The following is a 144179-nucleotide window of genomic DNA, read 5'->3' on the forward strand; positions in this document are numbered from 1 at the left end:
TCCCCAGCATGTGACCGTAGTGCGACACCGCCTCCACCATTTCGTGTGCGCCGTTCCCCGTCACCACAGAGCCGATTTCCGCCACTCTTGCAGGAAAACTAGCCAGCCCGGCCGATGGAGGTGAGGACGCTGGACATATGTGCGCTGCTACCTAATATTCCTCCGTCTGTGTGCATATTAAAGAACAAGGTTAATGTAGTTGTTGACGGTTTGTGTACAATGACGATGGTAGACACTGGTGCTATTATTTCGGTCATGAGTTTAGATTTTAAGAACTTTTTGATGAACAAAGTCATGTTTATTTGGGACAAAACTGCTAATTTTTATCGAGTGAGTGGAGAGTTATTGTATCCGGTTGGGGCGTGCAGCGTTAAAGTTTCTTTGCGAGGCACAGTATTTCCGGCGGAGTTTACAGTACTGCCCCGATCTACACATGACGTAATCTTGGGAATTGACTTCCTGCGTATGTGCGGCGCTACAGTTGATTGTCGGACGGGAGCGCCAAGTGGTTCTCTTCCTCGTGAACTTTTGGAAGAGTCGTCAGATAATGAAGACGTTTTGTGTGTGTGTGTGATGAAGTCGCCGTACCGCCACATTGTGCAGTGTGCGTCCAGGTGTCCAGCTCTCGTGCCATTAACGACTCATTTATTTACAGTGCGTAAAGAAAAATTCATTAGTGCCGCATTGTTTGGTTTGTGTGAAACAGGGTCGTACCGGACTGTGGACTGCAAATTACTCACCGGAACCAGTTGTTTTTCCAGCAGGCTTAAAACTAGCTTCATGTAGCGCAGCTATACCAAATTATGTAGCGCTCGTTGCTCCTTCCCCCAAAAACCCCGTTTTTCACTCGCCTGCTGACCAGAAGCTTGTTGCGATGATCAGCGCATCTTTGAACGCCTCGCAACGCCAGATCTTGACGCGCCTATTGTCTCAGCACGTCTCCGTCTTTGATTTCGCGCAGTCCGACGGCTCACAACGTTTTCCTCTGTCTCGCGCAAGCCATAAGATTGACACGAGATTTGTCCATCCGATCCGTCAAAAGCCGTACCGTATGTCCCCATCAGACCATAAGATCACCACCGAGTAAGTACAAGACATGTTGAACAGGGGCGTAATACAGGAATCCTCAAGTCCTTGGACTGCTCCCGTGACATTGGTAAAGAAAAAAAGACTGCACATGTAGGTTCTGCATCGACTATCGTCGCTTCAACTCCATCGCTAAAAAGGATGTATATCCTCTCCCGCGCATCGACGATGCCATAGATTGCCTTTTCTCCGCGTCTTATTTCTCTTCAGTTGATTTGCGATCGGGGTATTGGCAGATTACGATGGACCCTGCTCACAAGGAAAAAACTGCATTTGTTGCACCGAACGGCCTATTTGAATTCAATGTGATGCCCTTCGGCCTATGTAATGCGCTGGCCACATTTTAAAGATTTATGGACACAATACTTCGCGGCCTCAAGTGGGAAATCTGCATGTGCTATTTAGACGATGTTATTTTAGGCCGGACTTTTACTGAACATAACACGCGACTCGCTATTGTTTTACATTGCCTGCAGAAGGCTAGCAATGTCCTGAATTCTAAAAAAGTGCCATTTCGGGGAATGTCAAGCGCTGGAACTCGCACATCTCGTCGACCGCGATGGAATTCGGCCAGATCCACAGAAGACTGCAGCAGTTACAGCAATCCAACGACCCGACTCAAAAGGAGCTCCGCAGTTTTCTGGGGATGTGTTCTTACTTTCGACGATTCATCCTAAGGTTTGCCGAAGTCGCCTACCCTCTGACGTCCCTTCTAGAAAAGGACGTCCCTTTTGACTGCACCTCAGATTGTGACGCGTCTTTCCGCCAGCTAGTTTCTGCAGACGTCACATTCCATACTACGGCACTTCAACCCCTCCACTCCGACGGAAGCTGCACACTGATGCAAGTGGGATTGGTGTTGGCGCTCTACTTGTGCAACGTTCGGCCACCGGCGAGCATGTAACTGTGTATGCAAGCTGTTCCCTCAGCAAACCTGTGCGTAACTACCCTGTTACAGAGCAGGAGTGCCTCACTGTAGTTTTCGCTGTTCCGCGGTTTCGGTGCTACCTATATGGCCGCCATTTCACGCTTGTGACGGACCATCATGCCCTGTGTTGGCTCGTCAACCTTCGTGATCCATCTGGTCGTCTGGCACGCTGGGCCCTTCGTCTGCAGGAGTATGACTTCACTGTTTAGTACAGGAGTGGCCACAGACACGCCGATGCAGGCTGCCTTTCACGTCTCCCCCTTCCTACAACCGAATATGACTCTGCAGACTTCGATCACTACATCGCCTCTATCGTGCCAGAGTTTTCCGACGCCTCGGCTCTGCAGACTGCGCAAGAGACCGACAAGCCTCGAGCCACTGCTTGTGGCGGCGCGGGATTCCACAGCTCCCATTTTGTCTCCGTGATGGTCTTCTGTACAAAAAGGCTTACTCAAGCACCAGCACGAATTTTCTACTTCTGGTTCCCGAGAGCTACCGCTCGTGCATCCTGCGTGCCATGCACGACGACCCCACTTCCTGTCACCTGGGCTCAGCACGAACGCTTCACTGTGCCCGCGACCGATTTTATTGGCCGAAGATGCGCCAGACGACTGAACGATATGTGGCGAGCTGCACTGATTACCAACGACACAAACGTCCTACGGCCACGCCACAGGGCGTGCTGCATCCTGTGACCACCACGAGGTGCATTCGAGAAAATCGGAATCGACCTTATGGGTCCCTTTCTGAAGTCTTCCGACGGAAATCGTTGGATTGTGGTTTGTGCAGACTATCTCACCCGCTACTGCGAAATGGCCGCTCTTCCTTCAGACACCGCTCACCACGTGTCCCTTTTCTTGCTCCGTTCTGTCATCCTCCGCCATGGACCTCTGCGAGTGATCATCAGTGATCGAGGTCGCCAGTTTATGGCAGATGTTGTAGAAGAGCTTCTCCGTTTGTGCGCGTCTAATTTTCGACATTCCACATCATATTGCCACCTAGCGTTGCCAGGTGGCGCATGACTGAGGTGTGAAAGAAGGACGAAGTTGAAAAGGACGACGAAGTGTCGCTTGCACGTTTGCGTCTGTGCTGCTGTGTTGTTGTGTCTGGGCTACCCCTGCTATCATTGGTATCCTTAGTCACCGTGTACGTGACATTCTGGTGGAGCTGCTGGGTGAAACGATCGTCTATGCAAGAGTCTCCATCTACGAGACGTCGCGCCAGCCCTGTACCATTGGACACCCCCGTGCATCGCTCCAGTCGACGGCTCCAGGGACTGTCTCCGGAGTTTCAGCCATCACCCGCCGCCATGACATCTAGTGCTTCTGCTCAGCAGGTAACGGGCGTCGCACCGGCCTGTAACTACACCTTGCAGGCCCCTCGAGTACCGAAGTCTTTCCATGGGGACCTCTTTGAGGATGTGGAGGACTGGTTCCTTCAGTTTGAACGTGTCGCTGCTTTCAACCAGTGGGACGATGTTGCCAAACTAAGGAACGTCTACTTCAGCCTTGAGGACGGCGCCCGTATCTGGTTCGAGAACCGAGAGCAAGTATTAACTTCGTGGCGGGAATTCCGTCGTCAACTGCTCGAGGCTTATACACTAGCGCGGATCGTCGCGAGCATGCAGAACGTGTCATTCACTCTCGCATCCAAAAGCCGAATGAGTGTCCAAGCGTACGTCGAGGACATGACGCGCCTCTTCAGGCGAGCCGATCCGGCCATGTCCGAGGACAAAAAGGTCAGGCACTTGATGCAGGGTTTGCAAGAGCAGCTGTTCGCAGGCCTTGTGCGAAACCCACCGTCGACTGTAAACGGATTCCTTGCGGAGGCCACCACAATGGAAAAGGTGTGTACCTTCGAACCGCCGGCGGCCATATAGTTACTCCAAAGGGGATGTGCACGGCTCGTATTCAGATTAACGGACGTACGTTCGTCGTTAGTTGCGTTATTTTAAGTGACTGCTCCCGTGACCTTATCCTAGGCATTGACTTTCTGCGGGAGTACGATCGTCGTTAGTTGCGTTATTTTAAGTGACTGCTCCCGTGACCTTATCCTAGGCATTGACTTTCTGCGGGAGTACGAAGCAGTTATCGACCTGCGAAATAGACTCGTCACGTTTTCGATGGGACAATCTACCGAACAAGATAGTAGCAGTCCTTGCAATGCCGCACTTCGTGTTTCCGCTGAGAGCCTCGCTGCTGCCGCGAAGCAGTACTCTTGTGGAAGTTACCTGTGACGATTTCCGTACCGGTGATGCTGTAGCGGAGGCGAACCATGCACTCCTGCTTGCTCAAGGCATTTGCACTCCCCGAAGTTTATTGTCGTTTCACAATGGCCGGGCTGCACTCCTTGTCACAAATTTTTCTAATGAGCACCGACACTTGTTCCCGGGGACTGCTATCGCTTTTGCTGACCATGTTGCGCACGATCCGGTCTGTTTTGCATCCACGGCAGTAGAAACTAACGAACCATCTCTTGACAACATCGACATTAACTGTCACTTGTCAAAGGAGAAACGGCGGGCCTTAGAGCAACTGCTGCTAGACTTCAAGCACTGCTTTGCTTCTTCCTCGAAGGTTCGTCAAACGCCCATCATACAACATCGCATCATTACTTATGACGACGCTCGCCCAATACGACAGCAGCCTTATCGTGTGTCTGCCAAAGAACGAGAAGCGATGGATGGATAAAACTTTATTTGAGCAAAGGAGTTTGGGACTCGCAGATCCCTGGGCCCCCGCACGGCCCCACTGTACTCAAGCGTTCATGCCCCGAAGGTCCACTACGCTGGTAGCCCGGCTTGTGACAGTTTCCTCGTCAGCCGGGTCCGTAGAGCGCAGCAGGGCCTCCCAGTCCTCCCAGGTGATAAGGTGCTCCAGGCCCCACGGGGGAGGGTCCGCCGGGCAGAGTGTTAAGATGTGAAGGGCGTTAGCGTGTGATTCGGGACAGAGGGTGCATGCGGGTGTAGGATAGAGGGGATGATAGTAAGAAAGAGATTGAGGGGATGGGAAGGTGTGCGTTTGGAGACGTCTCTAAATAGTGGCACGTCTATTGTCCAGGGATGAGTGAGGCGGAGGGTATAGCTGCCGAGTGGCTCTGTAGGCCTCGGTCAGCTCGCTGAAAGTGTGCATGCGCTCCCTCGTGAATCCCAGGTCGGAGGCTTCCTGTGCCCGGTGTATGGTACCTCGGGCTAAAAAGTTGGCAGCCTCGTTGTCAGGGTTCCCGGAGTGCGCCGGCACCCAAATCAGCTCCACTTGGCGGGACGGGTTTTGCGCAGCAGACGAGCTTACAATGTCAAAGGCTGGACTATGGACTCTGCCTCGCGCAAAATTTTGAATGGCAGTTTTGGAGTCACAGAGAATGTAATTTGCTTTCGTATGCGTTATGGCGGCAGCTATTGCAGCTTCCTCGGCTTCTTCAGAGGTGAGGTTTGGTAGAAGTGGCAGCTTAAAAAGTGGGGAGAGAGAGGAGTTTACTGCTGCAGCCGCGGCGCTTATGCCTGTGCATGCTGCATCCACCCATGCGGTTTCGGAGTCGGAGCCGTACTGTCGGTGGAGTGCCTTAGCACGGGCTATACGGCGCTGTTCGTGGAGATGGGGATGCATATTTCGGGGAAGGGGCTTAATAATAAGCTCCTTGTGGATATGCTTGGGTATAGGGAAGAGGTCTGGGTCATTTGCGGGTATCCTGACTCCGAAATGAGAGAGTAAGTGGCGACCCGTTGATGTGCGTATGAGTCGTATGTATTGGGCATGTTTGTGGGCTTCAATGAGCTCCTCAATGCTATTGTGTATGCCTAGGGCTGCAAGGCGTTCGTTAGGCGTGTTGCAGGGTAGTTTGAGTGCGGTCTTATAGGCTTTGCGAATGAGTATATTTAAAGCGTTGATGTCGTGTTTTGCAAGTGAGAGGTAGGGAGTTGTGTAGAGCACCCGACTAAGGACAAAGGCTTGAATGAGGCGACATAAATCGCGTTCTTTCATTCCCCTGTGCCTTACTGTTACTCTCCTAATGAGGTGCGATATGGTACCAGTAATCTGCTAGAGTTTCTTGAGTGTGATGGTGTTTTTCCCATTGGATTGGATGTGGAGTCCTAGTATCCTGAGGTTGGGAACCTCAGGGACGGGCCGGTCTTCAATGGCGACTGAAATCGGGGCACACGGAGAGTTTCGTGGACGGATGATGAGGAGCTCTGACTTCTCCGCAGAGCATGATAGCCCTATGCTGTTTGCGTGAGTTTGGGTGGTGGTAGCTGTTGTTTGTAGGGCTTCCTCTATTTCTCCGTCGTTGCCATGTGTGATCCATATGGTTATGTCATCAGCATATAGTGTGTGGCGTAGGTGTGGGATGGTGTTCAATTTGCTAGCAAGGGGTACGAGGGTGATATTGAAGAGGAGAGGCGATAGTACAGACCCCTGTGGGGTGCCTACACTTTTGAGGGTGAATTTCTCTGAGGTTAGGGGGCCAAAATGGATTTCAGCTGTTCTATCTGATAAGAAGGCCTTGATGTATGAGTACGTGCGTTCTCCAACATTGAGGGAGGAGAGTGCACTAACGATCGCTAAGTGGTGGATGCGATCGAAGGCTTTGGAGAGATCTAAAGCGAGAACTGCTTTGGTGTGTCCTGGTGTGAGGGGGTTGTAAATGTCGTTCGTTAACTGCAGCATAGCGTCCTGAGCCGACAGGTGCGGACGAAAGCCGACCATGCTGTGCGGATACAAGTCGTTGTCAGCCATATGGCGGGCAAGTCTGTTTTGAATAACATGCTCGAAGAGCTTTCCGAGGCATGATGTCAGGGAAATGGGGCGAAGGTTCTGTAGCGTAAGTGGTTTGTTTGGCTTGGGGATGAAGACGATTTTGCCATGCCGCCATGATTGGGGCAGAGTGCCTTTATTCCAGCATTTGTTGAAGTAATCCGTAATCTGCACGATAGAATTATCGTCCAAGTTACGGAGAAGGGAATTTGTGATTTGATCTGCGCCTGGAGCAGAATTTGTTCGTAGCGCAAGAAGTGCCGCTCGGACTTCTGCCACCGTGATTTCTTCGTCTAATGTTGGGTTCGGGCATCCGTTGTAACATGGGGGAGCGGTAGAAGTGCCCGGAGACGTGTATGTGATTTTGAGGGTGTCGATTAGGGTATCTGTGTCATCTATGTTTTTATGAATGAGGCGAGTAACATGCTGTTGCGTGGCAGATTTTGTTCGTGTTGAATCTATGAGGTGGCGAAGGAGTGGCCAGGCTTTTTTGGAGGATAGTTTGCCAGACATGCTGTCACAGATCTGGTTCCAATTGGAGCGGCAGAGGTCTTCAGAGTGCTGTTGGATTTGTGCTTGAAGTGCTGAGAGACGCTTCTTTAGCGTTCTGTTCAGTTTTTGGCTTTTCCATCGCTCTAAGAGGCTATGGTGAGCTTCCCAGAGGTGAGCGAGGCGGCTGTCAAGGGTAGGAATCTCCCCTTTTGTCTCAATGTATCGGATGTGGGTCTGGAGATCCTGTGTGAGCGAGTTCATCCAGGCCTCTATGTCAGTGATGGGCTCTGACTCACGTGATTGCCGGGTAGCCCTGAAGTGGTCCCAGTTGATGAGTTTGTGTGTGGTGTAGGCTTTGCGCTTTTGTTGAAAGGGGATGGAGGCGAGAATGATGTAGTGGTCGCTGCCTAATGTATGTTGAGTTCTGTCCCATGTCACCTTTGTTAAACAGCGGCTGAATACGAGGTCGGGGCTGGTGTCGACACATACACTATTGCCAATTCTCGTGGGTGTGTTGAAGTTGTTGTGGACGGAAAAATTAAGGTTTTGAAGAAGGGTCCATAATCTGCGGCCTCTGTGTGTGGTTTTGATATAGCCCCAGTCTGTGTGGGGACTGTTAAAGTCCCCCCCAATGAGTAGAGGGTGCTTACCCGCCAATTTATATATACTCTTTAGGAGAGATTCTAGCGAGGCAATGGGTAATGAGTGTGAATGGTATATGTTGGCGACGTAGATGGATGGGAGAGAGTGGGTGGAGTGTATGATTTCTGTAACTACGCATGGGGCATCTGCAGCTACCTGGTGTGTGATATAGGTGAGACTACGGTGTATAAATGTGGCAGCGCGCGGTGCGTCTGTGGAGTCGGAATATATGGGAGTGTAGCCGGGGATGTGGGATTTCGTCCCGGCTTCTTGTAAGAGGAGAATTTGAGGGGTGGGGAGGAAGGTAGGAAGAAGCTGAAATGGTGCTCGCTTGCCGCGAAAGCCACGGCAGTTCCATGTCAGAATGTTCAGGGAATCAAGTCGGACCCGCCCCTCCATGTTGAAGCTTTGGGGGTTTTAAAACGGGAACAGCAGAGGCGTCTGCTGGCCGTGCAGCCTCTCCTATCTGAGGTGGGTGTAGGGGAGCTGCATGAAGTGCGGTGGTCTGCATGACTACCAGTTTCTGAAACATAGCCTCCATATGGGCTTCCATGCGCCGTTCTAAGGCAGCGGCATATTCGGCAAACTTTGCTGACAAAGTTTGATACTGGCTCTCAAATTGAGAGTTAAGGGTTTGAAGCTTTTTGTCGAATTGTTCGACTAGTTTCTGAATATGTTTGTCGAGTTGTTCCGCAGGGGCGGAATCGGTTTGCGTTTTTGGGTTGGGGGTAATTCGTTGCTTTTTTGCTGGGGGGCTGGAGCTGGTTTCTTTAGGTTTATCTTCTACTGGGCTTTGATTCGTCTCCATTGCGGCATGCGGCGGGGGTGGGGGTGGCACTGGGGCAGGGGTTAGGTGTTGTGAAGCGGGAATGGTGGGGCTGTTATGGAGTAGAGCTGTTAGTCGACTTACCTCCGCCCTCAGGGCCCGGAGCTCCTCTTGTCCAGATTCGCGGGCCTCTGGATGGATTGTGGCTGGCTTTTCTTTGGTTCGGTCTGCCCACGTTAGTCCTTTCTGTACTTTAGGCTTCTTTTCACTGGATGGTGAATGGGAATTCGTCTCGGAGTGGCTGTTCCGTGTTGATTGGCGGGAATGGTTTTCAGACCTGGGCTGGTGGCCTTGCATTGAGTGGGTCGGGGGTCTTCGTGGTCGTAGGTATCGGTGCTGGCATAAGATATTGCCAGTGTGATGGTTTCCACCGCACACAATACACGTGGGCGCGCAAGTAGGGGGGTCGGATGGTGTGTGTTGTTAGCCACAATTGTGGCATCGCCCACTATCTGCTAGGGGGCACACGTTGCGTCTGTGGCCGGCTTCTCGGCAGTTGTAACAGGCCTCTACTTTGGGTTTGTGTTGGTAGCACACATGTACACCTCCCCAATAGCAGATGGAATCTGGAATTGGTCCTTTGGTGAAGGTGATTAGGACTGATCCCTTTCGCCCGAAGGGGCGTGCATCAACAATTGGTGCACGAGGGTTGAAGGGGATCAGTCCTTCTAGGAGCTCTGCGCGTGGTTCCCCATCGTAGGCCATGTGTATGACACCTCTTACTGCTTCGTCAGGCGGTGCAAGGTGCGCTGTCACTGTGAATTCTTGGCCCCCTATGCTGATGGCCGAGAGCTTGGCGTAGGCTCGTGCTTCTGCTGGCGTGCTGATGGTGAATGTGTTGTTGATCGGGTGCAGCCGCACTTTGTCCTGATGGATGGCTTCTTGGGGGGGTATCTTAGCAGCGTTGCAGGACGCTAGAAGTATAGATTTCGGGATAGCTGTGGTGATGTTCCATCCTCCTCGCGGGCGCACAACAATCTTTAAGTCGTCTTGCGGCAGTCGTGGCAACGGGGTGCCTCGCCGGCGTGGCGGCGGCGACGACACAGCTTTTTGTGTGGTAGGTGGTGTTCTGTTTCGCCCACCACCTTCAATAGATGCGTCAGTGCCTTTTTTCGGTGGTCGGTGGCGGTTCCGGAGAGCAATGACGGTTTCCCAGTCATCGCTTTGGGCTTCGGCCGGAGTGATAGTTTCCCCAGGCACCTGGTACTGCATCGCAGCCCCGGTGTTCTCCTCGGTGTAGAGAGCTTCGGTTGCTAGGCCTGCCAGGCCCAGCTCCGGCGTAGCCAGCGGCGGCGGAGAGCCGGCAGCGCGAGGTGGCCCAGACGCTTTTCCGGGAATCGAGCCGGGGGGCTTGGGGCGGCGGGTCGAGCTTCGCAATGACGGGCGCGGGAGGTGCTGAAAACGCGTCTGCTCTCGCTGCGGGCTCGGAGAGAACTCCACGAGAAGCGATCCAGACGCAGGTTCAGGAGATGATGGATGATGGTGTTGTGCAGCCTTCACAAAGTCCGTGGTCTTCACCAGTAGTCCTGGCCAAAAAAAAAGACGGCACTCTTCGATTTTGCGTCGACTATCGGAAATTGAATAACGTGACAAAGATGTATACCCGTTGCCGCGCATCGATGACTCACTGGACAGATTGCGACGTGCGAAGTATTTTTCATCCATTGATTTAAAAAGCGGCTATTGGCAAATCGAAGTAGATGAAAGAGACCGAGAAAAAACCGCATTTGTCACTCCGGATGGCCTATATGAATTCAAAGTACTCCCATTTGGATTGTGCTCTGCCCCAGTTACATTCCAAAGGATGATGGACACCGTCCTCACCGGCCTGAAGTGGCAGATCTGTCTTGCGTACTTGGACGACGTAGTTGTTTTTTCCGAAACATTTGACCAACACCTCGAACGCCTTCGAGCTGTCCTGGAAGCCCTCCGTTCTGCTGATCTCACGCTGAAGCCCCAGAAATGCCACTTCGGGTATACAGAACTCAAGTTCCTCGGCCATGTTGTAAGCGCTGATGGGGTGCGCCCGGATCCCGATAAGACTGCTGCCGTCGCACGATTTCCCGTTCCAGCTAATAAGAAGGCTGTTCAGCGCTTCCTCGGCCTGTGTGCATATTATCGGCGTTTCATTGCGGACTTTTCTCAGATCGCAGAACCTCTGACGCGCCTTACAAGGAAGGACACCTCCTTTGTGTAGAACTCTGAGCAGCAGATGGCCTTCTCTGCTTCGTGAGCGCCTTCAAAAATCCCCTGTCCTGGCGCACTTCGATGAAGCGGCTGACACTGAGGTGCACACTGACGCCAGTAGTATCGGTCTTGGCGCGGTCCTTGTTCAGCATCAAGACGGGTTTGAGCGAGTAATAGCCTATGCTAGCCGCACTCTCTCTCGTGCCGAAATGAACTACTCCACCTCAGAAAAGGAATGCCTGGCGGTCGTATGGGCTACTATGAAGTTTCGCCCCTATCTTTACGGCCGGCCATTTAAAGTCGTCACGGACCATCATTGTTTGTGCTGGCTGGCAAATCTGCGAGACCCATCTGGACGACTTGCATGCTGGAGTTTACGGCTTCAGGAGTTTGACATAACTATTGTTTACAAGTCCGGCCGCAAACACGAAGACGCCGACACGCTGTCACGAGCACCCGTTGACAATGGCGATACTACAGCCGATGGCGATAGCGGTTTTCTAGGAGCCCTCAGCGCATCTGAGCTCAGGGATCGACAGAGCTGATCCAGACATCCTTCCACTCATCGATTATCTGGAAGGGCGTGATACGACCCTGCCTCGACACCTATCTCGGCACCTTGGTTCCTTCTGCATACGGCAAGGCGTCTTGTATAAAAGAAACTCCCAGGGCCAAGACAGAACTTACCTTCTGGTAGTGCCATGCGAGCTCCGTTAGGATATTCTCTTTGCTTGCCAGGATGAACCGACGTCTGGTCATTTGGGTTGCTCACGGACTCTTGCTCGAGTGCGCAACATGCATTACTGGCCAGGACTCTCCGCAGCTGTGAAACGCTATGTACGAAGCTGTCGCGAATGCCAGCGCCGTAAAACACCACCCCAGAAGCCTGCCGGATTTCTCAAGCCCGTTAAAGTACCCCGCATTCCGTTCGACCAAATTAGAATGGATCTCCTTGGCCCTTTCCCTTTGTCGCAGGCCGGAAACAAATGGATAGTAGTCGCTACTGACTACCTGACTCGATACGCTGAGACAAAGGCAATCCCTCATGCCACAGCTTTCGAAGTAGCAGAGTTTTTCATGCACAACAGTCTTGAGGCATGGCGCCCCTTCCTACGTCATTACCGACAGAGGGACAGCTTTCACTTCACAGCTGATCGACCGCATATTTGAGCCGAGTTGCACGACCCATCGCAAGACCACAGCGTACCATCCACAAAGCAATGGCCTTACAGAAAGATTGAATAAGACGATTGCGGATATGTTCGCAATGTACGTCGATGTGCAGCACAAGACCTGGGACGAGGTGCTGCCGTACGTCACATTTGCATATAATACAGCCTTACAAGAGACAACGCGCTTCACACCCTTTTCGACTTGTTTACGGATGCGAAGTTCAGAGCATGCTCGATTCCATGCTCCCGTGCCCAGATGATGACCGGCTATCCTCAGATGCCCAGCAATATGCCATCCGCGCTAAGGAAGCCCGCCAGCTCGCCCGTGTGCACATTGGGCAGCAGCAGACCACTGACGCGCACCGTTACAACCTCCGGCACCGCCAGGTTGACTACAAGCCTGGAGACCGAGTCTGGGTATGGACACCAGTTCGCCGTCCAGGCTTGTCAGAGAAACTCCTTTCCCACTACTTCGGGCCGTAAAAAGTGTTGCGCCGTGTGAGTGACCTCAGTTATGAAGTTATCCCAGACGGTGCCACACAACCAAAACGTCGAAAGCACAGCTCGGATATTGTGCACATTGTGCGACTGAAGCCGTACTACCACCGATAGCGTATGGCCACCCGCTGTGACCACTCTCTTGCTTTTCACACCGTTTTTACCGGCCCTTCTCATTTTTTTTCGGAAGGAGGGGGTAATGCCACCTAGCGTTGCCAGGTGGCGCATGACTGAGGTGTGAAAGGAGGACGAAGTTGAAAAGGACGACGAAGTGTCGCTTGCACGTTTGCGTCTGTGCTGCTGTGTTGTTGTGTCTGGGCTACCCCCTGCTATCATTGGTATCCTTAATCACCGTGTACGTGACAATATCACCCTCAAGCCAATGGCTTGACAGAGCGCACAAACCGCACACTCGGTCAACATGCTATGTACAGGGTCGTCCACTTCTAGCTATAACACGGTCGCTGCTTTCAAAGCAACATTGCACCCGACGTAGGCATATATAGATGCAAAGCGATGCAAGCACAGAAGGACCCGGGCGTGTTGCTTCACATGGCCTGCCACTAAGCTATATTGCATGGCCGAGTCGGACGCAGTGACGCTTTGAAAGCAGTGACCGTGTTATAGCTAGAAGTGGACGAGGCTGTACATCGCATTTGACCACAAGAACTGGGATGCCATTTATAATGTATGCCTTCAACCCTGCAACACATGAGACGACCGGCTACAGCCTGTTCTTTCTTCTATACGCCCGTCCTCCTCGATATTGTCTAGACACAATTCTTCCTTACTCCGTCCATGCCGAACCGTGCATCGCCGAAACTCTTTGTCGCGCGGAAGAAGCTCACCATCTCGCCAGCTGGTGAATTCTCGCTTCGCAAGAGCGTTCCAAAGCTCAGTACAACAGCCGGCATAAGCATGTGTCTTACGCCCCTGGATACTTAGTGTCGCTTTGGCGACCTCTGCGGAAGCGTGGTTTAGCCCAGAAAATGTTGGCGCATTACGCTGGCCCTTACATTGTGCTCGACTGCGTCAGCGAAGTGAATTACCGAATAGCCCGCATGACAGCAAGTGGTCGTCGATCAGTGACAGCCGAAGTTGTCCATGTCACCCGGATGAAGCCGCGTCACTCTCGTGGGAACAAATAACTACTTCGCCCGGGGGGCTTCGGCTGTCCAGGGGGAAAATGTAAGTCCTGAAAAAGATGAAGCTTATAGCACAAGTCAAGGAGAAATACACTCTGAAAGGCTAGTTGGTTCAAACTAAGTGAATGAGTAAAACTGCACGAAAAAGACGTAAGAAACACACAACATCTGCGCCTTGTTTGTGCCTGTGTGTTTCTTATGTCCCATCTTTTTCGCGTAGTTTTACTCATTTAAGGAGAAACACGTTTGAAAACGACTCTCGTGCCGGGCACAGCCGTTGACCAGCTGAGCTTCCTGCCCTCTCGACCTGTTGTTCAGCGCTCTGACGACGAACCCCCGTCGTAACAATATGTTCAATTAGGCATGATAATCATCACCTGTCTTAGTTATACCAATGACATAACATTGTTTGATTTTGATACTTTTTCTTTTTAGTTTGTCTGATGAATTCTTTATTGCCAACACAGCCAGTTTTCATCTTCGATACGGCTAACTTGTTTTAAGCTGAACACCAGCTGTGCTTTCGGTACCTTCTTGGTCTTGTCCTTGTACCCATATCAAATGAAAATATATATTTGGGAGAAAACTGCAGCAAATGTGAATTGTGCACTTCATCCTTTTGTGAAAAGTATGATCTAGACAGAACTTTTGCTTCTCATTGTATGTGCAAGCAATGGAATTTGCACTAATCACTGTGCTCTATTCACCTTCCCGTTAACTTGTTCAATTTTATATGTGCTTCAGAGATCAACACCTGTAGTGTGTGTATGAAGTGGTTCTGCATGGACAGTACTGCCAGTGTGTCCATGCATGCAAATACCTCGTAAAGCTGTGTTCATCTTGATAGCATAATAAAAGGTTTTTTAAACTGTTTTTCACTCTGGGCAATAAAAATTTTAACAACAGTAAAAATATAGGCACCAGTTTTAAGTTTGGATAACATCCCGGAAATGCACACTTCCCGACATTCGGGTGACATTTTTGGGAGTTCATTTCGGGTGTTTTGTAGAGTTGTTCCGGACATGCGTAATATCCCACACCAGACGTTAGACTGACGTCCCTAGGACATTGGCGTGCTGTCTGGGCAACGCTAAGTGCATAACAGATTGTCTGCTGTGAAGTATATTCTAGGCACTATAATTGTACTTTGAGGCACTCTTGGAATACTGTAATGGTGGCATAATAGTAATCGACACAGCTGGTCTCATCAACACAAGTATCTCATTTCTCTCGGCGGCAAACGAACTGATCGCTCACAACTTTTGGAACTAGCAAATTTATAAAACAGAATGCTCGCAAAAGAAATTGTTTGATGACACGGCACCGCCATTTCTTGACGCCTGTGAATAACATGCTTTTCTGTCCCCTGTTGCGGTTACTGACAGCCGCTTTTTTTAGTACTGTAAAAGAACAAATGTGCAAAGCTGTGAAAGCGGCTGCGAGGTCATTTTAAAGAGCTTGAAATGGGAGTGACAACCAAGCAATAGAGTTTTACCGAGATTGCGGCCTACCAAATACAGACTCTGTCAAAATATACAGCCTAATGGATTTTTCTGAGCCCTCTAACAAGATTCGTTAAAAATCTCCAGCGTTCACATCCTTGCACATAACGCGAAATCTTGTCCTCTCTTCTCAAACTTAGGTATTTCAACTAGTTGAAATCAAACCCCCTTTTGGCACTTATGGTAATTTTTATTAGAACAATAACGCAGGGCTGGTGTGGACACAATATTGAGGCATTTCAATTATGTGAATTTCAATGGAAAAGTGGCCACTATGCTGAAGTTGACCGTTCTTGACATTATTTCTAGATAATTATTTTTCGTGTTGGACTCATGTTGAAATATTGGGCTGATTCAACACATGTATATCCGTGGGAAAAAAATTCATCACTGTATTTGATGAACGTCCATGTGCCGAAGTACATTTAGGGGGCATTCAACCCTGTTGAAGTGTGTAATTCAGCGTTATCTACACACCTTGTACTGAGATGTTTTAGACACACAAGGAATGTTACATACCATGTATAAATGCACATATCAGAATCTCACACACACACTCTCCTAACTCTTAGCACACATTCACAGGTTGCAAAGAATAGAGGAGTCAGTCTTGAGATAAGCCCTTCTCTTAAGTACTTCATATACACTCCTCCACAAGGACGGCCACTGCATGTGCAGGTACTAGACTGCAGATCAGCAAAGTTGCATAAAATATTTTCGTGAATAGCTTTAATTTTACTTACAGTAAAATTAATCAGGGTTGCATGCAACATTCTGTTAATTGAGCTTCTTCGTTTCGTTGTCGACAATAAAAGTAAAGCAATTATCAGTTAGAGCTGTTCTGTGCTCTGCAGAGGAAAAGCAGGTTTGATATCACACGAATAAGTAGGGAATCTACTTCTTTTTAAAGCTTTTTTAACAGCCAGCCCCTGCTCTTATAGGAATCCTACTCTAGTTTTTTTTGCATAACTAGGTGATTGCTCGATGTTTAGAGTGTTAAAGAAATCATAACCTGAAAGCTCCTTGCTCAAGGAAAACTATGGCCATGCTTGGTTATTTGCAATGCCTTTGCACCAACTAAAATTTGTAGCTTGCGTTTCAATGAAAACTAATTGCAGGAGCTAAATATTTGAGTGTTATTTTCCTGCCATCAGCCAAACATAGTGGCATTTTCATCAATCATTACACTACTAATTAACCATTATTCAATGCCACATACATTAAAATTGTTCATATGCTTTCTTCGTTTCCTATATTGTTTCTTCAGTCACACTCTCATAATCGCCGACTTTAGCTGCAATAAGCACTTGCCTAGTAATGAGTGCAGCGAACGTACTTGCTCCATCTGGTGTGCTACGCTTGCCCAGTCAGTTTTCTTGTGCAGCCAGTTCCTGGCGGCAACTTTGGATAATAGCTCGCAGCAGTGCAGTAAGCAGGGCTCTGTCTACCCAGACATAGTCACAGCTCTAGTGTATGGCAAACCAGCCGATCAGTATATGCTGTCTATGCTAAATTTATTCAGCTTAATCTTCGAGTCAAGGACTGTGTTGTGGACCTGGTTGCATCTCTTTTTTAAAGCAAAAGCCTTTCTAGGTTCATGGAATAAAATCACATGTGCGAGAGTCATGCGCAAGATATGAGCAGGAGACCTGTCAATGCCTTGTTTAGGCGTTGGGTATGTACGCGAGATTCCATGATGTGTTCTTGACCAGCATTCCTGCCATCCGCAACCCCACGCTTGAACATGCGCCCAGGAATTCCACGCGACAGGAGTGATGGTGTACCATCCAAACTCATACTTGCCAGAGAAAGTGCAGATACTGCGCTTTTCCTTTCTGTAAACCAATTATAATTATATGTAGCACTGCAACGAATGCTAATAAGAGGCAAACGATGAGAGGCAAATAATAGGAGAGGAAGGATAGGCTTTCACCATTCTCCTCTTAAGAGACATCAGAGACCCTTAATTTTCAAAGGCATGTCAAAGCAAGAACCTGGTTTGGAAGATGCTAGCATAGCAACCATCATCCTAGATTTAGCCATACCCTGCAGTGTGCCAGCCATTTAAGACAGGCGCCGTGGCTTTGTCTTACTAAAAGAAACGTGGACAAGGAAAAGTGCACGAGTAGTGCTTGCGTTGCTCGCACAAAGTACATTTAGGGTGGCAACTTTCTTCCCAGTGAAGTGTCACAACAGTGACACTTCACGAGGCGAAATTTAATTGACACTAAATTTGCCTGTCATAAACCGGTATGTTTATCAGATAAGCACACTGGTGAAAAAGCAAACATAAAAACAAAACTTCATTGGACAAGTGTAACACAAAAAAAATATTAGGCCCTGGAGTGTGGTTCAGTGAAAAATGCATGCAAAACAACAACAGCGAACCTAAAAGTGGGTGGCTGCTTGCCTTGTTTTTTTACAATACGCGCTTTTTTTCAGCGGCATTTTTGTTTTCTCTAAAATTGGAACACTCTAAGCAGTAAATCGCTTGTGATTTGCAAAGGGCTAGTTTTCTTAGCCAGTAAACCCACCGTAAACTTGAAGAAAACAAAATGACGCTGCATGCATTTCTGCGAGCACCACCGGATGCCGATCCACACTATTGGGGTGATGGTGGCGCCACCTCTAGGTCGACATCGCGGAGAATAGTAGTAGGGACAGCGCCAATTATTGCTAGCTGCAGTCGGACGAACAGCATGCTCATTTATTGTGACATGGTGTATGATCCCAGAAAACTGTCCTGAAATGCATTTAGGATAGTCCTCAATGGGAAGTAAACAGAGCATCCGACAAAGATCCTTCTTTGCAGCTCTTAACATATCCCAGAAGGGAGCTCGCAGGGACATTTCGCAGATTACCTGATTAGGATCGAGGCAAGAATGGGAATTTGAACACGCAGTATAACCAGCATAACAATTAGCTGCCCTCATGTCTACTACTATTAGGATGTGTGAGTGCATAAATGGCTTTAATAATATAGCAAATGCTTCACACAGCAGTAATTTAGCCGAATTCAAGATCGCTCACTCGTTCTATCCTGCAGAGTACAGCTTGTTTTTGTTTTTTTTCCAACTGCCAGTGAATGACGGGTCCTGGGCTTTCACTGCCTGATGTCATCAAGGATGACTCACCGACATCAAATAGTATGTCCCATATGATACCATGACAGCAATTGACATTCGCACAGTTCGACAGGACGGCAGCACGTCCGTGCAGTTTGGCTGCATGTCTGTGTCATCATCATGTGACGTCACGCAAAGCAGTGTTCTCCGGGCCCCGCGCAAGTTTCAATTTTGATTCAAGTTTTTGCTTATTTAGAATTATTGCTTGCGCATTGTAAAAAATGAAATCACATACTGCGATGACAAAGTCATCAGCAATATAAGTCAACCATTAACTCAGTACTGTCGGACAACCGCCAGAGTTGCCCTAATGTGGTGTTCTTTTCTAGTGGGTATAGAAAGAGTACAGCAGTGAAGGAAATCATTTACTAAACAAAACCTAATGGGCACTAGCATACTAGTGACAAACAATTCTGCAATTTTGCCCAAAGAACATAGCTTGACAGACTTTTGCTAGAGTCATCAATCGTCCAAACGATGCCGAATACTATTATCATGAACCAGAAGGGACGATTGCATCCATATGCATTAGATCATAAACTTCGCATCTAAATTCCATTGGCTTGTCCTGCCAGCCTCATTGTGAATGACTCTGTATGGGCTCCAAAACATTTTCAGTTTGACTCTGTCTGTTATACTGTTCAACTATGCTTAACCCCTTGACTACATGCAGTATGGAGTGTTTTCGGACAAGACATCACGAAAATATGCGGCTGTGTTTCACTCGTCCCAAGAATTGCTGCTTTCAAGTCCCATCTTAAAAAATGAAAACCTGGTACACTTTAGCTGATGTGATGTGCACACGGCAGGTGTGCACGTCATGTCAACCATAGCGAAAAAGGCAACAGTCTTGCAATGTTTTAATGACATTGACTAAAACACCAATTACATTTTCTACATAATCACAAGATGCCACCTATATCAAAATGCATGCTATGAATCTGCAAAGTACTGAGATTCAACTCGATGACACAAGTCGACGAGGTTGCTAAATTCACTGACAATTTGGCCCAGCCGGCCATCCACAAGATCAGCGGTCATCAGGCAGTAGAGGTGACCAAAGGTCAAAGCATCCAATTCTGTAGGCCTGCACAAGGCAAAGTTGAAGTGCATTCAGGTTAGCTTGGCAGAACTATGCGAGTTTCCAATGTTACGCAGTGCAAAATCACACAACTAAATACGCAATGTGGCCACAGATACAGATTGCAGCAACCGCTAGAACTAACACAATTATTGTAAGGCTTACTTTTTGGTTCATAATGCTGAAGATGTTATTGGCTATAAGACGATTTAAGAGAAAACCATGAAAACATGGAAATACTCCAGTGAAAAAGTAACCAGAGTTCTCTTGGATATGAATGATAATTCATCTCTCTTGATATGAAACTACAACATATATTATGGTGCGAACCATTTCAGTCTACAGTGAGCAAGGCCGCTTTAGTTTGTGCACATCTTCGGTGTGTCCACCATTTTAAAAACAAAAGGAAAAGCCTCTCGAGCAATCTGGAGGAGTGGATCACTCACGCCCGCTAGCCAGCACAAGGACCCAGGCCTTCCCTCTTTAGCATAACTTTAGATTGTGCACAATAAAGGACAGATGAAAGAGGCACGACATGGGCACTCGCGTCCTGTCTCTTCCTTCTGTCCTGTCTTGCGTGCAATTTTTAAACTACACCAAAGCCAACCAGCCAAACATCGTGCTTTTAAGACATACTCTCTCTTATGACCTTGACGAGGCCCGCACACGGATAGAAGGTGTGAGGTCATTCAAGATCTGAGAAGAGCACAGCACCACAGCGAGTGACAAAGGTTGCCCTCATTCTGATTAGGCTATTTAAGAGTGTGCCACGTAGTGAGGTAAGGTTTTTTGGTCAGGCTACAGGAAAAGAAGCAGGCAAGCCCCGGCTTCAGAGAAGTCATGATGCGAGAGCTGCTAGCTCAAGTCTTGTAGTGTACCAACTTCTCTAGCTGTGCTTATTTTTGAGTCAGGTTTTGTAACTGGAAGTGAAGTTGCTTCTGTCCTTTCAAGTCCCTATATCATGATGGGAGTAATGTAACTGGAAGTGAAGTTGCTTCTGTCCTTTCAAGTCCCTATATCATGAGGGTGCAGCCAGAAATAATAAAATGAGAAATAGTGTGGCCACCAAGTGCCAAATTAGAAGTACAGTAAAACCTCGTTAATATGTATTTGGCAGAGACGCGGGAAACGTATGCACTATCCGGTAGTACACCTTAACTGACTAGTACAAATTAGCCATTATTCACGCTCCGAAAAAAAAAAAATTCAGACACAGTAAATTTTCCATGAATACAAGGTACGTACATGCATTTTATTGGCGTGCTGCCGACCAAAAGCCCTTCATTTTCAGTTGCCACCGCGGCGATCATGCGGTGACAACAGCAGTCTCAAAAACGGCGAAACTAGGGGCAAGCTTTTCCATGAGGCCCCTCTTCTCGGCAAACTCCTTCATAACCATCAATGCTTAAGAGGCTTCCGCCATCGAAGGGCTGAAATCTCCTGTTCCTAACTCGTCACCGCTGTCCTCACTCTCAATGTCCTCATCGCCTTGGGGTGGGGCAACAGCGGCAACAATCTCGCTGTGCGACCCATCTGAAGACGTTGAAACCTTGCTGTCGACCTCTCAGAACAATTCAAAGTTCACAATCTCCGCGCTGCCCTGTCACTCCAACATCTCCGTTAGCAGGGCATCACATTCATCGGAGGGATCGCCGACTGCAGGATCGTTGACTTCGGCATCGGTTGCACGCACTATAAAATTCGCCCACGTGAAGCAATTTTGTACTGTAACGGGGTCAACTTGCTGCCACGAGAACACCAGGAGGTGCACCGCACCCAGCAGATCGATAAGATACTTCTTCCTGCTTTCCATCGCCAGAAGCATTCAGCATAGGAGGTTCTTTCTGTAATGCTACTTGGCAAAACGAATGATACCTTGGTCAAGAGGCTGCACAAGTGCTGTGGTGTTGGAGGGCAAGAAAAGGAGCTTGATTGCGCCATTTTCCTTTTTTCTGCCACGAAATGCTGATCCAACAGCCGGACGTATTCTTCAAAATGCTTGGCAGTCATCCACGCTTTCTGATTACTCCTGTAAATAACGCTCGAGGACAATAGACTGCCTTTGAATCACCTTGGCTTGCCATAGCGTTCAATCCACAAGGAGTGGCAACTTCTGGCTGCCAGTCATGTTGACTGTAAAAACGACCTATATTCCTTCTTTTGCAAGCTTACCAGCGGTGCAATTTTCCCCCTTGAATGCCAGCATTCTGCTGGGCAGAAGTAGGTAGAAAAGCACCGACTCATCTAAGTTGAAAACGTCTTTGCGCCGTAGTTGGCTAACTGTTGTTGCAGTAGCCCATTCTGCCATTCTTGGGCACCTTCCTTGTCCTTGTGTGCTGCCTCTCCATTCACCGCCCTCGAACTTATATTGTAGCGAACTTTAAAAAAAGCGAACCAACCGTTTGTGCAAAAAAAATCTTCGCAGTTCAGCTGGGCCTCAAAGACTTCCACTTTTTCGGCGAGAAAAGGTCCAGTGACCGGCAGGTTTTGTGATCTAGCTTTTTTAGGCTGCAACGCCAAAGCTTTTTCAACGTCAGAAAAATTCAAGCGCCACCTCTTCATATTCGATGCGGCCCCACTTTTCAGCGTCTCCCAAGCATTCCATATGTCGCAGACAGTTGTCAAGTCCCACGACACGCTAGAGCACTCTTTGTGGTTCAGTTTTCTATGGAATGAATGACGTCCAACTTTTCCTTAACAGTCAGTATGCGATACTTAGATCGACTAGGCTTCGGCATAGTGCCCACCGTTCGCACAGACACTTGCTTCGCACAGCACCACCTCTAAACAAAAGCCGCCCACCATGTTGCCAAATCTCAACAGCACGGCACACGCAGTGCGAGGTTGGCGCAAGCAGTCACATGGGTAGGGTCGGTAGGCGATAGGTTTACGGCGTGACGGTGGTGGTTACTGCAATAGGGCTGGCAATTACCCAGCAATGCGTTCGCATCAACATCTTTGGTCTGTGTGCAAAAACGCAAAAGCAGCTGATGCTTCTTGGGCTCCCTATCAACATGGACATCGAAACATGGCTGCGATGCCGTATAGTTGGCTGTGTCAGCGGTCCATACTTTGATAATGCTTTTCGGAAGGACGGGGAACATTTCGCGTCACAGCTCGGTGGTAGCGAACCTGTGACGGCAAGTATGCGTTAAACGGTAGGCACTTCATGAGCCACTATGTCCTAAGCAGTCAGCCAATACATGGGTTTCAATGGTGCCTACGCCAAAGAATTCTCACAACTAGGTTTTAACCGCAACTACTGGGTATGCGGGTATATTAACGATTTTACTCTACAAGAGAAATGCCTTCGAATTTCGCATAGCTCATCACAGTTCATCCACTTCAGACTGGCTGATTTCAACACTTCAAGCTGAAATTTAGTACGCAAACACTAGAAAAATTTATTTAAAGAAACAGACATAAGAGCTTAGGTGGCCTTATATTTTCTCAGAATAAAGGTTCATGCATTGAAAAGTTGAACACAAATTGATGAGAAAACTATAAACTAAGACAATAAAGTGACAAGTGTAATAAAAATGGTTGTTGGTGATAAGTGTATGTTGTGAGAGACCATTAACTTTTTGATGCAGGTTATTAGCTATGCTGTGAAACAGGAAGTAAAATTTTCTGCCCTCACATCGAAGATAATTAAATGACTGCTACTGCAAAATGCTTGCTGCACCGATGCTGTCTTTGCTGCCTTGACTGGGTGAGCACTCAAGCAAACTGACGAAAATGTTTCGCCTGTGATGTATCTACATGGATGTGAAACGAAACAGCCACATGTTTGCTTTGCAAAGAGCACAAGTGCATATGTGAACCATAATATCAGGTGGTAACATGATCGTGTTCTGCTGGTGTTGCTGGTTATGGACTTCAACAAATAGCTTCTGCTGTCAAACAAAATTTACCGTATTTACATGATTGTAAGACGACGCAAATGTAAGTCACCCTCCCTCCCCTTCAAAACCGCAAAATCGAGAAGTCCGAAAAAAAAAAAAAAAAAAGAAAGATACTGGCGTTACAAAACCAAAATTTAATGCCTTGCCTAGTAGCGAACTACTCATCCTCACTGCTGTCAACGTCCTCACTGGATGTGCTGTTGTCATCGTCGCTGCTGCGCTCCCACAGTACATCATCTTCATGCGAAATTCCACACTCCGCAAATGGCCGCATCACGACATCGCGTGGTACAGCCCCCCATGCCGAAAGCACCCACCCGCACCCGGCCGCCAGGGAGGCTCTTTTGACGCGCCCAGTTGGCGTAAGTTCGCAGTCTTCCGCTGCCAGCCACTCATTATATTCACGGTGTAGCAAATCCTTGAAGGGATTGTTCACGCCCATTTCTATGGGTTGCAGCTGCCCCGTCAAGCCGCTGGGAATCACAAGCATGTCTGTGTGCTCCTTCCACAGCTCTGCTTTCACCTTGTCAGTAAGATGGCCTCTGAAGGAATCAAGCACAAGAAGGTTGGGGATGTGACTTCTAAGTGATGCCCCTGGCCTCAGAAGCCACACCAGACGGTACCACTCCACTACCATGTCATCGGTCATGCAACCCTTATCACTCACGCGCACGACACCTTTCGGGAACGCTTCTGACGGCATTGTCTTTCTTTTAAAGACGATGTATGGACAGAGCTTCGTGCCATCCGCCAATCACGACAGCATGATGGTGAACCGCAGCTTCTCATTTCCTGTTGTGAGGAGTTTCACCTGGCGGGCTACCTTAGTGTTCACCGTCGTGTCGTTCGTCATATCAAAGTATACGGAGGTATCATCAGCATTGCCTGGCTGAGCAAGCACTGTCGCGAGTCTCAAGTTTGAGAAAATGCCTATGGAAAGCAAGGACTTTCTCTTTGTACGCGGAATGCAGCTTCTGGCACACACTTGTACGCCGACGAAGAGAAAAGCCAGCCCTCTTCATGAATTTAGACGCCCATGCCCTGCTGGCTTTGAAGTCTGTTGTCCTTGGAGTCCCTGCTTCCTTGTGGCCATCTCGCATGTCACTAGAAGGGACCGATCCCGTATCTCAGTAACATAAGCCACAAGCTTGATCTCCAGCTCCGGAAAACGTCCCGACTTCGGCCCGCTTAGCTTAGCTGCGGCTTAGCATCGCAGCTGAAAGTCTTGCCTTGCTGCCGTCGCCACTCCCTAACTACTCGTTCAGATATGTCGAATTTTCGGCTCGCCGCGCAGTTGTTAGCCTCTTCTGCATAAATAATCACCACCCTCTTGAAGAGCTAGAAAACTCATGACGATGCAGCCTGTGGCTGGCACTGAAGTCAGAAAGATGAAGCAAAGAACAAGGAACGATGCCTAACGCTTCAATACCACGCAATCAGCCGGCTCTTTCGTCAACCATCGACACTCCCGGAAGAGCCGCCGCAGCCTCCGCGTATTGAAACAGCGGCCCTTTCATCATCTATCGGCACTGCCGTGAGTTCAACATACGTTACGGTACGTAGATAGATTTATGAGCGCAGTGCGTCGAGTGGAAGTTAAAAAAAAAATGAAAAAGCCTGTTATAGAAGCGTGCGGAATTGCTAAATGCAACGCCTATAGTCATATAGCAAACACAAACTTGTAACCCAGCCGTAGCGTCTGCGATACATCGTTTTTCGTACTTTTATTGGCAATGCATACGATTGTAAGTCGACACCCCAACTTTGGATTTTGAAATTTGAAAAAAAACAGGTCAACTTACAATTGTGTAAATACGGTACTTGTATAAAATCTTCTAGATTAAAAGCTAGGCTTTTGATATGCATAATGAGCTTATCTGGAGTGCTTTTACATCGAGGGCCCTGATTCAGTCAATCAATTCCTTTTTTCAACATCATGGTGCTTAGGGGCACATTCCAAAAGCTAAAAGACAGCTTCACGAGGAATATGCCCTTACACAAGGTGTAATGGTTAATACAGGCCTGAATATCAAGAAAAAGTCACCCTTTGCAAAGTTTGCAACCAATTGTTTTAAAATTGCTTTGTTTAGAAGTTTGAATTATTTTTTGCATTAACTAGCATCAACTAGAGCGACCAGGAAAAGCAAGAAAAAAAATATTTCAACTTAATGTACATAAATAATTTCCAAATATGTCACATTATTTGCATCTTTAGTGACTCAAGAAAATGCAAAAAATACTATTGCTCCATTCATGAACTCACATACATGAAATAACAATGCAAGTGAAATATTCTAAAATAATGTCATTGCATCTTGTTTCACAAATGACAAAGGGACAGAGCATTGACAAAAATATGTGATGGGATTTGGTGTAAATGAAAAGATCTTGCCTCATATAATACAGATAAAGCACTACAATATCCAAGAAAGGAGAATTTATATCTTTATTTTGGCAATGAAAATCGCATAAAAACAAGTGAAGTGGCTTCTTGCAGCGAAACACTAATTATCACAGTAGTAACACATGTGACCACATCTCGGGAAAATGTCACTGGTTTTCAAAATTGCACAGTATTCTCTACTCTTTGAAGAGTGCTTGCCTTGTTTTATTATATTTTACACTCTCTCTCGTGCACCATCAACAAAAACTGCTCTCTTTTCGCATCGCCTATGGTGTGTTTTTGGTGCTTGTCACTAGATGTCGCCACAGCGTTTTTAATTCCTTTGGTGAAGCAGTGGCCATGGCCCACTAAGAATTCCACCAATGAGACGTGCCTTTCCGTGCCGTAGCAGCCTTAAGTGTAGGAATTAAAATGAAAGCTACTCTTTACCATAAAAGGTCTAATCACTGTTTGGCAAGTGGAATTTATATTAACTTTCAGTACATCACTTCTGTTGACGCCCAACTGTCATCGCACTCGCTACTCAAGCTTTTTTTCACCATCGCACTACATAAAACTTCGGTGAAAGTACTCGCGCACAATCGTCAACACGGCCAATTTTTTTTCAAAACAATTGGCGATAGTCGCTTTTGTGCCCTGATACGTTTTGCGTGGAATGACCATTTTGTATATACACCTCTGAATTGTTGTTTTTGTTGTATAAAATTCAGTTCCTCCGAGTGCCGATGATCTGTTGTCTTCATATCTACTACTTGTCATCTGCCAAATCAATGTGCACCTTGAAGAACTGAGGGGCAGAGGAAAAGAAGAGCTTCAAATCTGCACCTTAATGGTGAGCTACCCTCCTTGGTGACACTGGCACACATTACTGCCATAATACTTTTAAGGTGTACAAGTGATCAGAACATCCCTGCAATGCAAACAATTTCCACTGATGAGCCAATATCAATAAAGTTCACTGGCTGTACTAGCCACTTATTGAAACTGTCATGCAAGATATGAAAACTAGTTGTTACCGACGTGCCTGATGAACCAGCCTTGTCATAGATAGGATAGGCTTCAAAATTGAAAGCACATCAGAGCCAAGGCAGCGAAAAGTTAACAAATCTGATTGCATATCTGCTTATTCTCAGTAGCAGAGTGATGTTACTCAACACGCTGAGAGCACATATCAGCACACTGCATGAAAATGTTTTTTAGGCCTTGTACATAGCATCAATCAGTCTTCAACAGTAACAGTTGCCACATGCTCAATACTGGTATCTATACCCGCGAAAATTTTTTTGTGGCGATGCAGCCAAGGCTGCGGGGGCGGCGCTTTCGTCATGATGTTACTCGTGATGTGATGATGTTAGTATTTTGGGCCTACCTGGACTCAGTTACGGTTTCGGTTTCAGTTCCGTATTTACTTGAAATGACATTTTTCGAGCCACTGACGAAGCAGAAGTGCATTCCTTTACACCACTAAAGGCCTCAGTGAACATAATTTCGTGGTTAATGAACATCTCGCACGATGTATGTTGCTGAAACAATGCATTGCGAATGCGTATTAAATTTAGTGGGCTGGCATAGCAGACACAGCCTGTGTACGCTTCGTGGGATTCCCGACAAATGGTGCAGCCATCTCAATTCGCATGGCGTATTCTACTCATGCTATAATGCTCTACACTAACATTGCACTGGCTTGTATTTTAGTGTAATATAGATAGAGTAATGACGTGAATAATTCTGGAATTGTATAACTTTCCAGAGCACAATCCACAAAATTTATGACTGAAACTGGTGTGTTTCAGCTCAGTACCTTTGGCTGCATAGTCATAAAGTTGTTTGGTTTGGTTTGTGGGGTTTAGCGTCCCAAAATGACTCAGGCTATGAGAGATGCCGTAGTGGAGGACTCCGGAAATTTTGACCACCTGGGGTTCTTTAACGTGCACTGACATCGCACAGCACACAGGCACCTTGCTTTTCGCCTCTAGCAAAAAGCGGCCGCCGAGGCCAGGATTCGATCTCGTATCCTTAGGCACAGTAGTCAAGCGCCATAACCACTGCACCACCCCGGCGGGGTCACAAAGTTGTGACTCAGTAACTCGGTAACTGTCTTGTCAGTAACTCAGTCTTTCTCAGTAACCCTTGTTACTTTTTTGGTGGAAATGACATGCTGTTACAGTCATTCAGACTTTTCGGTGATGCCTCTCTGAAGGGACATCACTGCCTCCTCTATTTCAGTTGCAGCCATTTTTAGCCGGGTTTGAAAAATGAAGTGCATTCCAATACCCTGTCTTCTGCTCTACCATTCTTCAAACCTGCCGTATACATGTGAGAAAGCGCCGAACTATTTTACGCCATGCTAATTTTTTTCTTGGAAGTGCAGCCAAATCCAGAACTGAGAAGCTAGAACACCCCTTTGCAGCAGAACATAGTCTCTGGTTGTAGTTAATAGTGGCTTTTCCTTGAATCAAATTACCCCTGTAACACTCATTATGCAATCAGCAAAAAAAAAAAAATGCTAGAACAACGAGGGGCTCGTTATGGGATACAAACAAAGGAGCAAATAGCCACTATGACCAAAAATAGCTTAGGAAATTTATTTTTTTTTTGTCTGTCTTGTCAGCAGGGTCACATGCAGTGCTGATAAGAAAAAGACAAGCAGTGTTACTTTTTTGAAGGTTCAGAGTTCATTTCAAGCTGCAGTTTTTGGCTTTCTTGCCAAATATTTTTTCTATGGCTGAATTAATAACTTTTATCAGTATTCTAGAATTGTGTTCTTGCACTGCAAAAAGTCAAGCATTGTTCTTGTCCTTTTTCTCAGCACACGTAGTAGATTTACTGGCAATTAAAGCATAAAAGGTGGTAATACATAGAATTTTGCTTTTAGAAGAAAGACTACTGTTAGTAAAAAAAAAAAGAGTAATAGCAGTTAAACCCCATCAAGCAAAAGTGCAGTATGAAAGTTTACTTCTAAAAAATGGTTGTCATGTCTTCCCTGGGCCGCTACAGTAGACTGAGCAACGGGCAGGACACCAATATGCTTAGTGTATTGACAGCAGCGATAGACTGCAGCTGGACTGTGGTGATAGTCAGTACATGACTTATGTTTGTGACGGTTATTCATGGCTATGCATCAGTGCCTCACATGCAGTAGAGAAGCCAACTTAACAAAGCAACTGTGCTCAGTAGGTGATGAGCATAGGCCACTGTAATCACTCACAAGCCAATTAACTTGGGCTCAATCAAGCGCATATCCAGATCTTGACCTGAATTGTGAGTGAGGGCCCAAGTTCATATCATGATTTTGGCTGTGAGTGAGTCTTTACTCACACTGAGATAATGATCAGAGCTGTGACCACATCATGATCTGAATCATCACTCATCAGCTCGTGTTCTCTCGTGACAATGATGTGCCCTTTTAGAGTGGGAAGGTGGGGTAGGAATCAACCTGTCAGGGCAATTGGATACTGACTGGCACGCTGCCTCGGTGTTTCCTTCTTGCTTCTGTCTTGCGTCTAAGTTTCACACACACAGGCACATTCATACTGCTTGGTTAAAGCAGGGCTTTATATCTTGATGGGTGGTCAATTACGACCAGCAGCTCAATAACGTGATAGCATAAGAATGTGTGAGACATTAGAAGTACAAGTTAAGGGATTGGTAACTAACCGAGCTGTAACTACGTCAGCAAGGAAACATCAGGGGAGCTGCAGACGGGAGCCATTACCATTCTCTTGTCATAGCGTTAAAGGCAGAGCTTAAGTGCATAGTTTTAGAGTGCCAGTGCTGCCGAAGCCACTGTGGGCTAAGATGGACAAACGTTTGGGCCAACTAAACCGAAATATTGTTCGTCAAACTAGGTTCAACTGCAGCTTAAACCTTGCTAATTTTTTTTTTTCCTTGTTTGATAAGAGTAGAGGGGCGATTCGATTAAATGCCACAAACATGGACAGTTGTCTTTGTGTGATTGAAGAAAATTCTTCCGGCATGGGCAGAGCCATATTATTTTCTATTACTTTTGAGCAGCCTCACCATAATATATGTATGTACTCCTTGCCCATTCTGTCACAGGACGGCACAGGCAGGGCAATTTATTTGATACATCCCAAACTAACAAATGTATGTACTTCCTGGTGTATTTTGCTGCCACAGACGATGGACAGAGGAGTAGTCAAGCCTTTTATGGTCTTATCTTTATGCCTACTAGCAACCTATGATTAAATTTTGTGTTTGATAACAAGGTAAACATTTCACGAGGCGCTGCACTCGTATTACGAAAAATGATCAACCAAACCAAACCAAAAGAAAACGTAGCCTCCAAAATAAAAAAAGTTGCTTGACGCCACTTGGAAACTAAAGAAATTACTGCACTCCGTGAGCGCATGTGTGTCTTGCGTTGATGCCAGGGAGTGAGCCTACATAGGTAGAGTTCAGATGAGTTGGTGAACCAAATTGATTGAGCCCAGATGAGTCATGAGTAGGAGTGAGTCAGAGTCAGTTGTAGATCAAAATGGGCTTGAGTTCATGAGGCTGATGAATCGACGAGAGTGTGAGCCTGAGTTTGAGTGAGCTATAGGTTGACCAAACTTTTGTGAGTAACTCATGTTTGTCGAAGTATGATGATGATGATGATGATGATAGCGAACAAACAGCACTCTGCTAGTAGACGTCCAGGATGTGCAGCTTTCTGGCCTACAGAGGTGTTCACGATGGTAGAGCAATGCCTCAAAACACAAAACTGCACCAATCTGAGAGGCCTCACTGCAGTGGCGCAGTAGTTAAGATGCCTTACTACTATGCTGGAGTACCAGTGTTTGAACCCAATCGCCAGCGGCTGCATTTCAATGGAGGCGAAATGAAGAGGCGTCCGTGTGCTGTGCGATGTCAGTGCACATTAAAGATCCCCAGGTAGTCGAAATTACTCCAGAGCCTTCCACTACGGCTCCTCCTTCTCTTTCCACTTTCATTCCCACTTTCCTCCCTTCCCTTACAGTGTGGTTCAGGTGTCCACAGAAGCAAGTGTGACAGATACTGCAACTTTCCTTTCATTGAACAAATTATTATTGTTATTATCAATCTCAGAGGCCTGCCATTTTACCACACGCATAGATTCCACACTTAGCTAGTTTTCTCCTTTGAGTGAGTGTAACTGCTGCTCAAAACCAGCTACTCTGGTGTGCATATAATGAATACTGACTTTTTGGTTTATACATAATTTCAAAAATAACCATTCTGCACACTTTAGTTCAGCCCCTGTTCATAAGCAATAGGCATCTGACAGGATTGTCATGCAATTTATTTTTTTGGACTTAAAGGGCAAATATTATATTTATAAATTGAAGGCCATTAACAAAAAAGGTGAGACCTGCCTTTAAATTATCCTAATTGGCAGTGTGGTTCGAAATACTGAATTTCAAGAATCTGTATTTTAAAGCTTCATGAGTTGATTTTCCCACATTTCCTAATTATATAATGACGTTGTTGCGCATGGAAATGTCGCTGAAAACATGTGGACTTCGAAATCAAATGCACAAACTGTTTCTGCACCTGACACATAAGAAATGTGACAGATGCCATATTATGAATGCACAATGCTGGGAAGCCAATTCAACAAGCTTTCAAATACATATTTTTGACCTTTGATACTGTTTGGCACCACCCTGCTGGCTAAGAAAACTTAAAACAACGCTTACCTTTGGTTTTCAGCCTTCAATTGCAGGACATAATATTTGCCCTTAGAATAAAAAAGCTGTTTAGTTAATTTTAGCTAATATTGTGTAATCATCAGGCTCTATCACGTATATGATGACAGCTATGCTGTAAAACCCACCTGCACAAACTGCACAGATGCATGTCCTGTGGTTTTTGAAATGCAAGTTCAAAAACAGTTTAAAGTACAGTAGAACCTTGGTGATACGAATCTCACGGGGTCGCGAAAAATTTGTATCATCCGAACATTCGCACCATCAAAACGAATGAAAATAAGTATGCAGAAGCATAGGAAAGGTAGTCGCGCATATCTGTTTACGTCCGAGAAGGTTCATAGGCTCCGTACAGTGAAGTTTGCGCGCGACCCCTGCGCCACCTACCGCAGTTCCAACGAAACTCTGAGAAGGCGCTGCGGCTCCAGTGCTAACGGTGGCAAGTGGCGGTCTCGGAAAAAAAAAATGCGAGCAGAACAAAAAGCAATGTCAGTATTGATGTGCCATGGATTGCCATAGGCGCGAAGGGTAGTTGGGCATTGAATTCTTGATTCCCAGGCAGGCCGTACGAGGGACCAGCACTGCTTTCAGGAGGTTCTTTCCCATCAAAGTACGGGTGATTGTTAGCTGAACGAAAATATGTAGGTGCATTAGCAGAATTAAGGCTGTAGATGGAGCACAATTTGTGGGAACTGTAATCGGAAAGAACAAAACTTATTTTTCTCCATCTAAATTCTACCTTCTAGATTACATGACAAAAAAAATTATTTCCTTAGCCATTACACCACAAAATGCTTGGCAATAGGTAACATCGCGATCATAATCTTGCTGGTCGCGAGTTCGCTGAAAATCTTATTTATGTTCGAGTTACGCAATCGTCTGAAATACGTCAGAATGAAGAGAGGTTCATTTTGTCCATTAGTAGCACTACCACGCACGCGACTCGGTCAGTCGAGATTAGACCTGCAATAAACTTTTTTCTTTTTCTTTTTTAGAACACGCGTCCCGTAAGCACACATATGTCCAACGTCGAACGTATTCGTTCTGCTCGTCAGAGATTATCCGACTCTTTGCCAGGGATTTCGAACACGCGAATCGCGGGCCCTGGAGCAGCGTGCTGCAGACCAGCGGCTCTAAACATATGTTCCGAAAGCGGTACCACCAGCCTTGATCTGCAACTAAAATAAACTCAAAGGCTTTCGACCCAGACGGCAAACGTTTTATGTTTTTTTTAATGAAAAGAGGCATTTACCGCCTAATTGGCATGAACTTTCAATGGCACATCACTCTGCCTCAAAGAGCAATGCACCATACTACCCGTCATTTCTTTGATTTCTAACTGTGCATTTTTTTTCGTGTTGAGGGTAAGTATAGTATTTATTAACCGGTGTACCATTAATACCTTTCACCAAGCGATGCGGAAGCAAACCGGAGAATTGCGTCACTTTTCTTCTCCACTAAGATGGGAAGGTGTGTTAAGGGAACGAGAAGGCTTTTCTTTTTTTTAATTTATTGGTATTTATTGTACTTAGCTTCCTATTGTTTTTCAGTTGTTGTTCTTTTCTTATTTTCTTGTTATTTTTCGTCTCCTGGCCTGCGAGGGACAAAACTTGTTCAATGCGGCCCGCACAGCAAATACGAGTTTTAGACCCTATTCCCTTAATGACCCGAAGCTTACAGATTGTCACTAGCCACAATAAAAAAGCTAGTGCATGCCATAACACACAATCCCACCTGCTGGTTGGGCGCAAACGACGGTGGGTGGCCACTGGCTGCCTACCGCCTCCCATGCATCATCGGCCAAGGCCTGCATCGAGAGGGAGCGCGCTCCCCTTGAAATCGACCGTGTCTCGGCCTGCTCAGTAACGTGGAATTCGCCCTGGCGGCGCTGAGTGACGTGCTCCTCTGCAACACCCCCTATTCATTGTACGGAGCCTATTACGGTCGCGCGGTCAGAGTTTGCCACTCGCGGTGCATACAGCATGACAGGCAATCGCGACGTCGGCGATGCGCAGGCCGCGTGCATCTGTGGACTTCTCGCAGCGCGTATAGCACGACAAGAGAAGGTAATGTGTCAGCCGCACGGCACTCGAGACTGCTTGCGATGCATACAGCGCGACTAGCGGTCGCGAAGTCTACGACGTGCGACTCGTGCACACCCGCCATCACGTGCACCACCGACACTGCTCACGGCCGAGCCGCTGCAAACCTTTCGCGGCGTGAAAAACGACCGCGATACCGGCAATGCGCGGTCAGCCCGCCTCCGTGTACTTCTCGCGGCACATACAGCATGACTGGAGATGGCGACATGCAGGCCGCGCAGCACCGCAAACTGCTCGCGGATTGCGATCGCGGAGCCAGCGACGTCCACTCCATGCGTACCCACCATGTACGCCACCGCCAGCTACGACGGTTTCGACGTCTCCGGTTTGTGGGCCATGCGCCACTGACAGCTTTTCACGCTGTGTAAGCCTGACAGAAAATCACGACGTCGGCGAGGTGCGGACCACGCATCACCACAAACTGCTCATGATGCATACATACAGCGTGGCTGGCGATCGCGGAGTCAATGATGTGTGGGCAGCTCTTCGTGCTCAAGGTTGCGGTCGCAGTTCGCGCGTTCGTATCATTCTTAGTGGCGTGGGAGAGTGTTTGGACCATTCGAAATTTTGCTTATTGTACACAATACACTCTGGCCGAGGCATTTCGTGAATTCGCATCCTCCCAAAATTCATATCAACCGAACTCGTACCACCAAGATTTTACTGTATCACCCTGTATACCAACACTTTCGCTGCCTGCCAGGCCCACCAAAACACTAAACATGATTACTATGATATGGCCAATCTGTGGTGCATAAAACGCGGCAATAAAATTATGGGGACACTTAAGTTATGCTTGTAAGTGTATTGCGCGATAGTCTAGGCTACTAACCTGCGTATAAAGCCCCACTTTAACCAAGCCATCAGAATGTGCCTGCATGGCCTAGGAGTAGAGTGCCTGAGTTGGCATACAGGAGCCCTGGAAGGTTGATTCTTATTTCACCTTTCCACCTCAAACGGGCAACCCTTGGCAACTTTTGACATCATGCCGTTTTGTTATGTCGTACAAACCATTGGAGAACCAGTGTTCGGTCATATGTCACCTGCCAGTGCCATGCCTGTGACTTTTTGCTCACAATGCCGGTGCTCGATTTTCTGTGTAACATGCCCTTTAACGCTAACGCATTAAAATACAGACTAAATGGAATCAGTAAACCTTTTAAACCAACTCAATTTTAAACACGCCTGCATCCCTTTAACAATTAAAAAAGAAAACGGAAGAAACAACCTCTACAACATAGTTCAGGGTGGATGCTCGGGCAAATTGGTTTATCATGACTGAAATACAGAGCTTTGAAGACAAGGGCAAAACACAAGAGTGGACAGCACGTGCGCTAACTTTCAACTCCTGAGTTTAAAGTCAGCACATGTGCTGTCCCTGTGTTTTGCCATTGTCTTCAAAGATCTGTATTTCCATCCTCATGACAGTGTACTCTATGCAGGTGTGAAAACCATTTTGCTCTAAACACCTCCACAGGTTGTCCACCCACGTGTGTGCCCTATTCTGTACTGCCTTCTGAAGGCACTCAAAGCAGTTTAGAAATGCTATGCAAGTTTTTTCTTGTTCTGATCCCGGGTGTATAAGAAACCACTGAAGACTCTTTTTTCTTTTATTACTGTTACCTTCTTCCAGTTCAGTTTGATTACTGGCAAAACTACATCTCACTTAGCATAACCGACTTTCCACTGCCATTAGCGCTGCATGCATATACTTGTTTTTCCTGTGCTGCAGTAAAGTGTCACCACAGAGTTTCTCTAGGGAGGGAAGATCAATTATTTGGCTCTTTAAGGCTATGCTGGCATTTCTTTGATAGCAAGACTCATTTACTGTTAAAAAAATTTCACTGTAAAATGGAGCATTTTTTTCTCGTCATCCGACTGAAAGCAGTAACCTCAATGATGAAAAAAACTCTGTGATCACCAATAAAAGTGAACGACCTCCCTCAGGAATTCGCCATTTTAAAATTCTGCCTTGATGCAATTACGCACCAACTGTGAAAAGAGCTGGTGACAACAATTGCTGCACTTCAGTTCTTGGTTGTTTCCAGCTGACGAAAAAGCTCCATTATCACTGAAAGTAGCCTTTGTCATTAAAACGTGGTGACCGATCGATACAGGCCGAATTCAGTTTACTGCAATTGCCTCTTTAATGTTAAACAGAACCTCAAAGCCCTCGAAGAAGGTTATTAAAACCCAACAAGCTTGACACACACTGCGCACACCCTCGCCGTACAGGTCACTCACTTGTCACCGAAGAAATAATTGTTCTGCCCAAGACGCTCAGAGAGAGCTGCACAGCAGGACTGTACTTCTTCAAACACCTGCACATGGGAAACAAGGGGAGCCCAATGAGCCACATGACTGAGGAATGCCTCAACTACTGCAGTCAGACAAACCCAAAGCAACGTATGGGCTATGAGGAAAAACCTGGAGGAGGGCTCCAGGACAGCCCATCGGGTTCAGTAACGTGTGCCAACATTGGACAGTGCACAGCACACGGGTGCTTTTATATTCCACATTCACTGAAGTACATAGCCATCGCCCACAATCTTTGAATTGACGAATAACTTCTTGACAAGTCTGTGTTAGCAAATAATTAGGTTCAGCTTCAACATAGTATGAAAAAAGTTCCTCGATGGTCACAATGCATAGCGCATGGTCCCACATTTAAAAAAAATCTCTTTTCAAACATGGTATGCCATTAAGACCATGCTCCATGTATCACAAGCTATTTAGCAGTGCCACAAGTTTAGAGACATGCCATATTTTCCCTTTTTGCGTCAAATTTGCAGACTTTAGCAGCTGCTGGATCTTCCACAGCACTCCCCAAGCATTAAAACGAGGAACCAAAAAACCGACACATCAGTCTTAAAATACCTAAAGGAAATTTTTGATGGCAAGGAAAAAAACAGAATATCTCTCAAAACTCCGTGTCGCAATGAACACAATACCCACCACATAAAATTCTGCTGCCCAGCACAAGTGCTATCTTTTTTTTATGTTAATAACCATTACTGTCGTATCAGTAGACAGCAGTGTTGTGGTTACCACAGTACAAGCAAGCAACATAAATAACCTTGCTGTTAAAGCATAGTGCTATAAAAAATATCCAATGTAGAATAAAAAAGGCAAAGAAATGAGATTTTTGGCAGAAAAAAAAATTAAAGAGCACTGCAGAATCTGCATTGGAGTAATGCGAAAGCACGGATGCTGCTGTTGGTTGCTTCTGGTTGCTTCTACAGTCAAACCTCGATATAACGAACACTCATATAACGAATTATTGAATATATCGAACTCGTCTGAAGTATTTTTGTCAAACACATGTATTTTTAACTTCCTATAGCCAACGCGGTTCGGTATAAAACGGATAAAACGAACTTCGCGGCGCCAAGCACTACCTTACTTTAATAGCAGGAGGCAGGCTTCGTTGCACTACAAGTGTGTTATACGGTGGAGCAAACGTTCCGGACTACTTCGCAAGCGCTGACAGCGCCACAAATGCCACGTCGGCATTGCGAGTAGACAGCCAAAGAAATTGTTTGCATCTCACAATTGCTGCCAGCGCCGCTTCAGCAGCGGCGGCAGTGGCACGATCGAATGTTGCTTTTGCTGCTTTTGCCCTTTTGCGTCTTTTGCGCTTTAGTGTTAGCAGCGGCGTGGCTGTCGTAGCGTGGTAGAGTTCTGTGAAGGTTGTGTCGGTGGTCGTATCGAGTGTGGCGCGCGGATGTGCGTAGTGCTGTGATGGCGGTGAACGTGAAAAAAAAAAGAGCAGCACTGACCTTAAAGACCAAGCTGGAGATAATTCAGCGTGTGGAGAACGACAAAAATAAGTGCGTTCTTGCGGACTTATTTGACATCCCAAGGAGCACTTTGAGCATCATTCTGAAGAACAAAGCTGTCATCAAGGCACAAGCACAAGAGACCACACGGACAAGTGCACAGCGTCTTTGGCCCCCTGCATTCGGCGACGTGGAGAAGGCTCTCTACAAATCATTTTTGGATGTCAGAGCTCGAAACATACCGGTGTCGGGACCGATGCTTCAACAAAAAGAGAAAGGGTTTGCCTGTATCCTCGATGGCGAAAACTTCGTCGCCAGCTCCGGATGGCTGCAAAGGTTCAAGGCACGCTATGACATCGTAGGCAAAGCGATCTCTGGCAAAAGTGAGACGGTTAACTACAAGAGCATCAAAAAGTGGTTGGAAGAGGAGTGGACACAAATCCTTGCAAAATATCAGCCCAAGGACATCTTTAATGCGGACAAAACGAGCCTATTTTGGCAGATGCTACCCAAGCATACCCTTGGCGCGCGTGGAGAGCCGTGTCATGGCGGGAAGCGAGGAAAGGCCCGGATCACTGTTTTGCTTGCCACCAACATGGACGGCACTGTGAAGCTGTGACCCTTCGTCATCGGGAGATTTAAAACCCAGAGATGCTTGACAGGGGGCCGCATACTCCTCGTAGAGTATGCTTTCAACAAGAAATGTTGGATGACGAGTGAATTTTTCGTGAAGTGGCTTCATGCTTGGGACTGTGAGCTTGCGCATGAGGGTTGCAGTGTGTGTCCTTGTCGATAACTGTACCGCACGCAACACAGATGTCGCACTCTATAACATTGAAGTTCGCTTTCTTCTGCCTAACACGACAGCCAAGCTGCAGCCTTTAGATCAGGGCGTCATCAGGGCCTTCAAGGCAGTTTACAAGAGGAGACTGATTGACACTCTTTTCATGAAGCTTCGTATAAAGCAGGACTTGAAGATTGACTTGCTGGGAGCAATCCAGATGCTTAAAGCGGCATGGGACAACGTGAAAGGCGAAACGATTGCCAACTGCTTTCGGCATACAGGTTTTGTTCCAGCAGAGGCCCGTGCAGCAAGTGACGATGCCGACGAAGCAGAAGCAAAGCTACGCAAGCTCGATGAGGCCTGGAACGATTTTTCCCGTCTTGTTGTTGACATGCCTGCAACAATGCCTGTAGAAGACTTTGTAGGTGGCGACGACATCACACCGACCACGGCTGTACTGACAGACGTCGAAATCGCTGTGGAAGTCTCTGAACATCCAGATGAAGCTCAGGCTAACCCTGCAGACAATGAGAATATTCCTACCTCACAAGAAGCGCTTGCTGCATTAGATTTACTGCATCGCCACTGCAGTGCTATTGAAGGCAGTGGGTTTGTCCTTGTTGAATGTTTGCAAACTGTGGAACAGCGCGTGATACGGAACGCGATCAACGCAAAAAAGCAGGCCGCAATAACGCAGTTCTTTGCGCCTAAATAAATGAACGTGACCCAAGTAAGCACCCTCCGAGTTGCTGTGTCTTCTCTGATTGAATTTTGCTGCTCTTGCATGTATTTTCTACGGAATTTTATATTACGAATTATGGATATAGCGAACTATTTTCAGATTTTTTAACTGTGCGTTATAACGAGGTTTATTCACTTCTTGTTTACCCATTTTAGTCTTTGGTACTTCAAATTGCACACCAATCCCTTCCTATGCCCTTTTTCGTCTCTACTTCCGGTTGCGTGATGTCACATCCTCTACGTCACATTAATTCACTTCCTGTTTACCCATTTTAGTCTTTAGTACTTTCAAATTGCGTGCCAGTCCCTTCCTATGCTCCTTTTCAGCTCTACTTCCAGTTGCGTGACGTCACATCCTCTACGTCCCATTAATTCACTTCTTGTTTATTCATTTTAATCTTTGGTACTTTCAAATAGCGGGCCAATCCCTTCCTATGCCCTTTTTTGTCTCTACTTCCGATTGCGTGACGTCACATCCTAGATGTGACATTAATTTACTGCTTGTTTACCCATTCTAGTCTTCGGTACTTTCAAATTGCTCGCCAATCCCTACCTATGCGCTTTATTGGCTCTACTTTCGGTTGCAAGACGTCACATCCTTGATGTCACCCTAATTGACTGCCTTAATTAACTACTTTAGTCTTTGGTACTTTCAAATTGAGTGCCAATCCCTTCCTATGCCCTTTTTCGGCTCTACTTCTGATTATGTAGCGTCACATCCTTGACGTCACCCTAATTGACTGCCTTAATTAACTACTTTAGTGCTTGGTACTTTCAAATTGAGCGCCAATCCCTTCCTATGTCCCTTTTCGGCTCTACTTCCTGTTGCGTGCCGTCACATCCTTGACGTCACATTAATTCACTTCTTGTTCTTTGGTACTTTCAAATTGCGCGCCAATCCCTTCCTATGTCCGTTTTCGGCTCTACTTCCGGTTGTGCGACGTTACATCTTTGATGTCACCCTAATTGACAGATTTAATTAAATATTTTAGTATTTAATACATTCAAATGTGGCGCCAAGCCATTCACTAATAAGACCATTTTCGCCGTTACTTTTTTCATTTTCTGCCTCTAATTAATTATCTAATTAACCTACTGACCTAATTATTTTTTCGTACACAACATTACATCACCCTCTATCGATTGGCACCAATCATTAACCTCTACGACTTCTCAATTACCCACAAATGCAGCGGACACAATTTTGCGTGTTTCGCCTCTAATTAATTACCTAAATACCTTATTGCCCTAATTATTATTTTGGGCGCAACATTACATCAGCCTCTATAGATTGACACCACTCATTAACCTCTACCACTTCTCAATTACCCGCAACTGCTGCGGACACGATTTTGCGGACGCGGTCTGCTGACAGAAATCTGTGAACATAGCGAAGTAACGCAAGATGGGGGATTCCCCTAAATATTTGACCAACACCATTCCCACTTCGAGTTATAGATCAATTCGCTCTTGCCCTACCATCTGATCTGCTGACCGTCCTGGTTAGCTCAGTCGGTAGAGCGACTGCCCCGGAAAGGCGGTGGTGCCGGGTTCGATTCCCGGATCAGGACGAATTTTTCTTTAACTACGAAGTTTCTGAGAAAGCTGTATAGCTTTCCTTTGTAGCCGTATGGCTGCGCTTGGGTGGATGCAATGAGTAATTACGCCCTTATTACAAATCTACTGAACCTTGGGGGATTCCCCTAAATATTTGACCAACACCATTCCCACTTCGAGTTATAGATCAATTCGCTCTCGCCCTACCATCTAATCTGCTGACCGTCCTGGTTAGCTCAGTCGGTAGAGCGACTGCCCCGGAAAGGAGGTGGTGCCAGGTTCGATTCCCGGATCAGGACGAATTTTTCTTTAACTACGAAGTTTCTGAGAAAGTTGTATAGCTTTCCTTTGTAGCCGTATGGCTGCGCTTGGGTGGATGCAATGAGTAATTACTCCCTTATTACAAATCTACTCCACCTTGGGGGATTACCCTAAATAATTGACCAGCAAGATGAACAAGTACCAAAGAAAAACCTCAGTCTGCTGGACAACATTTCAAAACAAAAACTTTTCTTAAGTCAAAGACCTCTTGCTGGGACATTGACTAGAGGACCAAGGACTTCCTTCTATGCTGGTTACCGTATTTTCCGGAGTATATTCATTACTCATTATGGACTGCTCGATATCTAACCATCATTTTCCATGCGTCGCTAACCTCTACTGTCATACCATTGTCCTGGAAGCTAGCAAAAGTACTTCCATTGTTCAAATCTGGCAACAAGCAGCTTTTACCAAACTAGAGACCAATCTCATTAACATCGTATTCATGTAAAATGCTGGAGCACATAATCCACAAACATATAATAGAATTTTTGGAATGTAATAACATGTCTAATTTTCAACATGAATTTAAACAAGGTTTCAGCACCTTAACTTAACTAATTGAATTTTTGCACAACCTTTCCTGTACCCTGGATATTGGAGCTCTGGTGGATGCTATATTTGTAGATTTTTCAAAAGCTTTTGACACTGTACTACATTCTAATCTGCTATGCAAAATAAATGCCATTTTAAAGAATCCTTACTTGGTTAGTTGGATTGCTTATTTTCTTTCACACTGCTCACAGTTTGTTTCTTATGCTTCAACTAATTCTTGTGCTGTAGATGTCTCATCTGGCGTTCGTCAAGGTTTGGTGCCTGGCCCTTTATTATTCCTAATAATACATTAATGACTTACCTCGCCACACCACGTCAAGAATGTGCCTATATGCGGACGACTGCGTTTTATATCACGTAACTAATATACCCAAAGATAATTTGCAACTAAATACCTCATTTGCTAGTTTTTGCACTTGGTGTAGTATCTGAAAAATGAAAATAAATTTTGCTAAAACTTCAGTGACGTCTTTTACTAACATCACGTCCCCTTCAATGTTTAATTATGCCTTCAATGACAATTACCCAGGACTTCTGAACACAATTATATTGTATTGTATTGGATTGGATTTCTTGGCGCATAAGCAACTCAGGCTATCATCCGCCAGGAACAAGGTTTATGTTTATTTTGTAAATGCGGACTGATCTCTTTTTTTTTTTTTAAGTTTGTTCAGGAGGTTTGCATCCTTTAGGAAATGGAGAACATTGTTAACTTCGAACAGTGCATCTTCTCCCAACAGCAGGCTGGGATGGAGAGGGATATGGTCTGTGTAAAAACATGTAAAATATTTTTTCCTTAACTTCTCTAGTTAGTACATGAAAGTAGGATATGAATTATTGTTAGTTCACCTCTGCATCCTTGACACAGAGGTCTGTCTTCTTTCTTTAGAATGAAGCTATGTGTCAGATGAGGGTGTCTGATGCGAAGACGACATAAAATGACTTCGATGAAACATTTTTGGTGACTGCACGATTTCTATTCTTCAATGATCGGTTTGACAAGGTGTAACTTATTATTTATTTCGTTGTTCCATGAAATCTGTCAGTTTACTCTCAGTTTTCTCTTTACAAGTCTTAGAACATCTTTATGTGGTATGTTGACTGGCTGTATATTAGTATGACGGGCTCTTGCGGCGCATGCATTAGCTCTCATCATTGCCGCTGATTCCAACGTGGCTTGGTACCCAACAGAATTTAATTGTATGTCCCTGTGTTTTTGCAGCTATTATATTATGTATGATATCTTCGATTAGAGGTTCTGTAGCATTTCTATGATTTAATGCTGTGATAATGCTGAGAGAATCCGTATAAATGATGCTATTTTCAATACCGGTCTCTAATATTTTTTCTACTGCTAAAGAAATAGCGTGACGTTCGGCTGTGAAAATTGATGAGAACTCCGGTAACTGTACTATTTTTTCACATTTTCCTTGTACCACAGCACTTCCAACATGGAGCTCTGTTTTAGACCCATCTGTGTAGAACTCTGTGTAATCTGCATTTTTCATTTAAAGCCAAGAACTCCTGTAGTATGTGTTCATGTTTGTTTCTTGCGGAAATGTGTTAGTTTAATGTCGTGTGCAGCAGGGAAATGGTACCAGGGTGGCAGTGGACTGGATTTCCGGGCAATATTTGGAAGAAAATGAAGTAAGTCTAATTCTTGGCCTATCTGTTCAAAACGAAGAATTATTGGTCTGATTGTTTGAGGTTTGTTTTCAAAGAGTGTTCTAGAAGGGCACTGGGTAACTATGGGGTAACAGACATGTTTCGGCAGAGACCTTATTTTGAGTACATATGCGCATGTAAGCATTGTTCTTCTGTCTGTGAGGGGTGGTTCATTTGTTTCGATATAAAGACTATTTACAGGAGATGTTCTATATGCACCAGTTGAGAGCCGTAAACTAAAGTTGTGTACTGGGTTCAGTCGTTTCAGATAAGAGGGTCTCGCTGACCCATACACTGTACATCCATAATCTAACACAGGGTGGGTTACAGACAGATAGATATTTAAAGGACAAGTTCTGTCGGAACCCCAGTGTTTTCTTGGGAGTAGCTTAAGTATGTTTAATGAGTGTGCTGCTTTCTTTGTGAGAATGTTTATGTGAGGTAGAAAGGTTAGCTTTCTATCAAAAGTAATACCGAGAAATTTGTGCTCGCTTTTGACGGGCAGCACAGTTTCTTATAGGTGCAGGTGTGGGTCTGTATACATGCCTCGTCCAAGCGAGAAGAGGACAGCCACTGATTTCTGTGGGGAAAACTCGAAACCATTTTTGTCCGCCCATGTAACTAACCTATTTATTGTCAACTGTATCCGCCGCTCACTTGTTGATATGTTTGAAGGTGTGCATGCAATCTGGCGATTGTCAACGTAGAGTGAATACATAATAGATTTCAGGATTATTCTGAAAAATGAATTTATTTTAATAAAAAACAGGGTAGTGCTTAAAATGCATCCTTGAGACACGCCATTCTCTTGAGTGAAAGTCCTCGAGAGGGCGTACATTGAACGAGCGGTTTGAAAGGAAATCGTTTAGACAGATCAACATTTTTCCGCGGATGCCTAAATCTGCTAGGTCACGCAGAACACCAAACCTCCAAGTTGTATCATATTGTTAGGAGAATAAAATGAGGCTTGCGCTCATGCACGAGAGGTGGCGGCACCAGCGACGCACACAGTAACGGCCGCGTCGGTTAGATGGCGCGAGAAGCGGCGGGCGGGGAGAGCACGCAGAAAGGGGGCTTAACCAGAAACACCTGGCTTAACTACATCTCCCCCTTCCTCTTATCCCTGGGGACAATGCCTTCAGGGTCAACGAAACCCTCTTAAAAAGAGGACCAATCGTCCCGTCCAGGCAGAGCTGAGCAGCTTTCTCTCAGGAAGAAGTCGAGGCACGACCTGCCAGACTATCCGAACGAGAGCCGGCCCTGCCCAGCTAGTCGTAGTCGTACGCGTCGCCGCCGCCACCGCATGCGATGAGCGCGTAGTCGATGTCCATGACTTTGAAGATTTTGACTTTGTGACTTCTCTGTCGGACGAACCGCGGGAGACTTGTCGAGGCACGACCCACCAGGCACTGCTCCCCGGTCCGAAAGACCGAGTCAAACACAACGCAAAAGAACGCGAAATCTAAGTCGTAACAAGTGGTGGAGGTGCTAAATTCCCCGCTATGGACAAACAAGAAAAGTAGGGAAGTCAACCACTCACCGAGACCGCCGAAACGCAGTTGCAGAAAAATTAGGATTCGAATACAGAACACGATTCAAAGGGGAAGAAAAAAAACGCAACCTGAACGAGCGTTTCAACGACTTATTCGCTTTTTGTGAGGAGGCTATCGCGGCCGCAAGAAAATAAGCCGCTGATGCACACAGCGGAAAGAGTTTTGAGGAACCGCGTCATTCCCGCCAGCGACCGAACAGCAATGAGCGAGCAACAAAACACGCCGTCAATGAGGGCGTTCGCGCCGCCTCCCGTGTTTAAAGGGACAGCCGATGAAGACCTGGAGGATTGGCTCCATATATATGAGAGGTACGGCAGATCCCTCGCGTGGACGGACGAACAGAAAGCGGACAACTTGGTGTTTGTTCTCGCGGACGTCGCCCGGGCCTGGTACGTGACAGCACTCCGGGAAAAAACGCCGGAAACATGGTTAGACTGGCAAAGAGCACTACGTGCCACCTTTGCAGGTGCGCACGTACAAGAGTGGGCGTACATTCGCCTACAGGAACGCAAGCAGCAGCTAGGGGAGATCCCACAGCAGTATGTGGCTGGGGTGCTACAGCTATGTGGACGGGCCAACGCGGCAATGACAGATGCCGAGAAGCTTAAGTACTTACTGCGGGGCTTGCGACCCGAAATGATGGAATGCGTGGCCATTTCTAACCCCAACTCCACGCAGGAGTTCTTAGAACACCTGCAGCGCCTGACACACGTAGGGGCCATGGCACGCCACGCTCTTATGACCATGCCGACGCACCCGCTGCCAGGTATCCCAACCGGGCACCCGGTAATGCCCAACATCCCTTCATGCTGCAGGCACTCCACCACAGGTTCTCTACGCACCTGGCCGCCATGAAAACCCTCAAAACAAGGGCACAGATGCTGTGTTAGAGGCCATGCAAGAGACCCTGCGCGCCTTAACTGCAGCTGTGGATCGCCTCGGGCAACGTGACCGCCGACCGTTCCCGCCACGTGGCTCAAGAACACAGGGAGGACAAGTAGTTTGCTTCCGATGCAACCGAGCCGGGCACATCATGCGCCAATGCCCAGAGAACCAGGCACCTCCGGCCCCGCACCAGTCGGGAAACCGGTAGAGCCGGGTCCTGCAGTCCGACCCGGTGGAAAGCATAACGACTCGGTTTACGCAACATTCCACCATACACAACTCATCACGGTTCCTGCCACGGTGGAAGACCTGTGACTGCCCTGTGAAGACCTGTGAAGCAGTGTGACTGCCCTCACAATTGATGCAAAGAGGTGTTTCAGTCTGACAGTTATCTGAGGGATGTTCGTGGGAAGCACACTTCGCACATGTAAGTTGGCCTCGGCAAGTCTGCGAGCCGTGGCCATACCTTTGGCACTTGAAACAGCAACGCGGGTTAAGTATGTACGGTTTCAGTTTTATCTTTGCATACCCTACCTCCACAGGTTCGGGCAGTGTGCTCGATTCGAAGGTAAGGACTATGTACCTGGTAGGTATCTCTTTGTTTTCCCGTCTAATTTTGATTCTGAACACATTTATGACATTTTGTTCTTTAAGTCCTTCGAGGAGTTCTTCACTGATGTACTTTAGGTCGTCATCTGAAACTGCTCCCCTCACCGTGTTTAGAGAGCGGTGTTTGGTGATACCAACTGGACATTCTCCAAAGTTGGTCACTACTAGGAGTTTTTCATGCTGGTGATGATACATAATTTCTAAGAGAAGGTCGCCGTTCGGAAGTTTTTTGACATTGTATCCTTAGCCTATTTCTTCAGTCAACGTCTTGGTCACAACAAAAGGAGAGATTGGCCTAGCTGTTTTTTGAGGGTCTTCACTGTGCACCACGTGGAAGTGTGGGAATCGGTTTGCATTCTTCAAAAAGAACTTTGCAGTTTCATCGATCCGTCCCCTTTATCGGGAGCAATCGTTGGAGAGCAAAAAAGAAGCCATGCGTTAAGTTTTTTGTTCGGCCAGGGTGGCGGCCACCCACCATGGAGCCCAACGAGGGGACGGGACAGGAACTTGCAAAGCAGTCCGGCCCACACCAGCCGTATACCCCGACCATAACCAAATATGGCATAACGCAGGGTGGTTAGCCACACAAGGTTAACCCTAGCCGCCAGGAAAAGAAGGAAAAAACAAGAAGTGAAGAGAAGACAGGAGAGTTGTGAGAAAGAGGATAGGAAAGTGAAAGACGCAGGGGAGAATAGGAAAAGGCAACTGCCGATTTCCCCCGGTCGGGTCAGGCCGGAGGTGCCGTCTATGGGAAGCGTGGGCCAAAGTGGTGTGTTGCCTCCAAAGAGGGGCCTTAAAGGTCCGAACACTCTGCATTGGCTCAACCACCAGGATCCCCTTTTCCCCAGACACGGCGATGCCACGCACGACTAAGCGTGGGTGCTCGGGGTCCGTGGTGTCGCACAGTACACGCGAACATCTGCTTTAACAGATGCCCCCTGCGGGGACTTCTGAACACATATCTTGGTGTTATATTTATTACCAACATGTCCTGGTCAAAGCATATTAATTTCATTTGCTCTAAAGCCCTCAAATCGCTTGGTATTTGAGAAGAACATTGCCTAATGCTCCTTAATTCGTTCGGTACTGGAATCCTCATAAAAATTGTAACTTTATCGAGAGCATTCAAAGAAAAGCAATCAGGTTCATATATCATCGATACGATCGCCATTTCTCACCTTCTTGTGCCATGTCTACTTTGAATCTAACCCCCTGCCTGTGTGCCGTAACATAGACTCATTGAAGTTATTGCATTGCATCGTTAATTCAATTTGCCATGTAACACATATTGTCTACCTTACCCCCGATATTCCCCGATCAACCAGGAGTCGTCATAGCCTTCACCTAAAGCCATACTGCGCCCATACTAATATTTTCAAATACAGCATTTTCCCCCAAACAATTGAACTTTGGAACACAATTCCTGCAACAATGCGGTCTCTTTCGCATATTATTATCAGCCATCGATGCCACATGGTTATTTTTTCCTCTTCGTGTTGTGCTTACAATGTACATATTGGTTCATTCTCTTTTTCATTTTTTCAGTGCCTGTGCCATATCATGTCCACTATGAGTGTAAACATGTTAAGTTTGTTTGTAACTTGCCATTTTATGCGTATTTTTCTTAGCCCCACTCCTGCAATAGCCCCAGCATTTTTTTTTTGCGTGTGTGCAATGCTCAAAGGTGAACTTTATAGCTAAACAATGGCATAGTATTCAGAAATGTGGCGCAGTGTTTGTTGCGCCACATTTCTGAATACTATGCAGCATCAACTATCCCCTCAAGCCGTTATTTTGAGATACCTAAACAATGGCGGTAGCAAGTTTTGTGATTGCAATGTCTTCGGTCACCTCACAGGCACCTAGAGCATTAGTAAAATAAAATGCTAAAAGATGGTGATATCTGCACTCCTCGCCCTTTCCACACACACTGCAAGATAAGCAGATTCATTTTTTCAGTTGCAATTTACAACACTGCTTAATGCGCATGAATTTTCCACCTGCTATGCATGCGTCAAAGCTCCCAAATGCAGCGACTATAAGCGCAGTGATTATGACCACGAATAGAATGCCCCAGTGCTGCAGCAACAAGAAGGCAAACTTTTTTATTGCGAAAGCCATGCTACTCGCACTTTCAAGCCTTCGTGTGACCCGGCCGCAGTTACGTCTTACCCACGTGACGCTGTGATGTCACATCCCACGTTACACACAGGCCGGCAGGAGCTGCCAACTTGGGTCTCTCGTTTCATATGGGACAGTTATGTCAGAATCAGCCTGCTAGGACACTGGCATTCATGTTAACCCTATAGGTCACTAAGGCACGTTCATATGGGTTGGTTAAAGCGGGGCCTTATATGTGGGCTGAGGAAGAAGAAAAAGTGAAGAAGAACGCTCGGTCACCAGCAGCTAATGCTTTCGCTCAATATTTGGTTCAGCAGCGTTGAACCTAAGAATTTCAGTAACAATAAAGTGTTGCTGCTCTCACTGTGCAAGTATTTTCAGGCACAAAAGCTGTCAGCTTTTTTTCCCATAATTTGCACATAACGAATTTTCTTCTAGGCCCAGAGCATTTCGTGTTGGTCTGCAAGTGCTACTGCCCTAACTTGGGTAAATTGAGTTGCATCTTATTCAAGGGTGCGTCTTATATACCGACTATTTTTGTTAAAAGCCTCTACATATGAGGGCTGCGTCTTATACACCAGAAAATACAGTATAATTCTGTTTGCTGTTGCTACAGAAAAGACACACCTGTGCTGCAGCTAATATAATCATAGCACTCTCGTGCTGAAAGTGCTACACATGCGAATAATGCCACACATACCTCTTCTAGTGACTTCTCGCTCCACTCAGAAACGGAGAGCTTGGTGAGAACCTGCCGTCTTTTTCGGAAGCACAAAATATGGTTCAGAGGCCATGGGTACACTGATCCATACCGGGGTTTTGTGACCTGTGTGAAGGAGACACAGTAGTGGAGAACAAGACCGCCAGAGGAGCAGGCATGGCAAATAAAGCTAGAGCCACACAGTAAAGCTGCAACGAAGGTGTTTAGCATCAGGCCAAGACAGCCCCCTCAATCAACTAATGAAAACTAAAACTAGTTTAGTCAGCCCAGCTTCTCAGATCTAAGAACAGTGCAAACTTGTTTTCTCTGCTAAAAACATTCATGCATGTCTCATATTCCCAGTCTAGCCCAGAAATAAAATGAGTGCAAATGAAACAGTAGCAGGGCCCTGGTTTAGGGCAAGTGCTACAGAGAAGAAAAGAATTCCATCCACTCATGAGCGATGAATCCAGTGCCAAGAACAATTATAGTTACTTCAGTCACAAGTTATGACCCTGTCAAAGAAAAACTTCAAAAATATTTAGGGCTTTTGAAAATGCTGATGCATGCAAAACAAGTGAATGAATATACATTCATGCCTCAGTGTTATGGTCACGATTATTATCCCCTTCAGGTGCTGTGCTGTGTCCACATATGTGGATGTGACCCAAATTTCATTATATCTTTGCACAGTGTGAATTTCCGCCTTTGAATTTGACACCAGTAGCATTTGGACCTGCCCTGTCGAGTTTGTGACGCCATCTCTTGTTGCTACAGCGAAACGTGTTTGTAAAAAGCAAGTAAAGATGGACATCACAGCGTTTTACGCTGAGATGAATCAGTATCTCTTATTTTTGCATGCCTCTTTCTAAACCGATGCCTAATAATACTATTTGTTGTTTCGCTCGTTCCGAGATAACCGGTCCTGCGCGGGGGCTATAAAGAGAGGCGCATGCTTTTGCCTCGCCCTCTTTACTCTTGGATGTCCTGCCTGACTGCTGTTCCGACGACGAACCCTGAGCCCCCCCCCCCATCTGCATGGACGGAGATAAAGATGTTTCTTCCATGGCCCGCTGTGTGTGTGTCTTGCATCTACCTCGGGCAGAGGAATCGCCCACAAAGGGAATGTAGATATTGCATGCCAGATTTCATTACATAGAAAAAGTGCTTCAGCGGACTTTCAAAGTTTTGCGTCCACAAATGTGGATGCGGCGTCTTAATACTGAAATTGTTAAAGTAGAACATTCCGTCTGCGGCACTTCGTTATTTTGCGCAAGAGCAGTACGTAATATGCTGATTGCATGCAGGTGTCTCAGTCTTGTAGGTGTCAAGGTATTCTCGGAGGAAAACATTTATTTAAGCAAATGATTAGTTAGAAAATGCAGAAAATGTTGCAATGTTCTCATTCATGTAGCAGCTTTGAGGCGCCATGTCCCCATATCATGTCCCCATATTATAAACATTTTTGGACAATCTTTTATATTTTAATTCTGCCTGGATCATGCAAGGTGCAAAGAAAAAGTTTTCCTTTCAGAAAATTTAATTGGCACCTGAAGGGGTTATGGACGACTCGAAATTTGAAAATTCTTTTGAAGACCAACAGTTTTTCAATGTAGTGTTTATAACTCTTTAATATGGAAACTAACTGTCTGGACAACGGACAAGAGGGAAATGCGTACAGCCATTGAAGTCCATGCATTTGTGTCGCGTTAATATGGACAGTGATGAGAGTAAAACCTCCACTGCCTCGCTTAGACGTGTAAATTGCTTAAGCAGGGACCCTTTTCTTTTCTGGCTTCATGTTCTAGAGCACGAAGTTGGTCGACCCGCCAATGCACCTTACCATTTTCAGTACTGTGTACATGGCTGGCCGTGAATAAAATTCTCCCTGCAGCTTATGCAAAGCATATAGGAAGCCATATTCTACCGCTTTCAGCTGACTGAGTGCTGATGCCATGTATGCGAACAGTTGTTCTAGAAATTAACTCATTTATCTATGGTACGTCATAAAGCTATCATAGACCACAATCCCTGTCAAGTTGCACCACAATATTTCAGTCATAATGGTGGCCGTGGTAACTAGCTTGTAGTTTCAAAAATCATTCAATTTCAACTTGCCACCTATAAGCACAAAGGCTGACCTTAATGATTCAATATTTTATTTTCACAATTCATTATGGCTCGTTCTATGCCGGACACTTTTGCTTGAGAACCCAATGGTCCATATTAACGAGGCACGACCATATATACGCACATAGCAGAGCCACACAGGGTAGTTTCAATTTTAATAGCAATTTTCTGCATCCAGTTTACATGCCTAGTTTAATACAGTTCTGTGCGGCCTGTCTCAAAGGATTATAAAAACAATTATAGAAAGTAAGCTCCTGTGATTCACGGCACATTATATTGTAACGAGTACAAGGCAGCGATCACTGATCGGAACAGTTCCACGCGCTACACTCAGTTTCATCCTCTTTGTCCTCTGTTCTTCTTTGTACTCTTTTCAGAGAGGCACGCGGCATTACCCCCCTCTTCGAAAGCGGCGACTGGACGCTGGGAGTGTCCTCAGATTATGCACACAGGAGAAGCAGGGAACACAAAGCTGCACACATGGAAAAGATCACTGCCTCTCATAATACGGTTTCATCCACACTGCATGAACAGTTTCAGCACTTGAGCGCCACCGTGTTGAAGGTCGTTGGCCCCGAGCAACAACTTCGTAAGTCACGTTACTAAGACGCCGAATGACCTCGTATGGCACAAAGTAACGACGAAATAGTTTCTCGGAGAGTCCTTGACGGCGCACTGGTGTCCACACCCATACAAGATCGCCAGGTTGGTAGTGAACGTCTCTGTGTCGTAGGCTGTACCGACTGGCATCGCGATGTTGTTGATGTTGAATATGGCACCGTGCGAGCTGGCGCGCTTTTTCAGACTGCTGTAGAAATATGTCAACGCCTGCATAGGCGTTGGTGACATCGTCGCCATGACTTATGGGTAGCATAGTGTCCAACATTGTGGTGACGGGACGACCATAGACTAGCTGGAATGGCACAAGAAGCGTAGTCTCCTGTTCAGCCGTATTGTATGCAAAAGTTGCATACGGAAGGACATCATCCCACGTGCGATGCTGAACGTCGACGTACATGGAAATCATGTCTGCAAGCGTTCTATTGAGGCGTTCAGTCAGTCCGTTTGTTTGCGAATGGTAAGCAGTAGTCCTACGATGACTTGTGTGGGTAAGACTGAAGAGAGCCTGCATTAGTTCAGCCGTAAAGGCTGTACCGCGGTCAGTGATAACCGATGGGGCACCGTGGCGCAGTACGATGGTCTTAAGAAAAAACTGGGAGTTGCACGGGAAAGTGCCTGTGTCTCGGCATATCGCGTTAAGTAGTCCGTCGCCACTACTATCCATCTGTGCCCAGATGCGGACGTTGGGAAAGGGCCCAGAAGATCCATACCCACTTGCTGGAAAGGGGCTGTTGGCGGAGGTATCGGCTGAAGGAGCCCTGCAGGCTTCAGCAGAGGTGTCTTTCGCCGCTGGCAATCTTGGCATGTTCTCACGTAGTGCTGGACTGAAGGCAGCAACTTAGGCCAATAGTACTTTTGTCGGATGCGTGCTAATGTTCGCGTGACTCCTAAATGACCAGCCGAAGGCTCATCATGGCATGCGTGCAAGATTTCTGGCCGGAGGTCGGACGGCACAACGAGAAGAAAGGTTTCCTTGTTGTGCTGAAAGTTTCTCTTATATAAGACGCGATTGCAAATGCTGTAGGAGAATAAACCCCGTGCGAAAGCACGTGGGACAGCTACATCAAGGCTTTCGAGATGCTCAATAAGTGGGCGTAAACCGGGGTCAGCCCGCTGACGCTGGGCCATGTCGGTGGTCGTGACGACAGCAAGAAAAGGGAAGTCATCGTCTTCTCGGTCGGGAGGGGCAGCATCAACTGGTGCACGAGACAAGCAATTGGCGTCGCTGTGCTTACGGCCGCTCTTGTATACAACTGTAATGTCGTATTCTTGGCGACGGAGGCTCCACCTTGTAAGCCGTCCAGAGGGGTCTCTGAGGTTAGCTAGCCAGCATAACGAATGGTGGTCACTCACAGCCCTAAAAGGTCGGCCGTAAATATAGGGTCGGAACTTAGTTATGGTCCAAACTACCGAGAGACATTCCTTTTCCGTGGTTGAACAGTTTGTCTCTGCTTTTGAAAGAGAGCGACTTGCGTAAGCGATAACTTTCTCAGTGCCATTTTGCCACTGATTCAGAACGGCACAGAGTCCAAAATTACTGGCATCGGTATGGATATCCGTAGCGGCGTTTTCGTCAAAATGGGCAAGTATCGGGGCAGCCTGCAGTCGCCGGCGCAACTCGTTGAAAGCATCCTCTTGATCATCTTGACACGCAAAAGGAACATTGTCTCGGGTAAGACGCGTAAGAGGCTCGGCAATCACTGAAAACTTTTCTACGAAACACCTGTAATAGGCACAAAGCCCCAAAAACGTTCTAACGGACTTTTTGTCGGTTGGGCACAGAAAATTTTTCACAGCAGCAGTCTTGTCGGGATCTGGTTTCACGCCCTCAGAACTAATAACATGGCCAAGAAAGCAGAGCTCCTGGAATCCGAAATGGCATTTCTGTGGCTTTATCGTCAGTTGGGCTGAACGCAGTGCCTGTAGTACCATTCGCAGTCAGTCAAGGTGCTCCTCAAAACTAGCTGCGAAAATGACATCGTCGAGATACACTAGGCACGCTTGCCACTTCAGTCCAGAGAGAACGGTGTCCATCACTCGCTAGAAGGTTCCTGGTGCAGAACAGAGACTGAAAGGAAGCACTTTAAATTCATAAAGGCCGTCGGGGGTGACGAACACTGTTTTCTCTCTGTTCCTTTCGTCCACTTCTATCTGCCAGTAGCCATTCTTGAGGTCAAGTGACGAGAAATATTTGGCATTGCGTAACCGGTCCAATGCGTCGTCGATACGTGGGAGCGGGAAGTCCCGTTTCGTTACCTAATTTAACTTACGATAATCGACGCAAAAACGCAAGGAGTTGTCTTTTTTCTTCACTAACACTACAGGCGAAGCCCAGGGGCTGGTAGACGGTTGTACCACGTCAACGGTAAGCATTTCCTGCACCTGGCTTCGAATAGCCTCTCGTTCCATTGACGACACTCGGTATGGGTGTTGGGAAATCGGCTTGACCTCCGCGTCAACCATAATGCGGTGTTTGGCTACTGGGATACGCCCAACTTTCGAAGACGTTGCAAAGCATCTAGCAAATTCCTGAAGGAGGTCTAGGAGTCACCGCCGCTTGACCACTGATAGATTGGGATTAATGTCCACAGTTGATAGAATGTCGGGTGCATTACATCTGGCTGGCGACGGCGGCGCCAGAGTACAGATGTTCCCTGGTTCAATAAAGTCGGCAACATACGCGATGGCCGTTCCTTTCGCAATGTGCTGAAACTCGGTCCCAAAATTCGTAATCCAGAGCTTCGCACAACCGTCCCGCAAGCGAGCAAGTCCTCTTGCAGCGCAGATCCCCTTCTCAAGAAGCAAGCCCACGTTCGTCTCTGCCAGTACGTCTCGGTTGCATGGTGAGTACTTTCTACCAAGACCATAATGCTGCACCGTGGCGGGATCGTAACGTCAGCAGCTGTAATAAGGCGGGCGTTGATGAACCGTCGATGCTAGATCTCGCAATGGCTTGGCTCTGCGAAAATGTCACTCGTGATTCTTGCAAATTAATTATCGCACCATTAGCCTGTAAGAAGTCCAAGCCGAGTATGACGTCTCGCGAACAGTGGGTAAGTACAACGAAGTCGCAAACATAAACAAATCCGTCAATTGCAACTCTCGCAACGCATCTTCCAGCCGGGGTAATAAGGTGTCCTCCTGCAGTGCGGATCTGAGGCTCAGTCCACTCGGTTAAAACTTTCTTCAATTTCCTGGCTAGCCCACTGCTCATAACTGAATAGTCCGCCCCCGTAGCAACTAAAGCTGCAATGAGAAAATCGTCGATAGAAACCGGTATGTCCGAAACTGCGCATTCAGGTTCATCGTTACATGACGCCGTCTGATAGCCGTTATCTTGTACTAAACTTAATGGAGGATGTTCAGCACTTCGCCCGTCAGCGGCCTCACCTCCGCAAGTCGCTGTTCCTAGTTTTCCCGAAGCCTCGGGGAGCGGGGACTCGCCGAGCGGCTAGTGCGGTATGTAGAGGGCCGTGGACTTGGAGAACGATAACGGGAAGAGGTAATGACGCGGGACCCGTATTGTGGGACGTCCGGAGGATTCGTATGCGTCGACAGGTACTCCTCGATTTCGGGTGGTCGTTCACAACTCCCGAGGACATTGTGCACGCGAATGGAAGCCACGAAGTTCGGCGCGGCGGTACGGACAGAATCTTAACATGTGACCGGCCTCACCACAGTGGTAACAAAGGGGCCGATTGTCAGGGGCATGCCAGAAGTCAGTCCTTCGAAATCGTGCCTCGGCTAGAAGAGGAGGATGGCGTGGGCTTGGATCAAGAGTAGGGGGGTTCACTCTGGCTCTGGGAGAGTCGTACCCACTATGGTGCTGGTTTGGATGAGGCACAGTGAGGTTCCCTCTTGGAGGATCACAGAGATTATGCTGCTGAAGCACGGCCGCGTAAGTTGGCACACTCGGTGGTGGTGGCTACACACCAGGCACAGACGGTTCCGGGACGGCTTGCCTCACTTCTTTGCGAACGACCTCAGCGAGTGATGGAAGCCTCGACGACGACGTTAGACCCTGTAGCTGAATGTGTCTCAGCTCTTCTCTGACCACAGATCGAATGAGCTCCCTTAAGGCATCATCAGAATCGTTGAAGCCGGAACTATCGACGACCGGTGACATGGCGGACACGTTACGGTTATAGTGCTGAGCCCTGTGTCGAAGTGTTTGTTCTATCGTGGTGGCCTCCGTTAGAAAATCTCATGCCGTGCCAGGTGGATTGCGCACAAGCCCAGCAAATAGTTCTTGCTTCACCCCGCGCATTAGGTGGCGCACTTTCTTCTCCTCAGACATATTTGGATCAGAACACCTGAAAAGGCGGATCATGTCCTCGTAGTACATTCCAATACTCTCGTTTGGGGCTTTGATACGAGACTTCAGCGCCGACCCCGCACGCTCTCTTCGGTCGTTGGCGGTGTAGGTCGCCAACAGCTGGCGACGAAAGAGGTCCCATGTTGATAGTGTCGTTTCGTGGTTCACGAACCACGTCCGCGCTGAATCTTCGAAAGCGAAGTAGACATTATAGAGCTTCCTTTGCTCATCCCAGCCGTTGTAATTGGCAACCCATTCGAATCGGTCCAGCCAGTCTTCAGCGTCCTCATAAAGCTCACCATGGAAGGATGGTGGCGTTCGAGACTGGAGGATGACGAACTGGGGTGAAGACTCTCCGTTAGCAGCAATGTTCGTGTTGGATCTATGCATGTTGGCCACAGGCGTGCAGGAAAGAGGCCCGAACTCTGGCAACTGACCTCGAAGGCGGCGGCTGCAACTGCGATGGACCAGTGTCAAATCCGTGGTGGCTCTCGGTTGCCCTTGAGGGGTTGAACTCAGCAAAAAGGGAAATCGTACCCGGCCGCTCCACCAGAAAATGCAACGAGTACAAGGCAGCGATCACTGATCGGAACAGTTCCACGCGCTACAATATTCCTGCAATAACCAAAGCTGACACCAAACAAGTTGTATCCACATTTGTACAGCGCATTGCACAATTACTGGAGCACTGTAGAATGCTTCTCCCAGCTAAACTGCGAAATCCTCAATGCTCAAATTTTGCACCGAAGTGGCATTTTGTCGTTAGTACTTTTTAATGCCAAATTTGTTTGGAGTACTTGCCTGATTTAATCAGAAAAGCCAGATGTTCTTATCGCATGCGGCGGCGGCAAAGCAAAAGAAGCCACTGTTCCAATGCTAACACCGGTGGCGCAATCTTCTGCAACAACCTTCCATCACCCCTTGTTGTGCTGTGACAGAGTTGCTAAAAATGGGCACATCTGGTGTTAGCGTTGGGGCAGCAGCTTCTGCATCGCTGCCGTCGCATACAACACGAACATCTGACTTCTTCTGATCAAATCAGGCAAGTGCCCTAAACAAATTTGATATTAAAAATTACTAACGACAAAATGCCACTTCTATGCGAAATTTGAGCTGCAAGGATCCCACGGTCTAGCTAGGAGAAGCATTCTACAGCGCACCGGTAATTGTGCAACGCACTGTATATGCCATGGCAGAAAGGGCTTAATAAGAATGTGAACCTTTATGCAGTAAAGCAGATGTTTAGTTGAAAGACAATACTGCACGAAAGGTGCAAGGAACTGTGTGCATATGTCTGGCTTACCTCATGATAGGTCTCGTCATTGGCCCAACAGATGTAAAGCTGGAAGCAATTTTTTCAGACACCATAAGTACAAACTCAGTTTAACAGCACTTTCAAAGACCTCAAAAGCAGAAAAGAAAACAGGCAAACATTTTCACAAGGAATTTGCAACCATAATGCAAAAAAAAGAAAGATTGGCATTTTCTTCGCCACTTGAAACATACCCACAGTTTTTCTCCTGTGAAGACACTGCAGCGCTAAATAGGCCCGTGATACAAATCACGATTATGATGTTTATTATCTATAAGTGGAATATAGTGCTTTGACACCCTACAGGATCGGCATAATCATACCATATCATTTTATCATTGAGTTCCAGAAGCACTCTTTTTAAGCCAATGGTGCTGGAACATAATGGCAACTGTTGGCATCCAGTATAAGACGGCAACCAGATTGGTGTTCCATACTCAGGTAATGAATTCAAAACATGATGCTTCCTAGTACTGCAAGCATTTCGCATAGGCAACAAACTAAAAAATCAGGAGATTGGTCAAGCTTCGCTTTCAGAGTAAACGCAATAGTACCTTTAACATTGCCTTTTCATTCGGGTAACGCTTTTATAGTTTTTTTTTGTTCAAGTTGGTTTTTGGGGAAAGGAAGGCGCAGTATGTGCCAAACTTCTCAGTTGACACCTACACCTATCTGAGATACATACGTGGTCAGTCCGGATCTCCGTCGCAGACTAGCCTCCAACTTAACTATACCAAGTTTCATACATCAAGTGCAACACTGCCAAAGCTACGGCTTATGTTTGTGCTCTCCGCATCCGCGATGAAAAATAGTGCCTGCTCTTGAAGAGAGGAAATAATATTGCCTGCAAGCCTAATACCTCTTACATTTGGCATTAACTTCATAAAGAGCACCTTTTTTAGGGAGAAAGGATTGAATTCAGTGAATTTGTGTGTTTTTTATGCCGTTTTCGTTCGTGTCACGTTTTTCGCCACCCCACAACCTTGCAAGCTGTGCCACTAGATGGCGCTGGCTGTGCCCTCCGCACTGCGCATCTCTTTTTGAGAAAATGGTTCTTCGGTGCGCATTTTTGCTATAAGATCCGCACTGCGAAGATGTCTATTCATGCGAAGCAAGTTATTGCAAACGTGTATGCTCGGAATAGAGCCCGTTTCCGCAGGAACCACTCGGTCACAAAACGAGCGCATAGTGATACGCCTCCTTTTTTTTTTCTTGCGGATTACTCACGTCGCTTTTGCTGCGTTGCACCTGATGCATGAAATGGAGTATAAAAGGTGGATGCTAAATGGGAGGCCAAATAGCATGATATGATATTAAATGCTGCACAAAGAATGGTTGTGTTACAATTTTGACATGAAACCACGTGCATATTTTCTGGCAGTGTTTTTCTCAATTTGGGTTGCGGCAATAATTTTTTGACCGAGCAAGCTGAATATGCTTTGTGCAAAGGAAGCAATACAAGATAATGAAAAATAAAAAGAATAATGCTATGGGCAACATTTTTCATTTATTGCCGAAGGGAAGTGAGCTGTCAATACTGAGAAGACACAAGCATCAACAATTGGCATGGGCAAGATTGTGCACAGGAAAGAAAATAAATAGGACATTGAGAGTGGATGGTGTGAGAGGAGCAGAAGGGGTTTGGTTTATAGGGTTTAATGACCAAAAGAAACTCCTGCTATGAGGGACGCTACAGTAAAGGGCTTTGGAAATTTCAGCCACCTAGGGTACTTTAACATGCACCAACATTGAACAGATGCCTTGAGTTCCATCGGCACTAAAACGCGGCCGCCATGGCCACGATAAAGTGCACGTCTTAGAGACTGGCAGTCAAGCGCCCTAACTCCTAAGCCACCATGAGGCAGAGCAGAATGGGAGGGGTTAAGCTTTTCAGCAGAATTAAAAAAAAAAAAAAGGAACTACAAGAAAGTATTAGGAAGCCCTGCCATGGTCCCACACTTTAGTCTCACTATCCCTGTCAGGGACAAGTGCATGTAGATTGTTCACACTATTAAAACATGCAACCCTGAGCTGGCCTCGCAAGGCAACAACAGCACGCAAGCTTCCGCAGCATATGTGCAAGGCATGGTTGTAATTGGTTATGCCCAATCTTGGATTTTTATATTTTGGTTTTTATAAGTTGAATAACTTTTACATGCATGCTCCAATTTCAATCACCTTTTTCCACTTATCTTCAGAAATACAGAGGAATCGTTTGAACTATACTTGGGGACAGCTTTCTGTGGCTATGCAGCCAAAGGGGCAGAGTTTTCCTTATCACATCACTACAACAAGTAGTGGAGGCATATGTGGCTTCAGCTATGATTTCGGTGTCATTCTGTTTTTAAGTTGAATTTGCCCTTTTTGTTCTGCTAACTACACACACATATGTGTTCATTACACAGAAGGCCTGGTAAACGAAAATTAGTGGCTAATCAATAGCCCCACACAATCCACATCGTCAAGACAAGTGCACAGCAAAGGTGTGCAGGCACCAGCGAGGAGTCGTGGTAGGTTTGGCTTGCCCATGATTCACAGGATTGCCGACAGGTCGCACAGCCATCGCCATGTGCATGGCTTGTTACACTCCTCCTGTACTGGCTTGTATTGCAGTTTAATCTCATTATAACAATAATTCCATAATGGTATAGCATTTCAGACCTATTCTGCTGCAAAGTTATGTGGTGTTTGTAGCTCTGTATGTTCTGCCACAGAAAGCTGTCCCTAAGTACAGAATATTCTGGCAGAAAAACAAAAATGCAAAACTTGGCCCCTTTCAGTGAATTTAAAAACTATCCAGCTGTTTCTCACAATAAAGGCCACAAAGAATTAACTCAGTTACTTAAACTTTCTGCCAAGCAGTAGTTCATTCCATTTCCTTGCCTTATTGCATATTTCCAATAAATAAACTTCACTAGAGATTCAATATTTGTAATAACTCTACTTTCCACACGATTAAACAAAAACACGTACCTCAGCATTCACCAATACTGTGTTGATTAACGACATGTATGCCCTTATGTCAGCCTTTTGTTGAACAGTCAGGTTCTGGGCCAGTTGTATGCCCTTCAAAAATAAAAAGAAGGAAGAGGCAAGTTCCATGCAACAGCATCACAGCCACAAATGTAAGTGGCAATGTATGCACTGTAGGGGAATTAAAATGCAAACTTGGCTGGTTGGTTTGTAGAGTTTAATGTCCCAAAGTGACTCAGGCTATGAGAGATGCCACACTAATGTATGCAATATTTTTCTTCTGTGCAGCAAGACATTCTTTCGCAGCCAGTTTAGAAACATACACTTCGCTGGCGCCGTTACACAGAAAGGTTGTTTGGTTTTGTTTAATGTCTCAAAGTTTAATGTCCCAAAGCGACTCAGGCTATGACGGATGCCATAGTGTAGGGCACCAGAAATTTCGACTACCTGGGGTTCTTTTATATGCACTAACATCACACACTACTCAGACGCCTTGCTTTCACTACAATCAAAACGTAGTCACCCTGGCCGGAACTGAACTCGTGTCCTTGTTACACAAAAAGATGAATTGCACCAGTTGGATAAGTTTCGGTACAAAGTCCAAATACAGCATTTTGTTCACAGGCGCTGTTCACATTTCACAGCGGCCTGTCAATTCATTCTCAGTGAAGTAGTCTATCAGCATGGTGACGTGCAAGCAATAGAAAAATGAACACACCACGAAGCTGTGCAAAGCATGCACGATGCTTTTTGCTTGAAGTCGTTTTTGACACATTGCCTTTCTCATGAAATGAATTTGCAAGACTAGAGCTTCTATAAACATGGACCCACAGACGCCTAGTGGTCTTTGAGACAGTTCACATCGCCCCTGTGGCCGGACATGCAATCGCATTTTCCCAGCGCTATACCAACATAACCCGATTAATTGACCCACTCCAAGAAAAACCACAAAACGATCTCTCGTTATGAAGCAGGGATAAGTCTGGGATGAGAGTTTATTTGAAGCATGCCTCACAATCTGAAGACGCCCCCAATTATCAATGGCCTATTTACATTATTTGCATAACGTATGTTCTACAAATTAAGCCAGGTAAAACAGAAAAAGGACCGATATTGAATCAGGTTTCCTCAGCCAAAAGTGACATCAGTATTTTTGCTCCTGGTAAGATAGATAACCCTTCTTATTCACTGCTGCTTATGAGCAATGTACAAGGCACTCACAACCATAGATCGGCAGAATCATTCACGAGCCAGTACAGACTCATGTTCAGATCATGATCTGAGTTGTGAGCCAGTCGGATTCACTTTACATCATGATCTGAGTCGTGAGTGAGCCCGGACTCAATTCAGATCATAACCTCAGTGGTGGGCGAGTCTGGACCCAAGTTCAGAATATGATCTGAGTCTTGGGTGAGTCCGGACTCACATTCAAATCACGAGATTGTGAGTTATGAGCCTGTGTCAGGCTCAGATGATCTTTTTCATGACAATGGCATGCGCTTTTTTAGGAAGGGAAGGTTTAACGCTGCGACAAAAGACTCCAGTAGCACAGCGGCTTCGCACATACCTTGGGGATCGGAAGAGAGAAATATGGGTAACGTCTTTGTGTGTGCACTCCTTGCCTGCTGACAAGCTATATTATTAAACTTTGATTGTGTTTGATAAAAAACTAAGAATCACTTGTCACGCTTCACTTACATAAAAAGCGATCAACCAAGCCAGAGCACTAAAGACAAAGCTTCCTACCTAAAGAACAGAAGACTTAAAACCTCTCCTATCAGGGTCACTTAGGCTAAAACATTTGTTCAGATCAGTGAATGAGCCCAAATGACTATCGAGCAAAAATGGGTGAGCCCAAATCAGTAAGTGAGTCCAGATTCCAGATAAGTCATGAGCTGAAATGAAATAGTGAGTTTGGGTGAGGTGTGAGCTGAGATGGGCAAGTGAGCTCAAATGAGACATGAGTCGAAGTGAGTGAGTGAGCCCAGATGAGTCATGAGTCAACAGCCAAAGTGTAACAAGCTGCCTCACCTGTAGAGCAGAAGTTATGGGATATCCAGCCACACAAATAGAGCGGAACTTACAGGATCTCCCCGCTCCTCCGAGCATGCTTCGACATGAATCCCGGGCAAGTGACTGCACGTCCTTGACGCGGCCACAGTGCAAACAGTCGAGAGTATAAAAAGACAGACGGCAGCACACCCGCGGCAGTGCGCGCTGGAAAGATTCAGTCTTCAGGGCCTCTCTCGCGGCCGCTCGCGTTGGGAAAGTGTTTTGATTTTCACTGAGCCTGCGATGAACTCATCGTTCTCCTTATCTGTACGGCCACAGCTACCGATCAACTCTGCGCCTTTGGCGCCTCATCTAACAAGAAAGCCATGAGAATTCCTTTTTACCACAGATCGTCAGTTAATTTAATATTGTTTTTGCCCTTGTTTAAACCTTGATCTGGCTTAGTATTTTACGCTGTGTTTTCTGTGTAACTCTTGCCCCTACTTATTATATCTAGAATACTTGTCTTATCTTTGTATAGTCTTCTTTTATCGCAGTGTTTCATTGACATTTATTTTTTTTCTAGTCATTTACCAAGTCGTCTTTTATCACTATCGTGTCATGGCATTTTATTTTTATTTTATGCAGTGTAATTTGGACTATTATCAATAAATATTCAATTGTTTGTAAAAGAAAGTGACTTTCTTAAACTTATTCCTCAATCACACGCCAACACATGTACTTCACGGGTTAACCCGTCTAACATTTAACTGTGTTCTCAAACTTCATAGAGAGACGACGGGTAACTGTAAAGGGGATCCCGCACCTCTGTTGACCATAATGGCAGGGAGTTGTGGCACAAAGTGAGTCGCGAGTCACAATGAATGGATGACTGGATGAGTAGTCAGAGTGAGTCTAAATGAGCTTGAGTTCATGAGCTTGGTGGGCATGAGCATGTGTGATTCCGAGTTTGAGTTAACTCGCAGGTTTACCAAAATTTTGTAGTGAGCATTAATAATTTTGCAGAGATATGCTTGCAACAAAACAACGACAGTTGAAAATGCTGTAGCTTCAATTTTTACGATTCTGCCCTTGCGCATGTTACTCTGCATATGGCTTCACTTGCAATGAAATGATACAAAAGTTCTTTCCTTATGAATGAGTCACATGGTCTGCAATGTTAAGTTTTCAAGAAGCACTCCACTCAGTTGCAGTTTGCTCTCTTTCAGAAGACTGGTATAAGAAACCTCGCTGCGCACCAGACAGTATATGCAATACTAGACAATGTCACTATCTCCATAGCAGCAATCCTGAAAATACACAACCTACATCACTTATGTCCCTCATTTCTCTATTCCCAGCATCCTGCGACATAAGCATGGGCACATAAGGTTGGCCAATTGGTATGAAAACAAACGACCAAGCCACCCATACTGCTGCTCAGCACAATGACCATGAAATCATTGGTCAGATTTCTCATCAAGTACCAGTAGATGCAAAAACTAATTCAAACACAAACTATACAACAAAACCTATAAAACACAAGAAATTACAGACCAGATGACGGCACTAATTTAGGTCTCTTGCAAAATGTATCAAACTCATACAACTCATCAAAGAGACTGCACAGAGGTCCATTTCTTTACAGTCAGCCAAAGGATGAAGCTTTTATGACTGCTGAAACAGACTAGTTGAAACACTCGTGTCACGGGGAAACAGCATCATCAAAATTGCCTCAAATTAACTCTCACCACTAAGCACTTTAAGACTCAAAAAAAGAAAGAAAGCATAATTTTTTCCCTACCTGCTGCAGGCTCCACATATGCTTTTGAAACTCCTTTGGCTTTCTCGATATCAAAAGAATTTTTTAATCACGACCAACATCTTAATATTGCATGATGCTGTGCCTCTCCTGTAGCTGCGCTTTTTCATGCCCCATTAAAAGTTGTTCGTGACGGCTGTCTCGGCTCCGCTTTTTATCAAAGCATTCCACACAGCAGGAGGTGGATTCTGGGTCCACCACATGGTGCTGAAACCTGGAAACTACCACGATGTCACCTACAATGATGTAAGGAGCAGCAATGCCAGCACATACTAGTCGCCCTTGCAACAATGGTAAAGAGGCTTCTTGCTTTGAGTGTGTAATGATACCTATGACAGCGACAGAGCCTCAGCGCTTACCTTGATGGCCTCTCGGCCACAGTGGAGGCAGGCCTGTAATGGTAATCAGAACTCGCCAATCCTGAGGCCACTGTTATGTTGAAACTATTAAAGTGTCATTTGAGTGGACAAAAAAATTTAATGAAATCATTTTCGAGGAGGTTCCCTATGAACTGATTGACAGCGAGACCTCCAATGTGACTACCTATGGCAACGAAGTCATAAAAGCAATTGCGGTTTTCTGTTAGAACCTTCAGACTGAACGACATAACAAAAAGACTCATCATATAAGCCAACCCAGTTGACCCGTGCGAAATATCAGATGTCGCAACTTGGCCAGGAGACAGAACCTCCGCACTCATGGTGACGGCCTAATTGAGGAAACCAACTGGACCTGGAAAGACAAAGCCTCCGCAATTCATCCTTATCGAAGCGGAGGCAGAAATGCAAGTGCAGCCAGAGGTCACTGATCCCGAGATCAACATAATGCTGGAAAATTCTCCCTGACAACAACAGTACATACAGTGGTTCGGTTTATGGGGTTTAACGTCTCAAAGCGACTGAGGCTATGACGGATGCTGTAGTTATTTTTTTATCTAGTTGGGGTTCGTTAGCCTGAGCTGACATCACACAGTACACAGGCACCTTACTTTACACCTCCATTGAAGAGTAGCTGCCGCTGCAGCCAAGATTTGATCCTGCGTCTTTTGGGTCAGCAGTCGAGCACAGTAGCCATTGAACCACTGCAGCGGAGCAGGACACGGAATATAATCAATAAAAGGAAGATCAGGACGAACCACTGCCAACGTAGAAGAACCATTCTCTGAACTAGAAACACAAAACCCTGTCGTGACTGCTCAGTTGCAGGAGAACTCCGATGCACAAGATACAGAACCCTACCTGGCGGCTGGTCAGGCCCTCAGGGATGCTACCTTTCGGATCTGTGAAAGATGCGCACAGCAAAGTTCAAGAGACACGCATTAAGGCTGGGGGTATTGCAATGGGGATTATTTCCAGTGAGGAGAAACCAGCTGGCTTAAAACAAGATGCATCTCTGTCGACTTAGCAGCTCGCCGTGTGTCTGCAATCAAGCGAGTCTGCACCGAGATTCACAGAATCATTGAAGTGAAAGATGTGGTGCCAGTCTTGCTGAAAAATCTCATTTGTGAAAAGAACAAGCCTAAAGAACCAGATAAAAAAATACAGTTGACATCATACCACCTGACGCGTCTCAGCTGTCAGGAAAAGAGCAACAATTCGGAGACCTCGGTTCATAAGCTTGGTCTTGGATCCTTTATGGTGTCACGTATGACCAATGGCCTCCTGCTGGAAGCTACAACTGATCCAGACGGTTGAATCTCGCAGTCCAAGCAAAAAGGAGACATGCTTGCTAGAGAAAACTAGAACTAACGTGGATTCCCTAGTGATATCTTTTCAACACCCATTGTTAATAAAAAACAGCGCGAAACAGGAAGACACAAGACAAGATAAAAGGAAGCTACAGAACAAGCGCTGACTCACAACTTAGCCTCAACCTTTAATCCAAGGCCCAGACAAAAACAAATGTGACGAAAACGAAGCTTTCGCATGAAACGTCCCTGGGTTCATCTGCTAAACAAAACGTCACTCAAAAAAGAAACCTCTTTGCTCATAAGAGCAAGAGAAGTCCTGCTCACGCACTTGATGTCCCTTGAAATAAAATATGCTTCAACCAGTTCTCTCGTCAACTTTTCTTTGTGCAGATACAAAATTCTGACCTGGTCAAATAGGGGAGTACACTTCTCCTTCTTCATTCTCTCACAAGAATGGCAATAGGAGACCAGAAAAGTTTTGTCCTTGCCACTTTCCAAGTTGTTTCGGTGTTCCTGTAGCCTCGTTTATACAACGCCCTGCCTGTCCTAAGTTGTGTGGACATCACGTCACGATACAAAAACTGGCATTCCAGTGCACACGAGCGCTTTAAAGAAACCTTGGAGTCACAGCTCCATAGAGGGTGACCAATTTAAGGGGCCTTTGTAAAACCCGCTGTCCACAGAAAAGCCACCGCAGAGACAAGGATTAAGTGCAGCTGCAGATGAGTAGCACCAACTTAAAAATCAAAGTGAGCGAAGTGGTCACGCCATAGAAAAAATACCTGAATACATAAGTACAGTAGAGTCTTCTCAAAGGTGAGCAAGACGTTGCCTCCACAGACTTTCACGGGCTAATGCTGTTAACCTTACTTAGGCTCTAAATCGGCAGCATGGGACAAAAGGGACTGGAAGCCAAGGCCTGGCATAGGCCATAGCTCAAACTCAAAGAAGTGAGACCCCTACCCAGCACTGGGAATGTCGGGAATGTCAGTTGCTGCACCGAACAGCAGAAGTTCTCAATGCAAGCGGATGTGGAGTGTAGCTGTGCAGGAGCAAGCACAACTCTGAGAGCTTTGTGAGCTTTTGAAAATCAACTGCACAATGAAGGTATCGATGCAAGTCAAGTGGCACCGGCTAAGAAGGAACAACGACCTCAGCACTCTGGGTGCTGCTAACCTGATCAGTTCTTTGTACAACTCTTGTGCTCTCAAGCTGGGCAATGGCAACTACCTAGTGCCACTGTCCAGCAGGGAAGAACACTGGAACTTCTTTGTTGTTGCTGACATAGGAAGTTCCAGTTGCTATCCTCATCTTAATATCAGGTGCTGCTGTCCATCTCGCGCAGCTGTACTTTTTCATGTCCCATCAAAGATTGTGGCAATCTCATGGCAATCTCAGCTCATGGCAATCTCATGGCAATCTCAGCCCATGGCAATCTCAGCTCTGCTCTCTATCAAAACGTCCATACAGCTACAGGTGGGCCCTGTGGTCCACGACATACATTATGCCACTTTATTACTCAACATTCTGGCTCTGTACCACTTCTGTTCTGTTCTCGTTGGTTCAGTACCACTTCTGTAGGAGTCATAAACAGTACACCACCTTCAGTGTCAGTTGAGAAGGAAAGTACAGACATCCTAGAGAAAGCACTTCTGAGCACACCATCAAATTATATCTTACATATGAATCAACGCAGGGCTGCTAGAAGAACTCCAAAAGAAATGTGTGGCAGGACTTCATGAAACAAAACAATGATAAAAGTTGCCCGGGTACTGCTATGTTCACCTGACCAAGGCAGCCAATGAAGTAAAATTGATGCCGCTGATCACAAGACACGTGGAGAAGCTGCTAATGGGCTAAACAGAGTGTGTCCTGTATTTGGTAAAAATAACTGAATATAAAACAAGAAAAAAGAAACGAAAGGGTAGTGCAATGCAAGGCCAGCAAATACAGTGAAAGCTCGTTAATTCACAACTCGTTAATTCGAAATTTTGGATAATTCGAAATAGTCATCGTGGTCCGGTCCGCAGTGCATAGAAGTCTATGCGCGTAACAGCTCGTTAATTCACTCAAAAATTGGCGCCGCCACCCATAATTCGAACTGCGCGCCGCCAAGCGGCGCTGTTAAAAACCATCGTTGGAAGCTTTCACGGCAGAACGATAGATGGCACAACCATCGGGGCGCCGCTAGGGTGCTGGAACAAGTACTAAACAGTCTTTCCTGCCGCGACTCCTTCGAGGAACGACGTTTTAGTGTTATCGACCACGGTTTCGTGTTGCATTTCGTGAGCCCTCGTTTTGCACGCCGCTTGTTGTGAGCTTGTGTCCGCGAGATGTGTTCGCGTGGGAAATACTGTGCCAAGACGGTGAAGGAGAAAGTGGCTATTTTACACGAGGTGGATGAACGGAAGGCCAGCAAAGTGGAAATCGCGAAAAAGCACGGGATTCCACCAAGCACGTTGTCGACATACGTCCGAAATAGGAAGGCCATCGAGGATGCCTATGAAGCCGAAGATTTCGCCAGCAACAGAAAAAGGCTTCGGTTAGCCAAGTATCCGGAAATTGAGACCGCTGTGATCATGTGGGTGAAAGAAATGAGAAGCTCTGACATTCCACTGAGCGGCCCAATTATCATGGCGAAGGCGGCCGATTTCGCCCTGCGCTTGAATGTGGAAGATTTTGTCGCCTCCGAAGGATGGTTTCACCGCTTTAGAGACAGACATAATCTTGTCTTCCGGGTGTTGTCTGGAGAAGTCAAAGAAGTGGATGCAGAAACTTGTGCCACGTGGCGAAGCGGTGCTCTGCAGCAGTACTTAGAAAGCTACTCGGCACATGATATATTCAATGCTGATGAGACGGCTTTGTTTTATAAGCTCCAGCCCGACAGAACAGTAACATTTAAAGGGGACAGCTGCGCTGGCGGCAAGCGAAGCAAAGAGCGGATTACTGTTCTGGTCGCCGCTAATATGACCGGGACGGAGAAGGTCCCTCTTTTTGTTGTCGGCAAGGCACATAAGCCTAGATGTTTCAAGAACATTAGGACGCTGCCGGCGGAATACTCCGCCAACAGCAAGGCGTGGATGACGGGCGAATTGTTTAAAAAATGGCTCTTGAAATTCGATCGGAGGATGGAGCTAGGGAAGCGTCAAGTTCTCCTCATTGTGGATAACTGCTCGGCACACAAAGTCGACGCCGAGCTGAAAGCCACAAGGCTCGTCTTTTTGCCCGCCAACACGACTGCGGCCTTGCAGCCGATGGATCAGGGGGTGATCAGAAACATCAATGTTTCTATAGGCGCCACATGATCGAGCGCATGACTTTGTGCACTGGAAACCAGAAGACCAGCACCATCACATTGCTCACAGCAATGCACATGTTGGTGCGTGCATGGGAGCAGGTCACGCCGTCCACAATTGCAAACTGCTTCCACCACTGTGGCTTTGCTACCGGAAGTATGAAAGAAAGTGGCGACGATGGGAGTCCGGAGCCTCTGCCTGCGGCTGTGCGTGCTGTGCTGCAGGACGTCAGTTTTGATGATTACGTTGGAGTAGACAGCGATGCGGCAGTGTGCGGTGCCCTAAGTGATGAGGACATTGTCGCTGAAATTGTTGGGGAGCAGTCTGTCCCAGAAGAGGCAGAAGACGAGGACGACGACGAGGAGCAAGAGCCCGTGCGTCCATCCGCGGCAGAAGTTATGGGAGCGCTGAATGTCGCGCGCCTTTTCTTCAGCTTTGAAGAGGGGGAAGAAGACTCCCTGCGTCGCATTCGCATGCTAGAAGACCGAGTGAGTACGGTAGCCCTCAGAGAGAAGAAGCAGAAGATGATAACAGACTTTTTTGCTAAATAAATGTTTTTCGTGCCCTCCGGGCATCAAACGCCTTCATTTTTGCTCACTTTCATTAGTTCGAATTTTGGTTAATTCGAACTGGCCTGGCGGCCCCGTGGAATTTGAATTAACGAGCTTTTACTGTATTTGAATTAGTTATGCATATACCGAAGAGAGAAAGAACATTATCATTTATTACTCGGTTATCAAGAGCTCATTGATTAGTTGTCTAAATGGTGCCTTGCATAAGCGCACAGTGCAAACAAGCTCACTGGCAAAATGGCCTGACCACTGTTCTAATGCTAGATAAATTGGATTACCACATCAACTAATCTACAAGTTGCATAACCTTGTAGGCTATAAGCTTTTTTTATACTTGAACACAACTGAACAACAAAGCTGCAGATGTCCCTAACAGTCATGACGTCACAGTAAATGTGATTAAGCAGTGGTGAATCCCTTTTCATATGCCACACTCTGAAATGCCATACTAACAGGGTTCAAGAGAATTACTCCCAGCGTTATGAATCGGTAGATGCTATTGACTCCTAAAGGACCTCCTTTAGGGGAAGTTTACCACTTCATTCTCAAGCTGTATCAAAGTAGAGTCGTCTTCAAAATTGTATCAAAAACGAGTTGCTTCAATAAAAGTGTCAACACACAACAATTTTGACAGGTCACCATACCCACCCATTTGTGCAAAATCATGTGACTGTAAGCAATAATTTGAATGAGTGGGTGCGCTTTCCGCAACAAGAACCACAACGTTTAAAATTATTAGATGGTCAAAGCATCGGGCTTAGAAAAAACGTATGAATGCCTTTTTGCCTCATCGATCTTTCACTCGAAAAGCATTGTTGGACATCTTTCCCTGTATTTTCTATATCTCCTGTGTTGTTTTCCACATTTAGGTTCATCTTCAGCACACACTGTTGCTTGTATACTAAAACTTTTGTTAGCCAGAAGCTGTCCCAGTTTATCTTGTCGCTGTGTAGCCGTTCCAAATGCGTTCACAGCCGTGCGGTAGCAGCGCTAGCGCTGTTGTAAAACAAGATGCGTCACCCCCGCATTCATATGCGGCATTGGCGCTTGACACAGAGCGAATGAATGCAGTCATCTGGCATAGCGGCTCTTCCTATAAGAACCGGCTTTACTCACCTTCGTATTAACAAACGCAACGATTGGATCCATCTCGGCAATGACGAATGGTCCGCACTTCAATACTGGCATGTTACCTAGAAAAGCAGACGGGCATTGCTATTTCACACCTTCGAGATCATCATCATCAGCAGCCTAACTATACCCACTTCAGGGCGAAGGCCTCTCCCATAATCCTCCAATTAACCCAGTCCTGTGCTAGCTCCATCTACTTGACCTCCGCGAACTTCTTAACCTCATCCGCCCACCTAACTTTCTACCGCCCCCTGCTGCACTTTCCTTCCCTTGGAATCCAGTTTGTTGCCCTAAGCGACCATCGGTTATCCTTTCTTCACACTACATGTCCTGCCCATGCCCATTTCTTGTTCTTGATTTCCACTATAATGTCAGTGACTTATTTCTCTGACCCACTCTGCATGTTTCCTATCTCTTAATGTTACCCCTATCATTTTTCTTTCTATAGCCCTCTGCATTGTCCTCAACGTAAGTAGAACCCTCTTTGCTAGCCTCCACGTTTCAACCCCATAGATAAGTACAGGTAAGATGCAACTGTTGTATACTTTCCTCTTGACCGATACTGCTAAGCTGCTAGTCATAATCTGCGAGTGCTTGCCAAATGCACTTCATCCGAATCTTATTCTCCTTGTTATTTCCCTTTTGATCCGGATCTGTGGTTACTACCTGTCCTAAATACACATATTCGCCTACTACTTCCAGTGCTTTGCTACCTAACGTAAACTGCTGTTCTTTCCCTAGGTTGTTAAACATTACCCAAGTCTTCTGCATATTGATATTCAAGTCTACCTTTCTACTTTTCCTGCCTAGGTCATCAATCATTATTTGCAGTTCATCCCCTGAGTTACTCAGCAAGGCAATGTAATCAGCAAATCGCAGATTACTGAGGTATTCTCCATCTACCCTTATCCTTAACTGCTCCCACGCCTTTTCACGTTTGTTCACGCCTTGGCGATGAACAAACGATCGGCTTCTGCACGTACGCGATCGCCCACTGACCCACCTGAAGGCGAAATGCTCTCGACGTTGGGTCGCATCTCCACTTCGTGGTCGAGACCTGCCATCCGGAGGAACGTTTGGACGCCTAGAGAACTTGCACTCTCCGGCAGAAGCACCTGGGATTCTTGTTTCACGTACACACATACAAAGACACATCGGGGAGAGGAAATAAAACATGACCTTGCAAACAGAAACTGGGAACGAAATGGATGCTTGAGAAAGGTGGCATCTTACTTTCGAAAGACTGCAATACTTTTGCATCTTCTGGCCATGGCTGGTTGGCTGAAAGGAAGTTTCGAAAAAGCAGTAGCTACGTTTTCACGTGAAGTGACGACGTGCACTAGTATAAAATAGATGCCGGTGTAATGATTGGTGTTTAAGGACGTTTTGTTCAAGTTAAGACAACAGTCGAAGACCAAAACTTACCGCCAAGCTCGACGGCGATAGAATCGGCCAAAAGTACAGACGGCATCCTTCTGAACAGGACGACAAATTGCAACCGAAATATTAATTCAAATTTGGACCATATCCTTTCAACTACGGCAAACACAGACTTCCGCGTGAAATTTGCACCTCAATTTTCACGTCAAGACGTCGTATTAAACGTCGGCTTCTTTTAAACGCCGTCGAAAAATAAAAAATAAAAAGTTTGTATCCCAAGTTTGAATTTTAAACCTCGATTGAAGTAATATATAAAATGAGGAGATGCATCAGTTACTTGAAACAAATCATAAAAGGTTAACCTCAAACTTTAGCTAGAAATACCGCGTTTGGCACCAATAACTACATTTATGCTTCGCGCCGCGACATTGGGCGGCTGCGGTCGATATGGCGCCCTTGACTGTGGGGAAACCGTACCGTTTCGTCCAAACATTTCGGTTACTTGCTAAACTGCGGTCATCAAGTCGCATATTCCTATCTGCGCATAATGTCTATCGCACAGCCTACCTCCTTGGTGTCAAAGGTATTGAGCTTCGCATGCCTGCGCTATCACCCACCATGACGGAAGGCACGATCATCAAATGGCTCAAGAACGAAGGGGACACGGTCGAGCCCGGAGACGTTCTCTGTGAGATTCAAACTGACAAGGCTGTTGTCGCGTACGAGATTGAAGACTCTGGTATCCTCGCCAAAATACTCAAAGACGCAAACTCAGGTGTGCAGCCATTGAACACGCTGATTGGGCTGATGGTCGAGGAAGGGCAGGACTGGAAGGACGTCGAAGTCCCAGCTGATGAAAAAGCCGCGCCCTCGGCACCTGTCGCGACAAGCTCAGATTCAGCGGCTTCCCAACCGAAGCAAATGGAACAACCGTCCGGGTCGCGTCCCAAGGCAACCATGGTTGGTCCTGCTGTCAAACATCTGCTGGACATGTACGGACTGAAACCAGAAGACGTGCCCGCCACGGGGCCGCATAACGTGCTGCTGAAAGCAGACGTTGCTCGCTATGTGTCTGCAAAAGGGACCTCTAAAGTCGCCCCTGCGCCTGTCTCCGCTGCTGCTCCAACTGTCAGGCCTAGGCCGACAGCTGCCATGGAGGAGGAAAACGAATTCGAGGACGTACCGTTGACCAACATGCGACGAGCAATCGCCAAGCGGCTGACCCTGTCCAAGACGACGATCCCGCACAGTTACGTTAGCATTGTGTGCAACATCGACGAGACTTTAGAGACCCGAAAGAAGTATGCCGCCGAGGGCATCAAGGTATCCGTGAATGACTTCATCATCAAGGCAGCAGCGATGGCTCTGCACAGAGTTCCTGCCATGAACGCGACTTGGAAGAACGAAAGCGTCGAACTGTTGTCCGACATCGACATCTCCATCGCCGTGGCTACGGACACGGGCCTCATCACGCCTATTGTCAAAAGTGCAGACGCTTTGGGCATCGATGAAATTGCGACGACGGTGAAGGAACTTGCCGGCCGCGCCCGAGAAGGCAAACTTAAGCCGCACGAGTTCGAAGGGGGCTGCTTTTCTATCTCGAACCTGGGCATGTTTGGCATTTCCAGCTTCAGCGCTGTGATCAACCCACCGCAGGCATCTATCCTGGCCATTGGAGGGTCCAACCTGGTACCTGGTTCTGATGGCACGCCGCAACATGCCATGGCTGCCACTCTGTCCTATGATGCGCGGGTTATCACCGAAGAAACTGCCGCAGAGTTTGTGAGAGCATTCAAGGACCATATAGAACAGCCGCTAAACATGTTGGGAATGCCACTCGTGAAACACTATGAAGCTTCTCAAGAGCAATAGATTGCAGTCTTGTCAATGTTGCACTGTACGCACAAAAGGCGACCGTGCAGTTTCTGGATGCCATCATATTTATTGACTGCTCAAGTGTGGCTTCAGTCCACACTGCTAGTCTGTTGGGTGTGTAGTGCTAAAAATAAATGTCCTCAGCTGTGATTGGCAAAACTCTTAACATAATTTATTCAGCCAACTACCAGTGAAATATGAAGGGTGACCTCTGAAACAACAGCAAAACAGACTTGTGCTCTTAATTTCCACTATAAAAACCACCGGGTTCACTGGCTGAGCGTTGCTTTACACAGAGTATAAAACTTCTAGCACATGCAAGATTAAAAGAATGTGGCACAAAGTGTTGTATACATGAACTCATGGTGCTAGAAAGCGTGATAAAGATGTACAACTTTTACAGTCCAATTTACATATGCTCTTTTCTTCAAGCACCAAGAACACTTCCCTTCCAGAGCGAAGTTCACAACACTATTTGCCTTTTCACTTTAGGCAGAAAATGGCAATAGAATACACTAGACAGCCCTGATGGTTTGCATATCTGGCAGCAAAGCAACACATCAAAACTGTGGAACAAAATAAAAACTCAAACTAAATGACGCAGTCTGCAGTTGTGTGCATGTGAACACTGTCCTGCAAACTTTTGCTGCTAGGTGCCCATGGGTAACAAGCAGGCAAAGCTACATACAATGTGGTAGCAATGCTAACAACGATTGGTCAAGCTTTTCACATATCTGCACAGCATCTCCCCTAGAATGTCAGACACTGCTTTTCCTACAGGGAGGCAGCCCACAAATTCAGTGCCAGTTGTCATTACCCACTACGCATCTGAACTGGCTAATGTTCATGAACGTGTACTGTGCAACACTGTTTAGATGATCAGTGCAATGGAAACTAAACACTGCACTGCCAGCAAACAAGCATCTCGCTTGGCCCATGAGTAGTCGCAAGTGTAGAAGAAACTGCCACACTTCAGCACCACTGAAGCGTGTGGCAACACTGCTACGTACAAAACTCGTCTCAACTGCAGGCACGTGTCACTAGGACTAGAAGTGTCTCAAAACGATTGTCAGTGGCTTCATAAGGCCGTGTCACAACCATGAGCAAGTGATACTTGAATCAGCATAGCAAAATGTAGACCGTGCAAGGCAGCTAGACAGCGACCTAAATGATGGCTTCGTTTTGCTGCCTACATTGCACGGCAGAGCCGAATATGCCTTTGCGCTTCCAAGGTGCATTTAGCACAGCTACAAAGGTGTGGAAAACTTGTTGCTCTACACAACACAAGATACTGAAGTAGAACTTGTTGCTGAGCTAGTTGGCTCATGATCGTACGGGGAAAGTAAGCGCAAACAAAGAGACAAACACAAGAGAGGAGACAAGACAACGCGCTACTGGCAGGTAAGGTCACAGTTGCCAGTAGCGCGTTGTCTTGTCTCCTCTTTTGTGTTTGTCTCTTTGTTTGCGCTTACTTTCCCCGTACGAACACAACACAAGCACTGAACACACCACATAAGAATCATACTAAACCAGGCTGGTCCATAGTAAGCATTCTAACAACTAAGAGGTTTCCAGCTGTGCTAGAGAATATTACATTAACTCCAAATAAAACCTGATTTTAAGTATAAAGACAGCAAAATTGTGCAGAATGACTAGGCCAAAACTTTTAGCTCGGCTTCAAGAGGTTTTCATTTCCGAAAGCTCTATCTATACTCGGGCACAGCTTTCTGCGGCTATACAGTCAAGCCTATGGGGTTGGAGCTTTCCTCATAGTGTTAACATATGTAGTTCAGGCATATCAGCTATGGTTTCTGTTCTGCCTTTATGTGGAATTACTAGCTTTCGAGCCACCAACGATGCAGAAATGTGTTCCTTTACACACCTGAAGGCCTATGTGAGCGTAAATTCGAGACAAAAAAAAGCATATTGCGAAAGAATACAGAAAACGACAAGGAGATGCAGCAGACGTGATTCATGTACACTTTGTGGGATTCCTGACAGACAGCACAGCCAAATGGCATGCATACAATGTATTGTACTAATATTAGAATGCTCTACAAAAGTCTGTACTGGTTAGTATTGCAGTACAATTGATGTAATAATTCTGCAAAGAGCAGAATCATCGGAATTTCTGGAGGGACTATATTCTGCTGCACAGTGAGCTAGTGCATGTTGGCTCTATAGCCTTTGCTGCATAGCCACAGAATGTTGTTCCAGAATGTACAGCTTTTGGCTGTACATTGCACACAAGTGATTACAATTTGGTTTCTTGATATCTGCCGCAATATCAAGTAACCAGCACTATTTCTATACATCTATGACCTATGTAGTGTGGCATGCGGCAATGCAACAAAAACATCTCTTTTGATGCACTGTCACCTTAATTTCTACAAAGTCACTGGGAAAAATGACAGCGATAAAAGCAGCTCAACTCATTGCAATGCGAAATTTCCTGCTGATGCGATTACCTGAGACAGTCAGATATTTAACATTTAGAAAGGCACTGCTCTATGTGTCAAATAAGTTTGCATTCTCTAAGCATTGACCACGAAAGAAAACTCAACAGCGAATGCTGACACGTGAAAATGACGTGGTCACTCGGTGTGTAAGCCCGCTTAGAATCAATACATTCCCTGTATTTTAGAAATACAGTGATGCAGCATGTGTAACAGACACACAAACTGTCTGGTGTGTTCTACTGTCTGGGGCAATGTATGACAGCTTCTCATGTTCACTGCATAGCTCTGTCCCAGAATAAGAGACCTTTGTGTACAAATTAGCAGTAATAACAGCACTGAAGTAAGGTCACAAATCAGTGAGTGAAAATTAAAAAAAAAAGGAGCAAAATGACTGCCACCTTTAACAGTAACAGCAAAGTAACAGCGCACTGGTAAAGCCCATGAAAGACAACAGCGCAACACTAAGAGTGATATTTCCCCTCATGAAGAATACTTTACATTTACAGACCGTCCAAACTGTGGTGGTCTGCATGCATAGAGTATTCAGCAAAACAAATCTAAACACAGCTGTCCTTGCCACTAAACACACTGCCCACCAGTTGCGTCACCTGATGCCACAGCACTGTGAAATAAGTTCAATGCTTTCTTGCACCCTGTGATATGCACTTCTCTTCACACAATCACAGCACATGGGAAGCTTCTCCAAATTGGAGCTCTAGTCTCTGAGCACGACCAAAGTGTAAGGAAATGCACAGCTACAAGAGGAGAGGTGGCAGCAGAATGTACAACAAAATGGCTAAAAGCTGCACAGCAACCCAAAGCTGGTGCCTGTTCACACGCACACACATAATGGTAAATGTCCTCACGCATCAAACTGTCTCCAACAGAACAAGGTAAGAGAAGCCACAAATTTAACTAGATAAACAACACGGCATACACAGAGCAAACACACTCGTGCCAAAGCTAAAAAAAGGAAAAAGTGTTCACAGTGCAACCAGTGCCTAAGAGAGTATCAGCAATATCACAAACTCCATTACTGGTGGCTTGCAGGAAGGAGGAGCAGTGGCAACGATAGCCGCGCACTGGCACCAAGATGGACGTCCGAACAGTCACAGCGAGCATGATGGCGTTGGTGGTGGTGAGGCGTCTACTGCTATGGCGGAAAAAGAGGGGCCGGTCAGCACCACAGCTCCTGCTTGCACATGGGGCAGGTGCTGCGGTCCTTGAGGCTGCGGCGCAGGCAGTCGCCATGGAACATGTGGCGGCATGGAGTGACACGCGCCAGGCTCATGCGCTGCAGGCACACGGGGCACACGTCGTCCAAGCCCTTCAGCTCCTGGCGCGTAGCGAAGCGGAAGCGGCCCAACCGCGCGCGCTCCTGCAGCAGCACCTTCAGGTGCCGGTCCATTGCCTGCACAAGATAGACCACACAACACCTCATCAATAACTTGATTCACGTCAACCTGACGTAGTCAATTTCACAGCAGACTATTACCTTTATGCAAATATAATAAACATTTTCTTTCCCCACTTCATCATTTTCACAGTGCATCTTGCATTATATATCTGGAAGCATGATGTGAATGTAGTGTGGTTTCTTTCCCTCGCGAGCTGCTACGAGAGGGTGGCTATGACCATGAAAAAAAAAGTGTGGGCTGTTTAAAAAGAAAAGGCAAAACAGCCAAGCTGAGTTGGGAGAGTAAAGAAGGGTAAACAGCGCAAAATGCACAGTGTGTTAATAGGCATTCTCCGTGCTTCCATCTGTGTGGTTCTTCTACTACTACGAAAACCGTGCGCTTGTCTAGTGCCATTCAGCGCATCATGCGGCAAAGCTTCACATGATGAAGCTTCACACGCAACACAGGCTGCTTGCAAGGGGGACTGTTACCGTGTCGCACCATAACGATGCTGGAGAGACCCTTACCATTTTCGAGTAGTTCTGCTTTGATGCTACCAAAAGTGTGCAGGTGCGTAACGAAGCATTGATAGAAGTGCGAAAAACAGTCGTCACCACACTGCTCTTGTCTTAAACGCAGAAGACTATTGCCCAATTTTTTCCAAATTGCCAAATAAGTTTACCGTAATGCAGATGGTTCTTGTCAGTTTTTTTCAATAATTCAAACTTTTTCCCAGACCCCTGAAGTTAGAATAAACAAGCTTTTACTGAACTGAGACTGCACAGCGAGGCCTTCTGGCATCGAGAGCGAGATTTGGGATGGACACGTGTGCTTCTGTCACTGCACGTGATGTAGGTACCACATGCATCTTGAAAACAATGACCCGACAATGTGTCATAGATATGCCTGCTCCAACTCTTCAAAGGTGCTTTACGATGCATGGTATGACCATATGCCAGTGGCCTGTCTTTCTGCTCAGATTCCATTCAGAACTGCTGCCATTCTACGGCAGCTGGCAACAGTGTCTATATTAGGCATTTGCATCATGAAGGGGTAAAAACAAAACAAAAAAAAGGGGACACAACTTTCTCCTTAAGGGTACGACATGACAGTGTTAATAGTTCCCGTTTCCTGGCTATTCAAGCATATGCACTTTGGTTCTAGTGAATGAGTAATCCTTTCATGTCTGCCTCTTTCATCTAAAACACACTCACTAGCATAGAGCCGTAAGCTACCAGAAGATAGATATGAAAGGCCACCCATTGTAGATATAAAGCCCTGCTTTAACTAAGTAGCACAAGCATGCCTGCGTGGCCGAGGTAAATGTGCCTAACTTGCGAGCCAAGGGCCCTGGAAGGCTGGATTCTGATCCCGACCTCCAATCTCAATTACAGTCAAATCTCGGCTTCTTTCCTTCATGTATTATAACGAGCACCCTCATTTCCCCCTAATTGATCTGCTTGTAGCTTACGGGGGTCTCGGTTCTGGCAGTCTTGAAGCCATAGGTAGCGTACACAGCTTTCGCCCTCGCTCTTGATCACGTTCTATGTGACGCTGGCGGTAACAATGGACGTTCCACGTCCGCCGCCTTGGCTAAGGGTGGCGCTGGTGAACACTCTCAAGGTTCGTATACAGACAACATAAATACCCAAGAAAGTAGCAGGGGGGACAGCGGCCGATGTAGCTCAGTTGGAACAGCACCGGACGCGTTATTCGGAGGTCGTGGGTTCGGTTCCCACCATCGGCACGTTGTTTTTTCTTCTACTTTGTGTTTAATTATCTTTCCCTTAAACAGATTACATTACTAATCTCTGTGATTATCCAAGTAAACATTAACAAAAAAAAAAAGAAATAAAGTACCATCCCCAACGCTTTCCTTGGCCTCGCCGACTGTTGGCTTCTTTCCTTCATGTATTATAACGAGCACCCTCATTTCCCCTTAATTGATCTGCTTGTAGCTTACTTGGGTCTCGGTTCTGGCAGTCTTGAAGCCATAGGTAGCGTAAGAGGGTTCTAGCACAGCTTTCGCCCTCGCTCTTGATCACGTTCTACGTGACGCTGGCGGTAACAAAGGACGTTCCACGTCCGCCGCCTTGGCTGAGGGTGGCGCTGGTGAACACTCTCAAGGTTCGTATACAGACAACATAAATACCCAAGAAAGTAGCAGGGGGGACAGCGGCCGATGTAGCTCAGTTGGAAGAGCACCGGACGCGTTATTCGGAGGTCGTGGGTTCGGTTCCCACCATCGGCACGTTGTTTTTTCTTCTACTTTGTGTTTAATTATCTTTCCCTTAAACAGATTACATTACTAATCTCTGTCATTATCCAAGTAAACATTAACAAAAAAAAAAGACAAAGTACCATCCCCAACGCTTTCCTTGGCCTCGCCGACTGTTGGCTTCTTTCCTTCATGTATTATAACGAGCACCCTCATTTCCCCTAATTGATCTGCTTGTAGCTTACGGGGGTCTCGGTTCTGGCAGTCTTGAAGCCATAGGTAGCGCAAGAGGGTTCTAGCACAGCTTTCGTCCTCGCTCTTGATCACGTTCTACGTGACGCTGGCGGTAACAAAGGACGTTCCACGTCCGCCGCCTTGGCCTAGGGTGGCGCTGGTGAACACTCTCAAGGTTCGTATACAGACAACATAAATACCCAAGAAAGTAGCAGGGGGGACAGCGGCCGATGTAGCTCAGTTGGAAGAGCACCGGACGCGTTATTCGGAGGTCGTGGGTTCGGTTCACACCATCAGCACATTGTTTTTTCTTCTACTTTGTGTTTAATTATCTTTCCCTTAAACAGATTACATTACTAATCTCTGTGATTATCCAAGTAAACATTAACAAAAACAAAAAGACAAAGTACCATCCCCAACGCTTTCCTTGGCCTCACCGACTGTTGGCTTCTTTCCTTCATGTATTATAACGAGCACCCTCATTTCCCCTTAACTGATCTGCTTGTAGCTTACGGGGGTCTCGGTTCTGGCAGTCTTGAAGCCATAGGTAGCGTAAGAGGGTTCTAGCACAGCTTTCACCCTCGCTCTTGATCACGTTCTACGTGACGCTGGCGGTAACAAAGGACGTTCCACGTCCGCCGCCTTGGCTGAGGGTGGCGCTGGTGAACACTCTCAAGGTTCGTATACAGACAACATAAATACCCAAGAAAGTAGCAGGGGGGACAGCGGCCGATGTAGCTCAGTTGGAAGAGCACCGGACGCGTTATTCGGAGGTCGTGGGTTCGGTTCCCACCATCGGCACGTTGTTTTTTCTTCTACTTTGTGTTTAATTATCTTTCCCTTAAACAGATTACATTACTAATCTCTGTCATTATCCAAGTAAACATTAACAAAAAAAAAGACATAAAGTACCATCCCCAACGCTTTCCTTGGCCTCGCCGACTGTTGGCTTCTTTCATTCACTAAGAATACCACATAAACAAATTTTTGAAATTAATGGATTTTTTAAAAATCCCCTGCAGATTTCCTACGTTCTCAATGTAAAAATATTTCAGAATTACAAATTTCGATATAGCGTCTATTTCAGAATAACGTACGTATTTTATTTTTTCTTCTATAATTCGGCTAAAATTAACAGTGTCGCAACTGTCACGTGAAACAGAAACCACCGTTTCTGTGTGTATGGTCAGTGGGTTATAGCTATCATCATCAGCACATCTAGTGCCAGCTCCTAGCGCCACCACAAGGCTGTGGTTTAATATGCAGTAGCGAGCAGGCCTAGCCGACCAGCCTTTATTTCCGTGTTGTGTGCCATTTGTCGGTCAATCTTTCGTGCCATTCGCGCGTGTAGTTTTTTGTTGTTGTTTTTTGTCGCGGATTATCTTATTGGAAAGCTTGTGCAGATCTAACAATGACTGCAGCCAGCGAAGGTGCTAAAGAAATCGATGCAGCAAAAAGCGAATCGGCCTCTGGAGACAGCTGGCATTGCCCCATCGACCGCCGTGACCATTTTGAAAGACCGAAACAAGATTTTCAAACTTCAGGGAACACTGATGATGAGGTCATATCGAACTTTGATATTTTTTTGTGCATGGACAAAGTCCATACTTTCGTCGCTCGGTGCAATCGTGTATCCGTTGAGGTGTTGCGCAAAGTGAAAGGTGTGTGTGCTGTAGTGGTGTATAGTGTGTGGTCGTATGCACTGCATACGCCAGAAGGAAATAACTGATTTCTTCAAATAAATCAGCACATTAGTGCACCGCTTTCATTTGAGATTTTGCTTGACTGCACATATGCCTACTGCCGAGGTACGTTCTTTTCATACCTGGACTTGACCACTTGGTTTATAACCAAGGCTTTTTCATTACAACTATATTTCAATTTAATGAACAATTTTTTGCGGTCCCACGTGATTCATTATACAGTAGAATCCCGCTGTTGCGTTTCCGGGTGCTGCGTTTTCCCGGCTGCTGCGTTCTTATGATAGAGTCCCGGCATGGCTCACATAGTGTTCTATGCATTAGAAACCCCGCTGCTACGTCGTAACTTCGGGCACGTTCCCGCATCATACGTCGCAAACTGGCAGGCCTGAGTAACAAGCAGAGATGGCCATGTTTACTTTTAAGGCCACTGACTTGGCCTGACTAGACCTGACTTGGCCTGGCTTGGCCTGTCGTTCCTGGTGTGTATACAGAAGGCGCTCGCAGCGCTTGGGCAGGCAGTGTTAGCATCATCAGCAGCAGTCGCGCCTTTTTTTTGCATCTTTTCTACTTATCAATGTGCCATTTTTCGTTCTCCCATGCTGCTTCCTTTGTGTGGTTGGTGCTTGTGCGGCTGACTCCGTGCTTCGGACTGCTTCCACATATCATTGCATCGTTTCGCGCCTCCGGCTAGGAATCATTTCCCGTGTATTTTCCTGCTTTGGGATATGCAAGAAGTGAATTCGTACCGTGGTTGTGTGCACACGCGTCCAGCGCTCTCAATCGCCCACCTGACGCCGTGCCGACCCTTTCACGCTGCAACGCAAATCGCTGCGGGTTAGCGGCTGCCTCGTTCTGCCACAGCGCGGGAACTTGTTACAGTGATGGAATCAAGAAAGCGCAAAGCGCTCTCCTTGGAAGAAAAGCTGAACATTCTTCGCACCGTGGATGCAAACCAGACGCGGAAGCGGCTGTGCATCGCAAAAGATCTTGGACTCGCGCCATCCACCTTGAACTCCATTGTTTCAAAAAGAAACGAGATCGAAGGAAATGCCCGGTCAATCGACATCAAAAGCAAGCAAGCCCGCAGTGCGGGGCACAAGCAGCTTGATGAGGCTGTTTACGCATGGTTCAAGCAAGCCAGAGCTGAAGGTGTGAATTTTGATGGCACCATTTTGCGCGAAAAAGCGCTGGAGATAGCAGACAAGCTTGGAATCGACTGCTTTGAGAGAAGGCACGAAATTTGCTATCGAACCGTGAACAGGGAGGCTGCAAGCGTGGACACTGCTACCATAGACAACTGGAAAGAGTCCATGGCGGGCATTAACGAGGGCTACGAACCCAGGGATATTTTCAATGCCGATGAAGTGGGCCTCTTTTCTAAGATACAGCCATCAAAGACGCTGAGCTTTAAAGGCGAGGCTTGCCACGGCGGGAAAAGCAGCAAAGAACACCTCACCGTATTGTTGTGTTGCAACTTGGATGGCTCCGAGATGATGAAGCCGTGGGTCATTGGAAAATTTCGAAGCCCATGGTGCCTGAATAACATCCGGTACCTGCCTTGCCACTAAAAGAACAGCAAAGCCTGAATGAAGTGCGCAATTTTTGAGGAGTTCTTGTCCTACATGGACTCGAAAATGGCTAGTCAGGGAAGAGAGGTTGTTCTTTTTTTTAGACAACTGCTCCGCGCACCTTAAGGACCCTACATCACTGCGGAACGTCAAGGTGATGTACCTTCCGGCCACCACAACAAGACACCTTCAACCCTTGGACGCTGGCATCATAAAAAATGTCAAGCATGTTTACAGAAAATCCTCAGTGGATCGCGGGCAGCAGCCGACTGGCATTACAGTTCTTGATGCCATGCACTATTTGGCTATGGCATGGAGCGCTGTCACTGCCGCAACGGTCAAAAACTGTTTTGCGAAGTGTTTCGGCGAAGCAGACTGCGCAGCAGAACCTGTAAGCACCGACGACTGCGAACTCGACACGGCCATGAAAGCAGTTGGTGCCTACGGAATCGTGTACAGCAATTATGTTTCTGTAGACGACGCCGTTGTCACCTCAGAGGTGATGACCACTGACCAGATCGTTGACCAGATCGTAGCCGAGTGTGTCGACGCGCAAAACAGTGGCGATAAAGAGGAGGTTGAGCCGCTGCCTGAACCCAGCTTCACTTCGGCTGTAGCGGCATTAGACCTTCTCAGAAGGTATGTTTGCGACGACCGCGAGAGCCACACGGCACTGCAAGTATAGGAAAAACGAGTTGTGCTCACGGGACGCGAGAAAATGAGACAGACAACGCCGCACGACATTTTTAAGCGCTAGCATGGTAATAAACATGCGTTCACTTGCCCACTACTGTCAGTTTTCAATTTGTCCTTCTTCCCGGCTCTTACGTTTCCCAACTGTTAGGTTGTTTTTTTACAGTCTCTTGAAAAACGTATCAGCGGGGTGCTACTGTATCGAGATTTGACTGTACAAAGCCAAAGTTTGCAGTGCCTACCAACTACCACCTATTGGAGCAATGCACATTTTTCGCTAGCAACATTGACAATGGTGATGCTGGATTTTTTTCTCAATGGGGACTTCAACGCTATCGTGTTAAGACAAAAGAAATCACAACATTCGCCTGTGGTGCAGATGCAAGCTTTCCACCAGAGTTGTGTGGCCTGCCAAGTGACAGTACGCCTCTCGCTTGATGTTGCTAGGCTTAACGTGCTCCCCCACTGAGGCTGCAGCAAAAAGCATTTTCAAACTAGCCACCACTGATCAAAGGAACATGTTACCACCGGCAGAAATCCCTGCTGTTCTAAATGTGAAACTGATTTCTGTGATACCTTCACCGGGATAAGCAGTGCAAGAGTAACCACACACTGACGACTGTGGGGTGCACGCCTGGAGTCAGGCCTCGGCAGAACCATCACTAGTAAGCCATCGTACGGCATCGCCGTGCACACTTACTTCCATTTGATTATGATTTCGAAATCCTGAACCCTGGGTTGACATGACGTCTGCCAATTAATTTCTCCCTCACCACCTCCGTTGAACCACAGTGTGCATAATTTTTCATCCCATAAGGTCTTGAAACATTATTTTAAGGGTGATTCACCAAGCCCACCTCAATTCACGGTTAAGTGCGGGTTGTCGCATAAATGGGGGATGAATAATCAGAATTCAACTGTAGCTATATTCGCCGACAACTTACTGCGCTGCAGTCAAGGCTAGACAGGACTCCGTAAATGTGCCTTGGAGTTTGCTATTTGGAGTAGGGGTGTGGTGGTGTGGGGGTTTCAATGAAATGGCACAGGTTTGGAAGGGCTGATGTAACCCCTCCTCCACAGGATGGTGACAAAAGCTCATCACCTTGCCTTTCCCGCTATGCCTTAGCTGCACAGCCACACAAAGTTGTCCGCGATTATAGATGACAAATTTCTTACTATTGCTCTGTTCTGTTTCAAGGTTTTTCTTGCTGTACAGTCAAGACTGGATATATCAAACACAAAAAGGATGGCAGACAGTTCGATATATCAGTAATTCAATAGATGAAATGTGGAAAAATAGAAGACACCACCACTCATAAGAGACCCAATTCTGTTACTAGCACACGTATACGCAACATGCACGTGGCCCAAAAACAATAAACTGCTGCAGAATTTCAAGTTTCCTTTTTGGTAGGTACTCCTCGAGCCCGTGATGCAAGGGAACACATGGCAATAAAAACTTGCACAATAGTCACAAGCACAGGTGCTGAGTTTTCAATCTGCAGAGAGGGGCAATTAGCACCCTCTCTCTTTCATTCAACCTCCTCTTCCTCATCCATGCATGCTTCTTAGTTGGCAAAATATATTTATTTATTTTACCCTCAGGTTACAGATTACATTACAAAGGGGAAGGACAATTCACAAAGATAAGAAAGAACACAACATAATTTATGCAATACAAAACAGCAGAAGCAAAAATTATAATTTAAAAGGAATCTGCATAGCAATGAAGCCCACCTTGAGGCCCAGGTAGACATTAAAGTAGCTGGCCAGCAGGCAGAGGCCCCAGGCTCCCCCTCGGACACCACCCCAAAAGGAGACAGCCACCACCAGCAAAAGGGTGGCCAGGGAAGAGGCCAGGCGGCTCAGCACGGGCGCCCACAGGGGCTCCAGGTTCTCCAGGGACTCCAGCTGCAGCCAACCCAACACCGAAGGAAGCCGCTCCTGGCACGCACGCTCAGTCAGCGCAAAGTAGGCGGCCGTCAGGGCCAGATAGGGCCAGCTGGGGCTGAAGTGCTCCAACCCCTGCTCAAGGCCAAATACGAGCAGCATGAACACTCCCGTGATGACAAACGTTACCCCCTTGGTCAGGTCCAGTACCACCTGAGAGAGAGAAGAGGTATTTCATTACAGGAGTGTGGATCAGAGAAATAACTCAAGTTAATGATATTGTAGAGGAAATCAAGAAGAAGAAGAAAGAGCAGGGCATATAGTGCGAACAGAGGATAACCGACGGTCAAAAAGGGTGACAACTTGGATACCAAGGGAATGAAAGCGTAGCAGAGGGCAGCAGAAAATTAGATGGGAGAATGAGGTTAAGGAATTCGTAATTGTCAAATGGACGCAGCTAGCACAGGAATGAGTTAATTGGAGGAATATGGGAGAGGCCTTCGCCCTGCAGCAGGTATAGTCTGGCTGATGATGATGATTACAGGAATCCTCAATCTTCGTAACCTCAGGAAATGCCAATGGTTTTCAAAACATACCACAGAATTCGCACTAGGGGCCAATCACAAAACCAGTCCCAAAATGATCCATTAGCCTTGTTCCTTTTATCTGATAAGTCCACTGGTCAGGGCCTACCAAGAGGAATGAGGATAATCAATCGATTTGAGACTGGTTCCATGATTAGACTGTTCTGTAATTTGAGCCCTGTCTTGGTTTCCTTCCCTTCCTGACTAAAAAGGACGTAAAAAGAGTGCACCAATGACAAGGCTCTTGAAGAAGTGTGTCCAAACACAGAAATGCCTGGAGTTCAACACTGCACTCTAAAAAGTGCAAAGATAATGTCTTGGGTATTCCAAATATCAAAAGCATTTCAAACCAGTTCAAGCAGCCTCGCCGCTATGGTACAGTGGTAAGACACCCGACTACTGTGCCGGAGTTCCCGGGTTTGATCCCGACCGCCGATGGCTGCGTTTCCATGGAGGCGAAATGGAGAGGCGCCGTCTGCTGTGCGATGTCAGTGCACTTTAAAGATCCCCAGGTGGTCGAAATTACTCCAAAGCTCTCCTCTACGGCTCCCCTTCCTCTCTATCCACTTTCACTCCCACTTCCCTCTCTTCCCTTACGGCACGGTTCAGGTGTCCACAGAACAAGTGTGACAGCCTTTCCATTCCTGTGAACCAATTTAACTAAAGTTCAAGCGGTCATCCTTAGGTCAGCACTCATTCGATTTCATGTTTTCTATACATTTTTTTTCCTGATTATTCATCCCCCTCTATAGTAACCATAGCCCTGTCTCGATGATGACGCAGTCACAACATGATACGAATTCACAGCTAAGCACAAGGATCAGGTTACAAAGCAGTTGGTTGGACAGTAATGCACTGATGAGACGACAATTACTAATTGGCATTGCGCCTCATCTAATGAGCATGCAGCTAGACACGCCCTGAGACGGTATAAATTTCATCCACAGCGGATTTTATTTATCAATATGCCCGTGCAGTTAATTACGTGAACCGATGTCTGCCCCAGTGAAGCATTCTTATATATCATCAGCATTTTCCTCATCTCTCCTGAAATGGCCTAATAGAGCACACATTCTAACATCAACAAGGCATGCCTCAGCAAAATCACGAACGCTCACTTACAAAATTTTTCTCAACCTGCAGGCTCACTCAAACGCACTCAAACACACTCAGGCTCATCGAACGAATTACAACTAATGACTCACAACTCTTTTGATTCACGACTCATCTGGGCTCACTCACTCATTTTGGCTCATAGCTCACCTGGACTCACTCATTTCTACTCATGGCTCATTTTAAGGCTCACTTACTCTTTTGATTCACGACTCATCTGGGCTCACTCACTCATTTTGGCTCATAGCTTACCTGGACTCACTCATTTCTACTCATGGCTCATTTTAAGGCTCACTTTAACTCACCATTCATTTGGGTTCACTCATTCATCTTGACTCATTATTTCTACAAACACCTCATCTGGGCTCATTCACTCTTTCGACTCACAATTAATTTTGACTCACTCATTTTGACCCAGGAGGACTTCATTCACTGAGCTGAGCAATTTCCTTAGCCCAAGTGGCCTCGACCAAGGTGATTATCTCTAGATGGGAGGATTCGTTTTTTGTGCTTTGGTTTGGTTGATAATTTTCATGTGAGTGAAGCGCCACATTTAATTTTTACATTGTTATCAACACATTCAAGGTGAAATAATAAAGGCTGTCAGCAAAGAGTCTAAGAGAGCTTAACCAGCCCTCTATCCACCTTAAGTTATATATCAGTAGCAACATTCATGGAGAGCCAAATGTACAAAATACAACAGCGAGCACATGCAGGAAGGCCCTCCACGGAATTCTCTTTCCGTCACCGAGAGACGTAGCCAAGCCACCACGACTGCAAGTGACCTTTGTCGCGGCAATAAATCTTTCCTTCCCTCCACTGAAGAGAAAAAAGGCGCACACTCTTGTCACGAAAACACAGATCATAATTTGAGCCCGAGTCTAGGCTCACTCATAACTCAGATCATGATCTGAATCAGAGCCTGTACTCACTCATGACTCGAATAATGATCCAAATGTCAGCATGAGTAAACCTGAATGAGTCAACTCGGGTGTGATTCCACCGACCTATGCAACACTTAAGACATTTCAAATGCTTAGGTACAAATTCAGCTCGAAATATGATGGTAGCCGGTAACTCTGGCGGTGGCTAAATGCCCTTCAGTGCACAGCTGTGCCTCAAGTGGCCAGTGCTGACCCTGCATTAAATTCCCGTGGGATTTTTGTGAAAAGAAAGAGCACTGAAGGACTCTGGTATTGTTCAGGTACTTCCCATAAAGGAAACAAATGGGAAGAGAGAAACAGCAGGCCCAGGGCAATCATTTTTCAACGCGCAAGAGTTTACTCAACGTGCATGCCTATCAAGATGGCACGCTATGGTAGGCAAAGTCATATGCGTTGGTCTTATATGCTCTTATAGTAAAGCGAGGATGGTAAGACGAGTGACAGCTAGTCTAATTTTTGCACTCTGAAATCCGGTTGCGAGCACATGCTGAATGACTCAAAGAAACTTCAGTTTACGCAACTGTCGTGCGATGCTTTTGAAGGCTTTCTTAAGTCCTCAACTAAAACAGCATGTTTTCATTTATCAATGCATTCAACTACAGTAGAACCCCCCCGCTATAGTAAACTCGGATATAGTAAAGTGAAACTCAAGACCCAGTTCATCGTCCCTTTATAGTAAAGACATTTTTGGTAAAAATTGGTTATAGTAAAGTGCCCCTGGCCGCGGCGACAATTTCCCACGAAATGAAATCGCCGCACGTGCGCTGATAGAATCACGAGGCAAATATTTTTTTTTTTTCGAAAAAAAGAAAATTGCCCCGAGTGTTGCTTTTTTTAAATGGCTATACCATGGGCTTATCAGCACTCAGGTGAAACCAACTTCACGTAGGCCTTGGCGCCGCGAGAGAAGGCATACAGCGCGTAGGGAAAAAAAGTAAAGCTGCCTACAGGCATTGAAAGAAAGCGGCACGGTCCGTTCAGAAAGTAAAGAGAGCAAAAGTACAGTGAGAAATAGAGAATAGAAGAAACGGCCAAACATTTGCAGTACTGTGCAGCATGAAGCACGAGGCAGTGGTGGCAAGAACTGGAAGAGCGCTGTGTGCAGTTTTGCAGCGCTTGACTGCAGTGCACATTTCTCATCTATTGCCTTTTAAAAAGACAGAAACAGCAGAACATGAGGCCAAATTCGTACAAGGCTTTAATTTTCACATGAAATCAAGCTCGGTTGCATTCGTTGCCCTCATGCTTAAGAGGTGTACTTCCACAAGATGTAAACAATATCATATAACTGAATAAGTGTCACGAACAGACAATAAGAGAGAGATGGAAAGTATTTTAGAATGCTTTTTTTTTTCATAAAGCGATAAGATGTGTTCAGTAAGTAAGCATTTACTTACAAGACAGCAACTTCGGAACCATGTCATCACCGACAAATGATATAGTAAAGACCCGGATATAGTAAAGATTTTTTTCTGGTCCCAGCGACTTTACTATAAAGGAGTTCTACTGTACTATTACTTTCTTACAAGAGCAATCAATAAGCCGACTGCGGCGAATATAACACAGGCTGTGTTTACATTTCCTTCTCCCAGCAAATGACATGTTTACTGCGCTGGGCCATTTCTGCCAACAACAGCTCAATGCTGCCTGTGTGCCCCCTTTCAGAGTTCCAGTGACTTTAGCACATGGGCCTTTTGTGGGTCTCTGAAAAATCCAAGCTGTCCCATGGCTTCACTGCATGATTCAGTTTCTGTGGCCATGCAGCATGCATGCACAACAAGACTCCCCTAGAGACCCACAATGATGTGAGAGCATGTTAACAGAGGCACTTCACTGCACAAAATGGAGATAGTGAATGGGGGCCAACCTTTGTGACGCTCATAGCCAGATGGCGGACCTTGGACTGGTCCGACACATGGACATAGGGCGTGTAGTCACGCAAGCTGAGCACATTGGCGGCATAGTGGCACAAATAGCAGAGAATGTTGTAAAAGAGAAGGGAATAGAGGCCAGTCAAGCGGTCTTCTGGGCAGAACCACCGGTCGCACAACATGAAGAACAGCACCTGAAAGAAAAACAACAATAAACCAAATGAAAACACATGCACATACAGCTACTCCCTAACTATTTCTTGAAGGGACACAAACTCAAGACATTGCAAACAGCCACTAAGAGAGAGCACACACAGTTCCTAATGCGAGGTCCACAACAAAACTCGCATCAACAACAGTAAAATTTCAGTAGCCATTCATTAGACAACTACTGCAACCTAACACTGCAAAGAGACATTGCCTCTCAGAATACATAAACGTTTCCCACAACAGTGAATGTCTCAATCCTCTTGTGATACTTGGAATGCAAATACAACCGCAGAAAAGAGGTGAAGTCTTATGCACTGTCATTGGCTTTCACATAGTAGTCTTGTTTTAAAGGAGAGAAAGTCCCCCAAAACTTTTGAAATTCACCAAGATTAATGCACTCTTCTGTAAGACCAAAATAGGCTATTAGCTCACTATTAACTCAGGCAGAAATATGCCAGGTGATGTCAATGTAATGCAGTGTATAATTTGCTAACATATATATGCAGCAGTTTGGCACACAAATGGCACTAAAAACTAAAGAAAAACCTAGATAATTCAAAACCCCAGCAAATTCAAAGATCGTCTACAGTTCATAATTTCTAATGTAAATTTGAATAGATATTTCGAAACAGTGGCCTGCACCAGCCCTTTTAATTCAAATATTTAAGTGCTATGTGGGAATGTGCTAACCAATGAAGCAACGGCCCATTGGAGCGTTTGATTTTGTATTCTACTTGTCGAGATCTTTTCAACAAAATCTGGCTTGGCATTGTAGCCTACCTCAAGTTCAATTTTAACCCCTTAACCGTTTCGGACGAGCTGTGCTCGTCCTTGCCAAGCCGTCCCCAAACCGTTTTGGACGACTATAGCTCGTCCTCGCTGAATAGGTTCTTCCCTTCAGCGTTTCGGACGAGCAGCGCTCGTTTGTGGCTTAGATGGCATTTTGCTCGACAGATGGCAGCACTGACCTGATAATTTGTTTTTTTTTCTACCACATAAACGTCTTTTTCGTATGGCAACATGGGTTTTAAAAATGGCATCCGGCGGAGGCGACGCGTGCATTGCTGGCCCGTCTTCTCAGAAACGACGCTTTTCTTCGTCGTCATCTTCTTCGAACAATGGTGATTCAGACACTGAAGTGTACATTGTTTCAGGGAGCGAGGACGACAGTGATGACTTTGTGCTGAGCAGTTCTTCCGTATTGTGAGAAATAATAAAGTTCAATATGCTAATTTGACTTCGTGTTTGCTTGAAAAATTTTTTAAAGATTGAATGCATGCTTTTTATTGCAATAATAACCGAAATCGGAATAAAAATATAAGCAGTTTTGTTAAAAAATTCGTTGATATACCAAAACGGTGAAGGGGTTAATATCAAATAACTAATTAACAGTTATCAACCATGATCAGCAATTAGTGTAGTAGAATCATACTCAATAAAAACTATCTAATGATATAGGACTTGATAACATAAAGTTCAATTTCTAATTGCGATTAACTAATAGCAGTAATTAACTAAAGAGCCATTACTGAAACTAGAAAATATGCGAGAGCAACAGGCATCACACCACAATGTAAAATTTTAAGTGAGCTTCATTAGCACCGAACATATCGGCAATCAAAAATGATGCTCCTCCTCTCCCCCCTCAATTCAGGGCACACCAGCGCGCAAGAAAAAAGAAAGGATAAAACAAGCCACAGTGGCGTCCCCTACCACATCCCGACCACGTCACTTGGGGGCGTCGAGGAAGTGGGCGCATCTAGCTAGACCTTATGACGTCTTTGTTTGTGAGCAGTTGCCATGAGCACTTTTTAAAAATTATTTGTAGACTACAGGTTCCACGCAAAGCTTTTAAATTTGGCTCGAATACTCGCAAACACAGCCCCTATGAATTTCTTGCATTCGAATATTACTTAAGCACAGTTTTAGGGGCTTTAAGACCTGAAATTAGTCCAGTGCAATTATACTCGCCATAAGCTATTCAACGGTTTACGACCTGATGTTTTATCCTAATGTTCAATTTAATCGCAATTAATTAAATGAAGCCTAGAATTCCCAGCGCAATTACGCTCGGTGTAAGCAATCCAACGATCTAACATTTGTGGCTTTTATTCTGGACATGAGCGACACAGCCACTGCGGAAACATTCCGTACGCGGCGTGCATGGCCCGAATAACGCTACATTACACATTAAAATGACATCTCCGGTACGTAAATATCGCGAGCCAGCGGAGTGCGCGCCTGCGGAGGGGAACACGTGCTTCACAGCAACGCAGCCGCGGATGCTTTCACGGTGCGCCGTCTAGGTACCGTCGGAATAGACATAGCGGTGCGCGCACTCATCGCTCCTCTCCAGCCGGCTGTGGTCAAAGCAGCGTCTAGCGAAGGTGCGGGCATCGAAGCACCATATGGTGACAAAGGCGCGACTCCTTCTCTTTTCTCGCCTATCTTCCACTGCAAACCCACGAAAAGCTGTACGGTGGCGCGTGTCCCGCAGTGCGGACTGACGGTCCGTTGTGAATCGGTACTGCGCACAACACCGACCTGCACCGTTTACTTTAATGGTGTGCCGCAACTTTAGGGGCTACAGTTGGTTAGGTTACTGCTATCTCGGGTATCTTTTTTAAGTAATATCGCATGAAATCAGCCTTCAGAAAAACGACCATCTGAAATGTGGCTGACCTATCGCGAGGTAGCAGCTTTGGCCAAACGGCGGATAGTACGCACCCTGTGACAATGGCAGAGATTGTGTGAGGCTCCATGAATCAAAAGAGTAATCAATCTATCTGTGTGAAGGTCAGCTACGTTACAGGAAATTCAAATTGTGCGCTGCTTGGCCGCGCTGACGGTCGCCCGATCGGACTGGCAGTAGGTTACGCGAGGGCAACTTCGGGTAATACGGTAATCTCGGGGTGTGCGCATGCCGCGGAATCCGAAACTGCACAACCTTGCAGATTGCCGCAAGCCATTCGGGTAGCACTCGAGCGTGGAAGGCACAGTAGCACGTCATTTCGCTTTAGATATCGGCTGGCATCGTAACCTGTTTACAATTTACTGTTCTTAAGGGCATGTCGTTATGTCGTCCTGCGGGGAAACTACAAAATAAAGTGCAGCAAAGAGGTGAAGCGAACAATATGTGTAGTGCGTTCTTGCAATTAAATATTTTGTCCAGCACAGGATTTTTTACTCTCTTCCTTTAATGTGAAAACCCAGTTAATTTGAACATTTCTCACAGTTCCAATGACTTTAAATTAAAGACGTTTTACTTCTATGCACAAAAGCTTAAGCTAAATTAAATATGCTTTTTCGTTATACATACGAGGGGGCACCCAAAAGAAACCGAACTAATTTTTTGGTGGGCAGAACTTTCGTAGTACAGTTAAATCTCGTTACAAGAGACACTTGATTATAAGAGACATTTGAAAATGGTATGGTTGGTTTTCCTATGTCTGCCATGTTAACAACATTGCATACAAGAGACATGGTTACAAGAGACACTCGGTTACTAGGGACAACTTTTTCTGGTCCGTGGAGTAAATTGTTCACTATTTACAAGAGACACAACCCAGGCGTGCTCATACAATGCATCTGGAACGTATCAACTCGTACATGATGCACTTCAGATTCCCTTAGCTAAATTCTGTTCCATATCAGTGTCCTTTTTGTTGCGTATGTCAGGAACTGAGGAGTGCTTCCCCATGATTGGAAAGTCAAAACGGCATCGCATTACTGTTACTTACGAAGCAAATCAAAATGCATGAATGACATCTAGCATTTTTAACTCCTCACTGTTAAAAGATGAAAGCATAGAATCCTGATATCTTTCTCTTTGTGAATCATCTGAGGGTGACGAGCATGTAAGAGTGCCTCAAAGATATTAGAGCAACAGGACGACTTGCAAAGTGAAGTTCTTTGCCTCCAGAATTTAGGAAGGAATACACTCTGCACTCACAAAAATACATATACTAGTATGAATAACTTCTTTAAGCTTTCCTGAACAATTTCCTGTTAATGCATGTGAATGAATTTATATACCGATGTGCAGTAAACTGATCAACACAGTGATTTTAGAATTTTTGGTTACAAGAGACCTTGCTTACAAGAAACATGTTTTTCAGGTCCCTTGAGTGCCTCTTGTAACGAGGTTTTACTGTATCGTGTTTTGCCGCTACGAGCACATAGAGTGAACATTCCAGAGTCAGTCAGCCGAGTGGCATTCCTGAAGGTCAGAAGTACTAGCTTCAGCAGAGTTTGGAGTGACAACTGTTTTCTGTGAGTGTCGTTTTTGCAATGGCTGATTTTCGTGAATAGAGTGCGGTGGTGAAATTCTGCTTTCTGCTCAGAAAAAATGGGACAGAAACTTTTGAAATGTTAAGAACGGCGTACAAGGATGATGCTATGAAGAAAACTTAGGTGTTTGAGTGGTTTTCCCATTTCAAAAATGGTGAAATGTCAAGTGATGACCAACCTCATTCTGGGCGTTCTTCCCCGGCCCGAACACATAAAAATTTGAAAAAATTCATGCAATCATCGAAGAAGATCGACAACGTACGATTGAAGAATTATGGAGCTATCGGGAGTGACTTGGAGTTCAGTGCAGGGAATTTTGACAGAAGCTTTGGGAATAAAAAGGGTGGCTGCCAAATTCGTGCCACGACTGCTGACTGCTGAACAAAAACAAGGTCGCATGGAAGCATGCTGTGTTTTGAAAGAAGAGTCCCGAAATGATCCAAACTTTTGTTTTCAAAAATTATTACAGATGACGAAACTTTGTGCTATGCTTACGATCCTGAATCAAAGCAACAATCAAGCCAGTGGAAGACTTCAAGTTCGCCTCGCCCCAAGAAAGTTTATCAGGTGAAATCAAACCTCAAAACAATACTGATTTGATTTTTCAACGTGAGAGGAGTCGTCCATTCAAGGTTTGTTCCTAAGGGTAAGACAGTTAATCAGGCTTTCTACTTGGAAGTTTTGAAGAGATTGCGCAACAGTGTGCAGCAGAAGCAGCCTCATTTGTGGCAGTCGGGTGAGCGGTTTCTCCATCATGACAATGCCCCTGTTCACACAGCCTTGTCTGTGTGACAATATTTGATCAAAAATGGTATGACCCCTGTTCCTCCTCCTCCATACACACCGAACCTTGCCCCGTGTGACTTTTTTGTTTCCCAATATGAAAACACATGAAAGGAAAGTGTTTTGCTGATATTGCGGAGGTAAAGAAAAAAACCGACAAAGGCACTGTCAAGCATCACAAAAGATGAATTCAAACGAAGTTTTGAAAAGTGGAAGAAAAGATTAGACAAGTGTATTAGTGTAAGCATAGAGTACTACTTTGAAGGAGATTGAAGGCTTGTGCTTAAATGTGAATAAAAAGGTTAAAAAAAAAAATAAGTTCGGTTTCTTTTGGGTACCCCCTCGTACTGACAGCTATTATTTAGGTTTGGCTTGGTTTACACTGTTTAACATCCCAAAGTGACTCTATGAGGGCTATGAGAGATGCTATAGTTGAGGCCTCCAGAAATTTCAACCACCTGGGGTCCTTTACCATTCCCTAACATCGCACAGCACACAGCTGCATTGCTTATCACCTCTATCAAAAAGCAGCTGCCACGGCTGAAATCGAACCCGTACCCTTGGAATTAGCAGTCAAGCATCCTGACCCCTGAGCCACCTCTGCGGCACAAGTTTTAAGTACATATAGTATAAGTTCTAAATACAGCAGTTTGGTACATCCATACACAATGCTGGAGCTTACACTACATTAAGCACCCTAGACAAGCTGTTTACTCCAAAGGCAGAAACTGAAATTGAGACCATGGAGCTTCCTCACCAACAGTGGCTAATACATTGAAATTGCTTGCATAGCATCCCGAACCGGTGCGAGCTGTCACATCATCTACATCACCAGAGTCCATATTCAGAGTTTGTGTCGTTATAGAAAGTGCAGCTATCTCTCTAACTTCGAGCCATCTGATTGGTTGAAACGCCGGAACCTGAACTGGTGACAATCAAACTGACATCCGATTCTAGCGTTTTCGCCAATCACGTGACTCGAGGACAGGCAGATAGCGACACTTTCAAACCCGACACAAACTCGGAATATGGCCCCAGTTATGACAGACTGCAGGATCAGGCTCCAACACAATGCACTACTGTCCAGATAATGGTCTTCTCACCAACCTACCAACATACCGTCATAACTCTTGACAACTATTTAGCAGGCTGGTCAAAACAGCCCACAAACTGTCGTACAATGAAGGCCTCGCTCCTGCTCCACAACTGCCCTTCGTCACACCACTCGAGTGATCACCATCAGCAGCAGCAACAGCCTGACTACACCACTGCAGGGCAAAGGCCTCTCCCAAAGCCCTCCAGTCAATTCAGTCCTGTGCAACTGGACTACACAGCCATGGTAGGCCCAAGCAGAGTTAATGCAAACAAATTATAAAAAGCACACACAAAGTGCAAAATGCTGCAGTGCGACTCTGACAACACATGCACTGTGGTATTCACAGCAGAAAGCTGATGTTTCAGACAAGTCCCACACTGTTCCTGTCGTCATACAAGCGAGAAACTGTCTGTTTACTACTAAAACTGTACAGCACTGCACATAACATACAGGAGAATCAGTCGGTTTTCAACAGTAAAGTGCTTTTTGTTTTTCTGCCTTCCATCAAATAACCTGAACTAATAATAATGGTGATGACGATTACAATAATTAGAAACTTTAGTTTTACAGCAACGACATTTAGCAGCATTTGGAGGTTTCTCCAACCATCAGGGCTAATTTTGCCCCACATTCCTTGGCGTTCACAAAAAACTTATTTGAAATGCCAAATACAACTCCTTCAAAATCGCAAAAACACTGAAACCAAAACCTGGTTTACTGTCATGGACAAAGCAGAGTATGGAGGCTTTAGCACTACAACGAGGTCCATTATTGTGGCAATGTTAGAGTGGGCTCGGCAGCACGCCAGCGATGACCCGTGCTTACGTTCCGCACTTCTTCCTGGTGCAGTTTCTTGGACTCTGGAGCCTGCAGCTACTGGAGCCTTCCAGCCATCATGCCCCGTACCCAGCACCTGTCGCTTGGCTAAACCCAGGCGCCGTCCCTTCGATTTCCTGGCATCTTCCGGTGGATCCTTTCTCATCGCCGATACACCCGTTCTACAGCGCATCCCGGACAACGCACCCCGCACCTGTTTTTCGACCATATCTGCAAGCATCGTGCCTTAACCACAATGGATCGAGTCCCGGAACCGCCCCTGGACTTTCTGCGCATGCGTGGAATCTGGTTGAAAAGCCAGGCCTGAGCAGCGCGCCCTTTAGTGGGCTCGGCAGCACGCCAGCGATGACCCGTGCTTACGTTCCGCACTTCTACCTGGTGCAGGTAATGAATTCTTATTGCATTTATGCTAAGCCAACTAGCCACCGTGCCCTCTTAGTGCTGCCGAGCCCACGCCGTTTTTGCTATATTGGATGTGACTGTACTCATATGTTGTTAAAACTTCTCATGCTATCTGGGGATGTTGAATCCAATCCCGGCCCTGGCACTGAACAGATACTTAGTGTTCTGAAAGAGCTGCAATCCAGGCAGACCATAATACAAGAGCAGCTAAAGTGTATAGAGCTGAAACTGGCTGATCATGATAAAACATTTGGCGAAATTAAAACAAGGCTGGAAAAAATTGAGACCGCCTGTGCTTGTATCGATGACATGCAGACCGAAATAAAAAGCCTGCATGAGACAACCAGTGAACACACTGCTCAGATAAAAGTACTGTCTGCCCAGATCATTGATGCAGAAAACCGATCCAGACGAAACAACCTTGTTTTCTATGGCATTGAGGATAAAGAAAACGAAACATGGCTCGAATCAGAAAGTATCATCATTGCTCACTGTGATCAGTACTTAGGCTTTCACCTTGAACCGCGTGACATTGAGCGTGCGCATCGTATTGGGGCTTTCCAAGCTGAGAAATGCAGACCTATTATTGTGAAGTTTGCTCACTTTAAGGACAAAGAGCAAGTACTATCTTCAGCCAGGAAATTTAAGGATACAGGTTATGCTGTTTCACAAGATGTCGCCCCAAGCACGCGCCTAGCTCAGAAACGCCTTATCGGGTTTGGAAAGGCCAGAAATCTCCGGTACAAACTGCGGCTTGATAAACTTGTTGCAAATGGAAAGACCTACCGCTTTGACCAAACTTCAAATCAAGTCGTTGAGGAATGCTCGTAGCCATCACAAACTCAACGTCAAAAACCGAATTCACATAAACGTCACCTTCTATCATTTTTGCTAGCTAACATTCGAAGTGTCATTCCAAAGCGCGATTCCTTGAGCAGTATGTTAGGCTCATCTTCATGCGATGTCTTGCTACTAACTGAAACCTGGCTTAACATATCTATTCATGATGCCGAGATTCTTCCTTTCCTTTCAGATTTTGACATATTCCGAAAAGATAGGCCTGATAATTCCCGGGGCGGGGGTGTACTTATCGCTACTAACAAGAGTCTGAATTGTTCACTTATCAACATCTCATCCCAACTGGAAATGATCTGGCTTCGCTGCATTTCTTCGCACCCGCACACACTCATAGGTATTTGCTATCGGCCCCCTAACGCTGACAGTTGTTTCACGCCTTTACTTCATGAAACCTTAACAACATTAACACAAACGTATCCAAATAGTCCTGTCCTTCTCTTTGGTGACTAATTTTCCTTCCATAAATTGGTCTAACCCTGCCTCCTCATTATCTAAAAGCAACGCTGCCAGCGATTTCTTGAACACGTGTATAACATTTGGCCTAACGCAACTTGTAACTGAACCCACATGCGTTACCGATAGCTCGTCCAACATTCTAGATCTTGTATTAACAACTCACCCGGATAACTTTACTGCTATCACCCTGCTGCGTGGTCTGAGTGATCATTTGGCTGTACACACTTCCTTTCATTGCAACATACAAAAGAAACAAAAAAAACAAAAAGACACTTACTTTATATGATAGAGGGGACTATGCCAGCATGAACAGAGCATTATCTGACTAGTTCGTCACCTTCGCCGCTAACTTTCCTCTGAATTCTGTCGAGACAAACTGGCTACTTTTCAAAGCAGAGATGCATCGGGTTATGAATCTTTACATTCCCACAATTACAACAGCAGAAAAAGTAACACCACCATGGTTTACCGCATCCCTCAAACGTCTAAACAACAAGAAAAAGCGCCTTTTCCGTTCAGCTAAACGATCTAACACCCCAAAAGCATGGCAGAAATATTACGCAGTCCTAAAAGAATACGACAAGTCAACTGCTCAAGCTAAACGTCAGTTTTTTTCTACCACTTTACCCTCTATGTTGCAAAATAACCCTAAACGCTTTTGGAAGACCATTAACCCTAATCAAATTACTCAGATTTCACTTCTTAACAGCTCCGAGCTTCCTATACCTGAGAACGAGGTCGCAGATATTTTGAATAAAACATTTAGTTCAGTCTTCACTAACGAACCGCATGACACTTTTCCAGATACACCATACCTTACGCACCCACTGATGCAAAACGTCACATTTCATCCCATGGGCATTGTTAAAGTCATTGAATCCTTGAAGAACTCGTCATCTACTGGTATAGATGGTATTAACGCCAAAGTTTTAAAAAGTACTAAACATCCATGTAGCCTGTTTTTGTCACTCATCTTTCAGGATTCACTCGAAACCGGTTCAATCCCACGTGACTGGCAGGTGGGCAAGATCATCCCAGTCTTCAAGAAAGGAAGCCGTTCATCACCGAGTAACTACCGCCCAATTTCAATAACAAGCGTTTCTTGTAAAATAATGGAACATATTTTATATTCTCAGATTGCCAAATTTTTAACGTCCGTAAATTTCTTTAATCCTAATCAGCATGGTTTCCGCAAAAATCATTCTTGTGACACTCAGCTTGCTCTTTTTCTGCACGACCTACATTTAAACCTGGACAGCAACATCCCGACTGATGCGGTATTTTTAGATTTTGAAAAAGCGTTTGATAAGGTTCCCCATTGTCGTCTTTTGTTGAAATTATCACGTCTTAACATTCATCCGTGCGTTCTGAGCTGGATTCGAGGATTTTTGGCTAACCGTCAACAGTTCGTGTATGCTAACTCATATTCTTCCTCCTTAACTCCAGTGCTTTCAGGCGTACCGCAAGGTACGGTGCTTGGGCCTCTTCTTTTTTTGATATACATTAATGACCTGCCTAACAATATTTCTTCTCATATTCGCCTCTTCGCTGATGACTGCGTCGTTTACCGAGCAATAACAAGTTCCGCTGACTCTCTCTCGTTACAAAGGGATCTTTCTCGCATACAGGACTGGTGTAACACTTGGCTCATGTCTTTAAATGTCTCTAAAACTGTCCACTTGCCCATTCACCGCCGTCGTAACTACATTGCTCCCGATTACTGCATCAATAACATCCAGATTGCAAAAACTGAATCAGTGAAATACCTCGGTGTACATATTTCATGTGACCTAACATGGATACAGCATACTAACCAGATAATAAATTCTGCTAACCGCGCTCTAGGTTATATACGACGTAACCTTTCTATCGCTTCTCCCCCTATTAAACAACTTGCTTTCCAAACGTTTGTGCGTCCTAAACTAGAGTATGCTAATGCTATTTTTGACCCATACCAAAATAACCTTACTAATGCCCTCGAATCAGTTCAGAACAGAGCAACAAGATTCATTTTGTCAAATTATTCCTACTATTCGAGTATTTCGGCACTAAAAGCACAATTAAACTTACCCTCCCTAGCCTCACGGCGTAGAATCGCGCGTCTTAACCTTTTTCATAAATTTTTTTATTCTTTGCCATCTGATAACACGTACATAAAGAGAGCCCACCGTATCTCCCGCTCCAGCCACATTAATGCAGTGTATCCCCCTCAAGCTCACACTATTACTTTTCAGCAGTCTTTTTTCTTGCGCACCGCACAGGACTGGAATGGCCTGCCCACCGAAGTCGCTACAGTCATCGACCCCAAAATATTCAAACGGCTCATTGAAAACATCTCATATTGATCATCGACCCCAAAATTTTCAAGCGCATCATCGAAAACATCTCATTAAGATTTTTGTTATACTTATATGCCCTGTAACGCCCACTCCCTCCTGTAATGTCTCATCAGAGACCTTTGAGGAATAAATAAATAAATAAATAATTAAATAAATAAATAAATAAATAAATGTTCATGATGCTGACTGCCTGGCATGGCATGACAGAGCTCAGGCAGGTTCATAACCCTGCCTTGATGACCAATTTTGACTGTTTTGTCACCCTATAAAAACGCAGTTTTCCTACGTATACAGAACCTCCATGTAGCGAATTCCTCGATATTGTGAAGTTTTTCAATTCCCCAACGCCATTGAAGTGAATGTATTTGAAAACTCCATGTAACAAACATGTCGCGGCAGTTGACCTTGATATAACGAACTCAAGGCACCGACTGTCTCTTAGCTAGCACATACCTGCCAACCTGAAGATTTCAAAATTCGTAAAACCTCCACGACCGGGGGAGGAGGGGGGGGGGCTGTTTTTTTATTTTTTTACTTTCCAAGAATTTATCTTTGCGACACCCTTGCTCACTCACCCACAACAAAATCCGTGTCCCGTAGAGTAATGAGCGAAAACTCCATCGTGTCACGATTTATTTTTGCAACGCTTTTGCAGTTGCTGACTTGCTGACGAATCACACCGAGGTCGCTGTCACTGCGAACAAAACTTGTCAGGCTCGGCTGGCTGTCCGCGGCTCGCACGTATCCTTGGTGCTTTTTCGAAGCGATGTGGATCTTTATGTCGGATTTGCCACCATGAGAAATGTTAACATCACAGGCAAACGTGGTGCAAAATCCGAACTTCTCTCCTTTCTTAGACGGCACGAAGCACGGAAATTCTGCCGCGTACGACTTCAAAAATACTTCGAAGTACTGTCGCGGCTTTGAGCCCGCCATTGCACTGCGAAACCGCTACTACTAAACTTTAGAGTCACACAGAGTCGGACGCGGCCGCAGATCACGCAAAAACAGAGGCCAACACCAAAGTTGTCCTAACACGTGAACAAAGGAACAGCCACTAGCCTGGCGGAGGCGGTATCGAGTTTTGGATATGGATTCGTGTTCCCCCGAGTAGATGATAGAAGTCACTACAACGTTTGCAGCAGCTGATGATGATATCACAAATACGTGTTGCCCTCTCGTGGCCATGATGCTAATAGATGTCCGCACTTTTTTTTTTCTGAAAATAAAACATTTTCCGTAAAATTTCCCGCAAGATTCGTAAAATCGTAAGACTGGTCAAAATTTGTACATTTTACGGAAAATTTGGAAGAGTTGGCAGGTATGCTAGCACCGAGTTAAGGAAAATTTGCCAGAACCCCGCAAGTTTCAGGACGATAAAACATGAACTCAAGTGAGAGGAACGCCTACTATAGCAACTAGTGACCGCAGCAGATACAACACGTCGTGTTTCAGCGCTGACGCCGCATCTCCGCAGCAAATGCAGCAGTCTCCGCTGCTTTCGCAGTCGAAACATGGCACTACAATAGTTCATGCTCAAAAGCTGCCAAAAATAACAGAAAAAAGACACGGGTGAGCAGCGCGCATGCATCGCTGCTGCTCGCGGGCTCCCGCGCGTTGGCAATGGGAACAGCGGAGCGCACTGGCGACGCGCTGGCTAACGCGTTCTCTCCCCCAGACTGATTCCTTCTCCACCCCCTTTCCCCGCTCCCTCGTAGACGCGTCGCGCGAGCCGCGGAGGCGGAGGTGGACGCTGCCGCCGTGCTATCAGCGCGATCGCAGAAACATGCCTTCTATGACTTTAAATAATTCTGATTTACTGTAAACACTTTCAAGGTGCTTTCCCTTACATCAATTCTTCATCTGATTTTCGTTCTACATTGTCATTTTGGGTCTTCACGTGATAACTGCATGTAATGAAAACCTTGATGTAACGAAAAATCGCGGACATTTTACAATTTCGTTTTAACCAGGTTTAACTGTATAAAGTTCCCACTCATTGGGATTAGTTACCAAATTCTACTGCAACCTCCTAGTGGAGATCAACATTGGATCTTTTAACAGTAATAGCTCTACCTACATGATTTACAGTGCCTACCACAGTGCCCCTGCTTTAGCTGGATACAACTAAATGAAAAGTGACAGATGCCCTCGAAGGAAACCCTTCAACCAATGGCACTGATCAACCGTCATGACACTGCGGTTAAACCGACAGGGCCATGATGAACTCTCTTTTATCTGCAACACCCTCCGTTGTCATGCTAGCAAGATCGAAGATTATTCACATCATAAGATCCAACCAAAGCCACTGACTGCCGGGGAGTCTTTCCAGGTGCAAAATACACTTTTTTTCTAAAGCTGTACCTCATATAGTGCTGCGCTATTTTACAGGTGTGCTCATTTTTTGTGATCACTCCCTAAAACAGCAAACATATGTAAAAATATCCGATTCATATTTCTGCTGGTTCTATCCTTATTATTTGATTAGCACCTAATTTGGCTTTTAGCTACACAATGTAAGTTCATTCCGGTTTGAAAAACAAAAAACACTATTTGCACATCTACCGCCGTTAGATGTATTGTGGAGTTTTCAGTTGAGCGATGCCATGGTGATGAGAGCAGAGCCAGACGAAATCTCTGGTACAGGACAGGTACCACTGCAATGAGCACCTTAAAGGGCCACTGTCCACCCTCCGGTCGAAAATATTTTCTTCCCTCGTGACTGTGAGGCTTCGCCCCCAAAACGCAAGGCCGAAAAGATGTTTTTGAAAAGAGTAACTAATAACCCAGTTACAGCCACCACAATCACCCGATTCTGTCGTGCTTCTCTCCTCCCGTTCCCTCGCAAAGGTTTTTCACTCTCCTGCCCGGTCATATAACCTCCGCAAGCCAAAATCATCTTCCTCCTTTGCGTTTGGTGGGAGGTGGCACTCTGCGTGCGTGAAAACGAAACGGGTGAGGGAGCGCATGCCACGGCATTCATTGCATTCAGTCAGGCCGTGGCGAGGGTAAAGCACCCAGCAGCGAGCGGTGGACACAATTACTGGTGTAAGCCCATCTTTCACCCGTCAGTCAGCGAGACGGACCAATGGACGTCGTTTTCTAGTCCGACATTAGCCTTGTGGCTCAACGGGCCAGCGTAGAACGGGGAAGCTGGTCTCCCAAAGGAGGAGGCTGAGAGAGCTTCGATTTGTATTTTTGCTGGTTTTGCGGCGTGCGTATCGCTGTAGCATTTTGCATAGACTATCTCCAGTACCTGATCGAAGCATTGGGCTCCTTTGCTTAAAATGCCATACCCTGACCTTCAACTGCACTTCCTTTGAAGAACTGGCTGACGCACGGTGTACACCTTAAGAGACCCACCAAATCCCAGTGCCCGTACACGTGAATCAGCAGAGTGAAAAAGACCTGAAGCTTTGTAACGCTCTGCAAAACGTCAAAGTGAAAACAGCTGGCTGTCCTCGTTCAAAAAAGATGTTTGGTTTGGACTAGTAGACAACAATTTCTTGAAAACGTAGTGCAAATATGGACACGGACGACACAGAAGTAGATGGGATAGGTGCTAACTTCCAACTTTATTTTGAGAAAAAACCACCATGTCGAATATTTAGACTGATTGCCCCTATCAGTCGGTCAACATACACAAATATGAGCACGATCAAGATAAAACGAGGAGGAAAAAGAAAATAAAATAAAAAAGGCATTGTACCATACAGTAGACTCCCGTTAAGATGAACTCGCTTAAGATGAACCCTCGGTTAAGAGGAACAGTGGAGGTTGTTTGTTCGGTTCCCCATAGAGTCAATGCAAAAAAAATCCGCTTAAGATGAACACTTCGCAATCGCTAATCGGTTAAGATGAATTTTCACGGCTGGCCACACCCCACCTGCACAGCTTACTCGACCGTCCGAGCAGCGCTTCAGCGGAAAGAAAAAAAAAAAAAAGCTTTTCAGTGCCACGACTATCCGTGCCGCCGACGCACGCAGACCCAAGCACGTCGGTGTCGGAAATGCGATTCTACAAAGGCGGAAGAGTGCTGCTGCTCGTCCTCTCCCACCGTTCCCCCGCTCACTCCTTTTGTCCCCGCAGTAGGAGCAGGTTCGCGTTTCGCGTCGCGCCGGCTGTTTTGGTACGACCTCGGACAAGGACGAAACAGAGTGCAGAGAGGAAGAGAGAAAAAAGAAAAAGAGCATGCGCGGCCCAGCCAGCAAAACTAGCGAAACGCGGGAAAAAAAACGGTGAGAAGAAAAAGCAGCCAATGACGTTTCCCAATGGTGATCACGTGATAGTGTCGTCATGCCAGTGCTACCGAGCTCCGCGCCTTTGCTGACCGCCAACGACGCCTACTACACAGTGCACAGATCCACTGTTCATGGCGGGTGTGTGCGTCGTGTCCCGCAATTTTCTACCAGGCTGTACGCTGTCACCTCGTGGTGGGCGCTGTTTGTTTTCGTGCGCGCCGTGTTCGCCGTGTTGCTACTATGGCTAGTCGGCCAACAACTTGAAAAAAGCCGCTTGAGCTTCGTGAGAAGGCCGAAGTTTTGACCGAAGTTCGCGCCGGCCGGCTTTTAAAGACTGAAATAGCGCGCAAGTTCGGCATCGCGAAAAGTACTGTGAGCAGTATCGTAAAGGACGAAGTGCGGATTACCAGTGCTTTGGAAGATGGTGAGTTTGCGCCGAAGCGGGAGAGGATGCGCACAGCTATGCACAAAGACCTTGATGACGTTCTGCTTGCCTGGGTAAAGAGAGTGCACAGTGCGAATCTGCCAGTGAATGGAGTGCTACTGAAAGCTAAGGCGGAAGAAATTGCCCTGCGACTGAATGTCGAGTTTGCGTGCAGCGATGGGTGGCTCAACCGTTTTCGGAAAAGGCATGAACTGGCCTTTCGTTGTGTTGTCGGCAAGGCCGCTGCAGTGGATGAAGCGGTCTGCAGCGATTGGAGGCAGAACAAGATGAATGAACTTATGGATGAATATGGCCCTCAAGACATATACAATGTGGACGAAACTTCGCTTTTCTACCAGCTACTCCAAATAAAACGCTCACATTTGCTGGTGATGACTACTTGGCGGGCAAACGGAGCAAGCTTCGAGTAACAGTCCTCATGGGCGCAAATATGACTGGGACTGACAAACTAAAGTTGCTGGTGATTGGCAAATCTAAAGCACCACGCTGCTTTAAAAACACAAACACGCTGCCGGTCACGTACATGGCTAATTCAAAAGCGTGGATGACTCAGGCACTTTTCGAGCAGTGGCTTCAAGAGATGGATCGCCACTTCCAGAGACAGAAGAGAAAAGTTCTCATTGTTGTTGACAACTGTCCCGGACACAGCCACGTCGCTGGACTTCATGCCATCCGACTGCAGTTTCTACCAGCGAATACAACAGCGAAGCTGCAGCCTAAGGACCAGGGAGTAATAAGTAGCTTGAAGAGGCACTATCGTCGCTCTCTGCTGCAAAGGATGCTGATTTGCATGGAGAGCAGTAAGGAGTACACAGTTAACCTGTTAAGTGCTGTCCACTTACTGACGAGCGCCTGGGAGCAGGTTATTCAAGCCATTATTGCCAACGCCTTCCGCCATGCAGGATTTGTGGCGCTTAGTGATTGCTCAGTGCAGAATGACTACGATACTACGAATGAGGACCACATTGCGAACTTGGAGGATAGAAGCATTGTTTCTGCGCTGAGCAGCAAGGGTGCGTTCATTGACATCAGTGCGTATGTCAGCATTGACGAAAGTGTGGAAACGTGTAGGGCTGACACACTGGACGCTCTGATTGAAGAAGTGCTTGACCTACCATCGGAAACTGCTGCTGAAGATGACAGCTTGAATGTTATACCTGAATCTGCACTAGTTACCTGTGATGCAGTTGATGCCTGCCTAGACACTTTAGTGCAGTTTTTTGAACAGTGCAAGGGCACTGAAGGGTATCTTCAAAAGTTAAGCGAGATGTCTGCTTTTGTAGCAGGCCGTCGATTTTCACAACAGACACAAAAAAGATAACAGACTGGGTAACAGTCAACAACGCCTGATGCCTTACTAGTGCAAAAGTGTACAGTAAAAGCTCGTTAATTCAACTCCCGTTAATTTGGAAAATCGGATAATTAAACCTTCGCGCCTGGTCCCCAGAATTATGTATAGGAGTCTATGGGACGAAACTCTCTTTAATTCGGACGGATTTGACCGCACAACGGATAATTTGGACAACTTCGGGCAGCTACCGAGGCTCGAAAATGAAAATAAGACGAACGCGGTGCAATAGCGATACCCAAAAGTAGCATCACCATGGACATCAATTAATCAACTTGGCTCGACTTGTGGCTGGATGGGCGCTTTTTCTTGTTTTTTCAGGAGTCAACGTTACTGGCAGTGCCATTTTGTCGTTTTGCTGCTGTTGGTGCGCTACGCTGTTGTATTGAAGACTGCTCGCTTTAGTGCGGCTCATTGCTTCTGTTTTGCCTGAGCCCTGCAATGACATAGTGGCAGAAGTGTCGCCAGACGACAATGCAGATGGCTGCCCGGATTTCGGAGGTGTGCTGCCGGATGCGGTGACACTCGCCGATTACATCCGGCTCTCTAACTGAGGAAGAAATTGTCCGGGATGTACTGCACGGCGAAGGTTCGGAGGAGGAAGAGGGGCTACGAGAGGAGCAGCCCCGGCCCCCTCGCACTGTGAAGGAAGCAGCAGAGGCCCTCGTTGTGTTAGAGGAATTTTGTTGGGGCACTGCAGATGGCATGCGCGCTGCTGAGCACCTGGAAGGACTGAGGAAAATAGTATCCGCGCGGGTTTCTGCGGGAAAGCAGACAAGCATCCGTGATTACTTTAAGTAATAAAGGTCTGTTGAGATAAAATCGTGCATGCTTTTTTTTTTTTTTGTTCTCTCGATAATTCGGATATTCGGTTAATTCGGACATATCTTACCGTCCCTAGAAGTCCGAATTAACGAGCTTTTACTGTAGTAGACAATCATTAGTCCAATAAATGCTTGTATTGCAGTTTATTTTCCTGAAAAGCCATTTTATTCATTTGTTCTCATATACGAGGTATTTGGACACACTCTGCATGCTCAAACATCATTTTTGGAAGCACTCCTGATTAGACGAACTTCTGATAAGACGAACAATTTTCATGCTCCCTTGGAGTTCATATTAAAGGGAGTGCGCCCACATGGTGCCCAACTATGCCAACGCCTGCTATTTTTGAGATTCACATAGCAGACGAACTCCTGCCAGTCCTGCTCTGAAAGCGTGCTTTGTCGTGGTACGGTATAGCTCGTGTGCCATATTTATGTCACTCACAATCCGTATGCATCAGCAATCAAGCCAGTAATTGTCGCTCTCGATAGCTGCGTGCAAATTCATCGCAACAAAGGCCCCTTACAGCGGGCGCATGTGCTAGTTAGCGCTGCTCGAACCGAGGTACATGAAAAGGACGCAGCAACGGATGCTGTTCGTGGACTCGTTTCCCTGTATTCCGGGATGAAAGCTCAGGCAATGGTGACAATAGCCCTACCGTGAATCTGGAAAGCCGCATGTGTTTCTGCGGCGGGTCTACGGGGCTCTCAATTACATTGCTCTAGAGGTCGTATCTGCACAAAACCTTTGATTTTCATCTCTTCTGCATATAACATAACATTACAGAGATTAATCTCAGGGTTACCTGAGAATATTTTGGACGACGTGCATCCAGAATAAGCGCCCAGGATGAGAACCAATTAAACTTCCCAAAAGATGTGCGTATGAAATGATATCTGACGTTTTCCTGTTTCGGACCTTGAAACGAGTCCTTGGGACACGCGCTTTATTTCCTGGAGGTGTCCTGGCCACCCTGGCGATTACTTTTTTTTTCCTTGTACACAAGTTGGGAAGCTATGCTTACGCTAGGACAATACTAATGCAAGATCACCGCCTAGCTCGGCAGCCTGCCAGTTTAGCTCGATTACTGCACAGTACATACACTGTGTTTACAGATGCCAACAAGGCAGACAGACACGACAGGGATGAAGCATGGACTACCGAGTATCGGCTATACACTCGCGTGTTCACTTTTGTTAAAACGTACGGCGCACAGTGCAAAATGAACCACCACTATGCACTTAGCCAAGTTTGGTGCCTTAATGAGCTACCATTAATTGCGGTAGTGGACAGCAACCTTTGTGTAATAGGAATATCTAGTGCGGTAACAATAAGGCTTTTAAATGTAGACTGCCTGATTTCACGGAAGCACTGCTGTCACTGACCATTATCTGCGTTTCAAGTCAGCCCACGGTGTCGTTGGACCTGTTTCTCGACCTCGGCTCCAGCAGCGCTAAGAAGTGCAGCGCGCTGCCCATCTGAAATGGCATTTATATTCGACTTTGCTGCTGTCGCGCACGGTGACGTCCGGCCAAATCTTCCGTGCTCGTGAATTCCAAAAGGCAATCCGAATGCGACATGCGAGGAAAGCATGCTAGTAGAGGCGTTCGTCCGCTATGTGCGGCGCAGTTAGGCGCCATACCACCTATAAACAAGGAGACAAGCCTTATCAAACGTAATCTTTTTTTAAAACCTCATCCTAAAGATGGTCCTAAAACGTCAAAACCCGTCATTTAACGAGGGTATCTCTAAATCTGTGTTGTCCGTGCCCATATTTACACTATTTTTTCAAGGAACTCATTTGCAGGACACAGAGGGCAGCCAGACCTGGTTGAGTAGGAGCAGCATGCCTTCGCAGCGCTGGACAACACCTTCCAGCCTCTCTCTGAAGGACTCCAACGCTTGCCACTGGGACCGAAGCAGGCTCAGGGGTTCCATCGTGGTGGCCCTCTCATCAGTGCCTGCCACACAGCACTCTGCAGTAACAAGAGAGCAAATCAGGAGCAGGGAAACAACAAAAGGGGGGCAAAAGTTCTGAACGTTCAACTGATTTTTCTCATTTCCACATCAGGGAAATGAGAACACTGTACCTACAAACACAGTGGGCACCACGGGCACTGGAGAAAGGCAGATGTACAGGTTTAGTGTCATAGGCTGTCTAGACTTAACGACTGAATTAGTGAGCATAGGCAGAATATGTTATGCAAAGACAATTAAGAGAACCGATGGTCGTTAGGTTATGTAACCGAGTAGATTCTAAGAGAAGGCAAGCGTGGCAGGGGATGGCAGGATGCTAGGTAGGCAGATTATATTAGGAAGTCTGCGGGTATCAAATGGATGCAGCTGGAAGAGGACCGGGTTAATTGCAGAAATAGGCCTTTGCCCTGCAGCGGGCATAGTCAATTTGTTATCGATGATGGTTTGTGAGAAAGTATAGCTCACGCATCAGCATGCTGGACTCCAAAACTCTACGAGAAGCTTGTATGATTCAGAGAAACACTCATCTGATAGAGCACAAGTTACGGGTGCACCTAAAATAACGGCACACACTTGTCGCAATATTCAAAAAGATATCAGGTTCAAAATAACATTACATTCTTTGTTACACTCTTCTTCAAAGCACCTGCCAATATTTTGTGAATGTGTGAAAAAAAAGAAGTTTCCCATTTTTTCGGGTCACACTTTTGCCATAGACTCCTTCCTACACGTGCGTATTATGGTGTTGCCTTTTTTTTGCCTTTGAAACGACATTTCATGCTTGCACATTCAATTCTAGGATGTACTCAGTTTTGCTGCACGAAAGGAAGACCTCATAGCTGCACTGAAAAGTAATATAACTACTTTGAAAGCATTTGCTTAGGTGCTTTCCTATCTGGAATAACCCCAGTTGTTACCTCCAGTCAGTCCAGCCAGCAACGGCAGTGTCATTGCAATTTGCTTACATCAAAGGTCGGTGTTTGTCTGTGTGTTATTTCCTCCATATTACCGCAGGTTCTTGCAATACATCTCTTCCTCATCATGACAATCTTCGTTCAAAATTAAAACCTCCTCAAGGAAATGGCAAAGAACAAGCAATGGGTTAGTGAGCAAAACACATACAACTGTACTTAACATCACTGTTTCATATCTGTTCTGTTCATCTTGTATGCACATTGTCACAAGTAAAACAACATCGATTGCTTTCATTGGCATCAACTTTAACTAACACCTATTAGTTTCGCACCCAATTGCTGGCACAATGGTATTAATTGGGCAGCGTAAAAAGCCCCTTAAGCAAAAAATCTGGTGTTGTCAGTGCTCTGAGCGAAAAATCACAAGCATGGCTCTTGCAGGTGGTAGATGGGAGGTTACATGGCAGAGCACCGATTCTTCGACAGGTTGTTTGGCTTTACAAGACCACGTGACATCACAAAGTTGGGAGAAGCAGACAACTCAGTTTGCTCATTTGAGGTGCAAGGGTGGGAGAGGAATCAACCTTCCAGGGCTCGTGGGTGCCGAGCCAGGCACAGTACTCCTATGTCACGCAGGCACGTTTGACGTTTGTACAAATTGGTTTAAGCGTGCCTTTGTATCTATGGCAAGTGGTCGTCTACGATCGGCAGCCAGATAATGTGGTAGCTTAGGACTGCATGCTAATAAGAGTGTGTGAAATATCAGAGGCACAAATTAACTGCTTAGTAATTAAGCGAGCAGACACTACATGTACATGAACTACGAATCACAAGGGGAGCCACAGGTGGAGATCTGCAATATAATTGCATCACCCTTAAAGATGGAGTGTAAGTGTCCCCCATAATTTTCTGTGCACATCAGCAGCCTTCTTTTCCTTCATAGCCCAGTCAGGGCCAAAAACCCTAAGTCACCCCACTTCGGCCAGTGTCTCTCAGTGCTAGAAAATGGAAACTTTAGAAATGCAGCTGTAGACAACTATCCCTTAATCCAATTATTTCCAGCCTTTATCAGCCATACCGAAGTGTAAAAATGTTAATATGAAGGCCAGCTGTGTAGTCCCATATTTATTTCTTTATTGGTGAGAAAGTGCACATTTATTCACCTAAAGTCAGCCTGCTATGCTCTTCAAGACCAGAAAGCAGTTTACCAAAAGAATAAAACAATAAGCACCCAAGAGATCACACACAGAGAACTTTCATGACTCACTAACAATCGTACCTTGCATCCACACATATCACAATAGTGACAACAGAAAAGACGTGGTAGCAAAAAAAATTGCTTGCCAAGCCAAAAAGGAGACGTGTTGTCACAGTCACCCCAAAGGCCGGCAAGTAAAGATTAAAGCACAGATTAGAAAACAATAGCTTTTAATAGAATGAAAGGGCACAAGCCCACAAAGTTTAGCTTATGCCATCACAATAGTGAAACAATGTATTTGAAGCCAAATGCTATGACGGCCCACTTGACGTCTTGCCAACACATTAAATATGAAGGCAGCATTCAGCTACCGTAATGTTTGTCTAAGCACCATCTCAGACTACAGGCGACTTAGAGAGTTCTTTCAAACAACTACAAGTCATTCATGAAGCAAATGCACCGAAAAAAGAATGCTCTACTAGCAACAAAATATTAATGTTAGGGAAAATTTCCTTATGACAGAGCAAGTAAAGAATTGAAACAACCCAGACGTGTGGCTGATAGCTATTACCCCTCACAAATGGAAGAAGGAAATTAATGAATCACTTGATTACAACAGTGCTTAAAGAGTCGCAAACAGAATTACACACCATTGATGTCTGAACTAACTACAAGTGGTACTGATATTCGTGACGAAAAGAAATTTCAAATAAAATACGAGTGTCTTCATTTTTCTTTAAAAATCTATATCTAAGCAACTGTGGCACTGCATAATATTTGCGGATCATTTTACTCAATTTTGATTAATTTAGAATGATTAACGTTCATCATACTAACTCGGTGTGAAGTAACTATCAGAGGCAATGTGATCAATCGGTTCCAGTTCTAATTCCGGCAGAGAAATAAGTGCCTGCGTTTCAGCATGCCAAACTAAATCTCAGCTGTAACACTGAGCTATGCTGTTATGTATTACTCTGTCCGAGTCGACGGATAACAAAACAACGGGTGCAGAATGTGCCACTACACTCTCTGTCTATAGGCAGGTCGGCGGTAAGGAAAGCAACACAAATGATGAAAGGACTGGTGAGAACGCGTGTATAGTGGCGTGGCACGTCGCTGGATGCCACCCGACGGCTCAGACCTGGAATATTCGCAGGAGTTCTGTCGCCCGGCCGCTCCGACGCTAGGTCGGGTCAAGGACTGATCGCGAGCCTTCCCATCCCGCAAACGGCCGGTATTTCAAGCTTGACGTGCACAAAACTCAAGCAACTAAACCTGTTGCCGCGCAGCTGTGAACGAACTCTGAGCGATCTTATCATCGCTCAGGGGGCTTGCTCGGCAACTGGACAAACATCGAGCCGCTCTCCTCCGTTGCCTCTTCACAGATCGCGCACGAGTGACAACGGCTGCGAGATTATATCTCAGCCGGATGACACTATACGTTAGAAAGGCACAGAACCGTCAGTCGCCCTGTGAATGAGTCACAAAAAAGAGTCACGAGCTTACCAGGCACAAAGAGCGAAACGTCGTACGCACGCCTTCGGCTGTCACGCGGGTGACAAGAGCAGCGCCCGAGTGTGGGCGAAGAAAAGGCCGCAGTGCCTGAAATAGACGATATATTAGGGTCTCAGAGACGTGAAACCTAACGTCCGGTTCCCGGCTCTGGTTTTGACAGTACGTACGAAATAGCATTGCGAAAGCTGTCCCTTTCCCCCATCGTCTCCCCCCACCTTCCAGAGAAAGGGATCACTTGAGCGGCTAAGTTCGAGATGCGAGGCTGCCGCAACAGGTCACGTCAGAATCAACTAAACAAAAAGAGCGCTCATAATGCGCATTATGAACCGGCGAGCACGCTCCCTAAACAAATAAACTGATCACACGTGAACACACAAATCGCGTGCGGTAAAATACAGTTCAGGTTGCCACCGGTGAAAGAAGCGAACGAAACACGCATCGAAGAGCTTGTCTCACCTGCTTACATCACCGATGGCGCGAACTCGCAGGGCTCCCTTAAAGGCTTGTAGCGTAGAGCTCAATGTTCAGTGACAACGCCGGCTTATTGATAGGCGTGATCTAAAAATCTTATAGCGTTTTTCGAAGCACAGGTACGGTATAGAAGCAGTGAAAGTCAGAGGAGAAAGAAAAAGAACGCGGCACACACGGTTTCCACGACGCTCACGAGCACACTCGACGAGAAAACTAACAAGAACAAAACAAGAAATGCGCGTTCTTGCGAATGGTTGCCAACTCCTTTCCATAATATTCTCAAACATTCCCCTCATCTTCAACCAATGACACAGTTATAAAAGCACACGTATTATTCATTAAATAACAAGTACATTTCGTGCAGTTCTACTGGTTCTACCACTGAATCTAGCACGCACTTAGACGCAGAGTTTAGTTTCAGTTTCGCTTTCAACTTTCGCAATGATTTTGACGCGGTCTTCCGAGCGATGAACTGTCCGGTGAGGCACGCATCGTCGATCTAAAAATACAGTGTTTTGCTTTCCTCTAAGTCAACGGTCTTAAAGACAGGGTCAGGGTATTTCTCCGGCCTGTACCTTCCCATTTCCCCCTTACCGGAGCGGCATGCACGTGTCGTTGAGTTTAGCAAACATCCAAGAATACATTACTTCACCGCGTTGCTGGAGGTCGCAAATTCATGTGATACTTGACAAACGCGCGCCCACCGCACATTTGACGCAGCTGAAAAACAAAAACAGTACCGCTGAGTCTGAAGCAGGATCGGTTCGGTAAGGCGCGGTGAGTTTAAAATATTTAGTAATAGCGGTAGTAGTATACATATAGTATATGTAGCACTACTACTACTAATACTACTACTGCTACTACTACTACTAATGATACCACCACCACCAGTAGGGTACAACAACGTAGTAGTAATATGAGTAGTAGTAAAGTAATTAAGGCGAAAGTCTTATATTGATCGTCAGAAATGAATCCCGCCACCAGAGTGAGGATCGAGCCTCGACACCTAGCGCTGAGCCATGAACGCTTCCGCTTGCCTCCACCCACCCCACCCTCTCTCACCCCCTGGTGGCGAGTGTAACCGTGTAACTATAGGCACCGCGATGCAAACCCTCGGGCTCTTGAGGAGGGTCGCCACTAAAGGAAGAGGCCTCAAGGAGAGAAATTTACTAAAACTAATCCAGGCGTACGTAATAAGCAGAATCAGTTACGCCACGCCCTACCTGGACATCAAGGCCGGCGAAAAAGATAAGTTAGACTGCCTGATTCGAAGATGCGTTAAGAAGGCGCTAGGACTGCCCATGGGTACCTCGAGCGAACGACTGCTCGAACTCGGGGTGCATAACGTACGTGGGCAGAATTGGCGGAGGCAGTGCGAGTCTCCCAATTAGAGAGACTAAGCACGACCGAGACGGGCAGGGTAATCCTTGCAAAAGTAGGCCTCAACCCAGACAGGGGAGTTAAAAAAAAAAAGTCACAATTAATAGTGAAATCAGGAATGCCTTGGTAGTCCCCCCCCCCCCCCCCCCCCCTTCCTTAGGAATATGCATCCAGAATTTAATCTCGAAAGAAGGGCCAAACGAGCTGAAGCTCTAGAGCGACAGTTCAAGAACATGGGAGCAAAGAAAGTAGTCTATGTTGATGCGGCAAGTGGCAGAACAGGTGCGGCGGTAGCTTCGGTAGTCGATGGCCGAGGGGCGCCGGTATCCGCGGCAGCCATCAGAGGCCGCAACATAGAGACTGCGGAGGAAGTTGCGATAGCGCTAGCTTGTGTAGGAACAGAAGCCAAGTTCATAATTAGCGACAGCAAAACTGCCATTCAAAATTTTGGGAAGGGGAGGATATCGCCGGAGGCGGCCAAAATCCTCACCCAAAGAACGAAAAATAGGAAAATTCGGTTAATTTGGACACCCGCTTACGCTGCCGTCCCTGGTAACGAGGCGGCTCACGAGCTAGCCCGAGCTCTCTACTTCCGGGTAGCCGTCGAGCCCCCCGAACACTGGGCATATGACGAGCGTCGGCAAAATTACGGGGAAATCATCGGCCATTATAAATTGGGACGTAGACTGGTACCCCCACCAGATGTTAGACTAAATAATAGAGAAGCTGTCGCGTGGAGGCGGCTAGAGACTAATACGTTCATGAACCCGGTCTGGGCGTTTCACGCGCTACCAGACTTTAGGGACAATGATCTCTGCAAACACTGTGGGGCGAGAGGGACCCTCGACCACATAATTTGGGAGTGCCCACAATCTCCAGGGATAGGGCAAAATATTACAAGTAGAGAAGCCTGGGATACCCTGCTGCGAAGCGCGGACCCTGCGATCCAGCACCGCACCGTCCACATGGCGGAAGAGGCCGCAACAAGCCAAGGGCTACCTGCCAGCCTCTAATCCGCGGGCGCACGACTCCCCGTTTCCGATGGAATTAAAAGTTGTACAACCAACCAACTGTGCCCTAGCCGACGCAACAGGGAGTACCACTGCGCGCTGCCAACTAGTTATGAACACCGGCCGTCTTGCACCATCTGCCCATTCGACAGCCTCTTGAATGGGGAATGGTTGCCACTGCCCACATGATAGCCGCACTATAAGTGACCTGCCTACACAAGGCACTCAAGGTCTCAGTTCTGTCGCCTTTTGTCAATCCGTTACCCTGGCCCAGGCTTGCGGCACGTCGCTCCTGCTTTCGCAACATTCTACTGTGTTTTCTATTGAAAGAGCAGTAGTACACTCTAATAAAAGTAATTTCGAAAGGAGTTAATTACTTTTTTGCGAAATTATTGGCCAAAAGTAAGTCATTACATTACAAATTACTAAAAACGTGATTAATTTCATTATACAATACAATACTATACAATTACTATCATGTCTGGTCCCTACCCATAAACTTTATTCCACCACTGGAAGTCTTGTCAAATGTCCAGCAAAATGTGTCCACCGAAAATGGTACCATTTCTCACGTTACGTTTCACTTTCAAGTCTGTAGAACGCGAGTCGAGAAACCCAGAGAGCCCAGAGAGGTGTACATCGCAAAAATCAATGGTTACTGCAACAATAAACAACAAAACAATCAAAAGTAAGGACGTTACACTGCCACAATAGTCATACACATGGCCGGTAATTTCACACGCCAATGGGCTTTACGGAAATGAAAAAAAAGGTCCTATAATTAGAGTCTTTGGTAACTAATCAGTGCAACTTTTAAAAACTGGGAAAAGACCCTGGCGCAAAAAAATTAACACACACAAAAGAGGGACCCAAGGGGACAATGGTCAGGCGCCATGCAACTTACTTGTCCGTTGTCCCCTTGTCTCTCTCTTTTGTGTGTGTTAATTTTTTTGCGCCCGGGTTTTAAAAGATGTTAGACCAACTAGCCCAGCAACATGCTTTATTGAGAATCAGTGCAAATAGAGACTGTTCCAATTGGTACTTGTCTTAACGGTGCTGATGAGAGATGTTGCTCGAAGTTGTCTCGCTGGGGCCTCCGATGCTAGTCGAAGGTGCGACTCGACGATCCGAAGCACATTGTTGCGATACGTCGGCCCAGGAGGGCAACCTCTTGCATGTTTTCCGTACCAGCTCCAAAGCTCGAGTCCACGTGTCTACCTCCGCGGCAGCCGCGCGAAGAAGGCGCCCATATGTCTTCACGGCAGCGGGCCCTGTGAGTTGCCGTGAACTCATAGTCCCCGAAACCGTGGAGCCACAACGTCTGGCTTTCTCCTGTTTCCGCCGTCTCAATGGTCATTGCTTCCGAGCGGAGGCGCGCACTTAAGGGCGTCTGCCTCCCTCCGTTCCCACGGATTGTTGCATCTGCTTCGTGCGCTGCGTGCCGACAGTTTCTTGTTTCTGTTCGGGATGGATCCATGGTTTGTCTTCTTTAAGCAGCAGCTTTCACTCACACGTGACAACGTGTCAAAGCTGAATGTGTACGAGTGTAATGTAAGTAAGTAATACAAAAATAGAGGGTCTCGTAGATGTCTTTAAAGGGGAGAATGGGGAAAGTATACCTTTCCATTAGTCCTATCATTTGCCTCTCATCGTTTGCTAGCTCTTATCGGCGTTCATTGCAGTGCTACATATAATTATAATTGGTTTACAGGAAAGGAAAGGCGCAGTATCTGTCACACTTTCTCCTGCAAGTGCGAATGAATGAATGAAAACCTTATTTCCACCAAAAAGGAGCCCTTCATCTCCCGCCCCCGGCACGTAGGCCGGGTGGCGGGTCAGGAGGGCCCCGCAGGCTGAGGTCAGGTGAGGTTACAAGAAGTCATCACGGCCTCAGCCGCCAAGCGGGTCGCGTGATGCTGAACGGTGGGATCTCCGGTCCGCAGCCAAACCTCCCAGGCTTCTCTACTGTCAATGTTAATGCCGGCGCCCGGGGAGTCGGCGCATTCCAATATATATGATCTAGAGTGCCTTTTTGGCCACAATTTTTACATTTTGAATCTTCTTCCTCCCCGGTCTGTATTAAAGGCCCACTGTCCACCCTCCGGTCGAAAATATTTTCTTCCTCGGTGACTGTGAGACTTCGCCCCTAGAACGCAAGGCCGCAAAATGTTTTTGAAAAGAGTAACTAATAACGCAGTTACAGCCACCGCAATCACCCGATTCTGTCATGCTTCTCTCCTTCCGTTCCCTCGCAAAGGTTTTTCACTCTCCTGCCCGAGGTCGTCTAGCCTCCGCAAGACAAATTCCCCTTCCTCCTCCGCGTTGGGCGGGAGGTGGGGCGTGGCATTCCGCGAGCGCGAAAAAAAAAAAAACGGCCGAGGGAGCGCGCGCCGCTGGATTCAGTCTGGCCGTGGCGAGGGAAAAGCGCGCAGCGAGCGGTGGGCACCCATCCTTCTCCCGTCAGTCAGCGAGACGGACCAATGGACGTCGTTCGCGGTACGTACGTCATTATTGTGGCCCGTCGGGCTAGCGCAGGAAACGGAGAAGCTGGTTCCCCACAGGAGAGCATGAGAGAGCTTTGAATTGTATTTTCGATGCTTTGCGGCGCGCGTGTCACTGTAGCATTTTGCACAGACTATCTCCGGTACCTGATTGAAACACTGGGCTCCTTTGCTTAAAAGGGCCTTCCCTGGACAGTGGCCCTTTAAAGGCCCACTGTCCACCCTCCGGTCGAAAATATTTTCTTCCCCGGTGACTGAGACTTCGCCCCTAGAACGCAAGGCCGCAAAATTTTTTTTGAAAATAGTAACTAATAACACAATTACAGCCACCGCAATCACCCGATTCTGTCATGCTTCTCTCCTTCCGTTCCCTCGCAAAGGTTTTTCACTCTCCTGCCCGAGGTCGTCTAGCCTCCGCAAGACAAATTCTCCTTCCTCCTCGGCGTTTGGCGGGAGGTGGGGCTTGGCAATCCGCGAGCGCGGAAAAAAAAATGGCCGAGGGAGCGCGCGCCGCTGGATTCAGTCTGGCCGTGGCGAGGGAAAAGCGCGCAGCGAGCGGTAGACACCCATCCTTCTCCTGTCAGTCAGCGAGACGGACCAACGGAAGTCGTTCGCGGTACGTACGTCATTACTGGGGCATGTCGGGCCAGCGCAGGAAACGGGGAAGCTGGCTTCCCAAAGGAGAGCATGAGAGAGCTTTGAATTGTATTTTCGATGCTTTGCGGCGCGCGTGTCGCTGTAGCATTTTGCACAGACTATCTCCGGTACCTGATCGAAACACTGGGCTCCTTTGCTTAAAAGGGCCTTCCCTGGACAGTGGCCCTTTAAGAAAACACAGACCGGACATGTGTAGTTTCCGGCTTGTAAGCGCCTCCAGATGCGTGCTTCATTGTTAGTGAGAGACCGACCTGGAGGGGGTAGATTTTTTTTATCTAGTTCGTAAGATTCAGTGATCTCATTGTATGTCATATCCCCTTCCCCCGGACACCAAGAGTGTGCCGCCGCGACATAAGGCCGGCATAACCCGTGTCTGGTATCCCCCCCCCCCCAAGAATATCCCAAAGAACTAGTAGTAGCGTGTCATAGCGCAATCTTTGGTTCCCTTGCATTCGGGCTGTTCTACCGCTGCCCGGTGGTAGCTAGAGATCACGGACCAGCAGGTGCGCAGCTTCGTTGCCAGGGACGGACTCGTGTGCTGGTGTCCACATGATGGATATGGTTCTAGTAATGGGATTTGTGAGTGCGAGCTTTGACTGTACACCATCATCGCTCCTGTCATGTGGCGTTCCTTGGCGGGCGTTCAAGTGCGAAAATGCAAATGGCAGGAACACTAGACATAAGGAACACGTCTCGCGGAATCTCGCGCACAGATCCAACCGGTCGTGATCTATCCCCCTTGTCGATATGAGCGCTATTTTGATTGCCAAAGCAATACTACGCAAGGTCTAGCTGACCGCTCGTCACGTGGTCCGTGGACCCCCCTGCTCCTCGAGGATGAGAAGACGACGAAGAAGACGACGACGGATGAGAAGACGCGTACATATATGTATGTATATATATATATATATATATATATATATATATATATATATATATATATATATATATATATATATATATATATATATATATTGTAGCGTGTGCAACAGCAGCCGCTAGGCTGCTGCTCATCGAGAGTCTCGTGCAAGGACTCGAAGAAGTGCCCCGTGGCGTTCGAGAAGAAGCTGAAGTTAGCTGCCGTCTCTCGGTGCTCCGACCCTGCTCTTCTGCGAATGCTAGCTCAACCCCCCATTAAAACCCAACCTTCTGGTTACGGGCCTAAACGGCTACGTGACACTGGTGGAGGTGAGGCCTTGAACTACACGTCTCGGGCCTCTCGCAGCCGCTCATCGAGTCCCAACCGGCTTCCGCTCGTATCTACACCCGTTCATCGCTGCAGCCGTCGCCTCCGGGGTCTGGCGCCGGAATTCGCTCCTCTACCTGAACCGACGCCAGCTGACCGGCAGTTAGAGACTTCTGCAATAGCCCAGACAAGTCAGCATCAGTTGCTGCTTCAGCAGCCTCGTACGCACCCCAGTTTCCATGGCGGTACTGGGGAAGATGTCGACGACTGGATCGACCAGTTCGAGCGAGTGGCGCAATTTAATCAGTGGAACCCGGCTCAGAAGCTGCGCAATGTGTATTTCGCGCTTGAAGACTGTGCTAAAACGTGGTATGAGAATAGGGAGGCCAGTCTTCAAAACTGGGATTCCTTTCGCCAGCAGCTGCTGGAAACCTTTGCCAACCACGACCGCCGTGATCGCGCATGCCGCCTCCTAGAAGCTCGTGTGCAACTACCTAACGAAAGTGTGGCCATGTTCGCCGAGGACGTGACGCGTCTTTGCCGACGGGCTGATCCCGACATGACGGAATCAGCGAAGTTTCGCCACCTGATGCAGGGCGTAAAAGAACCACTCTTCGCTGGTCTGGTTCGGAGTTCACCTCAAACAGTCGCGGACTTCATCAATAAAGCTACCCTCATTGAGCGAGCCCTGCAGCAAAGATACCGGCGCACGGAGTCTGCCTGTGGTCAGCCCTTCAGCAGTGTGGCCACATTGAACAGGTCCACTTACGATCACTCTCTGCGTGAGCTGATCCGCGAGGTAGTTCGCGAGGAGCTCCTCAAGTTCAATCTTGGATCGCCTAACCCGACTGCCGTGGCTGTCACCGAAGCCGTGCGGGAAGAAATACGTCAGACATTGTCACCGCCTGAGTCACCGTCGGAGCCACGTTCTATGAACTACGCAGCGGCTCTTCGTCGGCCTGCAGTGCCTCCTGCGCAACAGCTTCGTTTCGAAGCACAGCCGCCGCCCACTTTGCAGCCACCGTTCTACCAACCTTCCTACCAGCCGCCATCCCAGCAGGGCCTCGTCATGCAGCCGTCCGCTCCTCAGCCACTGTTCTACCAGCCGCCATCCCAGCAGAGCCCCGTCATGCAGCAACCGGTTCGGAAGGCAGACGTCTGGCGCACTCCTCGCCAACGGCCGCTGTGCTACCGCTGCGGAGAACCCGGCCACTTGTACCGTCGTTGTCCATACTGGGAACTCGGTCTTCAGGGTTTTGCTCGTGATTCCCCGCGTCCCCGGGTCGGCGAACGCCCTTCAGAAATCGAAGAATATCTGGCAACCCGGGCAACCTCTTCGAGCGACAGGACACAGTCTTCTCCCGTGCGCTACTCGTCACCCGGTCGCCGTGAGTTTAATCATGTGCCGAGGCGCCGGTCGCCAAGCCCACACCGGGGAAACTGAAGGCGGCGACCTCAGGGGGGCAGGTTGCTGACGAACGGAATCGATGTCCCGAAGACCCTCCCGTGACGACTCAGCCCGATGCTGTGACTACGATGCCTCCGCCGCCCCATGAGTCACGATGCCTCCGCCGCCCCACGAATCCGAAACTCCCAGTCAACCTCAAGCCGATCACGTTGTTAGCGCCGACCTTTCCGTTCTCGTCGACGGACACCCAGTAACCGCTTTGGTAGATACTGGAGCAGACTTTTCAATAATAAGCAAGAATTTCGCAGATCGGCTCTCCAAGGTTAAAACTAAATGGCTGGGGCCGCAAATTCGTACTGCTGGCGGTTATTCGTACTGCTCGCCATTATTAATGTTCCTCGTCGTACTGTCACGTTTTTGACGCCTGCAACGACGACCGCTGACTCCGAACGACGCCACGCACCTTTACGCATCGTTGACGCGGATGTATCTATGCCGCCACGTTCGTCTGCTCTCGTCACAGTCAGGTGCGACGACCAGTCCTGTGCTGCCGGCGTTGCCGAAGAGAACACAGAGCTTCTGTTACATCATGGAGTCTGTGTTGCACGCAGTATAGTTCATCTGACTAATGGTCTAACTCACGTGCTGATTACGAACTTCGGGAACGAACGGCAACGCATCGCTAAAGGCACCACGGTAGCCTACTTTGAAGGTGTCGCAGAAGCAGCCCACGACTGCTTTTGTCTTGAGACCAACACGTCTGCCAGCCAAACGCCCAACTTCGACCCTGATGTGAATCCCGCTCTATCACCAGCAGAGGAGGACAGACTCGTCGGGCTACTGTTTCAGTTTCAAGACTGCTTCTCATCCGCCTCCGCGGTTAAACAGACGCCCTTGACCAAGCACCGCATAATAATCGACGACCGCACCCGACCAGTCTGACAGAACCCCTACCGAGTGTCACCGCGGGAACGCGAAGTCATTGCTCAACAGGTAGACGAGATGTTAAATGACGGTGTCATACAACCATCGAGGAGTCCCTGGGCTTCGCCTGTTGTCCTCGTTAAGAAGAAAGACGGAAGTTTAAGGTTCTGTGTGGACTACCGTAAGCTCAATCAGGTCACAAAAAAAGACGTCTACCCGCTGCCACGTATTGATGACTCATTAGACCGGTTGCGCCACGCGCGCTACTTTTCATCGCTTGATCTTAAGAGCGGTTACTGGCAGATCGAAGTCGATGAACGTGATCGCGAGAAGACAGCGTTTGTCACGCCCGACGGACTTTATGAATTCAAAGTCCTATCTTTCGGATTGTGCTCCGCTCCAGCGACATTCCAGCGAATGATGGACGCAGTTCTATCTGGTCTTAAATGGCAGATGTGTCTAGTCTACCTGGACGACGTTGTTGTGTTTTCACCAACATTCGAGGAACACCTCCAACGTCTCTCCGCTGTGCTACGGGCTATCAGATCTGCCGGCCTCACGTTAAAACCACAAAAGTGTCACTTTGGCTATGAAGAGCTCCTGTTCTTGGGCCACGTCGTCAGCCATCGAGGAGTTCGTCCCGATCCCGCTAAAACAACAGCCGTCACCAAATTCCCTACTCCATGTAACAAGAAGACAGTTCGCCGTTTCTTGGGCCTCTGCGCCTATTACCGCAGGTTTATTGAAAACTTTTCGCGCATTGCCGCTCCGTTGACACGTCTCACCCGGGATGATGTCACCTTCACTTGGACGGACGAAGAGAAGGCATTCGACGAGTTACGGCACCGCTTGCAGACAACACCTGTGCTTGCCCATTTCGATGCGAATGCCGAGACTCTGGTCCACACAGATGCCAGCAACGTGGGTCTGGGCGCTGTACTCGTCCAGTGGCAAGACGGTGCCGAGCGAGTTATCGCATACGCCAGCCGGACTTTGTCCCGTGCCGAATCGAACTATTCCACCACCGAAAAAGAATGTCTGGCTGTTGTATGGGCGGTGATGAAATTTCGACCCTATCTTTGTGGCCGGCACTTTCGGGTTGTGAGTGACCATCACTCTTTGTGCTGGTTAACGAACTTGCGAGACCCCTCCGGACGCCTTGCACGATGGAGTTTACGGCTGCAGGAGTTCGACATGACCATCGTGTATAAGTCTGGACGTCAGCACAACGACGCCGACTGCTTGTCCCGTTCACCTGTCGAGGCTGCGCGGGAAGACGAAGAACCAGACTTCCCCGTTATCGCAGCCGTCGACGCGATCACTGTTTCGCAGCAGCAACGTAACGACCCGGCTCTCGTACCACTTATCAATTTTCTGGAAGCGCGCTCTACAGAAGTTCCCCGTCTCTTCGCCAAAACGCATTCATCGTTTTGCATGCGAAACAATGTTTTATACAAGATCAACTTCGCTCCGACGGGAAGAGATTACCTCCTCGTCGTACCAGAGTCTCTTCGCGAAGAAATCTTACAGGCATGCCATGACGAGCCCACCGCGGGTCACCTGGGGTATGCTCGAACTCTGGCCCGAATTAAAAAGAGTTATTACTGGCCAAACCTTGCGGCCGCAGTACGACATTACGTGAGGACATGCCATGATTGCCAGCGACGGAAAACACCGCCTGTGAAACCGGCCGGTTTACTGCATCCTGTTCAAGTGCCTCTTAACAAGTTGGCATGGATCTGTTGGGTCCTTTTTCAATTTCTGACTCGGGCAACAGGTGGATAATTGTCGCTACAGATTACCTCACGCGTTACGCTGAAACAAAGGCTCTCCAGCGCGGTACAGCAATCGAGGCAGCGAAATTTTTCATCGAACGCATCGTCCTGAGGCACGGCGCCCCGACAGTTATAATAACGGACCGAGGCACTGCTTTCACTGCCAAGCTACTGGAATCTGTCATGCAACTAAGCGGCACTACCCATCGCAGGTCAACCGCCTACCATCCACAAACTAATGGCTTAACAGAACGTCTGAACAAAACTCTCGCCGACATGATGTCCATGTACGTGGATGTTGAACATCGGTCTTGGGATGACGTCCTGCCGTACGTCACGTTTGCGTACAACACGGCGCAGCAGGAAACAACGCAAATGACGCCGTTCTCCTTATTGTATGGCCGCGAAGTTTCGACAATGCTCGAAGCCATGTTGCCTCACGACGGCCGTGACCTCGAAGTTGGCGCCGAGGAGTTCACTCAACGCGCAGAAGCGCGACAGCTGGCGAGGGCACGCATCCGGAACCAGCAAGGTCGAGACGCCCAGCGTTACGATCACCGCCACAGTGTTGTGACATTCGAACCGGGCGATAGAGTGTGGCTTTGGACTCCGATTCGACGTCGGGGACTATCCGAAAAACTTCTGAAGCAGTACTTTGGCCCATACAAAGTGCTCCGTCAGCTGAGCGACGTCACGTACGAAGTGCTTCCGGACGGCTTTTCTTCTACTCGTCGCCAGCAGAAATCCGAGGTTGTCCATGTCGTGCGCATGAAGCCGTACTTTTCGCGAGGAAATTAGCGCACCGCCTACCGCATGTTTCTTGCTTTATTTTTTTTATCTCTGCTTTCGAATTCATCAAGTTGACATTTATTTTTTTTAGAGAGGGGGGTAATGTAGCGTGTGCAACAGCAGCCGCTAGGCGGCTGCTCATCGAGAGTCTCGTGCACGGACTCGAAGAAGTGCCCCGTGGCGTTCGAGAAGAAGCTGAAGTTAGCTGCCGTCTCTCGGTGCTCCGACCCTGCTCATCTGCGCCTGCTAGCTCAGCCCCCTATTAAAACCCAACCTTCTGGTTACGGGCCTAAACGGCTACGTGACAATATATATATATATATATATATATATATATATATATATATATATATCCCTTACAAAAATGCATGTTGGGTGTCTATAGAAATTCGGATCAGATGTGTCAACATACGCTGTTGAAACTCTATCGATAATCATCAACATCTTTGAAGGTGCCGTGTTGACCCCATGTTGAATTCTTTTGGAATAGTGGCCCATGTGTTTCTTAAGAGCGCTTTTCGAATTCGCGCCACTGAAATTCTGTTGATTTCAAGCTCAAATGCTTCACAAACTCTGCAAGTGATGCTTTTTGATTTTCTGCTACCTTTCCACTCCTGAACAACAGAAAATAGTACACGACCATCGGTTTGCCAGGAGCAGAGGTCATTTTCATTAATGCAAAAGTAGTACAGTACATCTCCTAGCTGTGATAAGTCACCACATTCTATGTTCTGCCCGACCAATCAACAATCCTGTCTGATCAGTGCTGGTTAATGATAAGCATAGTGAGGATTAAAAGAACAAAACAGATGTTGATCTTTTAAGCCCCATTATACTTACTCACTCATTAACCTACACTAAACTGACTAAATTGTTGATTGGTCGAGCCGAACATAGAATGTGTTGACTGACCGCATCAAGGATATGCGCTGTGCTACTTTTTCATTAATGTAAACCACCTCGTGCCTGCTCCTGGCTAACCGTTGATCACACACCATTTTCTGTTGGTCAAATATTTAGGGGAAACCCCCAGGTGGAGTAGATTTGTAATAAGGGAGTAATTACTCATTGCATCCACCCAAGCGCAGCCATACAGCTACAATGGAAAGCTATACAGCTTTCTCAGAAACTTCGTAGTTAAAGAAAAATTCGTCCTGATCCGGGAATCGAACCCGGCACCACCGCCTTTCCGGGGCAGTCGCTCTACCGACTGAGCTAACCAGGACGGTGAGCAGATCAGATGGTAGGGCGAGAGCGAATTGATCTATAACTCGAAGGGGGAATAGTGTCGGTCAAATATTCTGGTTCGCCAGTTTGCCGGCAGATAACCTACCGCTAAAATGCTTTTCTGCAAATGGTGTCAAACATATATCCCCGTGGCACTTATTCCTGTTGGAGATGGATTAATTAAAATAAAAAATCCTCGTCTAATCCAAGATCAACTGAAAGCTGCAACCAGCCGATACCTGCAGATTTCGGATGTGGGAGCATTTGGTATAGAAGAGGTTTATTATGCAAAACTGATGACTTGGACTGCGTTGCTGACTTACTGCATTGCACTAAATTTGCCTCATCGCCTGTGAAGGCATTTATTCCAGAACAGCTTGCATGCGCGAAGGGAATAATCCGCGGGGTTGATTCATCCGCTACGCCAGTAGAGATTCTTGAGGACCTTCATGAGGCCGGTGTTGCATGGTATCATGTCATTGTACCGTTGTAGCAGACAGGCTTGAGGCTCACGCGTACCAAAGGAGTCAGTAATTGCCACATTTGCAGGGTCCTCTTGCCCAAGTGAAATTAAAGTTTGGCCAATTATATACCATGTTGACCCTTTGCATCCTCGGCCATTACAATGCAAAAATTGCTGGCGTTTTGGGCACAGTGCCAAAGCGTGCAAGTCGGCAACGCGCTGCCGCGTTTGCAGCGGTGATCATGTTTCAGATCACTGCACATCTGAGTCTATTAACTGCTGCCTTTGCCAATGCAGTCACACAGCGGATGATCCCACTTGTCGAAGAAGGGCCGATGAGCAGAGTGTCCTAGACATTATTCAACGCGACAGGTGCTCGCGCGCAGAAGCTTATGCCCTAGTAGCAAAAAAGCAGAGTGCATACGCACATGTTGTCCGCACCTTAACTCCTGATGTTGAAGCAAGCTTAACAAAGTCGGTTGTTGCTGTAGTAGAGAAGGCTGTTGCTGGGGTAATTGATCGCTTGATTAATACATTCAGCGATGCTTTACAGCCAGTAATTTCCGCGCAGACTGCATCGTCGTCTTTAGATACTCTAACCCTGTCTATCTGCTCAATTTCCTATAAAACATTAGATAACATTCAACCTACCTCCTCTTCTGCGCCCACGCCTGTGGAAGCAAACGATACTGACTCAATCCCTATTTCTACCGCATGTCATTCAGATGTTGAGATGGCCTGCCCTTCTCACAAGCGTCGCGCTTCCTCTTCTCCTAATAAATCGGACCATCCGCATGTCAAATCTAATAGAGGTACTCAAGGAATTGCAAAGAAAACGGATGTGTTGAAAGAGGCTGTTGCTGCCTCATTTTGAAAGCGATAATCATGGCGAGAATCGCTGTACTCCAGTGGAATTGTCGCTCTATCTTATCGTCTTTCGACGATCTACAGCACCTTATTCTTAAAACTACCCCGGATATTATCTTACTGCAAGAAACTTGGCTCTGTCCTAATCGTCCTTTCACAGTTAAAAATTGCCGTGTTTTTAGAGCTGATCGCCCACACGGCAGAGGCGGAGCCTTGTCAAAATTGATTTCAACAAATCTAGTTCATCGTGCTAAAGTGGTTCATGAATTTATTGGGCCTGATTGTGAGATACTTGCCGTTGAGGTAATTGTCCCGCAGTGTGTCCCGGTCATAACTGCAAATATCTGCTTTCCCACAGGCGTCCGTAGGACAGATTGTTTAGAAGGTTTGCTGACAATTAATTCAAATGTAGTTTTGGCTGGAGACTTCAATTCCCATCATGCCATATGGGGTTTCAGAACAGACTATAGTGGGCAGTTACTTTTGTCTTGGTTGTCTAGAAATGATGTTCAATGCTATAATCGCGCCTATACTTATATGAGAGCAAATTCTCATTGAGCTATTGATTTAATGTTAGCTACAAATGGTGTTGGAGTATTACCGTGGTCTACAATAGACAATAGTCAAGTGACCACTACCCTATTACTTTCAACATTGCATGTAATCCGATTAGGTCAACTGGTATATCGTGTAAATTTGTCAACATTACTCTGTTCAAGAAATGTCTAGGAGAGGCCTTCAGATCACTTGCCCCTTCTGATAAATCGAATCGCGGTCCTGAAGTATTGCCTTCAGTTTTAGACGCAACTCGGCGATCAGAGTTTACAGTTCAGTCTGCCATTAAAAACAATTAAGACTCCTTCGAGCTGGTGGAATGAAGATTGCGAAAAAGCATATCGTCAGAAGAAAGCCGCATGGAAGCGCCTAGCCCATAATCAGTGCCCAAACAACTGGATTAATTACAAATTATTTGCAGCTTCGTTTAAAAGAGCAACGTCCAAGGCTAAGGAAGAATATAATGCGAACAATGTAAATAAATAAATAAAAATTTGAACACCTATTTCTCTAACTCAGTAAACTGGAAATCTCTCTATAGATACATGGAACGTACAAAAGTATTGCCCTCCTTTCATACCACCCAGTCCACTGTTTTGTCTAAAAAAGATGAATTAGATCAAGTGGAATCAGTTGTTCGAGGCCTTGCGGCGCGCTTTCAAGCTTGCACTACCTTTTCTTCAGCACGATTGCAGTTTGCTGTAAACTTCACTGAGGTAACTTTATCTGAATAATGTCTGTAGTTAATTGCCTGCAATCGGCTGCCCCTGGAGTTTACAAAATATCTGTTGCCATGCTGAAAATACTATTCAAATACTTTGCCTCGGACCTATTGCAGATTGTGAATTGGTCTTTGGAAAAAGCTTGGATTCCACAAGCTTGGAAAACATCGCAAATAATTTTATACTACTTAAAGACCAGGGGAAAGGATTTGATCTCGACAACATTCGGCCGATTGCTATCACTTCAAATTTAGTTAAGCTTATAGAACGGATAGTCTGCTCTCGTCTCACGGATCATGTTCTACCCTTCCAAGGCTTTAGCGAGGCTCAGATTGGATTCCGACAGGGATGCTCGATTTGGAACGCACACGTAGACTTGGAGAGTCGTATTATAGGGTTGCCATGAGGCAAAAAGAGGTTTCAGCTCTAGTTACTTTAGAGATTGCCAAGGCGTACGACAGCGTAGAATACAGCATTTTGCTTCATAAGCCAGCTGATCTACATCCTACCCACCACCCACCGGTAAAAAATTACCGACGATTACGTTACTTCCTAATGCGAAATTTGAGCGCAGCAAATAAGCTGTTTCACCTTTTCGATAGATTGAGGCAAAGAAATCGAGCAACACATGTATGCGCTATCACAGAATATTTTCGTCTCGCTCATGGCTCAGAAAGAACTGGCAGATAATTTCGCAGCGGCGAACGGCAGCGGCAATTTCGGCTCGGGCGGTGCACATATACAGATCCGCCGCCACCCATCTGGCTCTCTGATTGCCACCGCACAGGGGTTGCATTGGAGGAGGAGCTAAGAAAGGAATTAAGTTCGAGCCGGCGCTTTGACAACCGGAGACTCGCAGGAAGAGGGGGAGGGGGGCGGCGTGTACACCCAGCGGCAAACGATGGGGGCAGAAGCGCGCGCAGCAAGCGGACAACGCGATAAAGGGAGGAGGGAAGAGATAGCAGCGACTGACTGATGCTGCTGACGCCGATAGTGAGTCAACCCCAGCTGCGGAATTGGTTTCAGGGACAACGCCGCCGATGCCGACGCAAACAATATGATACCCTCGCTTCCGCAGCGCCAAGAACCAGGTCTAGCCGTGGGAAGGTGGTCACGTATTCGTCGACGTGCCGGGGCCTACGTGAAATAACCGGCGCGTCGGCAACTGAAGAGCACCCTATCCGCCACACAGGAACAGGGGGGGGGGGGGGGCCCTCCCCTTCTCTTTCTGCATAGCGGCGACGGTGTTCTATGCAGTCACGTTATCTTGACTCTCTAGCGGCGTCAGCGGCATCCAGCGGTATCAATCGGTCGCTGCTAGCGCTGGGGGGATGAAAGGGGGGCGGAGCTGGTTACGAGGCCGACGCCGACGCGAAACCCAGGAACGGACGCCAAAGAGCTGCGCTCTAAAATGGGTACAAGCGTCCCCCGGCCTGGCGCTCGGCTTTTCCAGGGGTGTGCGTTTGGGAGAAGCTCCATAAACCCCGCTGCGCGTCCCTCCTCCGCAGTGGGCCCAAACCCAGTTTCGAACCTCGCAGCCTGCAAAGGTGGTTCTGTTTGTCTTGCAAAGGTACTTCCTTTGACGCTCACATGAAGTGCTCCCTTAGAGCCTCAGCTGCAGCAGTCCGGTGGGTGTCCGGCGGTGGGTAGGATGCAGGCTCAAAGAACAGGGCAGGTACCGTGGCCCCCGATCCCGCCGGCAGAAGTGCAACGACCCCCGTCCGCCTTAGACGTGAGCCCCGAGGAATTAAGAGCTTTCATCCAGCACGTGGAGAATCTCACGGTTCGCATCAAAGAAGAGTTTCGCCAAACTCAAGCAAGATTAGATGCTATGTATGTCAAAACCAATCTATTAGAACAGAAAGTCACGTTAATAGAGCAAAAAGTTGCGTGGCAGGACCACGTCAAAAGCCAAAATACGCGACGAATAACAAGCGAGGCCCGGGACAGGCTCATACAAGAGCGCCGTTTCGTCACTGAAGGCTCCAATCCGAACAACGCTCAAAGCCATGGCTAAACAAACACCACTAGAAATCTGGCAATGGAAAAACAGGGACTCCTAATGCAGTTTCTACTCACGCAAGACTCCACACCCGATATAATAGCTTTACAGGAAACTAACATGACACCGACACTCAGGGGATATACGTGCTACGATACCGGACGCACGGCAACCCTGGTGAGCAAAAAGTTGGTAACCATAGCTCATGACCCGATTCCCAACACGAAAATTGAGCACTTAGTGACGGAAATTATTCCCAAAAAGAAGCACAAGGAAAAGAGTGTCTTTCTCGTAAACCTCTATAGCCCGCCTCGCCAGCGGGACGCGAATTTTCATAAACTCTTTCTAGGGGCCAGAAAACTTGCTAAAAGCAACACGCTGCTAATTGTAGGTGACTTTAACGCTCGCGGACAGCAATGGGGATACCCCACAAATAATCAGAAAGGTATAGACGTCGAGGATGCGGCGGAAGCGATCCAATGTACCCTCTTAACAGACGAAACTCAACCCACGCGCCTTAGCAATTCTGTCTGCCAGGATACGTGTCCGGACTTAACTTTTGCCAGGGGGGCGAAACATGCAACGTGGGAGAATCTGCTAGAGAATCTAGGCAGTGACCATTATATCTTGAAGGTCACGATAACAGCCACCAACAACAAGCGCAAGCTCGGCACGGCCAAGATCACCAACTGGCCGGCCTTCCGCAAGGCATGCCCGGACCTGGAAGGGGGGATTACTTCCATAGATGATCGGTGTCAACAACTCAAAGACATCCAGAAGCAGTACACTCAGGAAGTGGATCGCACCGAGCAAACACCAGAGGTGGACCCTCGGCTCCTCAGGCTATGGGAGGCACGCCGAGGGCTCACCAAGCGCTGGAAGAAGCAGCGCTTTAACAGGAAACTGAAGCTGAAGATTGCAGAAGTCACCAAGATAGCGGAGGATTACGCAGCCCAACTGGCCAGGCAGAGCTGGCAGCAGGTCAGTAGCTCGCTGGATGGCACCCTCAGCACGGCCAGAACGTGGCGTATACTCAAGACCCTCCTCGACCCTATCCAAACCAGGGCCGAAAGCGGGAAAGCTATCCGCAGCCTCATCCACACCTTCGAGGGAACGGAGAAGGAACTGTTAGATAAAGTAAAAGAAGAATGCTACGGCACTACCTTGCCTGCAGCATACCCGAAACCATACTTGGGAAGACCGAACACCCACCTGGACAGGCCGATCACCAGGGAAGAAGTGTTCGCTGCCATAAAGGTATGCACGCGCAACACGGCGGCGGGTGCAGACAAGATCCATAATGCACTCATACGCAACCTCAGCGACGGGGCAGTCGACCAATTGACAACCTTCATCAACGGGCACTGGGCCGCAGGAACGGTTCCTGAAGAGTGGAAGCATGCAGAGGTCGTAATGATCCCAAAACCGGGTAAGAAACTCCAGATCGAAAACCTCCGACCTATCTCACTCACCTCCTGCCTAGGCAAGCTCTACGAGCGTGTCGTTACTAGGAGGCTCCAAAATTACATGGAGGATGAAGACCTGTACCCCACAGCATGTTCGGCTTCCGAGCTCACCTCTCCACGCAGGACGTCCTCATACAACTCAAAGAGGAAGTCCTCACCAATGTCCCGAGCGCTGGCGAGAACGCGGTTATGGCCCTTGATATTAAAGGGGCCTTTGACAACGTTAGCCACGCGGCTGTAATGGAAGGACTCGACAACCTCCACTGTGGCGAGAAGATTCACAGCTACGTGAAGGCCTTTCTCTCCAACCGAACTGCAACGGTTGGGCTCGGAGACGTTCGCAGCGATAAATTCTCGACCCCCAACAAAGGCACACCTCAAGGGTCCGTCATCTCGCCACTACTTTTCAACATGGCTATGATCGGACTCGCTAGACAACTTGAGAAGATCGAAGGCATACAGCACGCCATGTACGCTGACGACTTCACGGTTTGGGTTACCTCCGGGTCGCTCGGCCAGAAAGAAGAACGACTGCAAGCAGCGGCTACCTGCGTAGAAAAATATGTCCATGCACGAGGTCTCGCCTGCTCCACAGAAAAATCCGAACTCCTGCGAGTTCACAAAGGGAAACACAAAGAAGGGACCCTCAATGTCTCCCTCGAAGGACAGCTACTTCCCGAACGAGACAAGATACGAGTCTTAGGAATGTGGCTTCAGAACAATCAGCGATGCGGCCATACGCTCGGCCTTCTCAAGCAATCGACCACTCAGGTCGCCAGGATGATCACGCGTGTGTCGCAGAAGCGGAGCGGTATGCGAGAGGGGGATACCCTGCGCGTGGTTCAGAGCCTGGTACTCAGTCGCGTAGGCTACGCCCTCCCGTATTTAAACCTCAACAAAGGAGAAGTGGAAAGTGCAGATATCATCATCCGCAAAGCTTACAAGACAGCCCTGCACCTACCAATGAACACCTCTAACGCAAATCTACTAGCTCTTGGCGTTCACAACACCTTCGAAGAGATCAAAGAAGCCCAACTGGTCACGCAGATAGCCAGGCTCCAGCAGACTCCTACAGGGCGCTCGCTTCTTAGGCGACTGGGGCTAGGTGTGACCGCGGAAATCGAGAATCGTACTGCGAGCATACCGGACGCAATTCGCCAGACGCTAAAGGTTAGCTCCCTTCCCCGGAACATGGACCCCAACTTGCATGTGGCCCGTAGAGCATCCCGGGCGAAGCATATGTACAACTAAAATTAGCTACAAGATCCACAACGGTATACACGGACGCGGCTCCGTATACAAGAAGCTCCCATAATAGCGCAGTGGCGGTAGCTATTGATTCCAACCTAAAGGAACTAGCTAGCGCCTCAGTCAGGGAATGCACGGTAACCGAAGGGGAGGAGCTGGCCGTTGCTCTTGCGGTGGTAGCCGGGTATCGAAGCAACACAAGTCCCTTACCATTCTTACAGATTCTAGAGAAGCGTGCCGTAACTACATTAACGGCCGCATAGGTCGCGCCGCGCTCAGGCTCCTCCAGAGCGCGACCCTATCAAAAGTCAAACACAACATCAACTGGGTGCCAGGACACACCGACATAGCGGGGAACGAACGCGCCGAAAAGGTAGCCCGAGGGTACACGAGCCGAGCTTCCTTCCAATCGGACGATCTACCCGAGCAAGTCGGCCCTACGTGCTCAGACATTCTGAACTACTATAAGGGGGTACGGATCCGCTATCCGCCGCCTCATCGGGATCTAAAACAACAAGAGGCAGTGTACTGGCAAAGACTGCAGACAGGAACATTCCCTAACCTGCATACCCTAAGCAAAATTTACCCGTCACAATATCGGTACACCTGCCCATGGTGTGGTAGCAAACCTTCGTTATACCACATCACGTGGCAATGTAAAAATAACGACAGCTTTCGTAAAGACCCGAGTGCGGAACAGGGGGAGAGCCGGCTCTCCAGCGGCGATTTGGATTGCCAACTAGGTCTAATCCAGCACGCCCAGCGAGCAGTGAAGCTCAGCGGAGCTCTGGAATAGGGGCACCGACCCTGTGAGAAGACGGAAGATGGAACTCTTCTGCTACTAGCACAAGACCCTCCTAGAGAAACTAACGTATTTCCTACCCTATCCTATCCTACATCCTCCATTACACATCTTTGCGTGGATTAGGAAATTTTTAAGGGAGAGATAATTCTTCTGCACAAAGAATGCATTAAATTCCAACACTTACACCCAGTCAAGAGGTGCACCCCAGGGAGCAGTCCTGTAGCCGTTATTGTTCAATATATTAATGCGTGACATTCCTATTCATCCGGCCGTCAAAGTTTATGTGTATGCAGACGATATAGCTTTTTTTTTTTTGCTTCTGCCACAAATATTCAAACCCTATATCATTTGTTACAAGATTATCTAAATGCCCTGGAGGTCTGGCTGGACACTTTAAATGTCAACAAATGTGCCGTCCTAGTATTCCCACAGACATCCCCCGTTACCATTTCCTTGTCTTATTATTCTGTCCTAACCCGCAGGTTGATTCTGTTAAATATTTGGGTGTATTATACGACCCACAGTTAGACTGGAGGCCTCAAATTAGAAGCCTTGTGCTTAAAGGTGAACGTGCCCTTGGCCGGTTGATAAGAATCAGCAATAAGAAATATGGTATGCGTCGGGACTCGGGACACTCTGCTCTTGCTTTGAAAGACCTACGTACGACCAATACTTGAATTCGGCTCCATTCTCTTTTCTGGGTGCCCAAGGTACAAGCTTGAGCCCCTGTTTGTTTTGGAACGACAAGCCCTGCGCCTTTGTTTAGGTCTGCCCAAATCAGTGGCCTATGCATTGCTATACGTGGAAGCTCGGATACCTAATCTAAATTCACAGTTTCAGCTTCTAACTGTGCGAACATATTTAAGGTCTTTGGGGCGAGTCTATGGAGTGGCTAACCCCATATTTACTTCGATCCCATCATACTTCTTTGATAATATTTGGCCTAGGTATAAGCTCCCTCAGGTTGTGTTTACTAATTCCCTGCTGTCGAAACTTTCAGTATCAGTAGCCTCTTTAGTACAAGTTGACCACCGGCGGCCTGATACTATAATTTCATTTGATGACACCCTCCCAGGGTATGCTAAGCATTTGCCTGCCAATTTTATTAAATGCCCTTATAGAGGATTACCTGGACAATTTTCCGAGCTATATTGCCATTTTTACAGATGCGTATCAGCAGGATGAAAAAGCAGCTATTGGCATATACTCCCAGGCTCTTGACTGGAGTTATTCATTTCGGATCCCAGACTATACACCAATTTTAGCTGCTGAGATTCTGGTCATTGAGTTGACTTTGACTAAATTCCCTAGCAATATTTGTAAGGTTATTTTTTGACACTCTGCTTTGCCGTTCCCTTTATTTTTTCCTTCCTCCTCACATTTCAGATTTGCGTTTTCAATGGATCCCAGGCCACTGTGGTATTACATATAATGAAATTAAGGGCAGATTTTTTTGCAAAATCCGCTCTTAGTGAACCTCTTGTTCCATTCATACCTAATACCGTTTACTTAACTTTAGCACGATTTCAAAATTCCCAACGTCTCCATCCCCTCAGTAACGAGCCTCTCCTTTCTGCGCCAGATACCAACCAGATGGTCTTGGCTTGGCCGCTTGTGTATTTCAAGGCTATGTGAAGTGTCTATGACTCTCTTGCGCTGCAGATTATCGAAACTAAATCTGTATTTATGTCGTTCGGGACTATTCGCTACTAACCTCTGTGAGTCTTGCAAAGAAATTGAATCCATAGATCACTTTTTTCTCTTCTGCCGGAGGTTCGCATCTCTCCGCAAAATGTACTTAGCAACACCCCTTTCGAGATTAGGCCTTCCACTAACCATTCCAGTTCTCCTCTCTTTCGGGGCAAGCGCCAAGGGATATACCTTAAAACCAGTGTGCGATTTTATTCGTGATTACATAATTTCAACAGGTAGATCGTACCTATGCTAGGTACGATTTCATTATCTTTTCTTTTCCTTTTTATTTTTCCAAATTCTAGTTAAACATCCATATTTATCTGAATACTCCAGTCCTTGAACATAAAAATTTACAATCTACAATGCACTCTGGCCAATCCCCCGCCGCGGGTATGTGCCATTTTGTCTCAGGTAATCATCATCATCATAATCATCTAATTCTTTCGTTCCATATTCGGTTCAGCAGCGTTGAACACTTCTCATTTTTATTGGGACAACAACAACAACAACAAATTAGGAGGCGTTGACAGATCTCGCGCACTATTTCGCGCACGGGATTTCTTCCCAAGAGCCTAGAAAGGCTTTCGCCTTAAAATAGGGAACGGTGTAATATGTTGTGATGAATAATACCTCTGTCACACGAGCACTTTCGATCCTTATTAAATTCGATCAGCATTGAGGTTATCTATTTATTTTTATTTTATTTACAATACTCCTAAGGGCCCTCGTGCGAGGATTTTAGATATTCAAGGAGGAGGAGGAGGAGGAAAGGCGAAGGTCAACCGGAAGAAGGCTTGCAGCATCTGGTGATACGCGGGCGTTAAAAAACTGAGGGTGGAAGGAACATACCCAGAGAAATGGGTATGCAACCGAATGAATACTGGGACAAGGCAGAGGAAATGAGAGTGGATGACCGGAAACGGAATCACATCCCACAATACCAAAGAACATGCACCCAGAATATAATAAGCAAGGACGAACGAAAAGGGCAGAAACACAGGCACGGAAAGTTGAGGCAAACAATCTGGGTGTTACGGTCTGTATCCGAGATGTCGAGAGACGACGAGAATGTTTTGGGCACTGGGCCGAACGACGACTCATGAAGCTGAAGCTGTTGTGCTGGTGTACTCTGGTGTTCCGAAGGTGCTCCTGACGTTATGAGACTCTTACTGCTGGTGGAGGTGCAGGGTGAAACTATTCCGGGACTACAACCAGGAGCTCTGAAGTGGCCGACAGCTTTATTCTGTACTATGCCACTCGACATATCCCCACCCACAGTGGCAACAACAGCGCTGACCGTTGTCATACGGCACACCCTCGGGAGCTGTGCACATTTTGCGGCACCGATGAAGTCGATGTCGATGACTGGCTCTCCATATATGAGCGAGTAAGCAAGCACAACCGCTGAGACGCAACTGTCATGCTCGCCAACGGGATTTTCAACCTGGCGGCGAACGGCACGCATCTGGTTCGAGACACATGAGGAAGATGTAATATTGTGTGATATTTTAAGCAGAAATTGAAATACCTATTTGGAAAGCCAAGCGGACGCAAACTCAGTGCAAAAAAGATCTTGCTTGTCGAGCACAGTCAAACACCGAAACGTGTGTATTGTACATTCAGGATGTCCTAGCGCTGTGCCGTAAAGTGGACAGCGCCATGTCAGACCGACAAGGTGGGTCGTATCCTGAAGGAGATCGCGGGTCACGCATTTACTCTTCTGCTCTGCAAAGATTGTACCTCTGTTGAATTCCTCCTCCAGATTTGCCGGCAGTCAAGCTAAACACTCCCCGTTTTGACCGACTTCCCAAAACGGCTGCTACGTCATCGTGTGAGGACTTACCTACGCTGCACCAGCCTTTGAACGCAGGAAATGTAACCCGAATAGTCCGCCGGGAACTATAGAAGCTCTGGCTCCCGTTGCCTTCCCTCCTAAGCCTACCGAAGGTACTAATATGCCCCCATTAAAGCAGTTGTTCGCCAGGAGTTTGCCAACGCGGGCCTGAACTCCACCAGACCCTCTGAACAACCTTGTTCCACACACGCTACGCCAACAGTTGCTGCTGTTGTTGCTCCCACTCCCACTCAGCCTTTCCCTGTGCGCTACCGCTTCCGAAATTCTGCAGAATGGCGCTCCTCGGGCGGACGGTCCATCTGCTTCTACTGCTCACGATTCAGACACGTTCATCGCCATTGCTGCAGCCGCGTTTTCGTCCCCTCAACTTCGCTCTTATGATCGACGCGACGACTACGGACCCCGCCAGCCATCGCCGCGTGATGACCCTGCCGTCGCCTTTAACACTCCCTCCCTGCGCAGGTTTAGTCGCTCACCATCTCCTCGGCCGTATCTGTCCCGATCATCTCAACCTCGCCGCCCGTCCTCGCCTCGCCATTCTGGCTCCCTTCCGAAAGAATAACCAGTGCAGCGCCCGGAAGTAACGCTGCATTGACGACTTGGCCCGAGAATCCTCTCTGGACCATGGCGATCGACGAAACTTTCTCGACTTTTATTTATTTATTTATTTATTTATTTATTTATTTATTTATTTATTTATTTATTTATTTATTTATTTATTTATTTATTTATTTATTTATTTCAGATACCTCAAGGGCCCTTGGGTGAGGGCTTTACATGAAGAGTGGACAAACAACCCGGTGTTAATGATGTGGACGTTGTACCTGCAGCTGCTTTAATTGATATACTGGCGCCCAAGTTTCTCTCCTGAATTCATCCTTTCGTCCGCGTCGAAACAAAGTTTTGACCGCCCACGCTGCCCTTATCGACTGAGCAGCTTGCCTTCTACGCCTGGATCTCCCGTTCTGTTCCGACAGCGCCTCATCTCCACGCTGCTGAATTTGTTCGCCTGCCATCCGAAGCTGCTATCTATGTTCCCATGTCTCCATTCCCCTCTGTTCCTGATGACGCCTACCTTACATGCCCTATCACTGGTGTTGTTCTTCAGCGTAATGTCATCCTCCATCACACCGTCGTCACCGACACCGCCAACCGCATGCACCTACCTTCCGATTCTTAACTTCAGCGTCTCTGCCCAAGTCTTGCCCCAAGGCATCACACTTGTGGATCTAGGTATGTTTCCGCTGATCGAGTGCACTCTTTCTGCAGTCACACCTGAGCTAAAACCTGATTATTGTGCACCCCAGCTCTCGGCCACTTCCCATTCCAATCTTACTTCAGCAATCACTTCTATGGATCTGCCACCAGACCACGCCCGCGCCCTCTTTCCACTCCTGGATTCCTACAAGGACATCTTCAAATTTGGCAACTGCCCTCTCCGCCAAACTTCCGTTGTTACACATCGCATTAACACCGGCAAAGCTTGCCAGGTCCACTGTCGGCCGTACTGTGTATATCTTTCTGAGCACCAAATCATAGAGACAGAAGTCGACAAGATGCTAGCGAACCACATCATCGAGCCCTCCAGCAGTCCATGGGCATCACCTATCGTCTTAGTTGGATATGGCAGTTGGATATTTTGTGTTAATTACCGCCACCTGGATGCGATCACCAAGAAAGACGTTTACCCTCTGCCCGAGTAGACGACACACTGGACTAGCTGCATGGAGCCGGCCATTTCTCATAAATTGATTTGCGTTCAGGATACTTCTGCCTCAGATATAGAGCGAAACTCACGGGACCTCGCCGCTCCTCTGAGCAGGCTTCGATGACGGCAGGGCAGCGATCGCGCGTCCTTGACGCGGACAATGCATAGCCAGCCGAGAGTATAAAAACGCATACCGCAGCATGGCCGCGGCAGTGCGCTCTGGTAAGATTCAGTTTTCCGGGCCTCTCTCGCGGCCACTCTGGGAAAGCGTCTTGTGTTTCCCGGGCCCACGATCGATGTATCGTTCTCCTCATCTGTACGGCTACCGCTACCGATCAACTCAGCCTTCGATGCCTCAACTAACAAGAAATCCGTGAGAATCCCTATTTGCCACAGACTGTTGTTTAATCGAACATTGTTTTCTCCTTTGTGAACCTTTACCTAGCAATATTTTTTACGCTGTGTTTTCTATATAACCCTTGCCCATACTTATTATATCTGGAATACTTGCTGTGTTATCTTTGTGGCCTTCCTTTTATCGCAGTGTTATGTTCATTGTCTGGTTTTTTCCTCTTGTCATTTACCGAGTTGTTTATTATCACATTCTTGTCGTGGCGGTTTATGTTTTGTATTGTACTCAATTATTTGCAGCCTAATTTGGACTATACTATCTATAAATATTCAATTGTTTGTAAAAGAAAGTGACATTCGTGAACTTATTCCTCAATTACACACCTGGTTGACCGGCCTAACTTTTAAATGTGTTCTCAAACCCCATAGAGGGACTACGGGTAACCGTAAAGGGGATCCCGCGCCTCTGTTGACCGTAAAGGCGGGGGTTTGGGACTTAATTAGCGTCCGCGACAGGACTGGTCAACCAAGTGTGGGTGAGAAAGAGAGAGGAGCATGTGCAATTTTTTTTTAGTGTGTCCTAGCACTGCATAACGCTTCCCTCTAAGATGGCTAAAGCAGAGTTAGAACGACTTATTGGGTATGGCCGAACTTTTGGCTTTAAGGGTCAAGAGCTGCTCAAATGAGTAGATCAAAAGCGAGCTCGTCTCAGAGAGGAACGCAATGAGGAACGTGCGCGACGGAAAGAGCAGGCAGAACTAGAATCTAAACTCCGGATGGCGGAGATCGAGAAAGAAAGGGAACTAGAGTCGCAGAAGGGCCACGAACAGTCTAAACTCCGGATGGCAGATATAAAGGAGTTACTGATACTCCGACGAGACCTACCGAATAATCCGGCAACTGACGCTAATAGCACCGGGGAGACAAGGTCAGAAAGGGGGACGGTCAAGTTCCTCGGCCCGAACGCATAAGCCCGCACAAACTGATGCCGGTTTTTAATGAGGGCAGGGACGACCTTGACGCTTACCTCATGCGTTTCGAGCGTGTCGCTGAGAGTCAGAGTTGGCCTCGCGATCAGTGGGATATAGCCCTTAGCTTGTGTTTAAGCGGCGAAGCGCTCAGCGGTTTTAGTAGCAGGTCTGTGTCCGAGCGCTTGGACTACAACAAGCTCCGGCAGGCACTAATGATTCGCTTCCGTATGACACCGGAAGTGCTCAGAAAAAAATTGAAGTCTGCTAGTCCCCGGAACGAGGAAACGTGTTCACAATTCGTGACGCGTCTACAGAACTTCCTAGACAGATGGATAGAGCTGTCGGACACAAAGAAAGAGTAGGAAGATCTCTTTGACCTGATCCTATAGGAACAGTTCCTGTCTAACTGCGCCACTCCGCTACAAATGTTTTTTGAAAGAAAAGGACACGTCCTTCGTGGAAACAGTACCAAAGGCAGAAAAGTATGTGGAGGCCCATGGCTGGTCGAACTTCGGAAAGCGAAGCACCCTGAAGAACAAGGCAGAAAACGCCACCTCCAATACTACCGAGAGAAAGGGAAATTTGCTTCAATCATCGGACGAGAAAAGCCGCGATGAAAAGAAACGTTTTATTTGTTCGCGCACGGGACACCGCCCCGAAAATTGCCGGGCCGCCGCCTCCGACGGATCGTGACCGCCCAAGAAATGCCACAAATGCGGCAAGCCAAGTCATCCAAGCTGGAGATGCTGGGCAAATGGGGCACCAAAACAGAGAGAAGAAAATCGGAAGTCCGCTGCAGTTTGCGTTGAGAACGGATACCTAGAACTTAAGGACGGAGGGGAGATCCCCGTCATCAACGCTGGTTTCACCAGTAAAGAATGTGCAGTCAGGGAATGCTTACCTGTCGTAGCCGACATGGCCGGACAGTCCGAGTACTGAGAGACACAGGCTGCAACACGGTGGTGGTAAGGAAGGACTTAGTACGGAAGGAGGATATCACCGATACGAAGTCTCCCGTTTACTTACTTGATCGCTCTGTCTTAATTATGCTCCTAGAAGCTTGGGTCGATGTCGACACCCCGTACTTTAAGGGATGACTTTTCGATAAGTGTATGGAGAATCCATTGTACGATTTGGTGCTGGGAAATGTAGAAGGTGCTATGCCAGCAGACGACCCCGATCCAAGCTGGCATAAGAGAACAGAAAGCGAGACTGCGAAGTCCACGGAAGTAAAAGTTGGAGAGTTAGAGCGAGCCTGACACCGAGAGCACCGCACCCATTTAGAATGCCACTGAAACTTGTCCGGTAGTGACTAGAGCGCAGGGGTGCAAGGATGAAACGCTGAAAAAGCTTAACGTCCTGCAAGACCTCCCTAGTGTATGCCGCAAAGAGTTGGTTCAAGAGCAAGAGAATGACGCCTTGAGGAACGAGGACGAGCCTTGAGGAACGCCGGATAATACATCTATAGATGTATTATGTTCTGTATAGATGTATGTTCTGTATACAGAACAGGAATTAGTCGAATTGTAAGAAACGAACTGTGAGCGATGCGAGAGAAAATTAGCAATCCAACTAACCAAGCGAAGATTTTTTTTAAATGGCATTTAATTTGCATAGGAGATTAGAATGTATAACAGTGTCAAAAGCTTTAGAAGTGTCTACAAATATAGCGTCTACCTGGGCTCCAATATCCAGGGTAGAAAAAAGGTCGTGTGAAAATTCAATTAGTTGTGTTACGGTGCTGAAACCTCCTCTAAAACCGTGTTGAAAGTGAGACCACATGTTACTGCATTCCAAACAATCTGTTATGTGTTTGTGGA

At 46.8% G+C, this 144179-nt stretch overlaps 4 protein-coding genes and 2 pseudogenes across 8 annotated transcripts; 2 read left to right on the plus strand and 4 right to left on the minus strand.

The window, feature by feature from the left end:
- Window positions 1-4701: 4701 nt before the first annotated feature.
- On the minus strand, window positions 4702-8456 carry LOC146187453 (uncharacterized; annotated as a pseudogene).
- A 226-nt stretch (window positions 8457-8682) lies between these two features.
- Window positions 8683-14331, minus strand: LOC146187454 (uncharacterized; annotated as a pseudogene). The gene is made up of 3 exons (XR_014708352.1): window positions 13632-14331; window positions 8810-10251; window positions 8683-8736 (listed from the first exon to the last, which is right to left on the minus strand). The product of XR_014708352.1 is annotated as an uncharacterized LOC146187454 (transcript).
- Window positions 14332-19197: 4866 nt separating this feature from the next.
- On the minus strand, window positions 19198-72374 carry LOC146187455 (metaxin-2-like). Of its 2 annotated transcripts, XM_084607710.1 has the most exons (9): window positions 72086-72362; window positions 71894-71941; window positions 71664-71783; window positions 70646-70722; window positions 60158-60250; window positions 57176-57214; window positions 48807-48932; window positions 35781-35857; window positions 19198-19441 (listed from the first exon to the last, which is right to left on the minus strand). In XM_084607710.1, the coding sequence occupies exons 1-9, from the start codon at window positions 72129-72131 to the stop codon at window positions 19288-19290; spliced, it is 780 nt and encodes a 259-aa protein (XP_084463836.1). In that variant the 5' UTR covers window positions 72132-72362; the 3' UTR covers window positions 19198-19287. The 2 variants fall into 2 exon arrangements, with proteins under 2 accessions (XP_084463836.1, XP_084463838.1); XM_084607712.1 differs by lacking the exon at window positions 60158-60250 and having other exon boundaries at window positions 72086-72374.
- Window positions 72375-72440: 66 nt separating this feature from the next.
- LOC146187456 (pyruvate dehydrogenase protein X component-like) lies at window positions 72441-74511 on the plus strand. Its single transcript, XM_084607706.1, has one exon. The coding sequence runs from the start codon at window positions 72488-72490 to the stop codon at window positions 73910-73912; it is 1425 nt and encodes a 474-aa protein (XP_084463832.1). The 5' UTR covers window positions 72441-72487; the 3' UTR covers window positions 73913-74511.
- On the minus strand, window positions 74061-115048 carry LOC146187457 (uncharacterized). Of its 3 annotated transcripts, none has more exons than XM_084607709.1 (6): window positions 114780-115048; window positions 114315-114410; window positions 110547-110695; window positions 90586-90783; window positions 85925-86212; window positions 74061-77785 (listed from the first exon to the last, which is right to left on the minus strand). In XM_084607709.1, exons 3-6 carry the CDS (start codon window positions 110655-110657, stop codon window positions 77552-77554), a joined length of 831 nt encoding a protein of 276 aa, XP_084463835.1. In that variant the 5' UTR covers window positions 110658-110695; window positions 114315-114410; window positions 114780-115048; the 3' UTR covers window positions 74061-77551. The 3 variants fall into 3 exon arrangements, with proteins under 3 accessions (XP_084463835.1, XP_084463833.1, XP_084463834.1); XM_084607707.1 differs by having other exon boundaries at window positions 85925-86290; window positions 114780-115040; XM_084607708.1 differs by lacking the exon at window positions 114315-114410 and having other exon boundaries at window positions 85925-86290; window positions 114780-115042.
- On the plus strand, window positions 97645-101947 carry LOC146187458 (uncharacterized). The gene is made up of 3 exons (XM_084607705.1): window positions 97645-98276; window positions 100502-100589; window positions 101664-101947. The coding sequence occupies exons 1-3, from the start codon at window positions 97779-97781 to the stop codon at window positions 101864-101866; spliced, it is 789 nt and encodes a 262-aa protein (XP_084463831.1). The 5' UTR covers window positions 97645-97778; the 3' UTR covers window positions 101867-101947.
- Window positions 115049-144179: the final 29131 nt, after the last annotated feature.

The sequence above is a fragment of the Amblyomma maculatum genome, chromosome 6 (genome assembly GCF_055883805.1).
Source record: "Amblyomma maculatum isolate TAMU_Amacu chromosome 6, ASM5588380v1, whole genome shotgun sequence".
In the NCBI taxonomy this organism is placed as follows: Eukaryota; Metazoa; Arthropoda; class Arachnida; order Ixodida; family Ixodidae; genus Amblyomma; species Amblyomma maculatum.

Coding starts and splice junctions, on each gene's coding strand:
- LOC146187455 (XM_084607710.1), bottom strand. CDS start 72,131: ATGCCGTCTGTACTTTTGGCCGATTCTATCGCCGTCGAGCTTGGCG. Junction 71,942..72,085: donor TATCGCCGTCGAGCTTGGCG/GTAAGTTTTGGT, acceptor ACTTCCTTTCAG/CCAACCAGCCATGGCCAGAA. Junction 71,784..71,893: donor AGTATTGCAGTCTTTCGAAA/GTAAGATGCCAC, acceptor ACGTGAAACAAG/AATCCCAGGTGCTTCTGCCG.
- LOC146187456 (XM_084607706.1), top strand. CDS start 72,488: ATGGCGCCCTTGACTGTGGGGAAACCGTACCGTTTCGTCCAAACATTT.
- LOC146187458 (XM_084607705.1), top strand. CDS start 97,779: ATGACCCGTGCTTACGTTCCGCACTTCTTCCTGGTGCAGTTTCTTGGA. Junction 98,277..100,501: donor CACGCCGTTTTTGCTATATT/GGATGTGACTGT, acceptor CTCATCTTTCAG/GATTCACTCGAAACCGGTTC. Junction 100,590..101,663: donor AGGAAGCCGTTCATCACCGA/GTAACTACCGCC, acceptor CTTTGCCATCTG/ATAACACGTACATAAAGAGA.
- LOC146187457 (XM_084607708.1), bottom strand. CDS start 110,657: ATGGAACCCCTGAGCCTGCTTCGGTCCCAGTGGCAAGCGTTGGAGTCC. Junction 90,784..110,546: donor TGCTGCTCCTACTCAACCAG/GTCTGGCTGCCC, acceptor TTTTTCTTTCAG/GTGCTGTTCTTCATGTTGTG. Junction 77,786..85,924: donor ATGTCTACCTGGGCCTCAAG/GTGGGCTTCATT, acceptor TATCTTGTGCAG/GCAATGGACCGGCACCTGAA.